Genomic DNA, 144,179 nt, shown 5'->3' with positions numbered 1-144,179 from the left:
TCCCGGACACACTGCTGCTTCACGATCTATGTCTAAAAGTTTTCTCCAGTTTAGGGACTGCATTAAAAGCATGATTTTCACCACTGTCATGGCCCACCTGTCTTCTAGTGTTTCTTCTTTACCTCTTCTTCTCACATATACTGTAGAGTCCTCTCTGATCAGCACTCTTGCCAATGACCAGGAGCCAAGCAGTGTGCCCTCTCCAGCCCCGAATCACTAGCATCAAATCCATTTGTACCTAGAGGGCTTTCCCAATCTTCCCAATTGCACTTGGCAAGTACATCCCAGATGATGGGAGCGGAGCCTGCACAGCTGCCTCTTCCCTCAGCACTCTGGCCAGCCCTCACCTTGGAGCCCACTGCTGGCCTCTCCCATCTACCTGGTCTTTACAGTGCTGACCACCCCCATCAGGGTTGATCCCCTATTCTTGGCGCACTTTTTACTCTGTTTTCCTGAACTGTCTGGCTTATGCCCAGTGTCCTATAGCTAGTCCTCTCTACTTGCAACCAGAGAGAAATAGGTATCTACCCTTTACAGACCATCTACAATAGAAGAAACAGAGCACCTATGTATTCCATAGAGAAACACACATCCATACTTATATACAGAGATATACATAGTTGAGGATGCAGAATTCAACACAAAAGACAAACCAAACCCTGGCATAGATAGGGAGCCTCCTCTGCTAAACAGATGCTGCTTTTCTGCCAGCACCAGAGCTGCGTCATAGACATTGGCTACTGAGATCACTGCTGTGAACCCATGACTCCTTTCCAAGGGATGCTTGCCAATTCCATGAAGTGGGGAATGGGAATTGTAGGAAGGAGGGTGTATTAGTTTAGGTAATGGTAGCCACAACAGAAAAACCCTGAAATCTCAGCAGCTCAACACAATAGAAATGTATTTCTTTTTTTTTAATGTGCATTTCTTTATTTTTAATTTTTATTTTTTAACTAAAATTGTTTTTAATTAAAAAAATTTTTATACAATTTTTAAAGGTTACTTTCCATTTATAGTTATAACAAAATATAGGCTATATTCCCCATGTTGTAGAATACATCCTTGAGCCTATCTTACACCTCCTACTCCCTGACCCCTGTATTGCCCCTTTGCACTTCCCTCTCCCCACTGGTAACCACTAGTTTGTTCTCTATATCTGTGAGTCTGCTTCTTTTTTGTTATATTCACTAGTTTGTTGTACATTTTAGATTCCACGTATAAGTGATAACATACAGTATTTATCTTTCTCTGTCTGATTTCTTTCACTGAGCATAATGCCCTCCAAGTCTATCCTTGTTGCTGTGAATGGCAAAATATCATTTCTTTTTTCATGGCTGAGTAGCATTCCATTGTATATAATCTCAATAGCTCAACACAATAAAAGTTTATTTCTTACTCAGGCATAGACTAGTCAACAGGGAGTGGGGAGGATTCTGCTTCACGCAGTCGTGCAGGAATCGAGGCTGCCAGAGGTTCCACCCTCTCCAGCACTGGCTTCCAAGGTCACCCTGGGTATCCACATTTGGCAGGCTGATGAGGGAAAGGAGTGTGGAGTGGCACAAGGGAGGGTAAAATGGCACGCATCACTTCTCCCTGTATTCCTCGTGACTTTGGTCATAGGGCCAAGTAGAATTGTGGGTGTGCTGGGAAATGTAGTGTAACTGACTGCCTCAGAGGAAGAGGATGGGGATCCATGAACAGCTATTCTCTTTTCCATGAAAAGATGGGACTCTTCATTCATTTTCCTGGCTATCGTTTTTTTTCCCCTTCTCATTTTTCTAGTTCATAATAGATCCATTTCCTTTTCTCCTGTGGGTTATTGTTTTGCCCACTAGTCCTCCAAAGATCTCGCTGCCCACTCAGTCCATGCACACTTCTTTCTGGCCCCATTTTGCACCACCCTGGTGATAGCACCCCCGCCGTGGATAAGGAGTTCCAATGTGCATCACCACCTCTGGTGATGCAGTTATCACAGCGGTCTGCTAAGGGCTCTTTTAAATCAGGTTCTCCAGGACTCAAGGACAAATCAACAGCAGAAACCTTGGAGACGAGGGGCTCACAGACACTGATTAGGACTCAAACAATAAGACGGGCATAACGCGTTCCCTCCGGGATCCAGGGAAGGTGAGCCTGGAAGACCAGGAACTCGACTTAAGAAAGACAAGCCTGGGCACATCAATCCACAGGACCAGGTAACCAAGAAGGAAACGTGAGCTGTATGGAGGGGGGCTGATCAGAACAGCTGCCAAGCTCAGCCCTGGGGACTTAATATACCTTACTTAACAGAGAACCATAGTCTCCGTCATAATAGCCCCACCTTTGTGCACAGCTGCGTTGTTTACAAAGCCCTTCACAAAGGGCTTCAATCAACAACAGGAGACACATATTACGTTTATGCCCTCCTTCTCCATCTGTGCCACCACTGCCCTAATTCAGGCCCTCATCATCTCTCGGCAGACTATTATAACAGCCTCCTAACCGTCTCTCTGCTCCAATTTGCCTCCCTCTAATCCATTCTCTACACTGCAGCCGAGTAATCTCTCTCACAAAGAAAGCTGTCCCCTTCCTTCCCTCCTGAAACCCATCAAGAGCTCCCCATTGCACTTAGGATAAAATCCATATCATTAGCCCTGCCCATCAGGCCCCTCCTGCCTGCCTCTCTGGTTTCATTTCTTTCCACTGCTCAAGCTGAACTCCAGACTCCAGCAACATTGAGTGGCTTTGGTTCCACACAAACCCTGTGCGATTTCTTACCTTTGCATCTTGATTTTTCTGGCCTCTCCCTGTACTGCCACGCGCCCTCCCTTTGGTGCTTGGTTTGCTACCTCCTCCTCACCCCTTAGGGGCCAGCTCAAGCATCACTTTTGAGAAATGTTTCTCAGTGACCACATGCACACGCACACACATGCACATTTGGCTACATCCAAACCATACTAATGCAAGTCTCCAGCACTGCACTCATCACATGGTACTGCCCTGATGTATTACTGTGTCTGTCCCTCTCACCAGGGTGTCAGCTCTAACAGGAAGGTCTATTACATATTCATCTTTATATCCAGGCAACTAGCATTGTACCTGGCATCTAGTAGTTCTCAATAAATGATTATTGAAGCATTAGTTCACAAGCCTACATTTGAAACTAGGGAAACCAGTGCTCGGAGGGCTTAAGGGATTTGTCCAGGATATAAACTAATAAATGAGAGAAATGAAATGCCAATCTAGGTCTGTCTGATGTCCCAAACACTTCAGGCTACTCCACACTGCCTTCAAAGAGACCACAGATAATTTTGTGAGATGAAAAAGTTCTATCTCTTAAAGGAATTCTTCCTTCTTATTTCATTTTGTTTTTACTTCTTTTGAATCTCAGATCCTTTTGAGAATCTGAGGAAGGCTATGGACTTTTTCTCCAGAAAAATGCACATACACACCAAATTTTGTATGTAAAAGAAGAGTGTGTTAGCCAGGATAGGGTAGCTGTTACTGCAGTAACATATAGACCACAAAATCTCAATGAAATAGCACAATTAAAGTTTAATTCTCACTCATAGAAAGTTCTTTATGGGTCAGCAGGGACTCTCCTCAACCAGTGTGTCAGGGTTGTAGGCTCCCTCCAGCATAAGACACTGTTATCTCAACACATGCTTTCAAATCACCAGGACAGAAAAAGAGAGAAATGGAGAAGGTACACAGGCTTTTAACTGCTTCACCATGAAAGTGGCATATGTCTGGGATAAATTGCAAAATGTCCACAAATTCCTTCCCATGTTGTATGCACACCCCTTTACAAAGTGACTGCTTTTCCTCCTATCAACAGGTATTATCTGTGTCTCTGTCTCTTGAATGTGGGCTTGGCCATTTCTCTGGCCAATGGGACATTAAGAAACCTACTGCAGTCAGAGGCTTTAAAAGCACTTGTGCATTGGAGTCTATGCTTTCTTGCTGCTCTTTGGAACCATGAGATCACCATGAAAAAACCTTAGTCTTTTTGGAGACAGGCAGCTTAGTTACCCCATCACGTTGGCCAATAGCCAGCACCCACAGACCGACAGAATAAATCCTCAAGCAGGTGAGTAAGGCCATTCTGTATCAGCCAGCCCCCTGCTGAACATCTTAGCTGGCTGAGGTTGCATGAGTGAACCCAGGCAAGACCAGCAGAACCGCCCAGCTTAGCCCAGACTTACTTGATGACCCAAAGAATTTTGAGCTAATAAATGACTATTATTTTAAGCTACTAAATTTGGGGATTATTTGTTATGCAGCAAAAGCTAACTACTACAAAAATAGGTACCAGAGTGCTGCTATAAGAAAAACCTGAAACGTGTAACATTGATTATGGAACTGGAGGCTAGAAAATTAGTTCTCAATGTCTGGAAGAACAACACTGTCAGTGGATCCATAGACCTAGAGCTATGAATTCCTACATATAATTTAAAAGCCTGAAGGCACATGATTGTTTTAAAAAACTCTTTCCTGGTCAGAGAAGAGAGCTATGGCCAGAGAATGGTGAGGTGTGATAATTGTGCTAGACCTTCGTCAGTCCTGGAAATTCCTAAGAGGAGGGTAAAGCCTTGAAATTACAAAAAGAAGAGGTTAGGAGTCAGAAAAAACTTGACTCTAGTCATAGATTTACTACTTAGCAACTATAGAACCAATTGTGGAACCTCATCTCAGAGGCATGGAAAACGATACTTCGTTTTTATTGTCAAGATCAAACAAGATGATATATGGGGAAAACTGTTAAATTGCTAAGAACTGTCCATGAAAAATATGTGTATTATCAGCACAGCCTGAGGCTGCCATCCTCCTGACATGACCTCAGGTGAGCGGCACCTAACGCCACCAGGGGGCGCTATGAGGTTGGAATTCCAGGAAACCCATCGGAGCCTGGAGTCAAACCCAGGAGAGTCAATTGGGAAGGCTTTCTTGAGAAAGTGACATTAATATGAAACATAAAGAATGAGTCATATTTAGCCACGTGGTACATATTCTGGGCAGAGAGAACAGCCTGGAGATGAGTGAGCACACGATTCATTCGTGTAACTGCCCTCTCTAAAATTTGTGGCTTCCTCCATGAGTCCCTTAGGTTTAGGAGGTGAAAAAACCCTATCTTGTAAGGATGTGGCTTCTCTTAAACGCAGGCAGACATGAGAAAGGACGTGGATCTTTCTTGAAATGCAATTTTCTGCTTGTTTACAAATGATTAACCACCACAATCAATTGTGTCAAAGTTCAGGTCACTGCATCCTTTGGGACAGCGATGAGAAAATGCCTTGTGCTTGGGATAATAATAACTGGAATGCACACAGGATGGCCTGAGAGCAGAACTTGTGTTCTGTGTTCTGGGCACAGTTAATGTGAAGGGTCTTCCGCCTTCTGTGGCTTTCCGTCCACCCCCTTGCTACTCTTCCTTATATGCACTCCCAACCGCAGCCCAGCTACTTCCGCAGACAGGTCAGGACGGGGAGCAGGCTGGCACTTCCAACCTGCATGAGAAAGTAAGTTAAGGGCTTAATGTTTTATATAGTCAAGCCTTAAAATAACCTTATGAAGTAGGTAATAATGAATTATGATGATCCCCATTTTCCAGATGAAAAAAACAGTCTCAGAGAAATTAGGTAGCTTTTCAAGGAAATCAAATCCAGGCTGTGTTCTTTCTACCAACCCACCCTCAAGTTGCCCGCTGCCTCTCCCCTCCGAGGCCGCTCACCAACACCTGCCAGATCAACAGAGACAAGATGGTTATCGACCATGTTCCTCCATCTCTTCATGGGCTGCAGATGAGTTTCGTAAATGCCAGGTCAGTGCAGTTTGTACTTTAACTTGTTGCTTCTAAGGAGTCGGTGATGGGGGTACATCTGAGAGCCCAGGCCATTTGTATATGGCCTTTGAGTTTGCACCAGGCCTCTTTTACACTGCACTTCTGTGCTCCTCACCAGAGGCAGGGTTGGTACCATCTCCAGGTTGGGATTCGGGGCTGACACTATGTCGGCAGTGGAACTGAAAATGTGAAGACACCCACCCCACATCTGGTCACAGGCAACCTGGGAGTCATTTCTAGGAATCATTTCTAGAGTTATCGAGGTGAACATTTGCTTGAATTATGCCATTTCAAGAGACCCTTAGGGTCACATTTTTCTTTCATCCAGTTTAATGGTGAGGCCACATCGAAACGACAGGGCAATCAGCGTGCTATTCAGAATGATGAAAAGATGAAGGGAAAGCACTTTTCCAAGCTCAAATAAAACAAGTCAGACCCACCCTACATGAGTGCTACCTGCCTTTGCTGTGCTCACCCCTAAGGAAAGTCCCCTGACTTTGAACTTGGGAGAGGTGATAGGTGAAGGGTGAAGGTGTTTGAGTTTTTTCCATGTGCTACTATCACCGTGGCTCTCAGGGTTATCAGCAAATACTGGAGACAAAAGTTAAATCTGATACCAATCGTCTACTATACTTCACTTCCCAACAAGGTCAGGGCAGCCATCTATTTCTCCCTAAATATAATAAAGTCCTACCAAAGTTATACAATAAGAACAACACGTATTTGGTTAATTAGCCTCATACAGTTATCATTTTTATAATGCCTATTTGTGAAACATTTTCGCACTTAGCATCTCATCTGAACCCTCCTGACCCTAAGTGATAGGTAGGCAGAGCCCTCCCAGTTTATATACATATGAGGAAACAGAATCAAAGAGAGTCAATAAAAATGTCAACTCAAAAAAAAAAAAAAATGTCATCTCACTTATAGAGAGAGAACATAGTATGTGCCAGCACGGTTCAAAGTGCTTTAAATATTTCAATTTATCTAATATTCACCACAATCCTGTGAGGTGGGTACTATTATTATCCCTGTTTTGTAGATGAAGAAATTTGGGCCCAGAGAGGTTAATAATTTGCCCTGGGTCCACAGCTGGTGAAAGATACAGAGAGAATTTGAACTCAGGTAGATGGGCTCTAGAGCTCTACAGCCTCTTACTGACTTGCTCAAAATCACGTAGCTAGAAAGAGGCAAACTGGAATTCAAAGCCTGGCCTGTCTGACTCCAGACCCTGTATTTACTGAGTAACAATAGCTCACATGTCTGAGTGCCCAGCACGGGGCTGTTCTAAGCACTTTATTTGTATGCACTTATTTAATCCTCACCACTTTCCAAGTGAGGAAACTGAGGCATAGAAGTAAAGTGACTTGCCCAAGGTCCCAAAGCTGTGGCAGAGAAAGGATTTGAACCCAGGCAGTCCGGACCTGGAGCCCAGTACTTATTGCCTCACTAACCGTCTGTCCTCTCAGCTGCTTACCCCAGAGTCTGTTATACATGAATAAAAACCAAGCTGCAGCATATTTTTCCATCATTCTCATTGGTTTCTGGAGTCACAGATAAGCCTTCTGTCCGTGCAAAGTCTAAGGCATTTCTGGTTACTGGTGGCTTTCTGTTTACTTTGCCCAACTGTTTGCTCTCTGGGGACAGAAGCTGACAGTAGCACTCCCTGTGCAGGCTCTTCATGGATCCAGGAGCCTCAGTCAGATCTCCTGTCACATAGAGAAGATGAAGACATCCAGGGTGTGGGCTTGGAGGGCACCGGCAGAGCTGTTTCTTCTCTGTGCTGCCCTGGCATGTCTCAGTTTGCCGGGTTCCAGGTAAGTGACGGTTCCGAATGACTCCCTGATCAATAATATGACGGGGAATATAAAGCCACATCATAGTGACCCTCTCCTTGTCACATGCCTATTAAATAAGGAACATCTCCTGAAGCAATTTGTATGCGTCTGATAAAATAATATCAACAACTCTTCAGATTGTTGTGGAACCCAGCGACCGACTTCAACAAAAGTTCTTGTAGGAAACTGACATGTTTAAATGTATTTTGTCATGCTGAGAATACTTGTTCTGTATTCTGAACAAAGCCTTGGCATGATTCTTTATGCAAAAGGGTTGTTATGTATGGGGAAAAAAGCCAATTCATAACAATGATTTTAACATGAAAGTGACCTACCCTACCTGCTCATCAACCTAAACGCTTTGTTCTCAGGCTCTCGCACTCTCTCTCTCTCTCTTTCTCTCTCTCTCTCTCTCTCTCTCTCTCTCTCTCTCTCTCTCTCTCGTTCTCGCTCTCCCTCTCTCTTTCTCACACATACACGCACACATTCCAGATGTTCACAGCAGTTAAATGCTAGCTAATTTATTTCATAATTTTGGGGGGTATTTGTTAATAGGGTGCAAAACAGGCTAAAAAAAAAATATCTGAGTTGAAAGCTCAAACTTAATCTGAGTGAAAGTTCAAACTTGGGCTCCACTGAAAGAAGCACCAGTGACATGGCAATTGGGGGATCCTTCTGGTACAGGAGAAGCCGCTACCATCAGAGGGTAAAGCTGTCAGCTGTCCTAGGCTCCTTGTGAGCCATCCCGTGGGAGGAAGGACTGTTAATGCCATTCCTCTTACTCATCCCATAAGAGCTGTGTGCGCACAGTCTCCCATGGGAGGAGCACCTGTTACCCGTTGTACGCACCCCCTGGTGTCAGCTCTGCTGAGGACTCAGCCCCCACTGGGCACCACCCTGAGACTAGGGTGATGAGTGTTCACTACCCATTGGGCACTCAATGAATAATAGGTATTATGATTATCAAGACTCTCAACTTGGCCCTGAGAAGAACAAAGAAGCCAAGGCCTTCCTTGTGTGTCCTATGTGTCCATCAGGATCCAAGGAAATGTGTCTGGAATGGAGGGTTTAAAGGGATCATAGCCACCCTACATATGGACCCCTATGTGAGGCCCCTTGTTAGGCTCTGAGGCTACAGAAGTGAATAGCACACAAAGGGCTCATGTTCTCATGGAGAAAACCAACATGTGAGCACATATTATGTGTGCTGTTGCAATAAATAGCACAGGGGCAGGTGGGAAACAAGAGAGCGAGTGATTGGCTTTACTGGAGATGGAATCTGGCAAGGCTTCTGGAAGAGAGGATGCTTGAGCTGAATCTTTACATAGGAATAGGTATTTGCCAAATGGCCAAGGAGGTGAAGGGTGTTCCAGGCAGAGGAAGCGGCATAGACAAGGGCACGGAGATGAGAGAGCCTGGCTTGTTCCTGAAGCCACACATCTGCTTCAGTAAGCCTCGAGCACAGGTCAAAGTGGGGAGCTGCCAGAGATGGGACCAAGGAAGAGTCAGCAGGAGACAGATCCTGGGTGGAGCTGGGGCGGGGGGGGGGGGGTGCCCATACACCAGCTAAGGAGCTTGAACCTTATCCTCTAGGCAGTGGGGAGCCATGGAAGGGTTTTAAGCAAAGGATTGATCGACACAGTCAGATTTATGTATTAGGAAGTTCACCCAGAGGTAGGAAGTGGAGATGTGAGTGGGTGAGTATAGACAACAGGCTGGGAAACCTTGCTTAATCATCCAGCAATGTCATGAGATGGGGTGTTATCCTTACTCACTATGTAGAAGAGCAAACGGGTCCTCAGAGAAGAGGAGAGATTCATTCACATCTCATGAGTCTCAAACCCTTACCTGAATCCAGGTTTAGTGCTCTGGGCTCTGCCCACGATCCCATGGAGCAGTCTTGAACGTGGCATGTGTTTGAATTCCATACACGAAGTGGAGGAATAGCCTTCAGTTCTGCAACAGGAAATGCTGAGACCTCCTTTGTACCAGCTAAGAAAGGTTTCTGTTTTTAGTTACTCTTGTAATCAAGTCAAATGAAATACTCATGGGGCTTCCCTGGTGGCGCAGTGGTTGGGAGTCTGCCTGCCAATGCAGGGGACACGGGTTCGAGCCCTGGTCTGGGAGGATCCCACATGCCGCGGAGCAACTAGGCCCGTGAGCCACAATTACTGAGCCTGCGCGTCTGGAGCCTGTGCTCCGCAATGGGAGAGGCCGTGATAGTGAGAGGCCCGCGCAGTGCGATGAAGAGTGGCCCCCACTTGCCGCAACTGGAGAAAGCCCTCGCACAGAAACGAAGACCCAACACAGCCATAAATAAATAAATAAATAAATAAATAATTTTAAAAAAAGAGTCTCTTCCATACAAGGAATCACTTGAGGCTGCTATCAGTCAAGATGGAGATGTTGAATTATTAAAAAAAAAAAAAAAAAATGAAATACTCATTATGTCATCTTAAGACTTATGTTTGCTTATTGCCACTCTGTGCCAGGCACTTAGGTATATTAAGTCTAATTCTCAAAGCTATTTGAGATAAGTGCTATTGTTTATAGTTTACAGAGAGGGAAACTGAGATTTGGAGAGATAACTATCTCTAGGCTCCTCACTTAGTATATCGATATAACAGAATATGGATTCATATCTGTTTTTTTCTGGTTCCAGAGCCCCTGTATGTCCCTGTGTCTTTCTGCCTCTTGCTAATGCATTATCTCTTCTCCACCTGCACTGTGGATCTGATGTGCTGGACTCCCAGGCCATTTCTCTGTCCCTGGACCACACATTTGCTGCCTTGAGAGTTTGCTTTAAATTTCATGTCTACAATAGCAAATGACACAGAGAAGAGAAATTGAAAATCCACCACCCAGAAGATGCCCCTTCCAGAAAAGAGGAAGGATGCTATTTGCAAAGGATGCAGCTGCCTAACAAATTGTGTGTGACAAGAAAGTTGTTGTGTCAGGGCATTTCTTCAGAAAGCCAAAATATATTGATGCACCCCGTCTAGGTAAGCTTATGGCTCGCAATTTACTGCTGACCTAATCCTGCCGTACGCGATGGATCCATCTTTATTTGATCAGAGACTCCTGTTAGAAAGAGAGTAGGAGACAGGGACCAAGTGAAATATGTCCTTCTGCTGGCAGCTGCCTTCCATGCACCTCGAGGAATGGCGGGTACCTCCTTGCCAGTCCTTACGTAGAGGATATGTTCCAAGGACTTGTAGAAGGGTGTTTGCTGTAGCATTGTTTGCAATTGCAAAACATGAAAAAAATGTATAAACATCCTTCAAAAAGAAAAAGAATAAGTTGAATGCAGTGTATGTCTTAAGATGGAACATGTAGATAAAAGGAAGGAACAAGACCTCTTTATGAATCAACATGGATAGGCCAGAAATACAATGTTGATTGACAAAAGCAAGTTTTAGAATACTATGTCCAGTATGAGTGCAGCTCACAAAAGCAACGCTATGTATTGTGTCTATATGTATGTATGTAAACATTTAAAAAGCTGGAAGGATATACTCCAAATTCATGACAGTAGTATCCTCTGAAGAAGAGAGGAAAGTGAACTGGGGCTGGTGTAAACCACAGATGTCAAATTTATAAGGTTATTTTTTATTAAAAAAAAAAAAGACTTGAAGGAAGTGTACCAAAGTGTTAACAATTGCCAATCCTGTGTTGTGATTACCTGAGTATTTATTATTTTGTTTTCTGTACTTCTCTGGGCATGTTTAATTTTTCAACATTAAAAATACACAGAGGATCTTGAATGACAGAAGTCAAGGCAGTTGGTCGGAACGTCCATCTGGTTCATCTCTGTAAATTCACAGCGTGAAGGCACGTGTTATAATAACCATACATAGAGGTCCTGACTGCCCCTGTCCTCTCTTGGGTCCATGCTAGTCCCAGGAATTAAAGATGCAATTTAATGCTAGCCTTGCTTTCAGATTTGCATTTTATAGTACTAATAAACCACACACATTTATCCAATGTAATTTACAAACATGCTGTTTATTCAGCTGATTACCTCATTGTACTGCCACCTCCATAATGAAAAGAGATCTGGTGGTTGTAACCACTTTTTACCAAGTTCCTTCTGTAAGTGATCATCTTGCCCATCAACAGGCTTTCACATCTCAGAGGGGAAAATAATCGTGATTCTTAATAGCGTGTGTGCACATTACTTATCTACTCAGTCTCCACTGTGGCCTGAATTGGGTGGAAAGTTGCTAAAAAGACAATGTAACTATTTCTTAGTGGCAACAGAAAGAGGATACCCTGCAGAGCTGTCAAATACCTACTCAGGAGAAGACAAATCACAGGCAATATTGTTTTGTCAAACCTGGGCAGATTAGTAGATGAGAGCACATTCTGAAGCCCCGCCCCCCCCCCCCCCCCGCCCCCGCCAATGCTGGGCAGCATTCTACCTCAAGTAACCATTTTAAAGACTCCATCTGTGGTTCCCACTAGTCTTTGACCTTTCATTAAAGATCCAGCTTTACTAGGCAATTGATTTTTGGTGGTCTCTGGGGTGGTCATGGAGATAGATTTCACTGTAGTTAATACTATCCTCTTTTTCAGGACTCTTGCCAAGTGAGAATGTATATTGTTAGTGACCTTGTCTGGAGTGATATGTTAAAATTCTGAGACAGTGGAAACGATGTGATGCTCCGCCCAATGACTGAATCTTGGACACAGGGATGCAAGAGGCCTTGCATGGAGGTGGAGGGGACTGGCAGAGTGGATGCTGGCCTGGCTCTCCTAGGGGCAGCATAGAGAAACGGACCTAACGGAGACTTAGAGTTGAGCAGACCTCGGCTCAGACCCCAGCATGACCACGTACCAGCTGCATGGCTCTCGGCCATTTCCCTCATCTCTCTGGAGGGCTGCTGCCTGCTAGCATTGCTGTCAGGATTAGATGAGATGGCATGGGTGAAACATCTCACGCAGGATCTGACACGTCCTGGGCGCTCAACAAATCTTAATCCTCTTTCTCTTCTCTTGTCCCTTTTTACCTTGAAAAGAAACACAAATTACAAAGAATCTTGCAGTGTTATACATTCTTTCAGATGCAAGAAAAATAGAAACCATAATATACCCATCGTATTACACATGGGGAAACCAGAGGCCTAGGCAGATTAAATAACGTGCCCATTCATTCCCTCTTTTACTCGATGTCCCAAGGGTGCCAGGAACTCAACAAAAAGTGTTGCCTTACCTTCTAGACAGGTTTCAGATCTCATATTGCTTGACTGCTCTGCAGACGTGACACCGTCTGCCTCTCCCATTCCCCCCACCCCCCCGCTGGCCTCACCCCCTCCCCTACCCACCTCTACGTACTGTCCTCGCCCTGGCCTGGCAGACACCAGTCTCTCCTTGTCAGCTGGTTGTGCTTATGTTGCCAACGGCCTTGTCCTTGGCCGGCGTCTCTCAAGAACAGTCTTATCCTCTCCCAAAGCTTTTCATGATCAGATCTGTATCCCGAGTACAAATCCCTCTCCTGAGTTCCAAAACTATGTCGGAACTATTTATCAAATGACTCTACTACGTAGGTGTTCCACAGACACCTGGAACTCCGCTTGTCCCAACTCCATCATCCTCGACAAATTCCTTTGCTCCTGAGCTCCCCACGCACCCAGCCACTCAAACTAGAAACCAGCATCAACCTAAACCTGTGTCTCTCTCTAACCCACACCCCCCATCCTATTACCCATCACTCTATCCATTTCACCTGAGAATCATCTAGTAAGTCTGTCTTCCCCATTCTCTCTCGCCTGGATGCTGCAATGGTGCAAGCTCACATCACTCGTTGGTACCACTGCTCGAGCCTCCTACCTGCTTTTCCTGCCTCAGGGCTCTTCCCACCTCCATCCAGCCTCCGTACTGCAGCCACAGTGATGTCCTAAAGCTCAGCTCTGACCGTGGAGCCTGCATGCTTAAAAACCTTGCCTACCGGATAAAGTCCGGAAGAGCTAAGGCGTGAGGCATGTTTCTCTTTTCCTATCCTAAGCGAAACTGTGAGTTCCAGAAGGCAAAACCCTTGTCTTATAATTCTCTGTGTCCTCTTTAGCATAGTATCCTGCACATGGTTTGTTCTCAGAAAGAGTTTCATAGACTCACAATGTGAGAGGGCAACTTAAAGACCACCTGGTCCAAACTTCTCATTTTCCAGGGGATAAAACAGAGGCCCCAAGACGGGGAGGGTATTGCTGGAGGTCATACATCAGGCTGTGGTTGTAATCCCTGCATATCTAAAGCACTTTAGAGTTTATAAAGTGCTTTCACGTATACTTTCTTATTTAATCCTACAAATAGCCTAATGAGCTAGGTATGATTCTCTCATTGTATAGGTGAGAAAAGGCAAGCTCACAGAGGTTGAAAAACCCGACCAAGATGATCCAGCTGCTGATGGACTGTCTTCTGACCAGAGTTCCGCACTCTTTTGACCCTAGCTGGCCATAAGGTCAGGCAGTAACTGGGGGTTCAACAAATACTTGTTGAATGAATTAACCTATACATGACTGATAAAGGAATAGCCTTGCACAAATGAGCAAATATATATTTATTGCATGGACAGACAGGTGGTTGGATGTATATTTAATTCCCTTCTGATACTTGACTCTCTTCTCTATGATGACCTTTTAGGGGTGAAAGGCCACCCTCTCTTGAGTCAAATGCAGTCAACGAGAGCCTTGCCAAGACTAGACAGACGCGGAGTGTGGATGTCACCTCAATGCCTATTGATTGCGAACTGTCCAGCTGGTCCTCCTGGACCATATGTGATCCCTGTCAGAAGAAAAGGGTAGGTACCCAGGCCTTTGGGAGACCTCTAAGCTTCCAGGAGCCCTAATCCTCAGCAAGATCGGCTGAGGCATTACTGACAGTGCCTGCATCATAGTAGGACCTGGGTAAATGTTGGCTGATTTAATTAATGGATTTTATTCCTCTGAGTTTCCAAGGAGCAATCAGATCCTTTCTTTGATCTTTCAGATTTTTGCCAAGCATATTTGTCCTTGCTCCCATTAGCAGCTTCTTAATTAGACTTCCTACCTCCAACCTTGCTCTTTCAATCCATCTTTCATGGTGCAACCAGGGGAGCTATTGAAAATGAAAGTCTGGCCAGTCTTTCCCCAGCTTGGACATCCAAAGTCTATGCATGGCCCTTAGGATCAAGTCCAGACTCATGGTATTCAAGGCCCCCCCATGCCTTAGACCGGGCCTACGTCTCTGTAGAACATCCCCCATGCCAGCACACAGAACACGTGTATTTTTCTGACCATTTCACACTGTCTGTTCCTTTATTCATGCTGCTTTCTTAGGCTGGAGTGACCTTTCCACCTCCTTCACCAGCTAACACCTACTCATGATTTGAAACTGCTTAGCGGCCGCCTCTTTTGAGAAGCTTTCCCTGACTTCTCAGCCCCCCTTGCCCTTAGATAGATACCTTTTTATGAACTAGAATAGCTCCTTATTCCTCCTCTATCCTAACACTTATCATTTACTTTTCTTTTATTATTGGTCTTTCCATTAAATGGTGAGCACTTAAAAACTTATTCAATACTGTATCTTCAGTGTATAGGCCAATGTCTAGCATGTAAGAGGTGCTCCATAAACATATTTGTTTGCTCTCATCATATTTCTTGACATCTCTATAAGGAAGGGAGGATAATTGTTACACTTTCTGTTAGGCAGATAGATAAATAGAGACCCAGAGCAGGTAAGTGATTTCTTGGGTTCACCCAGTAGCAAAAACAGACCTTGAACTCAGGCCACTGGCCTCCTTGTCTAGCATTCTACAAGTCAAAACACACAGTCTCTGCAGTATTTGTTCTTCGAACTTCCTTGTCACAGGAGGGCTGACCCAGGAGCCAGCTCTAAGAGCAGGATATGTGTCAGAGAAAAGAGAACGGTTCTCATTTCCCCGGCTCCTTGGGAAACTGAACCAGCCGTGGGCTAGGACTCTAAAGAGGCTGTGGAAGTAGGCCCAGGACAGTTGCACGCTTAATTGGATCAATGTGGAGAGCCAGGCAGGCTCATTCAGTTCCCAAAGTAGGCATTACTGCTGATGTGATCAACATTGATCCAATTATCTGGATAATTGCTTCATCTGCATCATAAACCAGGAAGACCCAGCATGAGCCGTCCACCCATCCACTCACTCAGCCAGACAGAGCTCTGCGCTCAGACTTTGCTACACATGGTCCCTCAGTGGACATCACTGCTGTCTGCCAGGTCAGTGGCTGGGAGTTCATCAAAACCTTTCGACTGGAATTGGGAGATGTCTTTCCTCTGTCATCTCCACACTCCTCAAACCCATTTTGTCTCTGGTGCCTGAGGCTAGTCTTCTAGCATCTTCTTTGCAGACCTTATCGCTGTCCTGCCAGCCTCTGCCTTCCAGGAAGAACGACTCTGGGAAAGCAAAGGAGCATGGGTGGATGGTTGTCTATGTTTCTTTTCTAGATTTCCGGATACCATGCACGTAATAACTGTGGCTGGTTAACATGTCAGTCTGTAAAGGGGCTGCTATCCTGGTTTGCCCCCTTTGGTGGTACCAAAATCTTGACTGCAGCTAGCATTTGGACGCCACCCAAATCTGATCATTTCCTTCCTCTGCAGTGGTTTCTCATTTCCCCGTAATGAAGTACTAAATCCAGCCTTCCTGAGGCCCGGGAGGCCCTGCCTCACCTGCTCCTGGCTATGTCTCCCTCCATCTCTTACCACTCTCCCTCCTTCACTCTTCACTCCAGCTGTGATGGATTTCTTCTTGTTTTCCTGGAACAAGCTGCATACTCTCTAGTCTCTCAGCTTTGGCACAGCAGTTCCCTCCACCCAGATTGCCCTTCTCCCCCCTCCTCAGCCAGCTCTCCATGTTTGCCTGACATGTCTACTCATCCTCTGGGGCTCAGCTTAGATGTCGCTTCCCCGTCTCCTAAGGCTGCACTGCGGATTCCCCTCCGCGCTTACAGAGCACTCTGTACTGCCCCTGTCATGGCACCCGTCGCACTGTGTTGTCACCGCCTGGTGTTGACCATCATCACCACCACCACCATCTGCAGCCTCCTCGAGGGCAGCCCAGAGGGCATGATTATGATCAAAAACAGACAAGCATAAATAGCACCTACCTTTTTCAACACTGGGTGGCTCAATCAAAATTTTGGAAATCCAATCAGTATTTCTGGAATAAACAATCTAGAGATAGAGAAATATTGACTGCTAAAAATTATTAATCATTAAAAAGAAAAATAAGCATAAGCAATTGAGTGCCTACTGTGTACCAGACAACATGAGGTTTCATATATATCTCATAATTGAAACTCCATAACTGTACATGTAGGTAATTCATTATCCCCATTTTATAGATTAGTAAATTGAGATCACAATGCTTCAGTAACTTACCTGATATCACATAACTAGAAAGTATCAGAGTCAGTGGCTCCAAAGTGCATGCTTTTGCGTTATAAGCTACTTAGTAAATGAGAATACTTGAATCAACCCATTGGATTAATCAAGCTGAAAGACTGAACTGGCTGCATCAATTCACTTACTACCTTTGACTCCAAAGCCCACGCTTTCCTCACATTTAGCAAATCTTTACTGATCACTGTGGATGAAGAAATTGAAGATAAGGTCCCTGCCCTCAGAGGGCTCCAAGTCTATTTGAAATAGACAACCAGCCAATGGCAATATAGATCCTTAAGTGTACCCCTTAGCTCCCCAGGTCTCCAAGGCTCTGCCCTTGGTTCACCTTGCTCCTCTCTGCTACAGTACAGACATGCCTACTTGCTCCAGCCCTCTCAGTTCCATGGGGAACCGTGCAGCTTCTCTGACAAGGAAGTTGAAGACTGTGTTTCCAACAGACCGTGCAGAAGTCAAGTGCGATGTGAAGGCTTTGTGTGTGCGCAGACAGGTATAAAGGGACACAGGAGTGGGAGGGGAAAGCTATCAAGTGAGCCAATGGCACATGATGATGGGAGGACTGGCTATTGCCTAGTGCTGAAGATCAGGGTCATGTGTCAGGTCAGGAGGCCTCCTTGCCCTCCTTGACCTCTTTTTACACGTATCATTTCATAAAAACAACCCTACCATGTAGGTGTTAATATTACCCCCATTTTACAAACTGAGAAATTGAGACTTGGAGAAGTTACTCACCCAAGATCATATAGCAGGTAAGTGGAGGAGGTACAATTAGGAATTGGGGAATTCAAATTACATTCACCGACATTAAGGACACCAAAATTATGTGTGCTAGAATCAGAAATCCCGAGTTAAATATTACTTTGACTTTGTAATTTAGAGAAGCCACTTAACCTTATCACATGTTGGTTCTCCAAACAGAAAATCAGAAGTGATGTTAATACTTTACAAGTTTGCTATAAGCTTCAAGTGACACAATGGATGTGAAAGCTCTTTGCAGACCATGAGTTCTGCTGGCTTTCTCAGAGGTTTGAGGCTAAATACAATGTAGCAAAGCCACCTGCAACAGTTAAATAGGGGGGGTAGCATCATTTATCTCTGAAAGCTCTTTGGTGAGAGAGTCCCTGCATTTCTGTATCACCAAGTAGGACATAACCCTTAACCCATGAGATAGTCAGTAAAACATTTTTGATTAAAGGAAGCAAGGGGAAAAAAAAAAAAGACAGATGAACGGGCAGACAGAGGGAAGGAAGGAAGGAAGGAAGGAGCACACAAATGAATAATCATCAGCCGCGGAGCTAAGTAAACACTTGTCTTTTCAATTCATTCCTCTAGCGCATTCAGGCAAACATATGCCTGTTTCTCCAAGGCTCCAGCAAAAATAAGAGTATTTTGACCCAAATTACCTAGATGGGAGTTGCAACTGTCTACATTCTCTGTAACCATGTAGACTGTGCTTAGGGATCTTTTCAGAAAGAATTAGTGATTCTTAGCGCAATTTCTAGGGCTTATTGCAAATGCGAAACTCCATCCAATAAATCTGAAAGACTTTTACAGGGTGTCCATGGACTCATTATGACCAGTGTTCCATGATTCTGACCAAAGCCATAATGGTTATTTGGGCGGGCTTTTAGTTTAAATGCCTTGTAAGGAACATATGAAAACCAGATTGTTACTCTTCTGCCTTTAATACCCCAAAACATTGGTTAAAAATGACCAGACACATCTGAGGAAAAAAGGTTACCTGTCTTATGGGCTTTATCCCCCAAGAATATACAAATAAGAAAGGAAGTCAAGTCAATGGGGAAAAGAGTTTCAAGGAAGCAAATAATTTTAAACATACAGTCCAAATAACTTTATCATCTAAAAGTAGTCCGAATGGCTCTGGTGTTGAAGACAGTGTGGTTTAGTGGGGAAAGTTTGTGATAAGAAAGCTATAGGTTCCAATCCTCCTGTCAGTACTTACCAGCAATGTGCATTTGGACCATCAAAGCACTAATAATAGTAATAACAACACATATCCAGCACTTACCATGAGCCAGTATTGTTTCATTCATTTAAATCCCTAGCAACCCTAGGGGGTAGGTATGACGGCGTCTCTATTTTACAGATGAGTAAATTGAGGTGGGGGGGGGGTGGTCAGGTAACATTTGGAAGGTCCCACGACTAGTACTATTACAGGACCCACCGAACCCACCACCTCTCACCAGTGCCAAGCAGAGGAGTCCAGCCTTCCTTCCTGTCTGGCCACTCGACCCCTGCCTAGCAGATCTGCCCTCAAGTACTTTCAGAAATATAACACTGGCTTCTTTGCGGGGGATAAACTGTGAATTCCATTACCCACCCACCCCGATACATGAGGACTAATGCAAACAGAGCATTAAAGGCGCAGCAAAGTGTCCGGCCCACAGTGGGTCTCAAACCTTGTGAGTCCCCTCTCTTACCGGCCTCGGACCATGGGTAACCCGCTTTCTCCATCCCAGGGAGGTGTGTGAACCGCAGACTTCTTTGCAACGGGGATAACGACTGTGGAGACCAGTCAGATGAGGGGAACTGCAGAAGGATTTATAAAAAATGTCAGCAGGAAATGGACCAGTACTGGGCCATTGGCAGCCTGGCCAGTGGGTAAGTTACCGCCTTCTGTCGTGGAGCTGGAAGGGCACACAGTTAAATGTGATTCTGGAGAAGAGACAGGGAGGGACCTGTACACAGAGTGGCTCCTTTTCCCCTTTCTGAAAAAGGCAGGGGTGTAAGCGGATGCTTGCGGCTGCTCCCCGAGGACAGACCCAGGGCCTCCGGGAGCACATCCCACGGAGAGATGGACCTACGCGGCTGCAGGGAGGGAACGCTGAGGGCAGAGCTGTGTGTTGGGGCCACGGAGGCTCCACGCGAGGGCTGGGGGAAGGGTTATTTGACACGTGCTCTGTGACTGTGTTAGGTCCTTTCTAAGCATTACCTTTGAATCCCCTTGACAGCTGCGAGGGAGGTTTATCTGTTTCCCTATCCTGAAGCCCCAGCAGAGGGGCTGGCCCAGAGGAGAAGCTGCTAAGTAATTAGCCCGTGAAGGAAGGAGTGCCTTTCCAGCATGGCTCTGCAGCCGCTCTGTGTGCAGCCAGTCGGGGGGCCTCTGAGTTGGTTAAATCCTCTGGGGAGGTGAGGGGCCGGAAGGGACCAGACTGGCCTGGCGCTCACCCTCCTTTCCTGCTGGGCTCTGCAGCTTCTCCGCCTCCAGGGGAAGAGGAGGGCCTCCCTTCAGACGCCTCACAGATCAGCGTGTGTGACGCAGTGTGGGGAGCAGAGCGGCCCTGGATGGGGTTCTCCCTCTTCCTAAATGAACGTCAGACCTCCGTCCTGAAAGGTTGTCATTAGAGATACAGACGCCTCATGTGGGGAAAACCTCCTCCCAGGACCGCCTTAGAAACTAGTGATTATGAGCCCCATCTCCTCGATAAGGAAACTGAGGCCTGGAAAGTTAAGAGAGTTCTCAGAAGTCACACGGCAGAGAGGGTGACAGAGCGGACATTCAGAGCCAGTACCAGAGGCTAACTGGACCCTGCAGGAGGGGCAGAAATACGGCTCACAGGCCACGGGACCCTGGCTGAGGCACTTGTCTGTGCGGTGCCTTAGTTTTGTCATTTGTAGACGGAAGTTAGTAATACCCTTCTTTCCAATCTGTGAGGGATGAATAAGCTAATGCCATGGTAATAAACTAATACACGAGAGGCAGCTGGTATGGGTGTGGTGGGAAGAAAGCAGACGCTGCTCTTGACTTGACACTCAGACTTTGAGTCCTGGCCCTGCCAGCTGCTGGGCAGTTCGGTTGCCCTCTCTGTGCCTCACTTTCCTCATCTGTTAAATGGGTATAATAATAATACCCATGGATTCAATGAGCCAATATGTGTAATTGATTATTACAGTATTAAAAAAATAAATGAATATGCATTATTATGCTACATGAAACTCTGTCACAGGAGAGAGAGCCTAAGACAATTCTGGTAGAGCAGAACAGGCCAACAGGCAGAAGCTAAAAGGAGACAGAGCTCCTCTGAACAAAAAAATGGCTGTCAGTAGTAGTCAAAGCAGACTTCCAAGAATGGTCTAGCATGGTAGGCAAGAACAAGCCTCCAGGAATGGAGGCTTCTTAGGAGGCGGTGAGAAAGAATGTCAAATTAGAGACAGGATTTTCATTCTTTCTAAATGGACATAATGGCATCCAGGGCTTCAGGGACATTGAGTAAGGTGATGCCCTGAGCCATCTGTGACTGTGTCTGTTTCCAGTTAGACCCTCAGTAAATGGGAATTAATTTAGTGTCTTGTGATGGGGGTCACACAGAAATTAAGAAGAAAACCACCATCCCCAAGGAGCACAGAATCTAGGGGAGACAGCAGACACATAAATAATAACAAGCCTTTATCACAGACCAAGTTGTGTTCTAAGCACTTAACAAATATGGACACGTGGAATCCTCACAACCACTCCAAGAGATAAGATTTTCTTTGTTCCCATTTTACGAAGGAGGAGACTGAGGTACAGAGAGGTTAACTGGTATACCCAAGGTTACCTAACTCGTAAGTGGCAGAGCAGGAATTTGACCCCAGGCATCTGGCTGCAGAGTCCATGCTCTTGCCTACCATGCTAGACCATTCTTAGAAGGCAACTGCACTAGGTGCAGAACAATAAATACACGAATGGGGCAAGCACGGGGTCTAATGAGGACCTCTAATGCACGCAGCTTGGTACAAGGGTCAGTGAAGGCTGCCCACACCAGACAACTACGGAACCTGTTCTTGAAAGATAAGTAAGAGATAAAACGGTGAATGGCTGGAAGGGCATTTAGGCATAGGGAACAGCCCTTACACAGAAGAGGAGCAAAGCAGACTGGAGGAAGAACACCCCCAAGTAGTGAGGGACTTGGCTTTGCGACTGTGGCTGGGAGTGTCCAGAGAGGAAGCCGGAAAGCTGGTTTCATCCAGACGTGGAGGGCCTTGAGGGCTGTACCAAGGAATTTGGCTGTCTTTTAGTAGGTCTACCAGTTAGGATTACACCCTCACCTCTTACCCTTCTCCGCCCCTTCCCTGCAGGATAAATTTGTTCACAAACAACTTGGAGGGCCCAGTTCTCGATCACAGGTACTACGCCGGTGCGTGCTCCCCCCATTACATACTCAACACGAGGTTTCGGAAGCCATACAATGTGGAAAGCTTCACCCCACAGGTATGTGCCAGCCAGGAAGCCACCTCAGGGCCATGGCAGGGACACTGGCAGAGCAGCCAGTAGCATGGATCCAGACCCGAGCGCCGATGCATCGCTTTTTCTCTCTGAGCTTCAATTCTTCATACGTAAAATGGGTGGTCCCGTCCTCTGGACACAGCGGTGAGGCTGACATGCCATGTGTAGTAAAGGCAGTACAGAGATGTAGTAGCCATAATCATACTAACAGTAATAACAAAAGCTCCCGTGAAGAGACAAGCATAGGGCTTCCCTGTTGGCGCAGTGGTTGAGAATCTGCCTGCTAATGCAGGGGACACGGGTTCGAGCCCTGGTCTGGGAGGATCCCACATGCCGCGGAGCAACTAGGCCCGTGAGCCACTATTGCTGAGCCTGCGCATCTGGAGCCTGTGCTCCGCAACAAGAGAGGCCGCGATAGTGAGAGGCTCGTGCACCGCGATGAAGAGTGGCCCCCGCTTGCCGCAACTAGAGAAAGCCCTCGCGCAGAAACGAAGACCCAACACAGCCATAAATAAATAAATAAATAAATAAATAAATTTATTAAAAAAAAAAAAAAAAAGACAAGCATAGCTTAGGATTTGTAGTCTCACAGATGCCTTTGCAACTTACCATCTATATCGTGTTAAAGGCTCTGTGCCTCCGTTTTCCTGTCTTTAAAATGGGAGTTATAAAGGTTCTACCTGCACGCAGAGGATTAGCGAGGTGATTAGTGAGCGTAAATGCTTAGCACACACAATACCTGGTTTAATTGGTGAGTCGCAGGAAGTGCTAACTCTTCTCTTGTTTTTGGATGAAAAAAAGGCTATTTTTGTTTTTTATTTATAGCCATAGATAGAGAAAACTGGTAGCTTCAGTTTCGTATTTGTACCAAAAGCAAATACAGACACTGTAGGTCCATACTTTATTTTGTCTTTGGAAAATTTCACAGACTTTCGTATATAAACATTGGTATGACAGCTGGGACACCCTACCTAGACTTCCAGAGTTTATATAGACATTACAAACAAAGAATTATATCAGTGATGGAAAAGCAAATGGTCAGTGGGGTAGGAAGTGACACAAGCGACTTAACCTCGTGACTGGAATCATGAGTCAATGGTTTGAATAAACATAGTCAGTTGAGTGGCAAAGAGATAGATGTCTCAGATGCCAGGTGATACTAGAATCATCATGACAGACATGCAAGAATCCTAACATCCAGAGACAGCCAGATGACGGGAAGTGTTAACTCTTGTTATTATCAAGTCCTTGCCTATTACAACCAGGCATTGTTCTAAGCATTTTTTAAAGTTATAAAATGTTCTACCAAGATAAGCCTGTGTTATTAACAAACAGACTTAAAAGCAATCTCACAGGAAGTGGGGTTTAGAATAGACTGTGTTACAGTGTGACACACACACCTGAGAACTGAGGGGGAGACCTGGGTGCCAGGCCTGGCTCTGTCACAGGTCCCAGTTGTACTTTAGGCTAAGTCCCTGCTCTGCTCTGTGCCTCGGTTTCCTCATCTGTAAAATGAGGGGCTGGACTGCATGACGTGGATGGTAGTTTTCACGTCTAAAATTGTGCGGTCCTGAAGGTTAGACCGCTTCCCCTCCTCGCTCTCCCTTCCTGCGCCCCTCCTCCCACACATAGTTATTGGCTGGAAAAAGACAAAATGAGCCTTGGGACAAACACACCCTCCTCTGTGGTGTCCAGCTCCATCCCTGTGGCCTCCACTTTCAAGGGAGGATCTCAGAGTAGCCGTTTATCCTCCTGGTAAAAACAGCTCCTGGCCCAGGCAGGATATAGAGCTTCCTCTCTCCATAGCTGTGTTTTGGGCCCTGTGCCAGGCACTGTACAGTGTTTTACTCACATAAACTCAACCCTCAGAAGAAGCCCAATGAAGGACCCATTATCATATCCATTTTACACGTGAAGAAACCGGGGCACAGAGAGGTTTAGGCCAGTGTCCAGGGTTACCCAGCGAGAAAATGGTGCCTTCCACCTTGGGTACCTTACTCCCCGCCACGCTCGGAATCACACCTGCTTTTCTTCCTCGGAAGCTGAGGCGTTAAGGGGACTGCAAGCATCCAGAAGCCAGTGGGGTGTGGGCGGAGACGATTTGGGGCTGGTCACTCGGAGGCCACCGAGGCAGTGCCCTTGGCAGTTCCCTGTGCGCAGCACCACGAGCGCTGATTTTCGAGCTGACAGCTCCTTTAAGTTCTCAAAGGCACTTGGCTGCCCTGTCCCCGCATCGCCCCTGCACTGCCTTTCACCAGCCCCTCGTCAGCTGTCACTGAGCTCCTCTTACGGCCTCCACATTGGCTTGTCTCTCTGACGCCAAATTCATCCCTTCCAACCCAACCACTATTCCATCCCGAACTTCCTGATGCTCAGCTGCTTCCTCGGTTGGCTCATTCTTGGATTAAGCTCACATTTTGGCAAGTCATCCGGAGCCTCGGCATCTGGACGCCAGCACACTCTCTCATAGCACCTTTGTCTTCCCCTCACTCTTGTGTCTTCTGATACAGCTGCACTAGCATCCCTACAGTTTCTGGACCACACCCTGCCCTTGCCCACCTCCACATCTCTGCCTACAGCCCAGAATGTTCTCCTGCGTTTCTGTCAGTTGACATCCAAATCAAGCGCCCACCTCTGAGTATCAGCCCATAGTGTTGGACACATCTGTTTCTCCTGCTGGATCAAGAGCCCTGGGGGTGGGGACGTGGGCGCCTCTGAGTATTTTGTGTCCGGAGCACTTAGTCTAGTACCTGGAACATAGTAAGAGTACAGTGGGTATCTGTTGACTTGAATTGAACTGATGTAAGTCAAATGACATAAGGAACATTTTCTTTTTTCTTCCTTCAGACCCAAGGCAAATATGAATTTGCACTGACAGAATATGAATCATACTCAGATTTCGAACATAATGTCACAAGTACAACAATTAGCAAGTCTAGTTTCAGCTTTGGTTTTAAAATAACTGGGATATTTGAACTTGGCATTAGCAGTACAAGCGGTAACGGCAAACATTTTATTAGCAGGACCAAACGATTCTCTCATACGGTAAGTACCCTTTGGCTGCTCTTCCATTTCTATGTATTCATTTGAATTTTCATGCCCACAGATGTGTCTGTATTCCGTATTGCTACTAGTAATGGCAACCAATTATATTTGCTATCTTAAAAGCTTTTCGCAAAAAATACCTTGGCCTTACATTAACTTACTTTTCAGAAAGGCCAGACAGGGGTGGCCTTCTATAATTATTTACTTTCATTTTTTTTTTTTTTTTTTTAGTATGGCATTGTTTTTGTTTTTGTTTCTTTTTCTACTACTTTAATTTTATTGGAATATAGTTGATTTACAATGTTATTTTTTCAGTTTTAATTTTTTTATTGAAGTATAATTGATTCACAGTGTGTTAATTTCTGCTGTACAGCAAAGTGATTCATTTATACATATGAAGACATTCTTTTTTTTAATATTCTTTTCCATTATGGTTTATCATAGGTTATTGAATATAGTTCTCTGTGTACTCTCATTTTCTAATGAGCTTTTCCCTTGGTTTTTATTAAGCGGGAGAACATAGCTTTGCAAGACTAAATCATCTCTGGAGACTTTTGGACTCCCAGCAATTTGACTTCTGTTCCAAATATTCAGATGAAATTCCTCTCCAGATTGTCACCCAAGACCTCTTCTGAGGTCACCTCCAACTTCTTGGGGGCGTTGTTGTGGTCACATGCCTGTTTCTCCTGCTTGCTTTCTGCTCCTTATCAGTGAGTTTCCTTCCTGGGTTCTAATAGCCCCACCTGTTCTCTATTTAATTTGTGGTCCTCTTCCCTTCTTACTCTACAGCTGCCGCAGGTGACTCTTCTGTTTGCCCCCCTCCTCTACCAGGACAAGCATGAGACTTCACCACCGCTTCTCCCCTTTCTGTGAAGCTCAGACCTGCACCACCCACTTCTCTGGTTATCACTACTTAGATGCCTTGTGGACGCTCCAAAGCAAGCTCTTCCTCCCAAGCTGTTTGTGTTAAATAGCATTCTTTTCCTTCTGCCTTTCCAGGCTAGGAATGTCAGAATCATATTTGGCTCTCGTTTCTCTTCATTCCCACATTTGTTGGCCACCAAATCCCTTAGGTTCACTCTCCAGTATTTCTTCGTCTTTTTTTAGTTTTATACTTTTATACTTTTTTTTAGAAGTATAGTTGATTTACAATGTTGCGTTAACTTCTGCTATACAGAAAAGTGGTTCAGGTATACATATATATATATACATTCTTTTTTGTGTTATTTTCCATTATGGTTTATCACAGGATATTGAATATAGTTCCCTATGCTGTACGGTAGGACCTTGTTGTTTATCCATTCTATGCATAATAGTTTGTATCTGCTAACCCCAAACTCCTACTCCATCCCTCCCCCTGTCCTGGCCTTGGCAACCACAAGTCTGTTCTCTATGTCTGTGAGTCTGTTTCTGTTTCATAGATAAGTTCATTTGTGTCATATTTTAAATTCTACATATAAGTGATGTCATATGGTATTTGTCTTTCTCTGTCTGACTTACTTCACTTAGTATGATAATCTCTAGTTGCCTCCGTGTTGCTGCAAATGGCATTATTTCATTCTTTTCATGGCTAATATTCCATTGTATATATATACCACATCTTCTCTATCCATTCGTCTGTCTATGGACATTTAGGTTGTTTCCATGTCTTGGCCATCCAGTATTTCTTAATCAAACTCTGATTACATCTTCACTAGCCCAGGCCCTTTCATCTCTGGCTTCGGCCCTCCTAATGGGTCTCCTGTCTTCCAACTTGCCCCTTCAAATTTATGTGCTTCCAGAAAAATGTTTTTATGATACTAATCTAGTCATATCAGCTGCTCCCTATTGCCCATAAGGTGAAGATCAAAGCCCATGACTTAGTGGAAGAGGAGCAATTGGAGTGTGAAGTAAGGTGACGGGCAGGTCACTTGAAGAATCTTGGATTCCAGAGTGAACGAGGTGCATTTATTCTCTGGTTGCTGAGAGTTTGCAACATGAGCATGATGTGGTAGCAAACTAATCTGAGAGGAGCATAGAGGAAATTAAAAGTCTACAGCGATTTATGTGAGAAGAAGGGGGTGGTGAGGGGCTCAGAAAGTTCTCTGCTGCCAAAATATCAACCAGCAGAAAATGAGTTGTAAACATGAACTAGACTGTAACTGTCTCTGCTTATTTTCCTTCATCTTCTCGGCTGTGAACAACTTGGGGACAGAGGCTGTTTCTTTCATCTTTAGATCCAGGATGGCACTTGGTAGGTGCTCAAGACTAAAATATAGTGATGAAGGACAGGTTGATTAGAAGGAACTTGCCTTGTTCGGAGAGAAGGAGAGGGGTGCCATCCTTTGCTCCTTCTCTCTCTCCCTCCCTCCCTCCCACCTCCCTGATTCAAACAGCCAGTTATAGAATGGTTACATCGTGCTAGGCACTAAACTAGGCACTTGGGACCTAGAGACAAATATAACATGATTCTTGCCTTCAAGCTCACAGTCTAGTAGGAGAGGTAAACACGTTTGCAGATAACTTAGTCCTGATTTTGATATCAGTTGTAATATAGCATGGTCTGTACTACAAAGGAAATATGAGCCACATGCAGTGCAATCCCAGGAGATGGAGTGGTTGTCAGGGAAATTCAGGGATGGCATCACATAGGCAGCAACAGGTAAGCAGGAATTTAAAATATAAGTAGGTGTGTGTCAGGCAGAAAAGGGAGGGAAGAGCATTTCTGGCAGAAGAAACATGTGCAAAATTATATTATGAAAGAGTTGTGGGGAAGAGTGAAACGTTAGACGGATGCTGAGGTACGGTGCGGGCAGTGGAGAATAGTCAGGTATGCGGGGTAGGGTGGGGAAAACTTCAAGGTTGTGGAAGATGAAGCCAGGAGGCTACTGGGGGACAGACTGTGAAGTCCTTACATTCAGAGTAAGGGAGTTGATTTTATTCTGCAGGCAGTAGAGAGCCAATGCAGGGTTTTGTTTTAAGCCCAGAAGGGCATTGTAATAACAGAGTTTTAGGATGTCAGCTCTGACTGGGGCATTGAGGGCAGCCAGAGGGAGAAAGGAAATCAATGGGGAAGCTTTTATCATAACCCAGACAGAGGAAGAAGGCTAAAATATTTAGAAAAGTCAAGAACAGAGCACCTAGTGACTGCTTAGGTTGGAAGGATGGGAAGAAGGGAGTCATGAGTCACTGGGGCAGGACTAGGATGGGGGAGAGCAGGGCAGGGAGCAGAGGCGGCATGGCTTATAGAGCTGACGGGTCAAGCTGGCGGAGAGTTTTAAGATGAGGGAAGAATGTGTATTTCCCACGCATTCACCTTTTCCTCAGCCTTCACTGCAGTGTAGGAACCTCTCGCTTTGGGTTACAGTGACATTCCTGGATGCTTGACCTTCATCTAACATTACCATGTTTCAGTCTTTCCCACACACCAGGGGTCACCAAACTTTTTCTGTAAAGGGCCAGAGAGTAAATATTTCAGGCTTTGCGAGGCCGTAGGGTCTCTGTGGCAACCGCTGAGCTCTGCCGTGATAGGGTGACAGCAGTGATAGACAATGCATAAACAAGTACGCATGGCTGCACTGCAAAAAACTGGATTTACGAAACCAAGCACCGGATCCTGAGTGCAGGCTGAGCTTTGCTGACCGTTGCCATGTGCTACGGTGTCCAGCCTTCCTAAAGCACTACTTTTACTCTTTCTTGAGTGCCTTTTCTTCAGAGTTTAAAAAGCATCAACTGGCCTCTCTCGCCTTCCAAGATGGCCCACACTCTGGCTGTGGAGTGTGTGTCTCCCTGAATAAACCTTCTTTCTCTTTAAAAAAAAAAAAAAAGCATCAACCAAGAAGTTGCCTTTGCAGGTCCGCAAACCTCGTCTCCCCTCAGTGGTCCACGGGCACCTGCCCACGGGCACCCTGCCTTGTCTGCTTCTGCTTCCCTTTCTCCTTGGTCCTTATTTGCTACTGTAAGGAAGTGAGCGAAGAACAAGCTCTTCCAAACTGAAAAGTACATCAGAATATTTCTGAGAAATGAAGGCTTGTCAAAGAGGCCACCTTCCCTCAAGTCTCCTAAAGGAACCATGAGTGATGACCCCTGGCCAAGAGCATCGGATGGTATTTGGAAAGTTCATCTTCTTGTTCCAGATTCCTGACTTTAAAGGTCTGCTTTTCCCTTGTTGGTCTTTCATTTAGAAAAGTGCATTTCTGCATGCACGCTCTGACCTTGAAGTAGCACGTTACAAGCTGAAACCCAGAAACCTCATGCTGCATTACGAATTCCTTCAGAGAGTCAAGCGGCTGCCCCTGGAGTACAGCTACGGGGAGTACAGAGATCTCTTTCGTGATTTCGGGACCCACTACATCACAGAGGCCGTGCTCGGGGGCATTTATGAATACACACTTATCATGAACAAAGAGGCCATGGAGAGATCAGGTACGCTGCCCAAGGACCATGGCTTTCCTGATGGGGCACATGGAAGTGTGAGTTAACAGGGAGAGGCCTCTATTCCTTGTTGGGGGAGGGGTTATGAATTATGCTCCTAGTTTTCCTCATCCCTCCCTGGCTGTACTTTCACAGTTTCATTTACAGATTCCTCATCGTTTTTTGAATTGGTTGATGTTGGTCCTCCTTTGCCAGCCCTCTCTCTGGGCAGTCCTCTTTTCTACATAACTCCCTCTAGACAACAGCCTCTAATCTCCTGGCTTTAAATGCCTTGAACATGCAGATTATTCCCAATGTATATGTCTATCCTGAATCTCTTCTGTGCACCCAAGAGCTCATGTGGAAATGTCTCTGAGATATCTTCATTTGAATGTCTAATGACCATCAGAGACTTAACATGCCCCCAAAGAGAACTTTTGCATATGTTTCTTTGCAGTCATCCGCATCTCAGAATGGTTCCACCATTCAGTCAGTGGCTCAAGGCAAAAACCTAGGCATCAACCTTGATTATTTTTCTTTCTTTCCAATCTATTAGTAAGTCCCATCAGCTCTACCCCCAAAATTATCTTTTCTCTCTATCTTGACTGTTACCACCTTATGCTCACGCCAGGAACAGTGTTTCTCAAAATTTAATAGGAATGTGAATTATCTGCAAATCTTGTAGGAGGTAGATTCTCATTCAGTAAGTTTGAGTTGAGACCCAAGATTCTGCATTTCTAACCAGCTTTGAGGTGATATCAGTGCTGTTGGTCCCTAGACCACACTTGAGCAGCAATGTTCCAGATTATTATCAGAGCCTCCAAACTAATACTCAACTCCCATTCCCTTTCTTCAGTCCATTCTCCGTACAGATATTATAGGTCTTCCCACTTGCAATCAACTTCAAGTCTAAGGTATGATTTCTTCCTCCCAATCCAGTGTTCTTTCCTCCAACATGGCATTTGTCAGGTTAACAGAGTGGCAGAGCCAGGGCTTGGTTACAGGTCCAGTGTACTTGCAAGAGGACACATGGTGTACAAGGTAAATTTAGATCAGTGTGGCCTCAGTCTTGCCAAGATCAAGGGTACTGTCCTCCATACCAGAGGTTTCAAAAGCACTTTTCATAGTTCCTCAGATTGCTTGCTGCAGAAAGGTTCTATGATCAACTTGGATAAACATATAATAGATCTCACTTTTAGAGTTTCACAGGTGTGCTGAAATCAAGTGACCACTCCACCTCTTTTGACACAACATTTGTCACACTGGCTTGACTGCAAAAGCCCGGTTTCTTGTTATTCTTACTGTTACAAGAATTATAAGAGATATCATCATGGAATTCATGTTTCAAGGAACATGCTTTGGGGAAAACTGATCTACACCAACATTTCTAGACAATCCCAGGTGCCAAAGCTGTTCTCCTCTCCTTTCCCTGACCTCACAGTGCTACAGAAAGGTGTTTACAAGTCATACCGAAGACTTCAGCAAGCCCAGGATAGGAAGATGCCTTGGGGAGAATTAGAAAGGAACAGATGGGCAATGGTCCAAAGATGGAGAAGAAATAAGGGAAATCAGCTCCTTTTCTTTGCCAGGCACTATACCCGACACTTCGTAAGCATTAACTCAACTAATCAATTAACAAATTCTTTCTACTATACCAAAGAGTAGAGTGGGAAGGGTCGGGGGAAGGGGGTCAGCATGCAGCAGCCTCTACTCACTGGATCAATCCCTAGAGATTTGATAAGGAGCCACATTTTTAGAAAGTGACTCTGAGCATGTCCTGTCTTTGGAGAGCAGCAAAAACCCTCAGAGTCTTTGAAGAGGCTGAAAGGGGAAATCGATGCTGGTCTCTAATGAGGTCTCTACCCTGGTGCCAGGAGCTGCCTTGCATTTCTTGTCATCAGGCTGGCCACCCATCAATTTTCACCTGAGTCCCTGTGGGCCTCCAGGAAGGGTTAGGCCTCTGGAATCAATCACAGGAAAAAGCACAGGACAAATTACCTTCTAGGTCATGAGCCTCTTTTCTTGCTTCCTTCAGATTATTCTCTTAAGGATGTCCAGGCCTGTGCCAAATATGATTTTAAATTTGGAGTTGCCATAGAAGAGGTCTACGTCAAGCTGGGTGTGTCGGTTGGCAAGTGCAAGGGCATTCTCAATGAGATAAAAGGTGAGTAGCAAGGGCATGTGACTTCTCTGCTTATCTTCCTTCCCTGTCTAGAACCCCAGACCCAGTCGCTCTTTAAGCTAAAGACTGGGTGTTCCAAGGCATTTCAATTAAAATAATAATTCATTCAATAAAAATCTACCTAGCGCCTACTACGTGTTGGGTATACAGAAGTGAATGAGATGGTCTTCCTATCCTCATGGTACTCACATGAAGTAGGCAAACAAAGAAGCAAGGACAAGGCAGTGATAAGCACCAAACCCGGTCTGGAGCATCAGGACAGGCTACCTAGGGCAGGGATCACTTGAATTGCAACTTGAGGTTGTTTTCAGGCAGGAGAAAAATCTAACAATGAAAATTTTCTCTGTGGACCAGGAGTTGGCCTGGCTAGAGAGAGGATGCTCTAGGCTGGAGGGGTAGGAGCCAAGTGGAGGCAGTGGGGGAGACAGGTGAGGCAGCTAGTCCTTACCTGAGACAATGGGGGAGATGGAAACTAGAAGGACAGGCTAAGCCACAAATCATGTAGCAGAGTCCACATGGTGGGTTAGACCAGGAGGTGAGTGCTGAAGCCAGTGTGTAGAACCAGGTGTCTGGGAGCAGAGAATTTGGAGGCCACACAAGGGAGTTGGGAATCGACACAGCGAGTGGAGTAGGAAAGAGAGGCTGATCAACAGAGCTCCAATCCTGACCCCTTCTGCACCCCGAGCAGCTCTCCTTCACCTGCTCTACTTACTAAGCTTGTCCCTGTATATGTGATCATATGTGAAGAAAGAGTTCCACGGCCAAGGCAAAACAAAATGAAACAACAACGGAATGAACTGCAGGTCTAGAACAGTTTCTCGTGACTGATACATGGTGGATACTGTTGTTTATTTTGCTGGGGCTGGGTTGGAGCACGCATCTTACATAGGGAGGCATGCAGAAAACATAGGTGCTCTTTAAAGAAAACTTGTAAAGTAACCCCCCCATCGAATTACTAGATCGAGCACCGCCCAGCACCCCAAGACCCTTGTCGATTACAACTCCTCCCTCCCTTTGGCGATAACACCATCCTGACTTCCATGTTAAACACCTCCTTCCTTTCATGATAGTTTTACCACTTACATGTATTGCTAACCAATAGGGCTTAGAGCTGCTTGTTTTTGAACTTTATGTGGATGGAATGTAATCTTTTCGGTTCTTTTTTTTTTTTTTTCATTCAACACCATGTTTTTGTGTATAACTATAGTTAGTTCATTTCCACTGCTGCATAGTATTTTATTGTATGAATATAACGCTTTGTTCATCCTATTGTTAAATTGGGGTTATTTCCTGTGCCAAGCAATTATAATCAATGCTGCTGTGAACATTCTCACACAGTCATCTGGTGCACATGTGCTGGGGATTCTCCAGGGAATATACCCAGGAGTGAAATTGTTCGGTTGTAGAATATGTACTTCTTCTAGACTAGGTGATGCCGAGTTCTTCTGAAATGGTTATATCAATTTACAGTCCGACCAGTAGTATACAAGACCCCTTTTTTATGATGCTCAGGTGCTGCAAGCTCAGAGTGGGATGGAATAGTCACTTGCCGCCAGTTCCTTTGGCATTGGACACATGGAGAAATTAGAATAGGAATGACTCATTGATAGGATTGGGGGCTTTCTGGCAAACTCCATGAGAAGTCAAAATAATAATGGTAGACACTGTTTAGTGAGTATCTATTACATCCCATGCTCACCCTTTACAAATTTTCCCCCCTTTGTCATCTGAGACAAAGAAATGATTTCACTTAGAGCTTGCGCAGGGTTACGTGGGTAAATTCCTTCACCCTAGTGCCTAAGATTTCTTATCTGCAAAGTAAGGATTATATAGTTCCTATTTCATAGTGAAGATTAGTTGAGTTAATACATGTACAACGTTAGATTAGTGAATGACACGTAAATGATTAATAATCTATCTCTCTACCTACCAATCTATTTACCTATGATCTATTAATCTATCCCTATGTATGTATGCATGTATCTATCTATCTATCAGCTATCTGTCTTCCATAGACTCATTTAGCAACTAGCACTTACAGATGCTAAAAATAAATGTCCCTTTCTTGTCCTGTCCCCAGCTTGTGTCATATGTGATTGAACTGCCCTTTTGCCCCTTGCACTGTGACTCCCTTGCTGGCAGGGATGCATATTGCCCACCTACATCTCCTAGACAAGCTCCATAAATATTATGGTAACCAGGTTGTCAGTTAGGTTGCAGTAAATCCCAAGGTGTGAAAATGGATACCCTGACATGCCAGGTCTCCATGTCCATTCCAGACAGAAACAAGAGAAACACCATGGTGGATGACTTGGTTGTCCTTGTGCGAGGAGGGGCAAGTGAGTACATCACTGCCCTGGCATACAAGGAGCTACCGACAGCAGAACTGATGCAGGAATGGGGAGAGGCGGTGCAGTACAACCCGGACATCGTCAAAATTAAGGTACATGCAACCGCCCTAACCATCCTTCTCTCTGTTCAGAAAACAGCTTCTGAAGGATTGCTCTGAGCCAGGGTATGGAATACAGAGCTCAATAAGACCCAAGCCCTAATCTTGAGGCACATACATTATACTGGAAAATATATATGGAGTGAACCAATTGTAATACAATGCACAACACCAGCTAGAGAACCCTGCCTCCCTCTCACTTGGGCCCCAAAGTTGCTAAAGGAAATTAACCATCAGCTTCTAATTCCAGCATTCTTAAATCAATATTGTTTCCATTTCATCTGGGAATCACGCATTCAGTTATTTGTTCATTTAAACATTCATTCACGCAACCAACAAATTGTAGCTAAGTTCCTGAGATGTGATAGGAACTAAGGCACTGGAGGAAAACAGAGGAGGGTACAAGGATGAAAAATAAAGTCTGTGCTGAACAGTAAGATGCTTGCATGCATTATTATCTTACAGGACAGCATAATACATCATGGTAATCACTAACGTGTTTTGGGCACCTACTATGTTCATGATACTCTGCCAAGGACTTTAGGAATGTTATTTCATCTAATTCTCATGAGTCTGCAAATTAAGTATGCTTAATTTTGTGGCTGATAAAAATCAAGGTCACAGGTTGCATCCATCTGTGACTGCTCAAGAGTCTCTATTATGTCCAGACCTGAGAATTTGATGTCTTCCCTCCCCTCCTGTGGGTTTGGTAAATAGAAGATAATGATCCCAACCACCTGTCACCCAAACAACAGCAGTTTTGCAGCCTTAAACTAAAAAGACGTTTGCTAGAACAAGACTGTCATACAAATCAGCAGTGGTAGGTCGTTGCCTGTGGGGACTTCGGCACGGTGTCCATGTCACATCTTACACTGTCCTCTTCTTGCCATTGTCTGTAAAGTCATTGATGGTCCAACATCCACCCTCCCGGAGATTTACTCTTGCAGCCAAGGAGAGGAGTTAAGAGGCTGGAGCTCTGATGAGGGGCTCTGCAGTTACCAACCCTGGCAGTTTTCCAGTGTCTTTATTTATATGTCAAATGCTCAGTTTCTGCAGAGCAAGAAGGCTGCCATTCATTCCTTTCCTCTGCCACTTATTCAGTAGTGACACTTAGGGTACAGTTGCTGGCAAGCATCGAGAAGGATAAAGTCAGCCATAGCTTGCAGGCAGCTCCAGAGAAATCTGGGATTGGCTGATGGCACGGTGACATTGGTTGGTATCACAGACGGGCAGGGGAGAGAACAGAGTTCATGAGAAAATAGATCCCTGGTCTTTGCTTTTTACTTATATCTTACCTGAATCTTTTTTTAAACTTACAATTAATGGATTGCCCTGGTTACCTATCTAAATAGGTTGGAAGTGCCAGCCTGGGCATTGGGAACGTCGAGTGTCCAGCAGCATGTGATATGATATGGGATGTGTGTTTTGTGTGTACGTGTGTGTGTGTATGTGTGTGTGTGAGAGAGAGAGAGAGAAGGAGGGAGGGAGGGAGGGAGGGAGAGGGAAAGAGAGAGAGCACACACATGTTAGCGTGCTAAGCATCTCAAACAGACCTGCCACCATTCTCAGAGATATAGCACTTTACTGAAGGCACAGAGAGGCTTCCCAGCATATATGTGATGCCCTGGAAAGTATCATATCCACTATCAGTGTAGTGTTGTGAAGTGCTGTGGAGGCTGAAAGGGGAAAGAGATTAGAGAATGAGAGATGTTTCCAGCGGTGGAGGAGGTGAATTTGTTGAAGGTTTTATGCACTTCTTCTGTACATCGCTAACCTGACTTGGAAACATCTATTGTGGGCATGGACTCTTTCTGGCAAGAGAAAACTGCACATGACTTCACATTATCTCAAAATAATTCTCGGCAGAGTGAGCTTACCAGGTAGTTGGAGCAGCAGTTGCTTTCCAGGAGGGCAGAGACCACTCGAGAAGGAATTCCTAGACACAGAGTGTTGGCCAAGGCTTGTGTACATAAACGAGTCTTGAAGATCAAGATCTGAAAACACAGTTCCTATAGGAGCCAGGTAGGAAGAAAGGGAGACCACAGAAGAGCCCATGCACAGTGTTTAGTGGTGAACTTTGGTTACACAGAGATGGCTCTTTGTTCAAAGAAGAGGTGGAGAAAGCAATGGACATATATAAAGAGAACTTTGAACACAAAAGATTGAAATTACATTCAAGATAAAGAAGACGAGGGACTTTCCTGGTGGCGCAGTGGTTAAGAATCCACCTGCCAATGCAGGGGACATGGGTTCGATCCCTGGTCCGGGAAGATCCCACATGCGGAGGAGCAACTAAGCCCTTGTGCACAACTACTGAGCCTGCCCTCTAGAGCCCACGAGCCACAACTACTGAAGCCCGTGTGCCTAAAGCCCCTGCTCCACAACAAGAGAAGCCACCACAATGAGAAGCCCACGAACCGCGACAAAGAGTAGCCCCTGCTCAACGCAGCTAGAGAAAGCCTGCGTGCAGCAACGAAGATCCAACACAACCAAAAATAAACAAATTAAATTTTTTTTAATTTTAAAAAGATAAAGACAAGCATACATCTAAAAATAGAAGTAAATTTTAGAATATATTTGCTTTGTGGTTATAATAAAATTAAGGAAAATAAGGAATTTATGAAATAAAAAATAGAAGCTGAGATGTGTGGACACTAATCAGATGAAAGGGGAAATGGCTGAATGTAGGAAGCCAAAAGCACAGTAGTAGAATCAAAAACTACATTGGAAACTATAAAGAATAGAATTGACGCTGCAGAAAATTGAGTCAGTGATGTGGAAGGTGCTATAAAAATGTTTCTGTAATGCAGAAGCAAAAGACAAAGAGATTAAAACAATGATATAAAAGAAATATGATGTACAGAGAGTACAGAAGTGGAAATCTAAAAACCAAAGACTTCTTCCTGAGAAAGATCCAGGATTAAATGTGAAGATGCATTAATCAAGCACATAATAAGGGAAACTTCCCTGAGCTGATAATGCAAAATGAACAGCTCATTGAAAAGGAGGTAAAAGTACTGAAGATAAAACAATACTGAGACACACTGTGGTGAAATCTTTGACTTTGAGGAACAAATAGATCCTACAAAAATAAAAGTCATACTGGTCTTAGAATTCTTCGCAGTGCTAGATGCCTAAAGATTATGGAGTGACAACCACAAGATCTTGAAGGAAAAAGCTTGTGGCCCAGTGAAATGGTCATTAAGGGATGAAAAAATCCCCAAGACATTCTGAGATATTAAAGGAGTCACATAGAGGAATGCCAGATTTAGCACTCGAAAATGCAGGATGTCCAGTTAATTCTGAACTTCAGACAAATAAGGAATATTTTTTTAGGATAAGCATCTTTCAAATATTTCATGGGATATATACCAAAATATTATTTGTTGTTTATCTGAAATGCCATTTTAACTGGGCATTCTGTATTTGACTGGCAACCCTAGTCACAAAGCCTACCATCCGTGTACATTTCTATAGTGGTTGAGGTGCTAGGTTGTGGTCTGGGATTCAGGCTGATGGAGAAGCCATGGTAAGGAGCTTGGCATGGCTAAGCATAGAAGAGAAAATACAGTAGTGAGTGATTCATCTAGAGGTCAGGAGAGCCTAGGTTATGCAGCAGTGAAACACCCCCAAATCTCAACGACTTAGTTCAACAAAAGTTTATTGCTCAATCACACATCATGTCCAAAGTATATTGGTGAGGGACCTTTTCTGAATGTCTCTCAGGGATCCAGGTGATGGAGGCTTTTTCTTGTCCTGTGCTCCCAAGATCACCAGAGCAGTGGTAAGGGAATGGGAAAAGTCACCACACTCTGCTCCCAAAGCTTCAACCTGGAAGGGGCCCTCCCTCTGCTCACCTTTCACTGCTCAGAAAAAGTCACATTGCAAACCTGCCCTTAAGGATGGTTCAGGGAAAAACAGCCCTGCCAAGTGCCCAGAAGGAAAAGAAGCTGATATATTTTGTAAACAGTGATAATGACCATCACACCTTACTAAAGCAACTTATTTAAAGATTCTCTAAAAGCAAATTACTCTGATTAAGAGAAGGTTTTGTGTTTTTCTTTAACTTTTTATTTTATATTGGAGTATAGTTGATTAACAATGTTATGTTAGTTTCAGGTGTACAGCAGAGTGATTCAGTTATAATGCAGATGCTTTGGTAGCATGACCTGGTAAGATAATGTCAGACTTAGACTGCCAGATCTCACTGGAAAAAATAAATTCTGAATTCTAAATAAGGAAACCCATAAATGTAATTAAATGGAAATAACACAACAACAAAATAATTTTGCCACACATGAAATCTTTCATGTGTAAGGAATGATACAATTTATAAGAAACATATCTTAAAGGAAATAGACAACTCTCAGAAGAACTCAGATGATAAATATGCAAAATTTTAACTTCTCTAGAAATAAAAATGAAAATTAAAGTAAAAATGCAGTATTCTTTTTTTTTTAAATTTTTTAAAATTTATTTATTTATTTGGCTGCATTTGGGTCTTCGTTGCTGCGCGCGGGCTTTCTCTAGTTGTGGCGAGCAGGGGCTACTCTTGGTTGCAGTGCGCTGGCTTCTCATTGCTGTGGCTTCTCTTGTTGCAGAGCACGGGCTCTAGGCACACGGGCTTCAGTAATTGTGGTACATGGGCTCAGTAGTTGTGGCTCGTGGGCTCTAGAGCACAGGCTCAATAGTTGTGGTGCACAGGCTTAGTTGCTCTGCAGCATGTGGGATCTTCCTGGACCAGGGCTCGAACCCGTGTCCCCTGCATTGGCAGATATCCCCATATCTCCTCCCTCTTGTGTCTCCCTCCCCCCCTCCCTATCCCATCCCTCTAGGTGGTCACAAAGCACCAAGCTGATCTCCCTGTGCTATGCAGCTGCTTCCCACTAGCTATCTATTTTACATTTGGTAATGTATATATGTCCATGCCACTCTCGACAGGCGGATTCTTAACCACTGCACCACCAGGGAAGTCCCCAGTATTCTTTTTTACCTGTCAAATTAATGATGATTAAAATCTGTAATACTCAATGTCCTTGGGAGCGATGAGATGGGAACTTTTATATGATGAAACGGGAATATAAATTGGTACAGCCCTTTAGGAAAAGAATTTAACTGTATATATCCAACACATTAAAAATGTTTATAGCTTTTGATCCAATATCCCTAAATGGAAGAATCGACTAAAGAAATCATTTAAAAAGTTGGTAAAGATGTATCTATAAAGACATGCCTCATTTTATGTTACTGTAATCCTTATCCGAAGTTTCAGTTACTCATGGTCAACTGCGGTCTGAAAATATTAAATGGAAAACTCCAGAAAGAAACAACTTATGCTTTTAATTGCATGCCATTCTGAGTAGTGTGATGAAATCTCACACTGCCCTGCTCCATCCCCACCTGGGATCCCCACCGTCAACATCATCTGCTTCTGACATCCAACCATCGACATGATCCTGGTTCAGTGATCTAGCACCACCCAAAGCAGATGATCCTTTTGATGATACATCAACAGTAGCCTAACACTATGTCACAAATCCTACGTCATTCACCTCACTTCATCTCATCACCTAAGCACTTTATGATCTCACGTCATCCCAAGTATAAGGGTAAGTACAGTACAATCAGATATTTTGAGAGAGAGAGAGAAACAGAGAGACAGAGACAGAGAGAGCACATTCACATAACTTTTATTACAGTGTATTGTTATAATTGTTCTATTTTATTTTTAGTTATCGTTGTTAATCTCTTACTGTGCCTAATTTATAAATTAAACTTTATCATAGTATATGTGTATAGGAAAAAACATTGTATATGTTGAGTTTGGTACTATTCATGGTTTTGGGCATCCACTGGGGGTTTTGGAAAGTATCCCAGCTGATAAAGGAGGACAACCATATTTGTAGTAGCAAAGGGAAAAAGAAAAATGGGAACAACCTAAAGATTCAATAACAGGGGTAGAGTTGAATACACTGTAGTTCACCAATACAACAGGATACTCAGTAGCCATAAAAAATCATTTTATCAAGGATTATTGAATGGCATGGGAAAATGCCATTCAATAATATATGATGTTAAGTGAAAAAAGTGGAATCTAAAACTTCACTTTTCTTATGCCACCAATTTGGAGTAAATATCTGTCCATCTACCTATCCAAAAATATATACTGAAAGGACACAAACCACGATGGTTACAATTCAAATCTTCCGCCCTCCGCTTACTCACTGTGACTGGCCAATCTCATTAACTTTTCTGTGCCTCAGCTTTGCCATCTGTAAAGTGGGGATACAGAAGTCTACCTGACTCATAAGATTGTTGTGAAGATTAAGTTAGATAACATATGTATTTAGTTCAGCACCTAATAAATGCTAGCTATGGCAATAATTATTTGTTATCGTTAAGAACAGCAGTCACCAGGGTTCATTATAGAGAACTGCATGGAGTTTCATAGACAGCACCCACCATCTCTGTGCAGCAATATGATCAATAAAATTTCCACAAGGTCAGGTGTGCTAAGGACCCAATGATCAATGTGAGTAGTTGGGATTTTGTGTTTTGGGGAAAGATGGGGAAGAAAGGAGGAGGAAGGAAAGGAGAGGGAGAGGGAGGGAAGAAGAGACAAAAGAGAGAAAAAAAAAACAGGAAAAAAGAACCAGCAAACCAAAAAAAGGACAAATGAGCCATATTAAGTTAAAAATGGAGCTGTGGAGGGAACCCTGCGGAATTGCTGCTAAGTTCCAAGGCAAGCCATCATAGAGAACCCTGGGATAGAGGTTGGAAATGGGAATAATCGCCATTTCTATCACAAATCATCATGTGATGAAAAAAACACAGATTTGGGTTAGTTAGTAGGAAAAAACCCACAGGTTTGGGGTTAGAATCCTGGCAACGTGCTTTTGAGTTCTTTGACTTTGTTCAGGTTACTTAACGCTCACCTGAAATGGGGCTAGTAATTGCTCCTGTGTGAGGATGAAGTGGGATCATATGTGTAAGTCACCAGCACACAGTATACGTGGACGGTTTATTCCGGTTCTGCCACTGACCTACTCTATTTCCTGGAGCAGATCTCGGTACTGGTAGAAAAATGCCTGGGGGTTAATGGCAGGTTAAAGGCAGCCTTTCAAGGTGCTCTGGCAGGGAGAGCAGGCTGTTGGAGGAGCTCATGTGGGTGTACAACTATCCCCCATGTAGCCCCGCCCGCCCATGGGTGGCCAGCAGGCTGGACCCTTCTGCAGACAGCCTCTGGATCAATTCACTGACCACAAAACGGTCAGACAACGGGACCACCAAGGGGCCTTGCTTTGCCCGCTGGAGTGAAGGTCAGCATCGGATGCATTAAGAAATGGAAGCAATTTTCTTCCCACTGGAGGCTTCTATTAGGCGTGATTGCCTGCATTTAGACAGACCCTAAACGCTCCAGGGCCAGATTAGGGCAGGATCACAAACAAAATCTGGAGAGGAACCTGGCCCTGGAGCTGAAACTCGAGCCAAGAGGCTCTGAACATGTTTAACTACCTCTTTGGACGTTGCCTCTGTTTTTCCAAGCCCACAAACACTACCACATCTATCTGTGGCTTCCAGCTCTCAAACATCGCTGTGCCCACTGAGAACACCACTCACCCTGCTCGCCGCACCCTCGCCTCCATGCCAGCTGCTATGGCCCTAATGAGACCTCCCATCCCCCTTCCATTCTTCCACCCACTTTTATTAGCGGCTCTCACTAAGCTCTGGGTGGGACCCCGGAGACACAGCTGAGCAGTATACAGGTCTGATCTCCAGGAGCTTACAATCTAATTAGAGAAGAAGGAAAAAAAGGACTTCAACGCGAGACGCTGACCATAAAGGAGCGAAGAGGTAGAATTTGCCTCAGATGAGGTACTATAGACAGTATTCTGAGCGTTTCATGGTGGGAAGGTGTTCTTTGGAGCTCGGGAATGGCTCCCTAATGGTGGCTCTTGCATGCCATGACGGATTTTCACAGGTTTGGTTGGGGACGGGGATGGGGAGTGACGTTGGAACGATGCTCCCATGATACTTTCAAAGAGTTGCTTGCAAACCACCTCCCCTCCCCAACCAAAAACAGATTCACTAGCCGCTCCTCTCTACCCATTACAAGTTACCACTGTTACCTGTAACCACTGTGTATCTGTTAGTACTTTTGTCTCTGTCTCTAGATTCTGAGTTTCTTGGGAGTGGGGATTTTATCTTACTCGTTACTTATGCTTCATGCCTGACACTTAGAAGATATTCAGCAAGTGTTTGTTGACCTGAACTCGAATGAGCTTATTTGTGGGTGGGGTGGGAATGAGAAAGGGTAGGGCATCCTTCTATCCAGTTCCGTATGAATCCACTGTGGTCTGCATGCAGCAAACCTGCGCATTCCCGTAGAGCCTTGCTTCATGTTTCTATGTGATGAATGTTTTCTGTTGAAATAAGCGCCTTTGCTCCCTTCCCAGGCAGAGCCTCTGTACGAACTGGTGACAGCCACGGACTTCGCCTATTCCAGCACAGTGAGGCAGAACATGAAGCAGGCCCTGGAGGAGTTTCAGAAGGAAGTCAGCTCCTGCCAATGCGCTCCCTGCCAGGGGAACGGAGTCCCTGTCCTGAAAGGTACCATTTCCAGTGTCGCTTGTGGCAGACATCATCTGGATGGGCTGGTTCTGGGGCCGGAACACATGATCACATCCACACACCCTCCAGAGGTGTGCTTCTAGGTCAGGGTTTCGTGTGTATATCCAGGGGAATTTCCAGGTCGTTCCCCAGTCCTCTGCCTCAGGCCCCAGCGACTGTCATAAAGCTCCCTTCTTTTTCTCAGAGGAAAAAATATGAACGTCCCCCACCCCCTGCCCCCGACCATTTGGAGCCTCTTAAAGATGAGCTTCTCCACCTTGATTGGGCATTAGAACCACTGGAGATCTTTAGAACTACTGATGCTCAGGCCCCAAATGTGATCATTACGTGAGACTCTCTAGAGAAGAGAACCTCATCAGGATGGCTAAACCCTCTCCTCTCCGGGTAGTTCTAACCTGTGGCCGGGGTGTGACTCACCTTGGAGCACCACCTCCCTGGAGCACAGTGAAGTAGGGTTGGACCAAGGAGGTGCCTGCACTCAGGTACTACTTATGGCAAGGCGCCTGATGTCCTCTCAGGCTGCACCTGAGAATCACCCAGGGAGCTTTTCACAAACACGAAGCCCTGGGCCTCAGCGCAAAATAGTTAAAGCGAATCACTGGGATTGGCCTCTGAAAAAAAAGCCTACCAGAGACTTCGTTGTAGAGTGAGGGCTGGGAAGCTGTTCTACAGCTGAATTCACTGACAGACAGGATCCATGATTTTGCCAAGCTTTTAGACTAGCAGGAGAGCTAGCCTTGACCCAAGGGTTGCACTGAAATGCACCAGTGTTAGGACCAGTGTTAGTCTGACTATCTCCCAGGAAGTCAGAATGCAGGCATCTAGAACAGGCTGCTCTGGCTGTCAGGATACCTAGGTTCTAGCCACAAGGGACACATGGGTGACAGCAGCATTAAACTGAAGGCAGGAGCAGGCTGAGACTGTGTGGTCTGTAACAAGGAGTGGGGATGGACTCTGGGACTCTGTCCTGGTCAGAGAAGAGGCCCTCCCTGGGCTGAGCAGGGGAAACACCTTGTGCATATCCTGACCAATACATGGTGAGACGATTGGGGGATGGGGGGTGGTGGCACGGATGGCCCACTAGAACTTGATTGCTAACTTGAGGGTCACATCCGGGGTCACTGCAGGGAGCAGGGCAAACGTGAGAGAGGCTGGGACCTGGGATCTTCTGCTCCTGTTGTGCTGGGCTAAGGAAGAGTCTGGTCCAGCATGATGCCAAAACAGGGCATCAGGAGCAGCTGGGTAGAGTATATCCCAGCCCAGGGAGCCAGCAGGACTTGAGGCAGAACTCACATGGTTGGAGCAAACTCAACAGAGGGGACACGAGAGAAGATCTGTTCTCAGGGAGAAAGATTCCACCTGCCCAGCTGAGATGGAGAGATGTGTGTCTAGCTTCTCAGATGGGAAAGAAATGAGCAAAGCAGACGTAAGTGACAGCCTAAGAATGGGAAATTCTGCCTGAGGACCAGAACCTGTAAGTGAGGGTCAGTTCAGCAGGAAGTGGGATCCATTCACCGGCACCAGGTTTTGATCTAGGGGTGCTGAAATCCCCCTTGACTTGTGTGTAACTTGGACCTAGAGACTGGGACCCACTGGAGGCTTTACTTTGGAGGTGAAGGAGAAAAGGAAGCCAGAGGCTGGAATGCCGACAGGGCCCAGCCTATAAAGGACAGTCCTGTAAAGAGAGTTCGTGTGATTCAGCTGAGAGAAGCTCCAGGGTGACATGTGACAGATTAACATGAGGAATAACCTCCAAAATGTCAGAACTGGCCTAAGGTAGCATGAGACATCTAAGGGTAGTGAGTTCTCCATCACTAGAGATGTTCAAGCAGAGACTAGACAATTACTTGTGGTGAAATTGAGCATCAATGACCGTTGGCCCCAGGGACTTCAATAATGTAGCTTCTGATCCCCAAAACCAATGTCTAGGTCAAAGGTCAGCTAATGGGTAATTTTCCTCAACAACTCGACATCATTCCCTGTGGTGGAATAAACACCCTTTCATGAGCAAAGGACCCTCAAGAAAGGAGTGGGTATTCTTGGCACTGAACCTTCTTATTTCAAACCATTCAATTAAACGTTTGCCCTATTTTAACCTAATGGAAAAGCCGTGATGTGGAGGAAGGGGTGAAGTCTAGGAGCTCTTACTTCACGTAGTATGATTCATACTGTCTCTGCATCTTCTCAGGATCACGCTGTGACTGCATCTGTCCTGCTGGATTCCAAGGCCCTGCCTGTGAGATCACCAATCGGAAAAGTAAGGAGTCTGTGAGAGTTGGTTGGGAAAGGGAAGTCTAGGGAAGTCCAGAGAATAATTCAAAAGAGCAAGAGCAAAGTCGGGGAGTGGGCTAGGGAGCTGGACACTATGAAACTTGAGATCCATCTTGACTCCTGATTTTATATTTTATTATTTTCACAACTGAGAGTGCTCCATGTTACAGGACTGCTAATGCATGGCCTCTTCGAGTCATCTCTTTGAAACATTCTGGAATGTTTATCTTTTTTTTGTTTAGTGAACTCCTATACATCCCTCAAAATCCAACACAAATGCCCCTTCTTCTGTAAAAATTATTCTAATCCAAGTAGAATTAGTTAATTTCTCCTGTGGGATCCCATAGTGCTTCGAACATGTATCTATTACAGCTCTTAGCACATTCTGTTTTGGGTTGTGTGTGTCTACCTCCCCTGTGTCTGTGAGTAGGGATCATGTCCCATTTACCTATGGGTCCTCAGGTTCCCACACAGTTGCTGCAGTTGAATTAATAACTGAACGACTGGACTACGATGAAGGTCTCTTCCAGTTCTCAGATTCTTTAGCCGGTTTATTTTCTAAGAATTCTTAGCACTGCCTCCCCCCGCCTGCGGCTCCTCTCCTTTCTTTTCCTTTCTGTGACTTTTTTGGTGATACTGTTAAAAAAGGAAATGGCACATCCGATAAAAACACCAAACATTTATTAAGCAGTCCACTATGTACCAGGCACCTTGCTGAGGGCTTGGACTCAGTGTGGGTTCAAATTCCATCTCCATCATTTAATAGCAAATTACTTGACCTCTTCGTGCCTCAATTTCCTCATCTGTAAAATGGAGATGATGATATTAACTACCTCATAGAGTTGTCTTAAGTCTCTCATGAGGCATATAAAGCACTTGGAAGGATGCCTAACCCATCGTAAGAGCAAAATAAATATCGGTTAGTTGGTTTTAGAGCAAAATAAATAGTGTTACTTTATATTTCATATATATTAAATCCTTTCATCCTCACAACAACCTCATGAAGTAGATATTGTCAATGCCCCCATTTTATAGAGGAAACTGAGGTTCAGTGGGTGGCTAGCTAACTTGCCCAGTGGTCACACAGTTAGTAGGTGTAGGGACCCAGGTTCAGGTCCAGTGAGTCTGACTCTGTAGCCTTTGCTTTTGGTGCCTGCTCTGCTCCCCTCCCCAGCAAAGTGCTCAAGGGTGTCTCCACTCCCTCTCCTACTACAGCTAAACCAGGCCCCCCACAGTGACCTGCCCAGTAAGAGTGTAATGGCACAGCCACAGGGTTTCCACTGGTTGGAGGAGACCTTGGAAACCTCCCACTCCAGCTATCTCATGTTATCAATGGGGAGGCCCAGAGATATTAAGTAATGTACCCAGAACTACACTGCAAGTTAGAGGCTCAGCCAGATGCGTGATCTATCATGGTGGATGTAATTGATTATTTGCCAGTCTCATCAACGACCAGAAATCCTCAAGGGAAAGGCAAATGTCAGGGAGGGTAGAGCCCAGTGTTATTACTTCATTTAAAACACACAACGGCCACATAGATAACAGAGCTCCCGCTTGATACACTGAGAAGAAGTAAACTATCCAGCATCCTATAGCTGGGAAGTGTCTAAGCTGGAAACTATTCATTTATTCCACTAATATGGACTCAGGGACTCCGATGTGCCAGTTTAGGTGCTGGGGTTCAGTGGTGAGAAAATCAGATTACAGTTCCTGTCATCATGGAGATTGCTCTTTAGAAAGACAGACCAACATCATTTGACTCGTCCCAGAAATACATTTAAAGTTTCAACTGTAACTGCTACAAAATGCTCTGAGAGCTTAAAATATGAAGTAGTGATGGGGAGTTAGGGATCAGGGAAGGTTTCCTCACAGAAATAACACTTAAGCTGAGATCTGAAGGGTGAATAGGATTGACCAGATGAATAGAGGAGGGAAGAGTATTTGGGGCAAGGAGAACAGTGTGTGCAAAGGCCCTGTGGTAGAAGGGAGCACGGTGAGCCAATGGCCTGAAAGAAGGACAGTGGACTGGAGTGAGGAGATCAGAGATTCAGACTTCCAAAACCCTAGGGTTTATACACCTTACCTCTCCTATAGGGCACCAGAGTGTCATAAGGGCTAATTAATGTTCATTGACCTTCTTTCTTATAGATGTCCCCATTGATGGGAAGTGGAATTGCTGGTCAAACTGGTCTCCGTGTTCTGGAGGACATAAAACAAGACAAAGGCAGTGCAACAATCCACCTCCTCAAAATAGGGGCAGCCCCTGCTTGGGCCCTGCTTCCGAAACACTTAACTGTTAAGGAGGGGAAAGCATCTAGCAGGTGACGCTACTGTGGGCTGCACACGGCAAGGAATCAGGCCAGCTCACCCCCCATGCCTGCTCCCATCTGGAGCTGGCCCAAGGTGGAGGGCTGTGCCATTCAGAGTGTTTAAAATAAAGATATTATTTGTAAAATGCACACTGATTTGAACAGATAGTAAGTTGAACAATAATTATAGTCTCCTGAAGGGCTTAGGCGTCCTGGTAATCTTCACTTTGCTCACCTCTACAATTTTATTTCACTCACATTTACTACCAGCCAGGAACTGTGTTGGGAGCTGTCCGTGTGAAAGTCCCACAATCCACCACTGCCCTGCGCATAGTAGGTACCCAATAATGAATCCATGAATAGATATTAAACTGTTCCTGTCTTGAGGAGCACACCGTCTCATTCAATGTCAGTTGGCAATTGGCGGTTCATATTTATTGAATGATTAGTGTGTGCCAGCCACAGTGCTCTCAGTGCATTCATTCATTCATTCCATCCTCACGACAGCCTTATAAGGTGGATGCCTTATCAGCCTATTAAACAGCAGGAGAATCGGCTTAGAAGAGTTAAGTGACTTGTCCAAAGTTATGCAACTAAAGAGTGGGGGGGCTGGGCTGCAAACCTGGGCACTCAAGCTCCAGGGTTTTAAACCCTTTTCTTTTAAATTTTTATTTCTTTCTTTGTTTGTTTGATTGTTTATTTATGGCTGCGTTGGGTCTTCATTGCTGCGCACAGGCTTTCTCTAGTTGCTTCGAACGGGGGGCTACTCTTTGTCGCGGTGCACGGGCTTCTCATTGCGGTGGCTTCTCTTGTTGCGGAGCACGGGCTCTAGGCGCACGGTATCAGTAGTTGTGGCTCGCGGGCTCTAGAGCGCAGGATCAGTAGCTGTGGCGCACTGGCTTAGTTGCTCCATGGCATGTGGGATCTTCCCGGACCAGGGATCAAACCCTGTGTCCCCTGCATTGGCAGGCGGATTCTTAACCACTGAGCCACCAGGGAAGTCCCCACGGTTTTAAACTCTTAACTGTGATGCTCCCTTCCTCTCAAAATTGGACTTTGGATCAACAAAGAACTTTTTATGAAATAAAGTGTAGAAGGTGGTGTGTGTGTGTGTGTGTGTGTGTGATTGACAAATCCCCACCCACTGCATCACAAAGAGAGTGGATCTGGGTTCCTCAGCTTCTTTAAATGCTGAGCACAGGAAGCAAGTGGTTGTTCTGGTGCAGAGCTGAATTGCTGTGACATGAGTGGGTGCCCAGAGGAGATGCTGAGCTGGAGACTAGAGCCACGGAAATTGATCACTGAGTGGGAGACAGTTTAAAAAGAGAGAAAGAAAAAGAGGAGGGGTTGTGGTGGCTGGAAGAGGAAACATATCAGGAGATGACCAAGCTGATGGCTGTGGGTCAGTGGGCAAAGCAAACCTTCCCTACCTCTGTACGTTGTGCTCCGCTCACTCATGCTTTTGTGCAAATCCCATTTGGGGAGGGAGGTACTGAAAGATGAGAACAAGAGGGCAGTTGATCTTTACGTTACTAAAATCCAAAAATTTTTTTTTTTAATTAAAGACTGCCTAATCTTGTTAACTGTGAAACTCATAGGGTTTTTAAAAAATTTTATGTATTTATTTACTTATTTATTTATGGCTGTGTTGGGTCTTCGTTTCTGTGCTAGGGCTTTCTCTAGTTGCAGCAAGCGGGGGCCACTCTTCATCGCGGTGCGCGGGCCTCTCACTATCGCGGCCTCTCTTGTTGCGGAGCACAGGCTCCAGACGCGCAGGCTCAGCAATTGTGGCTCACGGGCCTAGTCGCTCCGCGGCATGTGGGATCTTCCCAGACCAGGGCTCGAACCCGTGTCCCCTGCATTGGCAGGCAGATTCTCAACCACTGCGCCACCAGGGAAGCCCCCCAAAATATTTTTATTTTTTAGATTGAGTCAAGTGATCATTTAAGCTTTGTTGCTCTCATTCATTCCTTCTCATTAAAACATCCCTGAATATTTTCTTTGCTCTTGGGCACTTCCTGTCGGATTGCATAACTTCATGTGAATTTGTTGAAATCAGATTGGTGGGGAAAAAAAAAAAACAGTTGGTTGAAGGTGAATTGATTCATCCTGTGCATTTTCACCCGATTTGTTTACCGCCACATCATCTGCTGTAAGTTTGCCACTGGGCTGGGTGCTGGGACCCAAGACCATAACACATCCATGACACCAAAGCACAGGTCACCAACACCCACCAATCTGGCCGCCCAGCTCTCTGGAATTGAGTCAAGAGAACAACCATGGAAGGAGCTGATTCTTTACTGCTTAGGGGTTGCTGCAGCCAGCGTGGCGATTCTGTCTGCCTTCCTGCATCCCCGTGTCCCCTGCAATTGAGCAGACGGGTCCGGGCCCTTGTTTGGATTAATATTATTGCTTTGCCGTCTGCTGTTATTTCAACAGGCTAATCCAATAATGTTTTATCTCTTTCATTATACCAAGGCCGTATAATTTTCTTACTTTATAATCTGTCTTCTTTTAAGATTCCCCAGAGATGGGGAAGAGAGGTTCTGTCTTGGGTTGATGGGAGGCTCCCGTGAAGCCGACACGAGCATGTCGAAGCCAGCGCCGCCAAATTAAATTCTGAATCTCAATCACGGCCACCGCTTCTAATGGGAAATTTGAGTTGATTATGGAGATGACAATGCAGGTTCACGTTTATTGCATTTAGCAGAAATTGTTTATCATATTAAACATGGTCTTGAAGGAGAGACAATTGAATTGCCGAGCACCGGTGAATATCGGGGTGACGTCCAGGCATGGCTAAACTGTGTAATAATTATATTCTTATTTGTGGGCTGAACTTCCCCTCGTGGCTCTTTTTGAAAACAAATGCATTTAGGAGGAGGCTGAAACACAATGTAAGAATTAAACAAAATAAATGCAAACTGTGCTTTTGGGAAACCTTGGCAACTGTAGCTTGCACCGGTGTCCCCGTGAAGGAGCTGCGGCATCCGTGGGGCACGGGCCAGGCAGTGTCGTTTGGCAGTGGTCCTGGAAGCTTGAACACAGCTCAGGATACCTGGGTGTGGGAGGGTTTTGTGTCTGAGAGCATGAATCTCTGAAATGCTGGGAGCTCTGCCGTTTGCTTGATGTCTGGGCCGGGAGTTCTGTGTCTACCACTCCCTTCCTGTGTGACCTTGGGATAATAATAGAACTTCTGTGGGAATAATAAGTATTATAATTATTTTCACAATAGTAATAATAATCATAGCTGCCAATTATAGAGTGCTTCTCAGTTTATGAAATCTTTTAACCTGCGTTATCTCATTTAATCTTTATTTGAATTTGATGGGGTAGATATTAATACAGTCAGCAGGTGACATGTAGGGAAAGCTTCAAAGGGAAACTTCGTCCTTGCCACGGATGGGCTGACTCTGGAAATCAAGGTGGGACGCTGAGGCTGGGAGAAGAGCATCTGCTGGCAGAGAATCCAGAGGAAAATGCCATCTTTGTTTTAAAGGAGAGAACTCTGGCCTGCTCCCAGGCACTTATATAAAAAGCCCTCTGGAGAGAGTGGGGCTGGAGCAGAAAGCCCTCAGGACTCTGGCCAGGTCTCCCTGGGGACCTTTGTGATTAGCATCTTGATGGACATATTTTTGTTTTACAGATTGAAGATGTCCTTAATGACAGTATGACTGTTTGCCAATGTTTCCAGGCTCTGTGGACACTGTATTATAATTTATTTGTTTACCGTCTCCTATTCCTTCTCAAATATCGCGTTCCTGAAGGCAGAGATAGTGTCTGTCTACTGCCCTCACGTATCCCAAGTGCCCAATACAGGGCCTGGCACAAGCAGGCAACAATAAATCATTGTTGCATGAATTAATGAACTAATGAAAAGGGACGTGAGTGGAGCCAAGGGCAGAACCATCCCAGGCCAGGGAGAAACTTTGGTGAATTGGTGGTACATGATGGTGGCATCATGAAATTTGGGGTACAGCGACCTTGAGATAAGGGCAACCACACAGCGCTGGCTGGGGGAGGCGTGTTCAGCCTGCTTGGTGGGCAGCGGTGCAAAAAAAGAGTAAAACGAAAGAGGCAGAAAAATAGCTGATGTCAGGTAGGGGCTGAAGATACAGTACTTGTTAGGGGACTTGGTGACACCCACTGGGGACCACCAGAAATCTCCAGGGAAACTTTACAGAGGAAGGGAGCAGAAAACTCTGTCATCTCTGGTGGGATAAACCTGAGAAGCATATTTATAGGTTGAGGAAGAAATCAAGACTCAAGAGGGTTAAAAAGCCTGCCCAGTGTGCAGTAGAGGTAGGCTATGAATAAAGAAGAACTTAGGAAAAAAAATGCCTTCCAACATTCCACCTTCACCTCATTTACTCATTTGTGGATTCATTTTAAACCTACCGTGACCACCTAAACCCTAACGGTAGCACACTGGAATAGTACACTTTACATCTTTGAGAATCCCTTCTTATTGAATGCCTGTCATGAAATCAGATTTTTCTGTATGGTGTCTTCCTCTTTGAGTTGTCTTTCTGGAATGTTAATTCCACTATTGAGGGATGAGGGATGCAGAACTTCAGGGGTGGGGGAAGCATCACGACCTCTCAGGCAGAACTGGAAACAGATGAAGGGAGGCCGGGTGGTACCGTGCTTAGAAGTGTGTGCCCTGGTGCCATGCTGCTGCTTTTGTGGCCTTGCCTGGCTCTGTGACTTACTAGCTTTGTGACCTTAACGCAAGTTCCGTACCCCTCTGTGCCTCAGTTTCTCACCTGTAAGATGGGGATGGTGACAGCAGCGTCCTCGTGGGCTTCGGGAGGATGTGAATTGACCACACTCAGGAGAGTACCTGGGACAGTCAGCACTCCATGGTATCGTTGACACCACTGCTTCTGGGGGTTCCTCAAAACGTCGACAAGAACCATGGTTTGTGTGTTTGGTTTTCTAAAGTCGTTTAAAACCGCTTTAAACTGGTTTAGTACATTTCAGTACTAAACCCACTATAACACATGAGAACAAGAAAGACGTAAAATAGCTTAGCCCCTAGGACATGTCTTAATAAAGGACATGGAAGGCTTTTATATCCCAAGCTCTGGGTTATTAAGGGAAAATGTAACAGCATAATAACTAATATTTGCAGAGGGCATTACCAGTTATAAAGAACTTTCACATACCTAATCCAGCTTAATCCTCTCAGTGCCTGAAAGAGGAAGGATTTATTATCTGCCTTTGACAGGTGATGAGACAGAGCCTCGGAGAGACTGAGCCATTTGCCCAAGACCACCCAGCTCGAAAGTGGCAGGACTGCCTCAGTCCGAGGACGGCTGCCACAGGGCTCCCCAACTTCCTGCTGCCACAGGATTGGGTCCAGTTTCATTGTAGGGTGGGTGCATGCCCACCTGCCCGCTTGCACAGAAGAGATAGAAAGGCCTCTAGTCTGGCATATCCCTGCAGCGGAGAAGCAGAGCCGTTTAGAAGGCTTTGCGGCAGAAGAACAGAGGGATCAATCCCCACACCACCACTTCCTAGCTGAGAAGCCCTGACGATGTCCCTTACCGTCTCCATGCCTCAGTGTCCTCGTCAGAATATAGGGCCAATAATCGATGGCACAAGCATGAAGCTTGAGTGACACGACATACGCAGAGGGACCGCTCTCACCCCAGAGTGCCTGGCACATGGCAATGCTCAACTGCCTACCCATGCTTGGATGCTGAACCAACCCTGCCTGACATCTGGCCCTTGGTACCCTGCCTAGCAGCTCTCCCTTGTTGAGCATGGAGATTGTATTTTACGGAAAGGAAGAGGAGAGGGAATAGGACTTGCCTTTGCAGCAGTGAATCTTGGAGGATTGTCAAAGGACGTCAAGAGGCTGGTCTGACATTCACCTCTGTGCAGGAGGCTGCTCCGGAGCCCAGGCACTCCCATTATCAGAGGCTGCGGCCACCAGTTATCTTGCCTCTACACCTTGCAACCCCAGGTGCTCCTTCATCCATCACTGGCCATTGTCTGGCATCCACTCCTCCTTCCCCCACCACCTCCCGCCGAAGGGGCCTCCTTGTTAATAAGCCAGTTTGTTCAGATCCTGAAAACTATCTGATTCTGGCCCCTTTTATCCCAAACACCATCCATCCATCAACTGCCGGCTCCACATGCTTGGTTAGGAAAATGGGAATGGGAGAGAGAGACAAATAATAGATGAAACTTCTTAGCTGCTATCTCTAAAGAAATAGGATGGATAAATAGATCCATCAGACATGTATCATGCCACTGGACAGCAAAGTCCATTTGTGAAAAAGAGGTTAGGATGGGAGGATTTATCTCACATTTTAAGCTGTTAATATAGAAGGGAAACATATTTTCCTTTCTCTCTCCCAGAGGGGCGGGGGAAAACCCCTGGGCTACGAATGCAGAATTTTTAACTCAATTTGATGGGCTTTCGTTCACTAAGGTGGAAAAGGTGGGCTCTCTCTTAAATGTATACAGTCTCTAAGAGTAGCGTGGGCTGCCCTCTGATGTACCAGGAAGGTTGTAGGACCCGGGAGTCCTGTAAAAACGTCTTCCATGGGGTTGTCTCTCACGAGTTCCTATGTGCTCTGTGCAAAGACTGTTTCAGAGCCTTTGCCTCTAGCACGGAGGGGCCAGAGAGAGAACAGCATCCTTTTACTGGGAAACCCCTAGGTGTTTAAAGTGCTATGCTAGGTACTGAGGCTCCGAAAGTAAATCTGCGTCCCCATCTGTCCTGCAAGGTGTCACTGGGTGGGGGAGACTATAGTGACAGAGTTAGTTGCCTACAGTGATAGGGTATGGAAAATGCTCCATATCAGGGAGTAGCACCTGATGAAGTATGGGGGAGCGGAAGGGGTCAGGGTTGGCTTTCTGGGTGAATGGATACCTAATCCATACCCTGCAGGGTGCTGGTGAAGAGATGGGAGAAGATGGGGGCTGGCAGGTGGGGATGCTTCTCAGGTAGTACGTACAAAGGCCTGGAGGGGACAAAAAACCTATTTGAGGGATTAAATTGGAAATAGTTCATTCATACAACAAATATTTATTGAACCCCCTCCTAAGGCCAACTACTGCTCTAGATACTGGGGATCAAGCCATGAAAAAGCTTGCATGTTAATGGGGGGGGAGGCATACCAAGAAAAAAATCTATAATCTCAGGTAATGATAAGTGCCATACCAGAAAACATAAATAAGGGTAAGGTCTTTGGAGGGGTATTATTTGAGCAGAGATGTGAATGAAACAAGGGAGTGATTCTTGGATGAACTCCTTTAGAGGATGAACATTTCAGGTGGAGGAGAAAGCAGGTGCAAAGGTCCTGAGGCATGAGAGTTTGGCATGTGTGAGGAATAGCAGAAAGGCTTCCACGGCTGGAGCAACATGACTGCAGGAAGAGTAAATGGAAGGAAATGACGTCAGAGAGAGGTGAGAGCTAGGCGTTCAGGGCTTTGTTGTCCTGTTAGGGAGGACAGATTTTTAGTCTATTGGCTCATAAAGTCTGGAGAGGGAAATAGAGATGGAGTGGTACATTGGCATCAGACCAGAGCAAACCTTGTGAATCCAGGTTAAGATTCTTGTGCTTTAAAATGATGGCTGTGGAGTGTTGAAGCACCAGGAGCTCCCAAGGAGAGCAGGGATGTGGGTGGAAAGTGGCCATCTGTGGAAATCTCCCCAGGACCACATACTGCTGCCCTCAGGAAAGGCCCAGTGACCAAACCAATGCTCCAAACCCAGCTCTCCCCAGCCTGAGGGAGACCAGCGACCACCCCCAGGAGCTGAGCAGTAATTACTTTCCACCCCCCTCGTGGTTTCCCACCACTCGACTCTGCACATACTATTTCCTCTGCGATGTCCAGCCCCTTCTTCACCTTTCTCTGCTTTTTAAACTCCCACTCATTTCCTAGACTCTGTTGGCCTCGTCTCCTCTCCTGTCCAGGCTGTCTGGCTTGCTGCTGGTATGGGACCTGGGGGGTGGTTCACAGGCCTCCTCCATCAGGCCAGGCAGTCTTCCAGCGCTGGGACTGTGTCTGATTCATTCCCGGCCCCCCAGCACCCAGCCCGGGGCCCAGCACAGGGTTGCCCAGGGTGCTCACCCATTTCCCAAGCGAGGGGGTAGAAGCCCCAATTTTCTTCACGGAGAAGCGTGCTTCTGCTAATCTATGTCACATACCTTTCCTCAAACAGTACCTGGTGGCTTCCCTCTGCCGTCTCTCATTTCTGCACTGTGGTTTTGAAGGCTACCCTTTCTCTCTGTCCATTTTCTTCACGCTAAAGCCATCTAGCTCAGAAGAGATTCATTGAGTGCTGAACTCTTTAGATCTTCCTCTATCTCAAAGCAGAAAAAAAGAAAAAAGCCTCTTCTTATTGCTTTTCATTCTGTCATTAATTTACTTTTCAAAAGACACCTTGTCAAGCTGAAGATTATATCTTTAAACCGTGTTTTTACATCCACTACCTATAAAACCGTAGATTATAGATCTCCTGAAAAGTCCTGAGGGAGAATACATTTGATGGGTTTTATGCCTTTTGCGTGGTGAGAGCCAGGCATCCTTGAAGAGGGAGAGGCGCTGATCTGGTGAAGGGTAGCTGCTGCCGAAACTGCTACTGCCACTGCTGTATTGTCATTTCTAAAGCTGCTGGAGATGCAGCGTCCTCAGAGGAGCGGGGCAGACACTGGCCTTGGTGCCGTGGCTCAGACAATGAGAAGATGGCATTGCTTAGCTGGTTGTTTTGGCTCACAGGTGATCCAGGCAATTGTCTAATCCCAACATTCTCATCTCGCATCTAAAGGACTACACTTACTTCCTGATGAGCTTCCTGGCCTCTGGTTTCTTTCCTTGCCTCTGCGCCCCACACACAACATCCCTCCACTGGCTGACAGCCCAGAGCAAAGGTGGAGGAGCACGTGCTTGATGGACTGCATTCACACCCTGGCCAGCCTGCCAGCTCTGTGACCCGCAAGGCTCAGCCTCGCAGAGACTCTGTTTCCTCATCTGTAAAATGGGACTCAGAAAACAAATCTTAGGGGCTTCCCTGGTGGCGCAGTGGTTGAGAATCTGCCTGCCAATGCAGGAGACACGGGTTCGAGCCCTGGTCTGGGAGGATCCCACATGCCACGGAGCAACTGGGCCCGTGAGCCACAATTACTGAGCCTGCGCGTCTGGAGCCTGTGCTCCGCAACAAGAGAGGCCGCGATAGTGAGAGGCCCGCGCACCGCGATGAAGAGTGGCCCCCGCTTGCCACAACTGGAGAAAGCCCTCGCGCAGAAACGAAGACCCAACACAGCCATAAAATTAAAAAAAAAATTCACTTATGCTGACTCCTGTCCCTTCCCTTCTAAAAAAAAAAAAAAGAAAGAAAACAAATCTTAGAGGTCCTTGTTAAGATTAGATAAAGTACGCAGATAGACCTTACAGTGGTGCCCTTTTGTTACGCACCCCGCGTAATGACTCCTCCGCTCTCAGGAATTCTCAGCCTTGGCTGCATTGGAATTGCCTGGGAAGCTTTTATTTATTTATTTATTGACGTATAGTTGACTTACAATGTTGTGTTAGTTTCAAGTATGCAGCAAAGTGATTCAGTTTTATATACGCACACACACATATATTCTTTTTCAGATTCTTTTCCATGACAGGTTATTACAAGGTACTGAATATAGTAAACTACTGATCTCTGGCTCTCATCTCCAGAAATTCGGATTGAATTGGTATGGGGTGCAGCCTCTGGACATCAGCGTTTTTAAAGCTGCCCAGGTGATTCTCATGCGCAACCTAGGCTGAGAACTACCACTTTTAGATCAAGCTTGAATGTCTTCTGTAAACTGTCCACTTGGCCTGGCCAATCCGCCTCTCATCGCTTCCTAGGATGTAACTACTGCTCCACAGTAAATAATGAATGGAAATTAATTATTCATGGAAATTAAAAAGTAAATTAATGACAGGATGAGAAGGAATATGGGAGTCTTTTCCTTCTTTCAGATAGATCTAAAGAGTTCAGAAACAAACTTCTAAACTGTAAGCTTTAAATAATAATAGTAACAATAAGAGTGATGCTAATAATTTTGCATGTGACAGGTATTGTGCTAAGTATTTTATATAACTTATTTTATTCCCACACCCTATTCCAACACATATACACCTACATACACCCCTAATATTCTTTCTGAGGTTCAAACTTTGTGACATGCTGTTTTTCTATCTAAAGTTCTCTTCCCTCTCTGCCTAGTTCAAAAATCCCTCAAGGTCTAGGTCAACCCCCATTCTGTATATTTAATACAGACAAAGAAAGGTAAATCTCTCTTCCACCTGGCCTCCTTTGGCACTTATTTCGTGTGCCACGTATTTTGGCATTAACTCAGCAATTCACTTCCTGTGTCCCTAAAACTGCTTCTAATTGTTTCATGTGTGCGTGCGTGTGTGCATGTGTGTGTGTGTGTGTGTGTGTGTGTGTGTATGTCTCATTATCGCCCCAAAAAGATTGAGGATTCTGGAAGGATAGGGAGTGTTGACTGATACACATATATCAGTCAACCTATGTTTCTTATACCAACTGGGACCGCAGATTCCACCTTCAAGGAGCTCACGATCTATAGGGGAAACCTATGGGTCAACAGAAAAGTCAGTGCAACACACACATTCTCTGAGGCCTGATTGGGGTGCTGTGGGGACACTGAGGCAGGCTGATGTGACTGGCTCTCCCACAGGTGGGCCCGGGCACGTGAACTGGTCGGCCCCCCCAGATCCACATTCTACTCTGGGAGGCTGACGAAGAGGGACCGTATTTTTGAACTGACTCTTGAGTTCATTCCCTCACTTCTTGCACAGATGCTTGTTAATTCCCTCCGATTCAAGGCACAGCCCTCACCTCTGGGGACGCAGTGCTGCCCTCCAGATTACCGTCCATGGGGAGACAGGTCATAAATAGTCACAGGAGGTGTGGGACCCAATATATAATTACTAATCACGAAAAAGGCAATGAAGGAAAAGAATAGTGTGCTGTGAGCCCGTTATTAGTGTGCCAGTTATTTAATTGGGAGAAAGGTGATATTTGTGATAAGAACTCAAGCAAACAAGAGAGATTCATTGAAGGAATACGAGAATATGTTGAGTCCCAGTGAAGGAAAATTGAAGGAACCCAAGTCAATCTTTAATTTTTCTCCTTGTTTCAGTATGTCTGCTTATCTTACAAACTAATAATCGTTTTCTACAAATGAGCAAATATTGTTATCAAATAACTGAGATCGTTCTCATGGTACTTTGTTTTGTTGGCTACTGATAGTTTCAAGAGCGTCTGCCTGCCTTATGCCTCTACCATCCTATAAGTTCCTCTAAGACATGAATCGAGATTTCTTCTTTTTTTTCTTTCTTTCTTTTATTTATTTATTTTTCAGTTGATCCAAAGTACTGTGAGCCATTAACGCTCAACACCCAGTTGTGACTGACTGAGTTTTGCGGGTAATAGAACAGTTGGTTGTTGATGGCACGGCCTGGTCCAGGACAAAGAAAAAGTCCATGTTGATTGGCATCTTCTGTCAGCTGAGTGAAGTCGGTTGGTATCCAGCGGTCACGGCAGGCAGTGACATCCGCTGCCTCAGCTGCAGCCTGGGCCCAGAGCCCTCAGCATGCCTGGGTTTGCACTCTGTGACCCGGACACGAGGTGCCTCCGTTCTGGGGTGCAGGATTGTTACACTCTCTCCTCCTTTCCCGGCTGCCCGATTTGCAAGCAGACCATGAGCTCCAGCAGCCCCAGTGACCATCCGCCTTGGCTCCTGCATGGATAATTTCCCAGGGGACAAGGAGGTTAGCGTACAAGCGGCAGCTTGGATGGTTGAGTGAGGCCCATCCCGCTGCCCTAGAGTGGTCTGCAGTCTCTCCTTGGGGAAATGCCTCCGTGTAGCCAACCCAGACCTCTGTGCTCACTGCCTTGCACTTAATTTGAAACTCTGGATGGAGTGAGAAGAGGCCACTGGGAGCCCATCTCATGAAATTGGAACCTGCGGTTCCACGGAAGATGGATAGCAGAGAGAGGCAGGGAGGCGCGCGTCTCTGGAAGAATGACGCTGAGCCAGTGGAGGATGTGCAGACAGGGAACTCGCCCCAGCTGGAGCTTCACAAAGGCCAGCCAGACACCCCTATGGAAAGGATAGCTGGGCTTTTAAATGAAGGTTTGCAAATCAACCCCACTCAGACTCCAACGATGGGGCCACGGTGGGTGACAGATTCTCTGCACAGAGTATCAGAACACATGCACTGACCATGGGCTGTCTCTAGAAATCCAGTTTATACAATCCCTCTAGCCTGGGGCTGCTGCCTCCTACTGACTCTGTGCCTTTGGACCATCCCATCTCCTCTCTCAGCCTGAGTTTTCACCTCTGTAAAGGAAAAGGGTGGACTGATCCGGTAGGGTTTTCCATCATTATTTTTTTCATTACTGTTTTTTTTTTTTTTTTCTTAAATGAAATCTTATATGGGCCCCAGCATGGAAGTCAGATGAAAGTGAAGCTGTTCTATTTGAAGCTGGGTGTCTATCAGGTTTGCCCTGCTCCTCTGGGGCAGCCCCTAGGAGACCCCAAGCTTCCTCAGATCTCAGTGTGAATATCATTGGATTAGATTATCTTCAAGTCCCTTCCAGCTCTGTCATTACACTCCCTGGTGGGGCAGCCACAGAACGGTTCTCTATTTCTCCCACCTCTGTGGCTCGGTCCCTACAGGCAAAGATTTGCGGGGAAAATCCCTCGGGACCTACGACAATGGGTCTCCATGGTGGCCGACTCCCCCGCCTTAGACTTCCTTGCCAGATCGATCTCTGTCTGGCTGAAAGTTTAGTCTGATAGCCCCAAGGCCACCCGAGGTCCATACCCCTCGGGCATGGAACAAGGTTAATGGAACACCCGGGAGCTGCCTGAAGCTGACAGAATGTAATCATGCAGGAGAAATGGGACTGTGCGGAGGACCCAGCCCTCTGCGCCCTGCCACCCCGCCTTGATCACTGTCATTGTGTCCCCCTTCTCCAGTGCCCATCATGTGTACATGTGACTCAGCATGGCCACCACCAAGCCCAGCACTGGATCATTGGAGAGGCATCTCTAGGTAGTCCACACTCCCTGTTCACTTTGCTCTATGCTCTGTGAACAGGGATCCAAGCAAGTCACTGGCTCTGAGGGCCCTTGACATGCTCTAATTCTAATTACCCAGGCAGAGCTCATGTCTGTCCCTTTAAGCCAGGTCAGCCCAATAACTGTGACCTGGGCCGTACCCTCCCTCTCCACTCCCCAAACTGATAATCAGTGCAATCATCTCAGACCCTCTACCCCCATCCCCCAAATTTCCAGACTCTTAGGATGTAAATTAGTAGAATGTAACAGTTAAGAGCTTGGGTCCTAACATCAGACCACCTGGGTCCAAATCCTGGCTTTGACACTCCCCAGCTAGATGACTCAGCGAGTTATCTCGCCTTCTTTCTGCCCCCATGTCCTCATCTGTGAATTGGGGAGATAATAGTATTGATATTTATCTCATCACATTCTTGGGGGAATAAAGGAGTTCGTGCACATAAAGTGTTGCAATAGTGCCTGGTACAGAATTTGTTGTTCTTTCTGTTCATTGACCTTTGGTCCCTCTGGAAAGTTGCCTGGCCAATGAGGCAAATGGGGGCTGAAACCCAGTCCAAACTCTGCTTGAAAAGTCAAGAAATCCCTGGGTCTGGAGCTGGGCAGTATCAACCCCGAGTGGTTTTCTTTGTTCCTCCCAATTTACCCACCTAACAGGCAGTTCCTTTTTTCAATTCACATGAGGAAACTGTACCAGGCTTGGCCCTGGTCATTGTTCTGCTTGGTTTTTGTTCTCTGCATCCTCCTTCATAAGGACTCTGGAATTCACTCACCATCCTGGCTCACCCCTTTCAGAATTCCTCCTACAGGATACCAGGCAGCTTTCTGGGACCCAATTTGTACTCCCTTCAGCTCACAAAGGAGGGATTTAGATGTGGCACCAACCCAGGACAGATCTTCTACCAATAGGGCTCTATCTTCTTCTTACTTATTAGAATTGAGCTTGCCACACAAGTTAGCTAGTTTAATCCTCAACACAACCTGTGATGTAGGTACTGGTATCATCCCCATTTTACAGGGGATGCCCACCCAACATGCCAATTGGCAGCACTGGGATGTGAAGGCCTATTTGACACCAGAGCTATGCTATCCTGCCTCCCATTTAGAACGACTCTCCCAATGAGAAAATTGTAACCCACCGTCATCTCATTTTAAAACCAGGCTCCTATCCCATCTCCACTGTACTTCAGCAGTTTGTTTTCCAGACTTTTTTTTTCCTTTACATTTTCTTCATTGCAGTTGCCAAATGAGATTGATTTATACATTGATTTGGTAGCCCATATTTCTGCCATCATTCTATGTACCAAGTGTGCATGGAAAATTGGAAGCTTAGGGATTAGAACATGCATAGAGATTCTTGGAGCTCAAAGGGAAACATAGATGAGAAAGACAGGCCCCAGAAGGAAGTAATAATTAACCGGTATCTCAGTAAGTTAGTGAAATAGCTGAGATTCACACCCAGGTCTCTAGACTTCTTCATCTATAAGGGACATGGATTTCTAACCCTCGTTTGAGAACCTTCTTTTCTGATACCAGTTGGTTTGTGCTGCAGCTTAATATGTTTAAACGTTGAAACATTAAGCTTTATGTTACTTGCCCCAACCTTGTTTTTAGTCATGACTCCTTGTGCTATAATGACAACTTACTTATCCCTTGTAGTGGGTTGAATTGTGTCCCCCAAAAGATAGGTTGAAGTTCCAACTCCATTACCTGTGAATTTTACCTTATTTGGATATAGGATCTTTGGAGATAGATAAACTCAAGTTAAGATGATGTCATGCTGGATTAGGATAGGTCCTAATCCAATGACTAGTATTTTTATAAGAGAGAAAACAGAGACGTAGAGTGGAGAACACCATGTGAAGACAGAGGCAGAGATTGGAATGGTGCAGCTACAAGCCGAGAAATGCCGGGCATTGCTGACTCGTGCCAGAGGCTAGGAGAGAGAACAGATTCTCCCACAGAGCCTCCAGAAGAAAGCAACCTAGCCAGTACACCTGGATTTGGGATTTCTAATCTCCAAAAGTGTGAGACAATAAAGTTCCATTGCTTTAAGCCACCCAGCTTTTGGTAATTTGTTATGGCAGCCCTAGGAAACTAATACATCCCTCCAGAAATGAATCCTGTTGTCCATATACACCCTGGTAAAAAACAGTCCTCATCTGAGAGGGTCCTAATGGCAAGGAGAAAGCATAAAAACCAGTAAATGTAGGGGGTCAGCCATAAAGCTCAGAATGTGTGTTCCTAGAGCAGTGGGCAAGAGGGCATAGAACAGAGAGGCTGGGAACCCCAAGGGTCCTTTCTGTGCTGGCCCCTCTAAGCCGAGATAGGCTAGAACCTGAGTGAGGATGCACGGGTCTTACCCTCTGCCTCCATTTGCTCACAGGCAAGGCCATGGCGACCCAGGGGGCACTGACATGTGCAGCTGGTACCATCGAGGATGGGCTTCCCATTGTTGAAGCAGGGCCCACAGCGGCAGGCATTGAATTCCATCAGGTACTGGTCCAAGGCTCGCCGCAGGTTCTGGCGCTTGGTCTCCAGAGGCCCCAGGTTCGTGTGCCGCAGTAGCTCATGGATGGGCTGCAACTGTGGGCACAAAAAGAACAGAGAGCCCCTCCCTGGGCTCTGTCCAGCTTCCCAGAGCCCAAGAACTGGCCTTCAAGCTTCTGGAAGGCCTGCTACATGCCAGGCACAGAGCCAGACACTCAACTTTATCCAGTTGTATTGTATCCTGGCAGCCACTCTGTGGAGCGAGTACGAAATCCCCCAACCCATGGATGAAGAAGCAGAGGCTCAAAAGTGTTTGAGTGACCAGCTCAGGACCACACAGTGGACCATGCTGAACACCAACCTACTTAACTTTGAAACCTGTGGTCCCAGAGGAAGACAAGAGCCCAGAAGCTATCTGTGCCAACTCATCCACCCCGCTCCAGCACTTTTAGGAATCAGGAAGCGTATAAAGTATTCATATGTTTGTGTGCGTGTGTGTGTCTTTTATTGTCAACCTTCATCGCAGGAATTAACAAAGTCCTTAACGCAGTTGTGTTGCCACTGCTGAGCACCGCCCCTAATGGTGTGAATGTGGTGTTTGCCTGTGCGTATTTGAGGGTGTTGGGGGGATGATGGTGGTGGAGTCATTCACATATGCCCATTCTAGGCAGGACTGTAGTCTAGGGTTTCTTAACCTTGGCACTATTGCATTTCCTGCTGGACAATTCTTTGTTGACAGGGGCAGGCTGGCCTGCGCATTGTAGGGTGTTTAGCAACATTGCTGGCCTCTACGCACTAGATGCCAGTAGCACCTTCTAGTCATGAAAACCAAAACTGTCTCCTGACATTGCCAGATGTCCCCTGGGGCGGGGGGATGGGGGAGTCAACCCCTGGTTGGGAAGTAGTAGATGTAGCAAAGAGCATTGACTCTGGAGCTAGAAAATCTGGCTTCAGATCCCAGCTCTGTAACTTCTAGCTGTGTGATCTCTGTCCCATTACAGGTGAAGACTTCCTTCCTCATCTGTAAAGTGAGAACAATAGTCCTACACTCCAGGTTTATTGTGAGGATTAAAGTTGAGAGATGGGGAAGGCCTGTCACATAGTCAAAGCTAAATAAATGCTGCTCACTTCCCAGCTGTGTGGCCCAGAACTCGTAATTGCCCCCCCCCAAGCCTGAGCCCTGTTATCTATAAAATGGGAATAATAACCTACTTCTTAGAATTCACATGAGGATCTAAAGAAGTAATGAATGTGAGATACCACTGCAAAGAGGAAGAACAGTATAAAATAAAGCACCATTTTTATTAGTTAGAGTGATGATAGTAAAAAAAAAAAAAAGCCTACATTTTTCAAATTGCATGTATATATGGTTATCTTCAGCATGCTTATAAAGCTATATATTTTAACACATAACCATAAAATGAAATCCCTTTTCTAGATCTCTCATTTTACAGGAGAGTAACCTGAGGCTCTGAGAGGGGAGGGATTTGCCAAGGTCACAGAGCCATTCAGAGACGGGACTGAGCCCCACTGGAGCAAACTCACTTCTCAAGAATCAGAGGTCAGTAGGGCACTCGCCATGCTTTGAATGGGTTCCTGGAAATGTGTACAGAAAGACCCGTGGCAAACAAACCTTGACCTGTGGCCAGGGGCTGTGCCTGAGGTCACCAGGCTGGTCATGTCAGGACTGGCTGGGCCCCCAGCCAAGGGGAGAAGACCATTACTGGAAGTTCAGGGGATTTGGCCCCCTTGTTAGGAAATCAGTACAGAAAGGGCTGCCCCGGTTAAAGATGACTCTTAGTTCCAGAGAAGTTCCAGAGAAGAAGTTCCATCGGGCAACTTCCCTTTGACCTTCCAGTGGAGGTCAGCACTCAGACCCCCATCTCTCCTTTCTCTTCCCCAAATCCTCATGAAGAGGATTGGGAAGGGCCGTGAAACTTAAAGAGGGAAGAGGGATGGAGAAATGACTCTTAAAATGTTAGAGCTTGAAAAGATATTGGCAACGGTCTTATTCCCATTTTACAAATGAGAGGAAAGATTCAGAGAAGGCAAGTAGTATGATATCAGCACACTATAACATAACATATAACATATAATAATATATACCATAACAGCATCATCACATAGCATGATTCCTATGTTCACTCAATCTAAGCACCTGCCATAAATAGGCATTGCTAAGCTCTGGAATAGGCAAATGAATAAGACTCCACTCTGAGCGCCAGGTTCCAAATAACTCCCTAACTGGCTTCCTCTCCGTGGCCATAGTCTGTCTGTCTGTCTGTCTCTCTCTCCTTCATCCTTCATACCTCTGTGAGCATTTTCCTTTCAAAGAACAGCTCTATCTGTGTCACTCCCCTGCTCTATGACCCGCCAACAGCCTCATGTTTCGAATCCAACCTTCCAGGGGGCATCATGGGTTGCGAAGAGATCATGAACGTTAGCGTCAGTCAGTCTTGGCTCCAGTTGGGCTGTGCCATTTCCCAGCTCTGAGATTTGGCCAGCTAACTCAACCTCCACAAACCTGCTTCCTCAACTGACATTTACTGAGTACTCACTTCTCTCTCCCTAACCTTGGGATGTAACATTTTATTATCCCCATATTACAGAGCAGAAAACGGGGGCTCAGAAAATGAAGTAACCCATCCAAGCTCACACATCAGAAAGGTGGCTGACCCATGAGCCAAACTATATCTTTTTCACCCCATACCCAGGCTCTCTTTCCCAAAAGACAGAATTGGGTCTCCTCCAAATCACGAATGTCAGTCTTCCCCTTGGAAGTTTTGCTCAAGGCAAACAAAGAGCTCACCTCTTGACCATGAAAGTTTATATGTTATTCCTGATAGCAATTTTACAGTTTTGCCCAAATCACTAATAGCCTGATGATAGCAATTTTTAGACCCTATGTGAATTACAGGTGCGTGAAAATGGTCCCTTATTTATTGGAGAAGAAATGCAATCAGAGTTAATCCATCTGACCTCTTTCTTCATAGAGAAGACGGTGTTATAATAGATTTTTACGTTTAACTGTTGGTATATATTTTAAGAGAAGGAATGTATCCACACCTGGGATTTTTAACTATCTATAGAAAATGAGCAAGGTCAGGGAAAATGGACAGGAAAACAATACTATTTTACTTAAAAGCCCAAAATATAACTCTTTTTTCTAATGAACTACCCTTGCATGTGAATTGAATAGTGTGACAATACTGGTAGAACAATCCACTTCCTTTGCAGTTTGAATACAATTTTACTTCCTTTGTGGGGTTAGAGATTTAAGGCAAGCTTTCTCAACTTTGGCACTATTGACACTAGGGGCCAGATGTTTCTTTGCTGTGGGCGGCTGTCCTGTGGATTAGGGGGTGTTTAGGAGCATCCCTGGCCTCTACCCACTAGATGCCAGTAGCATCTTCTCAGTTGTGACGATCAAAAATGTCTTCAGACATTGCCAGATGTCTCCTAGGGGAGCAAAATTGACCCCGGTGGCTGGGAACCATGGCTTTAAGGCAGGTGCTAGGATAGAGGGAAGAGAAAACTGGACATTAAGTCCAAAGGTCTGGGATCCAGGTACTGCCACATATGAGCTCTGTGACCTGAAACAATTCACTTGATGACTTGGAGCCTCAGTTTCCTAATTTTTCAATGGGGAGAATCCCATCTGTGCCAGAGGTCATTGTGATGAGATCACGTAGAGCAGGGGCAGCAAACTATAGCTAGAAATCATACTCAGCCCACGGCTTGTTTCTGTATGGCCTTTGAGCTAAGAATGATTTTTACATTTTTACAAGATTATAGAAAAAAAAAAAAGTAGAAGAAGAAGAACTTGTATGAAAGGGACTGTATGTGGCCCACAAAGCCTAAAATATTTACTCTCTGGTCCTTTACAGAAAAAGTTTACCAACCTCCAACTTAACAGATGTGATTTTTAAAGTCTTTTATGTATGTGAGTTATTATTTCTATAAGGTGGCTTAATCCTGAAGAAATTCTGGGGCTACGAGTGTAAAACTAGGCCCTGACCGGATAGTAAGCTTGTGATCCCAGCTCTCCTGTGGCCTGAGTCTAGAGTCACGTATCCCTGTAGTCAGACGGGGAAGGCCACCAGCTCAGTGTGCCGTTACATTTAATCTTGTTCTCTGATGGGCTTATAATAAGAAATATGAAATGATCTGGTCTGCTTCACTTTCATTCCTCGTGAACGTAGAGTTTCTTCAACTGCAAAAAGACTTACCTCAAAATCAATAACAGCAGGATTATACTTTAATGACCTCCCCCAGGAACGGTACGTAATGATGCTCCTGTCTTGTGTCAAGCCACCTCCCCAGCCAGAGCTGCCACCTTGCACCAGAGAAATGATGTCTTCCACACCCACTGTCTTCTTGTCACCGACTGCCATCGAGAGAATAACCACATTAGCTCATTTCCTAAAATGCCAAGCTCTGCTAATGAGATTTGGAACAGAGTTTAAGTGCTCTCCTTAGAGCTGTCTCCCATTCTTCTACCTTGCTCGGTTAACTAGCAGGGCAAGGCAGAAAAGAAGCACCAAGACTTGGAAATAGACCCATCCTTTGGATTAGAGCAGACACTGGGAAGACAGCCCAACCCAACATGGAGGAGGGAGAAGATGGGAAAATGGATGATGATTCATTCATTCATTTATTCAGATATTTATGTCAAATGTTTACTTGGTGCCTGCTATTTGCCAGATAAGTTCAATCAAATATTGTAAGTGCTATGACAGATTTCTCTTTCAGTAGGGGTGCAGAGAAACATGTGGTCAGATCTATAGTAGCAGTGGGGAGGTGGTCAGGAAAAAAGGTGAGTTATCTAGAAGAATGGATAAATCTTGGCAGGTAAGTGGAAGGAGGAGGGAAGGGCATCAGAGAGAAGGATTTGACCTAAGGCCCTGAGACATTAGTAGCCCAATGCAATGTGAGTAACTTGAACCTCATGTACTGATCCATTGTACTATAAACTATTTTGTCATCCCTGCATCCTCTGTGTCTCCCACCTGGAAAAAATTACTCAATACAGGTTGAATGAATGAATGAATACATGAACACTCGTAGTGACCTGTGTGGGAGATGTTAGAAAATATTCTTGTACAGTCTTTCTCTAATAATTATTCTTTGAGCTTGGACTTGGTAACCACATTTTTCTCTCTCAGCAAACTTGTTTCCTCCCTCTGGACTGTACCTCATGGGACTTTATCTCAACAGTTGGCTTTCCAGGTTCCATCTGCACATTCCTTTCATCTCAGCTCTTACTTAGATCTTTGTCTAGCGCTTGAAATCTAGAAGGGTGCACCATACGAAGTCAAGTATTTCTAAGGTGATCTCAGCCCATGCAGAATTCAAACTAAGGCCACTACAGGTCATTGGTTTGGGGTGTTCAGCAGATATGCAGTATGACCATTGACTGAAATGGAATCAGTTGGTGGTGGTGGGGGAATAGTGTACATGCCCCGATTTTGTGTCCAAGGGAAAATCTGGCTTCTCTTTTTGGGAAGCCCATTACTAAATACTTGCCCATTTTGCCACCTCCAAATTTTTTACAAGCTTCTCCTGATAAACGTCCTCCAATTTGTGTTGTATCTGTATAGTCATAGTCGATGCCAAAAGAGATTCCAAAGCATGTCTTGATATCATTGCTGGTAACACCTGCAATAGGGGGTAGAGAAACATAGAATGCTGAGATGCTGAAAGACCGTAAATACGGTACAACCAGCTCATGGTAGTAGCTCACAGCTCACTAGCTCACAGTAGTAAAAGCTAGCTTCTGTTTTGCAGTCTAAAAGATCTGGGTTGAAATCCCAGTTCTTTAACCCAGTTTCAGTGTTCTCTTCTCTCTGGTTCCAGTGCAAATATTCTTGAAACGAGAAGGAATATGTATTGCACACACTAGTTGGTCAAAAGTGCTTGTTCCCTTTCCTTTGCACATTCTCCACGGAGCCTCCTTGAGACAGTGATTCTATCTCATCCATCTCCATATACCCCTGTGCCTAGCACAGTGCCTGGCCCAAGATTGGCACCAATTTTGCATTTGTTGCCCCTTCCTCTCTCCTTTTTCACCAGCTTTCTAAAGTCTACTCAAGCTCCAATTCAAATATCATTTCTTCCATGAAGCATTTTTGGATCAGAACACTTCCCTGTTTCTTCAGAGCTACGCATGTGCTTTGTTTAGGTCTGACTGATCATATGTGTCCCAATTCTTTTTGCCGAGGTCCTCTTTGCACCCCAGAGAGGCCAGAGTGCTGTCAGAAGATGGATAGATCTCCCTGGGGAGGCTGCTTGACTTCTGGCCCCATGAGAACTGTGAGGCCCACATTAATTTTCTCTGTCTCCATCTGAGGAGTTGCTGAGGAATCTGCATTTTGCAGATGAGGAACATAATTCTCAAAGGAATAACAGCATTTTCCCCCGATCCCACAGCCTGTAGGTGAACAGAGCTAGGTTTCCTACCCTTGGTCAGCTGGCAAGATAAGGGTAGCAAAGCAGACTGGAGCAAGATATTGACCATTGCTGCAGAGGTCAGCTCCCTCTGTAGCTAAAGTTTTCTGAAGGTTGTGAACTGGAGTTTGCATTGGCAACATGTCATTACTTTTCACTGCAACTATACAATAATTATGACCAGTCAGTGTCTTATTCTGGCAACAACAAAGGAAAAATAATTTAGGTTGTAATTCAGTTAAGCTAAGGATTAGATTCAATATTTTTAAGGGAGTATCAGGCAGCAAGTTTACCTGCCGGCCTTCGCATGAAACTGCAGACTCTATGGGGTCAAGGACTGGCATCTTATTCACCACTCTCTTGTCGGCCTAGCAGCACAATGTCTGCCATGGGGGCGGAGCTCAGTGAGTATTCTCAGAATAAATGATTGATGAATGAAAAAAGATGGGTGAATAAATGAATGCCAAGAGTCCTTTGGTAAGGGCTTCTAATGGAAAGAATCTTACAAGTCAGGAATCCTGAATTTAAATCCCAGCCACTCAGATGAATGGATAGAGAAATTATTATAGATATAATTATATATATGTATATATAATTTTTATATGTAATTTTAATATATATTATTATATATAATATATAAATAAAATAGATAATAATTATATATAATAAATATATAATTATTATATATAAAATTGTGTGTATATATGTATGTACTCTCTATATATCCCACATATATACCCTATATATATATTCCACATATATACCCTATATATATATATCACATATATATATCCCATTTATATATAAAATAATTATTCAGCCTTAAAACATAAAGAGATCCTGCCATTTGTGACAACATGGGTGAAACTTGAAGACATTATGCTAAGTGAAATAAGCCATACACAAAAAGGAAAAAAAACTGCCTGATCTTACTTATACGTGAACTCTACAAAAGTCAAATATATAGAAGCAGAGAGGAGAACGGTGGTTGCCCGGGGTGAGGAGGTGGGGGAAAAGGGGAGATGCTGCACGAACTTGTAGTCATGTAGGAGGAATAAGCCTAGAGATCTAATGTACAGCCTGATGTCTACAGCTGATATCAATAATATTGTATTGAATACTGGAAATTTGCAAATGGAGTAGATTGCAGGTACTCTCGTCATACACACGTAACTATGTGAGGAGAAGATATGTTAATTAGCTTGACTGTAATAGTCATTTCACTTTATATGTATCAAATCATCATGCTATATACCTTAAATACATACACATTTTATTTTTCTTAAAAAGTAAAACAAAACGCGTCCCAGGCCCTGACACCCTGTATGAGCTTAGAAAAGGCCCATGATCTCAGTGGGCCTCCGTTTCCCGTTTATGGAGAGAAAGGGTTGGACTTGCTCATCCTGAGACCCCTTTCGGCTGCAGCCCTCTGTGCCTCTGAGCACAGCAGTTTCTGAATAACTCCGAGCTGAGAGTGCCTGGGAGAATTGATGCTTTAAGCACCAGCACTCAGCGCCAAGCACAGAGTTTCTTCTGCCATTTCCGTTCAAGTACTTTTAATTTTTAATGTACTACTAATTGAGGAAGATTTAGCATATTTAATTGTTTTGATTAAAAAATGCTTCAACAGTGATAAACAAAAGTGGATGAAAGGAATTCACGGGCAGAAGCCAGAGTGATTACGTAGGTGAGTGGTGTAGTGCTGCCCAATTAAAGTGACGGGGCGGGCCGATTAGCGGGGGCTGGAGAATGCCTGTGGAGTGACTATGCTCATGAAGGGTCTGCAGACAGCCTGCCACGCGCTACTTGGAGAAGAGAGTTCCAGCTTGATTTCAGCAGCACGGCTTGACTGTAAAGAATCGCGTCCCGTGGACCCTGAAGGAGAGTACCAGCCAGCAAGGGGAGGTCTGTGACTTAAGAATCATACGACATGAGGGCTAAATTATCCTTAGTCACCTACCTCATACTTCTCATGTTTAGTTGTGTTGCCCTTGGTTCATAAAGATTAATTATCTTGCCCAAAACCACATAGCTAAAAAGAACAGTGGAGATGAGATTCAAACTCGTCTTTCTTGCTTAGAAGAATTAGCTAATTCTATTTATTGCATCAGACTAAATTCTGCTGAAAAATTTAGTAAGCATCTGCTATGTACCATCTCAGGCACACTGTGTGTTGGACAAGGTAGACACTGTGAGAATAAAACTAGTATGAATATGATGCATATCTAAATTACAAGGTTCTGGCCTTGAGAAGCTAGCAGGTGTGGGGCTATATAGTAAATGGAGACGGATTTGGATCCCAAGAGTTGCTTATTTCGTGGAAGACAATTTTTCCACGGATGGGGTGGGGGGATGGTTTTAGGATGATTCAAGTGCATTACCTTTATTGTGCACTTTAGTTCTATCATTATTACATTGTACTATATAATGAAATAATTAACACAACTCACCATAATGCTGACAGGAGGCGGAGCTCAGGCAGTAATGCTAGCGATGGGGAGCAGCTGTAAATACAGATGAAGCTTCACTCCCTCGCCCACCACTCACCTCCTGCTGTGCGGCCTGGTTCCTAACAGGCCATGGACCGGTACCAGGCCATGGCCCGGGAGTTGGGGATCCCCGGACTACAGGACCAGGTGGTGCTCTGCCAGGGCTCCACCCCATCCCATCAGCTCCTTAGATGTCAGCTTTGGACCAGCTCAAACTGGCGTTTGTTTTAGACTTTCGTGCTCAGTAAACAGGAGTTGATGTTTGCCGAACCTGGCTATGTATTGAGATCATCTGGAGGGCTTATTAAAAACACAGGTTCCTGAGCCCCACCTCTATCAATTCTGATTCTGTATTTCTGAGTAATCAGCAACCTGTATTTTAAATAAGTATCCCAGATGAAGCCTATGCAGTGCATCTGGGATGAGATACTGAGTACCACGGTCCTACAGAGAACCTCTGGTGGCCTGTCACAAAGCCGGCCTCCATACTATCCTAGTCAATGCCTTTGTCAATGCCTTGGATATGGACTTAGCAGCCACGCTCACCGTATCTACCCAGAGGAAGAAAAAGAATCAGGGTCCAAAAAGCCCTCAGAGGGCTGATGGACAGACAGACCAAGCATAGCAAGATGAGACTCAGTTGGAAAAGTTGTGACATCCTGTCCTGGGGATAAAATACCAAGTGCATGAGCACAGTAAGGAAGAGAGCCAGCTTAGCAGGAGAACAAGAGAAAAGGCCCAAGAGTTTTAGATCACTTTCAGCTCAGTAAGGCAATGAAGCCAGGTGAAAATTATACTCAATAAAGTAAAGGCGGGGATAATCTCATTCCCTCTGCGCAGGTTAGAGAAAGCCGGGACCTGGTGCCAAGTTCTGGGAGCCACACTTTTAAAAGGAAATAAGAAAACAGAACATTCATTGGACATCATCCAACCTTTGAAAGGAAGGAAATCCTGCCATGTGCAACAACGTGGATGAACCTGGCGGACATTATGCTAAGTGAAAGAAGCCAGTCACAGAAGGACAAATACTGCATGATCCCACTTAATATGAGGTATGTAAAGTAGTCAAACTCATGGAAGCAGAGCATAGAATTGTGGTTGCTTGGGGTTGGGAGAGGATGAGGAATTGCTAATCAACGGGCATCAAATCTCAACTACGCAAGATGAGTAAGTTCTGGAGATCTGCCAGAATATTGTCCCTATAGTGAAGGATTCGGTATTGTACCCTTAAACATGTGTTACAAGATTAGATCTCATGTTAAGTGTTTTTACCACAATAAGATTTAATAGAAGAAAATGGGGAATGATTGAATGAGAATGAGCATGAGGGTGAAGAAATTTAAAGCCAAATCCTTTTGGGAATATTTGAGGGGATGTAGGATGTTTACCTGAACAAGAAAGGAGAGGTTTCTCCTTAAGAGAGGTCAGTAGAATTAGATTCAGCTCTCCAGAGGGTTGTCTTGAGGAAGAGGAATTAGGCTTGTTTGTGTGGTCACAAGGGCAAGAACTAGGACCAAAAGGGCAGATGCTACAGGGAGATAGATTTAGGCTCAACCTAAGGTAAATCACCGCAACACTCAGAGGCCAAAGAGATAGGAGTTATTTCATGAGGCAGTGAGCTCCCCATATCTGGAGGGTCCCAAGCAGAAGCTAGCTGTTTGCCTGTGAGTAGAAGCGTTTGCAGAATTGACGAGATGTCTTTTAAGAGCTCCTCTAAAGCCAAGATTCTGAAACTTTAAGAAACACACCAGAACACCTGAGGAGCATTTGAGATAACTTGGGTACGTCCTTAATGATTTCTTATCGTGTTCCAGGTATCTGGGAAGTAAAGAGGGCTAAAGGGAGCGTTTGCTGTCAGTGAGCCTACAGCCCAGTGTGGAGACATGGACAGGTAAGCTGATAGTTCTTGTACTGTGTCATGAGGACTTTGAGGGAAGGCAGCAAGCTCGGGGCAGTCTTCCTTAGGGGTCAGAGGAAGGATACCAGAGGCAAGTGTGAAAGGATGAGTAGGGATTAGGCAGACAAAGTGGAGAACATTGAGAGCAAAGGGAGGCCACGTGAAGCCTTGTGTCCCCAGCAGCGAGTCTGCTCAGAAAGGCCAACATGGTCTGAACTCCAGAGTGGAAAGGAAGGAGATGCAAATCAGCCAAGGAAGTCCTGGGAGACCCTTGGGGTCCTTCCCACTCTAGTCTGGTCCCCAGAGGAGCTGCTGTGCCCACCTGGCAGGCCAGGAGCCCGGGGGACACGTCTCTGGCCACCATGTCTACTGCTTGTTTCACACCTGGTCTGGGCTGTGGTGCAGGTGTGAGAGCTGTCTTCACACCTCCGTGGAGATACTGCATCCACGTGGCTCTGAGGCAGAGCCAGGCAGCCTTATTTCTGAGGTGCCAGAATCAGCAAGTCTCTGTCATTCCTCAGATGACAAGCATCAGGTGGAAAACAGCAGGTGTAATGCATTATTTATCTCTGTGCAACAAACAGATGCCATTCACGTTGCTGTGATCTCTGTGCTATGTTGCTCTGCTATGTTGGTTGCCCTCAAAGACAACCTCAGAAGGGAAAGGAAGAATCATATAGCCTATTTCATGCCATAACATTGGAAAAGATGATTGTTTAATCTGTGACTGGATGAGCTGGGAAGTGTTGGCTAACTTCCCTGCCCCCTAGGTGCTTCTGTGTATCCATTAAAACGCATGCTTCTCCAGCTAGAGGGGTGGGATAGGGAGGGTGGGAGGGAGACTCAAGAGGGAGGGGATATGGGGCTATATGTATACATATAGCTGATTCACTTTGTTATACAGCAGAAACTAACACAGCACTGTAAAGCAATTATACTCCAATAAAAATGTTAAAAAAAAAATGCATGTTTTTTCCCAACCACCTGAGAATAATAGTACAAGTACCTCTGTGCCTTTGCATGTGCTGTTCCCTCTGACTAGAAAGTTCCCTTACCTCCTTCACTGAGTTTCTCCCACTCAGCTCTAGAAAACATTCCCTCATTCACAAGGGCCCTATATCTATGTCCCCGCAGTATCCCTGTGTGTCCTTCATGGTATCAGCATGCTTCCCTATAGCATAGTATTTAGCACACTATAGTAATTGTCAATTTCTTGGTCTGTTCTTCCAATTATCCTGCAAACTTATAAAGTCATCTCTTGGGTTTGCAAGGCTCAGCATGTAACAAGCCCCCAGAAGTGCTCAGGGATGGGCTGATTCCAACCCATCTAGACAATACCTCTAAAATGTTTTGAGAGTCACAGGTCTTCTTTTGGTTGACGATATAAATCATATCTTTGTAATATCTCATGCTTGATTAAGAGTTGATATTTTATAAAGCTCTTTCATCTGCATTATCTCATTGGAGGCTCACCATGGGGCTGGGAGGATTTACTCCTTTTGCAGGCAATCTGAGGTTGGAGAAGGCAGGAACTGTGGTGGTTAAGTGTGTGAACTCTGGAGCCAGAGTTCTACCCTTCACTGGGAGTGTGGCTTTGGATGAGTGATTGAACCTCTTTGTGCCTCATGTTCCCCATTTGAAAATGGAGATGAAAATGGTTTCTATACATGAGTCTCTAAAACTGGTGTCTGGTACAATTAAGTGTTCAACAAATCTTATTAGTTGTTGCTATGATTGTTAGGTAACTTGCCCAAAGTTCCATGACTAACAAGCCCAAGAATCGGGGCTTGATGCAAGGTGTGCCGTATCCAAACTCGGGGCCCGCTCCATCCATCTCATCAAGCCAGTCTTACTCTGCAGGAAACGGTTCATCATGGGCCATGAGTAGCAGTGGCCTCCCCAAACCCCTCATTCCACAAAGCAGCTCAGAAAAAGGAATCCATGCTCCCAATGGGCAATGCTGGGGCTGTGATCTCAGGTCTCCCTCCCCCTGATAAAGGGCTACCTTCAGGGACTCTGACCCACTAGATGATTTTGATCATGATGGGAGGCAGTAGTATAGCTGAGGGCCAGGCTCTGAAATGGAAACTGCCTGAGGTGGAAATTTCCATGCTCACTTTCTGTCTGAACCTCCCTGTATCACAGTTATCGCATCTATAACATGGGAATTTTAACACTGTCTACCTCATAGGGTTGCTCTGAGGGTTAAATGAGTTAATCCATGCCATGTACAGTGTTTAGGATAGTCCCTGGCTTGAAACTAGCAATAATGGTCAAGTATTACTATTATTACTGCTGCCAGAAATGCCACAGCATACCTAGACTGGGCTGTTGGTTCCTGATTCTGAACTGGAAAAATCGGAGAATACGGGAGGCTGAGGAGTTTGTGAACACCAATTTTCTTAGTCAACTTCTCTGCAGGATAAACTGTACTGTTAACTGAGAGGGAGTGAATGAAGAAGATGGAGGGAACATCCACATTATGTGCTGGGCAAAGATCTTCCAGGCATTATTTAATATTCACACATCATTCCACAGAAAGTACAATTATTCCCATTTTAGAGATGAGCAAATCAAGGCTTAGATAGTTTCAGTCACTTGCCCAAAATGATACAATAAGTAAATAGTAGAACGGGATTGAACCAAGGTCTGTGTCCAAAGCCCATTTTCTCCTTGCCACATTATATCACTTAGGGAGAGGGAGCTAAGGGTGGCCCTGGGAGTAATTTTGACATTATCACACCTTTTTCTCCTTTCAGGCTGAGGCTGTTTTCAGTGATAGAGGTGGAAAGTCAAAATCAGGACAAATTCAGGAGGATGGTGCTGAGAATCTCAGTTCCATGTGTATGCAAGTTACTTAAGGGGGGTGGGGAGAGAGCCAAGACACCAGGAATCTGTCAGTCAGTCAATACCATCCATCACCGTGAAGCCTGGTTGTCATGGTAACTGGGGATAAAGCCTGGAGCTTGTTAGAATCTAGTGCCTGTCTGTTCAGGATGATTGGTTGGTTAGCAGACACAGCAAAAGACCTTTTGGGCCAGCCCAGACTACTTAGCCATGAATATAAGACCCTTCACAATCAGGTTCCTGCCCACCTCACCATCCTCACTGTTCAGTCCAGCTGAGACTCTTTAGAAATCCACCCCTGATTCTTCAGAGTGTAAGAGAAGCTCCAGAGGAGGCCCAGCGCCTGTGGGTTTAGCTTCTGAACCAGCCCCGCGAGAAAGACACTGAGCCTCTACTGTGAGTCAGCCTCAGCCTGTGGACAAAACTCCAGACACACATCATTCACAAGATGCACTATGGCAACAGGCAGTTGTAATAGTGTGATATACATAGAGCTATGTCCTGGGTACACTGAAGTATTGGGTCGGCCAAAAAGTACGTTCGAGTTTTTCCACAAGATGTTATGGAAAAACCCGAACGAAATTTTTGGGCGACCCAATACCTAAGACAGGTTCCCAACCTGGAACTGGGGAGACAGAGAGACTGTCTGGAAAACCCTATCTGAGCAGAGACCAAAGATGAAGAAGCATTAGCCAGGTGAAGAAGAGAGGGGGAGGAGAGGGGGGCAGAGTTCTAGGTAGAAGGAACAGCAGCAAGAAGAAAGTGAGTATGATTAAGTCAAGGGACCAGCATTTAGCTCCGTACAGCCTAGCCCCGCAGTAAGCAGGGGGCTGGAGGGTAGAGCAGGACCAGCGCATGCTCTCTTGAATGCTGCGCATTTGTCCGGCGGCAGGGACCCTCCTGTCTCAATGTTCACCTTTGCATGCCTCCAGCAGCTTGCCCTTCTGCAGTTTGTCGTCCTCTCTGTGGCTCCCTGGAGGCCAACACTGACTCCATTTCCAGGTTACTGATATCAGCACTCGTCCTGCCATAACCCAACCACTGGATTGTTCTCATGCATGCACCGGCCTCAGGGGCAAGCCCTCTACAAAGAGTCTGGCCTTTGGGTGAATCACTCATCTCCTACTACTCACCCTCACCACTTGCTGCTTCAGCCACTCCCATGCAACTCTCTCCTCTTAGAAAGCTCCAGCTGCGTTCTCCACCAGGCAAGCTCCTACTCCTACTAACTTCAGAAGATCAGGTGTGAATGTCTCTGGAGTCTAGAAAATGGGAGGGGAAGAAAGGGTGGGTTGCTCCCTCCTTTGTGCTTCTACTGTATTTATTTCTAGTCAAGCATTCATCGCATTGTATTATTCTTAGCCCCCAACTGACTGCACATTTCTCCAGGGCGGGGATCTGTGTGTTTCACTCCTGTGTCCCTGGAGATTATGGGTTCTCTCTGAGTATTTACTAGATGAGTGGATGGATGGATGGATGGATGGGTGGAGATTAGATTATGAGAAGGGTTTTCCTCGGAGATTGTTTCCTGCCTGCTACTTTGGGTAAGAAGGGAAAATGCTCTGCTTAGGACCTTCCTGAAAGGGAATTATAAGCAAACAACATCAATAATATATAAATGTGATGGAATGTATGAAAAATTTGAGGGACTTAATTTATACACCCATCTCATCCCAATTACTCTCCATACACAGCTTGATCATCTGGGCTGCCTTTGTCTCATTCTACTAAAGGAATAGAAAACACATAGCTCAGGGGCCCTTAATCCCTGCTCAGACCCTTTAGGAATCCACCCCTGAGTCTCCAGAGTGTAAGGAAAGCTCCAGAGGATGCCCAGGATTGATGGGCTTGGATTCTGAATTACCCCAGCCAGAAAGATACTGAGGCTGTACCATGGGTCAGCCTCTGCCTCGGATAGACATCACTAATTGATCACAGTACTTTCTGCCTGAGCCCATATCTGGTGTCACAATCCTCAACTCAGTGGTCCTGGTAGCATTTGCTATTAAAACCACCTGCCATTGGTGGCTTAGATACATTTTCTGGCCTATAGGTCTTTAAGTTTCGCTTTATTGAGTGCCATGGGTGCCAGCACACCATGCTTGTTCTTGGCTCTGTGAATGTACCTAAGCTTCAGAACAGACCATCACAAGCTGGTCAGTTTAACCTTTAACAGTTCTCTGTGACAATTCCCAGTCAAGGGTCAAGCTGACCCAATATTGCCCTTAGAAGTGAATATTGAGTATAATACTCTGTTAGGTATTTCAAAAACCTGATTTAACCACTTTCAAAGCTATCACAAGCAGTTTAATAGTTTTTTAAAAAAGAAAATAAGTGAAATAAATATCCAGAGGTACCACAAGAAGCACTGAACTGGGAATTAGAAATCCTCATTTCAAACCTTACTCTGCTTCTAACCAGTGGTGTCACCTTGGATGTGTCATTTATCTTTCAGTGCCTCGTTTTCATCATTTGTAAAATGGGTACAGCCATAAAACACAGCTCAAAGCATTGCCAGGAAACTTAAATGGAATGAGATGCATGTAAGAACTCAGTATGCTGCCTGCCACAGAGTTAGAACTCAGTGAATGCTTGTTTTTTTCATCTTCATTTAGATAAGCTGTTTCATTACATGAGACTTCACACACCTATCTTGGCAGTTATTACTCACATCTGCCTCTACCTTTCCCCCTTGACCACCTTCCTGTGATGGTTAATTTTATGTGTCAATTTGACTGGGCCAAGGTGTCCAGATACTTGGTCAACATTATTCTGGGTGTTCCTGTGAGGGTGTTTTTGGATGAGATTAACATTTAAATCGGTAACCTGAGTAAAGCAGATTGCCCTCCCTAAAGTGGATGGATTTCATTCAACCAGTAGAAGTTCTGAATAGACAAAAATCTTACCTTCCCCCGAGTAAGAGAGGATTCTTCCTGCCTGACTGCCTTGAGCTGGAAAATTGGCTTTTTTCTTGCCTTCGGACTCAAACTAAAACATCAGCTCTTTCTGGGTCTCAAGCCTGCCAACCTTCAGACTGGGACTGCACCCTCAGCTCCCCTGATTCTCAGGCCTTTGAAATCAGACTGGAACTAAACCATTAACTCCCCTGGGTCCACAGCTTGCCAAATGCAGATCTTGGGACTTGTCAGGCTCCATAGTTATGTGAGCCAATTTTTTATAAGAAATCTCTTTACATATATATGTAAAGTATATGGAGAACCGCAACTAATATACTTCCTAATGCCTTCATTATGGCTATTGATGATTTTCCCTTTATTTAAAGTGATTAGATACATGTCCACAGTCAGTGGAGCACACTGGGTTAAGACAGTGTGTCTAATGCTTTTTTGACTGCCCCCAAAAGTAAGCAATACATTTTAGATCATGATCCAGCCCACTTACATCCAGCTAAAATAAGTTCCAATACTTAACCATACTTTGTGTGATGCTCTCTGATGATTTCCCTCTTATTGTATTCTATTTCATTTTGTTAAATGCTGGTCATGACCCACTAAATTTCTCTTACAATCTGCTAATGGGCTGTGGCGTGCAGTTTGAAAAATCCTAGGTAAAACATCTCTGAGGCATTACAACATGATGGTTAACATCACAGGTTCTCACGTTGACTTCTGGCTCCACCCATAATAACAAGATGACCTTGACCTTGCACAAGTTATTTAACATTGCTGAGTTTCAGTTCTTCATTTGTAAATTGGGGATTATAGTATTCTCTTCCTCGGTCTTTCCTGAGGATTAAATGAGATAGTGCATTTAAAGTGCCTAACTCAGTGTCTGCCACATAATGAAATGTTCATTAACTGTTGACCATCTTACCAGTGCTGCTAGAGTCTAGGCCCCTGGAATATAGTATCAGAATGAATGACAGAAGTGTGGGGAAATGATGCGGGACAATACATAAACTCTACATCAGAAGACCTTAGTTCAAAACTAACTGAATCATGTTGAGCCATTTACTTTGGGTCTTTGGACCTCAGCTTTCTCTCTATTAAATTGGGAAAAATAATAATACAATTCCTCATAAGCTATTATGAAGATCATCTTCAATACCAGATGTGAATGATTGTATTTTACCAACATTAGGAGTTTTTATATGTAAATATATTTTATTAGAACCAGTTAATTCTAAGTACAGTGAGTAAAAAGATAATTTGTTAATTCATTTTAGGTAGTAATCAATTTGGTTGTCCTTTAATAAGTCATCCCTGACTATAATCAGATGATTATAACAGAGAAACCCCATTACCTTCTATATGAGATAAGAGGACCCATGTTGGTATCTAGACAGTGCTTACCATGTTATGTGTGCTTAATAAATGTTGAATGAAAAACTGAAGGAATGAATAAATAGAGAAAAGGAAGATGGAGGAAGAGAATGTAGAAGTATAATTGACATCAACTTCAGTGAGATTTTAGTCATGTCCCTGTAACTTTTTCTACCCAGTGTGTTAGGTGGTAGACCAGTTGGCCAAGGACCCCAGCTAGAGGGCAATGATAAATAACTGGCTGAATGTACTGCACTCTCATTAGAAGGATCTTTTCCAGGGTCACTGTTATCTGGCACCCATCAAGGGGAGGCATAATGGAATGCAGGCACTGATTTAGGCAGAGTTGTTACCACCTTGAAAGATAGTGATGAGAATTCAAATTGACCTTGATCAATGGGAGGAGCAGTCCCTCCAAAACTGGATGAAGCTCTAGAGAAAGAAATGAATGACCTTGATTTAAAAAATGGGCAAGTGGGGGAGGAGGCATGATTGATGAGTCTCCAAGTCTACAGCAGAAATATTGCCCACTGCAGGCTGGACATAATGATAATGATTTCCCTTCCATTTGAACAATGTTTCAGAGCTGACCAAGTGCAGAGCCCTATGAGATATGTTGTCTTATTGTCCCCACTTTACAGATGAGAGGACAGTTAACATTATAGAATTAATAACTGGAAAGCAGGGAATAATAAATATGGTAATAGTAACATCAACATAGTGCAGCAATAATAGGTACCATTTTTAAACTCTTACTATATGCCAGGCACTGGGCCACCTGATCACACAGATTGTTTCATTTCATATTCATAACAATCCTATGAAGTATTACTGTCGTTGTCTCATTTAGGGAAACAGGAAACTGAGGCATGAAGAGGTTAATTTGCCTGAGGGTCACATGGTTGATAAGTGATGGAGATGAGATTTGAACCCAAGGAACCTAAATTAGAACCTTTTTCAGCAATTGATGCTTATCGAGTGCTCATTAGAGCCTGAGGATTACACTAAATATTTTCTGTAGATAAGTTCACTTATTCCTCACAATTACTCTATAAGTTAAATGCCATTAATACCTCCAGCTTAACAGGTGAGAAAATTGAGACTTAAAATGATTAAATAATCTGCTGGTAATCACACAGCTAATAAGTGACAGAACCCATATTTTCAAACACTAAGCTATCCTAATATCCTGCATTAAAGGGAAAACTATCTACTTAAACACTTATCATGCAAGATGTACTTGGAATTATTCTCAAACCCTTGTTATCATTCCTATTTGGGTCTTGAAAAAACTAAGGTTCAGAGAAATTAAGTACCCTGATCAAGGTCATGCAACTGCTAAATGGTAGAACCAAGATCCCCACCCAGATGTGTCTGACTCCAAAATCTGGATTCCTTGCTACCATCTGCCGGCATATTTTTTCATTCCACAGACCTTGATCAAATGATATTTGCTACTTACAATCTCACCTAAAACTGTAAACCATAATAGTAACTACCGTTTAGACCGTGTTTTATTTATCACATGCTTTTTAGAGTTAGTTCTCATAAGAGCCTTTTGCAGTAGTTTATTATCCATACATTAGTTATGGGAAAACTGAGACTCAGAGATGCAAAGTTTTAGCTTTTAAATGGCAGGACCTACATGAAAAGCAAAGACATCTTTGTAAAAAGAACTCTTTTTACTACCACATTGCCTAATGGCTTTTATGGGGCCATGAAATGCTACTGGCTTCGCACCAGCAGAGCATCAATAGAAGTCACGTTTTGTAAGGTCTTTGCAGAGCCCTTTCAATATGGCCCCGAACTATAGAATCATGAACTTTTGGAGACTTGAGGGCTATTAGTTTACTTTCTATTCCATGCATGGTTTCCATTACAGCATCCCTGGTGGAGGTATCTTATCAGATTTACTTAGATTCCTTAACTGATAAGAAACTCTATTTCATGTTGCATTTTGAGAGACAAAGGGCACAGAAGCTGAGCCAAATATGTCAGGACCTATCTACATGAGCCAAAAAAGGGGGTCTAGTTCATTGTCTAGTAGAAGAGACAAATACAGACAATTACCATTAGTATAGTGAATGAATTAGTATTATATATATATATATAATATATATATATAAAAAAATATATATATATATATTCTGGATTCTTCTCTTGCCTCCAGAATCCCTGCCGTATTTCCAAATGCCTGGAGGCATCTCTCCCAGGAAGTTGGCCCTCCCAGGCAAACTCATCATGTTCTTCTTGCCCTAATGTGTGTGTGTGTGTGTGTGTGTGTGTGTGTGTGTGTGTGTATTAGAAATATAATGTAGAAGGAAAATAATGTAATGTAATGTAATATAATGTAATATAAATATAATGTAATGTAATGTAATGTAGAAGGAGTACACCTCACAATTCACACCCAGGCCATCTGCAAATTATCTAAACTCTGCTTTCAAAATATGTCCCTAATCGATCATATTCTTTCATCTCCATTCTTTATTCCCTACCTGGATGTCAACAAGAGTCTTCTAACTGTGCTCCCTGAGTCCACTCTCACCCCATCTAATCTGTGCTCTGTACAGTAGTGGAACGACCTGCTGACACAGAGATTAGACCATGGCACTGCCCTGCTGGTAACCCTGCAGTGGTTTCCCATTTCACTGCAGACATGGTCCATACTTCTTACCATGACCAGCAAGACGCTCTGCAGCTGCTTCCAACCTCAGCTCCCTCCATCCTCCCCTTACCTGCAACCTTTAGCCACACGTTGCTTATTTCAGTTCTCAAACATGACAGGCTGTCCACTCTGCCCAGGACATCCTCCCTCTTTCTTGTCTTTGGAGTCTCCTTCTGAATATCTTTTGGACCTTATCCCAGTTAATCCCAGAGACTTTCCCAGATAATCCTAAACTAAGTGATTGTCTTCTCCCTCTCCTCCCACAGTTATTCTCTATTTCTACGACCTGTTCATTTTCTAGCCAGCTCTTATCACAATTTGCAATTTTATATGTATCTGTTCATTAGCTCACTCAACAAAAGTTATTAAGGCCAGGCACTGTTCTAGGAAATGAATATATAGCAGTGAACAAAACATATGAGGCCCCTGCTTTCATGGAACATGCATACTAGAAGGAGGAGGTTGACAATAAACAAATAAGCATGTGAGCGTGGTAATTACAGAATATATAGTGATGTTCTGAGAATTAAAATAGGGTGCTATAACAAAGAGGGACTTGCCACATGGTCAGAAAAGGCCTTTCTGAAAAGGGGGCATTTAAGTTGAGATCTGAATGATTAGAATACAGCTATGCAAACATCAGAGAGAAGGATAGCCCAGACAGAGAGAGTAGCTAGTACCAAGGCTGTAGGCTGAAATAAGCTTGCTATGTTAGAGTGTTAGCAGGATAACAATGATGACAACAACAAGAAAAGAAAAGAAAGAAAGGAAGGAAGGAAAGAAGGGAGGAAGGAAGGAAGGGAGGGAGGGAGGGAGGAAGGAAAGGAAAGGAAAGGAAAGGAAAGAGAAAAAAGGAAAGAAAAGAAAAAAAAGCCATCATATTCTAGCAGTGGCCAGATGAGAGACCATAGTTGTTTGGACCAGTTAGATGGTAATAGAGACGTGGACAGATGCCACATATGCTTTAGAAGTAAAGATGACAGGTCTCACTGATGAGGGGCAAGAAGTAAAGGAGGAACCAAGGATGGCATCTGGATTTTTGGCTGTTTATTTAGTTTCCTTCACTAGATTGTGAGCTTTGCAAGAACAGGAACCATATCGATTTTGTTCACCTGGCACATGATACAAACTCAATTAACATGGTTGACGAATGCATGTCTGAACGAACAAAACTATGGAAGAATGTGCAGAGGAATATCAGGGCAGGTTTCACGGAGGTGGGGCTGCCCATACAAGTTCAAAAGAATGAGTTGAAATCTGTCAGGTTGGCAAGACAGGAAAGTGCTTTGGAGGCTGACAGCACAGCATGTGCAAAAGAAGGCAGGAAACATACATGAATAGAACAGTGTCACTGAAGTACTTGCCCTGTCCTAGGTAAATTATCAGCTCTGTAATAGGGCCAGACTCCAAAGCAGCCAGATGGTGAATGCACTATTCTCTTTGTCAGATCTTTATACAAAGACAAATAATAGGAGCTCCAAAGAAGGGATGAAGGAGAAAAAAAATCTAAATCCAGAAATTCAAGCCCAAATCCATACTGATTCCTGTAGAAGGTAGAAAGCTGTCAGCAGCAGCCCTTGAGGAAAGTCTAGGGTCCCACTGAAGTCTAACATCACCTCCCCAACATCCAAGACATCCCCTGATTTTTGATGGAAGGTTTCATGCTCTCTTTGGGGGAGAAGCATTTTATCTAAAGAACACATTAGAAGAAAACAGCCTTGTGCATCCTCTGGGATGAACCCATAGAGGATCTGAGGCAAACCCAAGGACAAAAGATTCCCCCAGAGCAAACCAGCCCATGTGTTCACTTAAATCATTCCATTCCAAGCTCAGCTCTTTGAGGACATGAATGTATACCACACGGGGTATTTCTTAGAAACAAGCACTTGATAGAATATAAATATTGTTAAAGTCATTAGATCAAAGATACACAGAAAGAAAAAAGACATTGAAAAAGAGGAGAGAAAGAGGGGAAAGGGAGTGAGAGAGAGGATGAAAAAGCAACAAAGAGAAAATTAGACAAACATCAAACATGGAGAGAGGGTGTGCATGATTCTATTTGTCAAAGGGAAAGAAGGTAGATGTTTTTGTTCTTTGTAGGTTAATATGTAAATGACATTCTGATTTATTAGCAGTCTCCAGCAGATGAGGTGATGATTAGCACATTTCCATATTTATAGAAAAGCAACACTAACCTTCCGGATTTATAGAAAATCAGCTCTTCCCAAATAGCAAATTGTGCTATTATCGACATATGGTTTTCTATAAACAGAGCTGAGGTAATTATCCCTGGGACAATTCGTTAGTGGGCTCCTTTTGAATATTAACCACATTGGAAGCCCATTTCTGCCTCACAGATTTTAAAGAGGAGGGGCTCGAGATACCCCAGGCAATTAATTAGTAGTCCACCACCAAAGACAGAGCCCAAATGAAAGGGTCTACCACAGCCACGTGGTGGAAAGACCCCAGGTCCAGGGCTCTGACGCCAGCTTCCTGCAGCCCTGGGCCAAGTAATTAACTTCCCTAAGGAGGCTCAGCATTTCTGGGGCTAAAACTAGAATTACACTAACCTCCAAATGTTGTTGAGAAAATTAAATGAGAATGTACGTAACAGTCCTGGAACTTAGTAAGTACTCAACAAACGTTAGCTCTTTTTTCTTCCTCGTGTTTTTGAATGATTCTAAAAAGATCCACTTGAATTAAGTTTTTCAAACTCTTTTTACACTGATCTCTCCTGAACTATTTATTTTGTATCATGACTCTGTGCATGTGTACATGTCTTTAACTGGCAAAATTTTCTTGAAGCGATAATTTATCTTCACTACCTACAACCCATTATGATATTTTTTATTCTGTTCTGTGTTGTTCAAAATGTTGGTGTTCCATACATTGATATCAAGACCTACTATTGGAGAGACACAGATGTAGAGAACAAATGTATGGACACCAAGGGGGGAAAGCAGGGGGGGGGTGGATGTGGTGCTGGGATGAATTGGGAGATTGGGACTGACATATATACACAATATGTATAAAATAGATAACTAATAAGAACCTGCTGTATAAAAAATAAATAAAATAAAATTCAAGAAAAAAAAACCCGTAAAGTTCTCCCACTCAAAAAAAAAAAAAAAAAAGACCTACTGTTGGGTTTCAATCTGCAGTTTGTATTGTGCTACAAGATGTTAAGGACTGTATTTAGATTTACTCACCTTTGTATCCCTAGCACAAACACATAAAAATACTCAATAGATATTTGAATTATAAAAGAATGGATACATGAATAGATGGATGAGTTAATGAATGACCCTAGCCAGGAATCTAAGTGAATGCCTGCTTTCAAACTCCATGTCTTGTTTTGCCCACTCACCCTGCGTTGAGTGCTAAAGAGGTAGAAAATTGTCAGACATGATGCTTGCTTTCAAGGATCTTGCTATCTAGATGAGGAGAGAAATATTAACATTTGGAAAATTGTTTTTAAAGACTAAGCAGTGTGGAATTGATATGAATGTGTTGAAGGAAGGAAGTGGCCAGCCTGGGCTGGTGGAGTCAGGGAAACTTCTTGAAACTTGGAATTTGAACTTGGCTTTGAAATATGGATACAGCTCTCACCCTTCTACTCCGTCGTTGACTGGATCTGTGGTTCTCAAACTGTATTAAGCATCAGAATCACCTGGAGGGCTTGTCAAAACACACTGCTGGGCCCACTGTCAGAGTTTCTGATTTAGCAGGTTTGGGATGGGAGCCTGAGAATTTGCATTTCTAACACGTTCCCAGGTGACACTCATACTGTTTGTTGGAGTCCACGTGTTGAGAACCACTGTTCTAGCAGTTTGGAGTGAGACCATGAAGATTGTTGATGTCAATGTTAAGGAGTTTAGACTTTAGTCTAGCCACTCAGGATATTAAGCAAGGAGGTGATGTCATAAGATCTGTGAAGCAGAAGATCCTTCTGGTGGTGGTTGTTGAGAATGGATTGGAAGGGGTGAGTCTTCCCCTAGAGACCATATAGGAGATGATGCAGTAATAAGTGAAAGATGGGAGCCCAGCCTACCATTGTAGGAGGGGATGCAGTAGAAGGGCTGTTGACAAGAGCTGCTCAGGAGAGAGAACTGAAGGGTCTTAGAGATCTACAGGGGTGAAGGGGAAGAAGGGATCTGGGATGACTCCAGGTTTCTGTCATCACTGACTGATTGGATGGCAGTTCCATTAACCAAGAATCTATATTTAAAATGTTTTAACATTTTAAATAGCAAAACCCCAGAGATCCTTTATTATTGAAGGGGTAACTATGGTGCAATAGAAAACACATGGCTCTGGAGAACCAGACAAGTCTGAGTTCAAATTCTGTTTGTAGTGCTTACTAGCAAGTCATTTCACCCTTTTGAACCTCAAGTCCCTGTAAATAATAATACTAATGCTACCTTATAGAGTTGTCACGGAGGCTAAATGAGATCATGCATGGCTGATAGTCAGTGCCTAGAAAACTGCAAACCATGTCTGGCGTACGCATCGAACACTGCGTGCATCAAGCATCTGTTCTACTTACCAGCTGTTTCCATTCTTTCTTTGTTAAGCACCAGGATATATTCATAAATGCCACCCATTGTTCCAGACGTTATGTAATGGGTGCCGTAGTCATCGATGAACTTGGCATACATGCCGTAATTGTACTGCTCTGGAAGCTCCATTAATGACTGCAGCATAATTTCATCCAACATGATGTTCTCCCTCCTCATCTTAAAATGAGCAGTCTGCACCTTTGTGAAAATTCTGATGAAGCCATATTTCTGCCAGTAACAACAACCGCCATTGAATGAAGGAAGAGAACAAAGAGAGTATACGTTTTACCACATGAGATCATGCAAAAGGGCAGCATTTAGTACCTGTGGGAAATATAAATATAGTCACATGTAACTGTATGACATAAATACATATAACAGAATATTATTACATTTTGCAAACATATATTAGACACCAGCCTGGCTTCTTCTCCCATGTCTGCATCTCCGTTCCCACTGCCCCTGTCTGGGTCAAGTTCTCATCAACTTTCGCTGGGTTGGTTACTACAATGTGTTTCATTGTGCTCCTCACCTCTGTCCGGCCCCCAGTCCATTCTCACCTCCACATTTCTCCCTGCTCTAATTAAAGCACTGCATTATGCAACCTGCTACACAAGTATTAGGTATCCATTAAAAATTAGGCTTAGGAATATTTCGATGACATGAGGAAATGCCAATATCACTTAATTTATTAAACAAATACTTTTCAGTGCCTACAGTCACATGCATTATGCTAGGTGCAGAGGACATGATCGTGAATGAGATAGGCCCCTGCCCTCATGGAGATTACATTCTAGTGGTAATCTTGTACTGTTCGGTAATCAAGAAAAGCAGGATCCACAGGACCGGGGTGAGGTTGGATTGGTTTAAGAGGAAGGGGGTCCTGTATGAGCCTTACTTGCAGGGAGTGTAAACCTTGATCCAAAGTGATAGTGAAAGTTGGAAGAAGCCACCTGCTTTTAGAAAAGTCCACATGAATCTGTGACAGTCAGATCTCAGAACAGTACTTTCCCTTCAGATCAGTAGCTTATTCATGGCAAAGCTCCAGAATGTAATTTATATATATATATATATATATATATATATATTTTTTTTAATTTATTATTTATTTTTGGTTGCATTGGGTCTTTGTTGCTGTGCATGGGCTTTCTCTAGTTGCAGTGAGAGGGGATTACTCTTCGTTGAGGTGCGGGGCTTCTCATTGCGGTGGGTTCTCTTGTTGTGGAGCACGGGCTCTAGGCGTGCGGGCTTCAGTAGTTGTGGCACACAGGCTCAGTAGTTGTGGCTCGCGCGCTCTAGAGTGCAGGCTCAATAGTTGTGGCGCCCGGGCTTAGTTGCCCTGCGGCATGTGGGATCTTCCCGGACCAGGGCTCGAACCCATGACCCCTGCATTGGCAGGTGGGTTCCCAACCACTGCGCCACCAGGGAAGCCCTGTAATTTGTAGTTGTTGAGGAAGTGAATTTTGATAACTGTATTTTCATTATCCAAAATAATGTTTTGAGCCCTAACTAAATCCCCAGTTCTGGTATCAATGTCTCGAGGCTTTTGGTAAATTTCTGATCAATTCAGTGAATATTTCTCCAGCTCCTGATTACCTCTCCATCCTCATCACTCCCTCCTTTCCCTTCCCACCTGTGCTTCAGCCAGCGGAAGTCCTTTCAATCCCACATTTGTGTGAGGCAGTCTCTCATCTCCAGGCCTTTGCACATGCTGTTTCCCAGACCTAGAACAGCCTTCTGTTAACTTCTGCCCCGCTTCATCCAGACAACTGGTACTAGTCTTTAGATCTCAGTTTAGACAGACTTCCTAACTTCCTCAAGGATGCATTGTCTGACCTCTCAGGATAATAGGCAGTTAATGGTAAATGTTTGATGAGGAAATGAAAGATTCATTAAGCAGGCCAGCCCTCCAATCTATCTTGAAAAGCCGGGCTTGCTTTAGAATTCTTCCAAGTCTGGTTTAGAGGGCTTGGCTGTTTCTCTTTAAGACATGACCATTCTAAGTATTTCCCTCTGTGCTCCAGGTAACCATGAAAAAGGATGGGGAAAGTGATAAGAGTGCTAGTCTTATCGTGCAATTTTATTCCCTTTGTGATGATTCTGTGTGGGAAAGCGTAAGAAGAAAAACAAACATGATTACTACTGATCAGACATGTCCAATTACACAAGCAAATGAAGGTTCAATTACTACTGTACTTTTCAATGCAGTTAAGGTAATACGTGTTCAGCATAGATTATGGAATACTGTGTGACACGGGCATTATGTTTTAATACCTTCTGATTATACTTGCTTAACTTATTCAAGAACGAACTGTCTCGTGACCCAGATACACCTGCAGTTGCAGTAAATGGGCTGCCTGCAGGGCTCACACCAATGGTCACTCCAGCCGACACAGACTTGTCATTTTTTACTTTAGAAAAAAGGTCATTTGCATCATCGTACAACTCGGAGGAGACTGTAGCATCTGCCAGGGCCTGAAAAGAATCACATAGATGTTAGCCTTGTGCACTAGCATTATATTCCAATTCATACTTAATATTTAAATCTTTGCTTTGTAAAATATCCAAAGTTTCAGATTATTATAAATAATTCTTTTAAAAGGCTATTCCAAATTGATACTAAAATATGGAAAATTCAGCAGTGCTTAGTATTTAGTGGTACTGCTAAAATATTTGTTTAAACACACACACACGATTCTGATAAAATGCTATATTGTTCTGAGCATGTATTTCTTTCCAGTGGGCTTATCCTTCTTGAACAGATGGTTGCTTGGCTCTGCAGTGGAGAGATACAGAAAGCCATGTCTAGGCGTGGACCTGGGAGGAAAGGGGCAAAGGCATGCAGGTGGTGATAGTTCTAAGCAGAGGTATGCTTAGGGACCACCCACAAGTGTTTGGTTATTTCATTCCAGGATTGCATTTCTCTGCTAGCTTGACCTGAGGCGTGGTCTCGTGAGCCAAGGAAATGAGGGTTAGGTGCCCATGAGAGGTTTGCTCTGTAATCACAAGAGCATGTGTTGAGATGGAGGCGCCATCAGTTTGGGTCCTGAGTGTCTGTGATGATGAGAGTTTCTTTTCCACCTTAGGAAGGATGAGTAGAATAAGTAGGGCATTGCTGCTTTAAAGCACTGAGATCTCAGAATCCTTTTTGCCACAGCATAACCTAGTCTATCTTGCCTGACACGTAGGCCCTAGACTGTCCTCCAGTTTAGAAAAATGGCATTGTCTATGTCTTCCAGCTCGTAGACAGAGCCTGATGGCAGAGGTGGAAGTGGGGTGGGGAGAGCCAATTTCTTTTTTTTAAACTATAGTTGACTTACAATATTGTGTTAGTTTCAGGTATACAGTTTCAGATTCTTTTCTATTATAGGTTATTACAAAGTATTGAATATAGTTCCCTGTGCTATACAGTAAATTCTTTTTTTTTTTTTAATTTATGTATTTATTTATTGATTTTTGGCTGTGTTGGGTCTTTGTTGCTGTGTGAGGGCTTTCTCCAGTTGTGGCAAGCGGGGGCCACTCTTCATCACGGTGCACGGGCCTCTCACTGTCACGGCCTCTCCCGTTGCGGAGCACAGGCTCCAGACGCACAGGCTCAGTAGCTGTGGCTCACGGGCCCAGTTGCTCCGCGGCATGTGGGATCCTCCCAGACCAGGGCTCGAACCCGTGTCCCCTGCATTGGCAGGCAGATTCTCAACCACTGCGCCACCAGGGAAGCCCAGTAAATTCTTGTTTATTTATTTTATATATAGTAGTGAGTATCTGTTAATCCCATACTCCTGATTTATCCCTCCCACTCCCCTTTCCCCTTCGGTAGCCCTAAGTTTGTTTTCTATGTCTGTGAGTCTGTTTCTGTTTTGTAAATAAGTTGATGGGTATTATTTTTTTAGATTCCACATATAAGTGATATCATATAGTATTTGTCTTTCTCTATGTGGCTTACTTCACTTAGTGTGATAATCTCCAGGTCCATCCATGTTGCTGCAAATGACAACATTTCATTCTTTTTTATGGCTGAGCAACGTTCCTTTGTATATATACAACACATCTTCTTTATGATGGACATTTAGGTTGCTTCCATGTCTTGGCTATGGTGAATAGTGAGAGCCAATTTCTTAAAAACAGACTCAATAAGCCTGGCCTTATCTTCTGTCAGTATTTTTCTCCTGAGAAACTTGGGAGAGGGAGGATGTGACTAGATAATTGTTCAGAGTACTGGCATCCTATCATCTCTCTCTATAGATAGAATGTGGATGATTCACATATAGAATTTGCATAATCTAGCCTCCCTTCTAAAAGATGTATAGCCAGGCTTAGTTCAGATAGATCTGGATTTAAGTCTTGTCTGTGCTTACCTACTGGGCCTGGCGCTTTATTCCTCTAAGTCTCTGGGGTTTTTAATATCTAAAATGGGCCAATAATAATATCTGACCCATCGTCTTATGATGAGGATTTGGTGGGAGAATTTGTGTGAAAGTAGAAGAGCTGACACATGGTAAGCCTCCAGTGAGGTTTGCTGTGTAGACGGCTTATCCAGAGGGTGAGGGGTGAAGAAATGAATGGTCAGGAGCAGGCTCTGGAGCTGGTTGTGAGCTACAGGGTGACCAGGAGAGCGCAGAATTTTAAAGATGGGGAGAATCTTAGGGATCATCAGCAGTTTGCAAGCACTTTTCAATAGCGGAACCCTTTCTTCCAACGAAATCACGGACAGAAAGTCAAGAGATGAAGGTCATCAGTGAGGACCTGCTCTTGGTGAAGCAGGAGCACAGGTCTCAGAACCCCCAGCCACCTCCTGTCCTGCCCCCACTTTACATCTTAGTAACCTGGGCCCACAGAGGGGCAGTGAGCTGCTCAAGGTCTGATACATGTCTATTCTAATAGAGTCAAAACCTGGAAATAGGTCTTCTGACAAGCAGCCTAGAAAATCGGGCCCCGAATCTATTTTATTGATTTAGGACTGGAGCCGAGATCTAGTAGGGGGTGGTCCCATTTACAGTGTGCGGCTCACTGGCCCTGCCGTTGCCTCTTCAGCACTAAGCATGCGTGAGGGCAGGTGCAGTGGGACCTTCAGCCACCAGCAAACCCTACAGGAAATAAGATCTTCCAAAGCAAGGCATCTATCTCCACCGACAACTTCCCCTCCCTGCACCCACCCAGTGGCCTGTGAGCACCCCTGTTCAGACTTACTTCAAAGTGGTACTTCAGGAAATTGTAGGGTTTCCGGAAGTACTTCTCATCATCTCCATAGTAGAGACGCTCACAGGTGGAGTCGTACCGAAGCTCTCTCCATTCCCCGTTGTATACGGTCTCACACTGGCCCCCATAATACCTGACATCGTATACGCTCTGAGCTTCTTTCTGGGTCAGGAAATTATACCTAAATTGAAAAGGCAAGCAGCTTCTGGGAGAGAGCATTGGAAGAGCAGAGATAGCACAAAATATCCTCTGGACAATGATGTAGCTGGTGGGCTGAGCAGCATTGCTCAAACTGTGTTCTGTGGAACCCTAGATTTCCTTGAAGTACCTTAAGGGCCACTTTGGGCAACAATGGGAGACTGAGTGGACTGGGCCTGGGCCCCCAGGTTCCCTTAGACCAGATCAGCCAGACAACTCCATTCAGCATCTATAACAGTGCTCCCACATGGGAGGCACCTCTAAATATTTGTTGAGTAAATTGAAGAAGAATATGCATGATTATCAAGAGTCCAAGCACAGGAACCAGACAGTCTGGACCCGTTTCCTATCTCTGCCACATCTAGCTGTGTGACCTTGGGCAGATCATTTAACCTCTCTGTGCCTCAGTTTAATCATTTGTAAAAAGCAGCTAATACTACTGCCCTCACAGAGTTAAACAATGAGTTAAAACAAGTAATGGAATCATAAGAGTACTTAGCATATATGAAGTGTTAAATAAATGTCACTGTTGTTTTTGTTAGTATGATTTCAGAAAAGGTTTTGCTGCTAAAAAATAGGTTTGAAATATTGGGTGTAGTTCACAGTGCTAAGCTGAGGATCTAATCCTCAGAAAGGCCATAGTGTAGAGGAGGCACAGTGTGGAGGTCAGGGAGATGCCTGCTTAATTTCCAGCTCTGTCATTTACTAGCTGTGTGACTTTGGACACATTCTAGAAACTTCCTGAAGCTCATTTTCCTCATTTGAAGAACAGACATAGTAAAACTACCTCTCCTGGTTTTTGTGAAGTCTAAATGAGAGTATCAGAGTAAAACAGAAGTACAGTTGATAGTAATACTTCTTTTCCCCTAGCCCAATATCTTTCCAGAAATATTTCCCATACTTCCCTCTCTGGGGTATTTCAAATCTATCTGCCCAAGTTCTCTGTTTTAGGTCATGGATGGTTTAACCATATTTAGGTAAAAATCATGTGAAACAGGTGAAAGTCTGCTTTAATTTCATACAAAGAGAAAGTTAACTGAACAAAATCATTGAAAGTTGGCTAAGAGTTATAAGACCTAACAATCTAAGCCTCATATGTTGTGGATAATAAAGTGATTGTTTGTCTTTGCCTCTCAAACTCCTACTCAGCCTTTAAGACCCAACTCAGATGTTGCGTCCTCTGTATTGCCTTCTTTGATTATCCTGGACAGACAATTGTCCTTCCTCTGTTCCCATGGCATTCAGTGATCGCCTCTGGTATAGCATTTGTCATGTTCATTTATGTCCTCTGTGAAAGGGCACAAAGGCAGATGAGCAGGGGAAAAACTGTGAATAAAACCTACTTCAAAGGAATAAATGGAGAATTGTAGAGCACCTGGCATAGAGTAGAAATTCAATGTAAGTTCACTTCCTTCTTCTCTTCCTTTCTCCATCTCTTTCTTCACATTAGTGGAAGTGATGTAATAATAGCTATGATGAATTGAATACACACTATACCAGACATTTAGCATACATTAACTTTCAACCTCATGACAATTTTGCAAATGCAAAAATTGAAGCTCAGAAAAATTAAGTAACTTGCCTATAGTCATAGCTGGATTTTTTTCCTAGATTTTTTTTGACACTACAATCTGGGTTCTCAGTCTTTACCCTGCAGTTTCTATCTTTCCCCCTGTGGAACATGTTTCTGCCTGTAGCTGATAAATACAGGCCCTCTAATGGGCCAAAGAAAAACTCTAAAGAACAATAAGCCCTAAGATTGTAATGTAACCTCTAACCGTAAGTAAAGCCTATGTATATTTTTAAAATGTGATTGCGGAAGCCCCAGTGAAAATAAAGAGAGACATTCTACTTTTCGGAATTTAGAAATATTCACACACGGGTACAAAATTATGTATGTAAGAATGTTCATTGCAGCACTGTCTATAAGAGAAAAATGGAAAACAATCTAATTATCTTTCAATAGGAGGTAGTTAAATAAATTATATAGTTATACTATAGGAGAATTGGGAAATTTTATTTTATGTTTCACAAAGGGCCAGATAGTAAATACTTTAGGCCTTGTAGGCTACGTAGGTTTCTGTTGCAACTACTGAACTTTTCCACTGTAGGGCAGAAGCTGTGTTTCAATAAAACTTTATTTAAAAATAGACAGCAGGCTGAATTTGGTGTTCAGGCCATAGTCTGCTGACCCCTGTTAAGGAACACTATGCTGCCTAGAAAAAGACAATAGAAGATATGGGAGGAAAATCTTCAAAATATATTATTAAGTGAAAAAAACAAGTTATGGACAATATGTACAGTCTGATCACATTTATGTAAAATACACTTATGTCTATAATGCACAATACACCTGATAGGCATACTTTCCATACAGTGTATGTTGTCAATGCATTTTTACATGATTGAGAAATCATGTAACAGGGGTCAGCTCTACGGAGGGGAGAGAGGGTGAGTGGGTGGGACCAGGTGAGGGAAAGTGAAGGAAGAGTTTCAGTTTTTATCTCAAATAGACATTACTTCTGTAACAATAAATAAAAATTAAAAACTGGGAAATGCCTAAATTAGAAAAAATAAGATACCAGGAAAGGCCTCTGAGATCTTGAGATGAATGAGAAAACCACCATAATGTCAGCTGCTGGGGATGGAGGTGGGCCCATTCTACTGGTTTCAGTGTTAGGTGTGGCAAAGCACACGAATCAGCAAGTACATTTGAAATCTCCTGATTGAATCATATGAGAGCAGGGTCATGGTCTGTGATATTTTTGTCAATAACGAGGGAATTGTTTTTCAAGTCAAAACCTCAATATTTCATGCTTGTACTCTGTTTATCCCACAGTCACTTTCAAAATCAACAAGAATCCCCTTTTATTGGTGTTAGAGGCTGAAATATGTTCTTCCAATATTTGTATGTTGAAGTCCTGACTCCCAAAACCTCAGAATTTGACTGTGTTTTGGTGATAGGATGCTTAAAGAGGTAATTAAGTTAAAATGAAGTTATTAGGGAGGGCCCTAATCCAGTAGGACTGGTATCCTTCTAAGAAGAGGAAGTTAGGACACAGCCATGTACAGTGGGAAGACCATGTGACCACAAAGGGAGAAGACAGCCATTCACAAGCCAAGGAGAGAGACCTCAGAAAAAGCAATCCTGCTGAGACCCACATCTGAGACTTCTAGCCTCCTGAGAAAATAAATTTCTATTGCTTAAGCCACCTAGTTTGTGGTACTTTGTTATGGCAGTCCAAGAAAACTAATATTATTGGTCTAAAAGAAACAGGAATTTGATCATCTTTTCATACGTGTGTGTCTACATGCATTTACAGGATTCTGTCCTATCTTGTAGGTGGGCTGTGATCGGAAGGTAATTAAACCACAGTGAATGAGAGCTGCATTTCACAGCACCCACACCTGACCCAGAGTGGGCTGCCATGTGGCTGGGTCACTGTGTGATGAGTACTGTCTCTCTCTGTTTCCTCATCTGTAAAGGGCCAGCTGGTCATGTTGATTTGTTTCACTGCAATCAATACTCAGTGAGAGGCTGTTCTGGGGAAAGCTCTGACATAAGGGCTGAGGAGATGAAAAAGATGAATCAGAGCAGCCTCGGCCCTCAAAGAGTTTATACTCAAGTTAGGGGACAAGGCCCAAAGCAAAGTGTCAGGGAACTGACAATACCATGTGTCACTATGAGTGTGGCCCTGTGCTGGGTGCTGGAGAAGCAGAAGATGACGAGGACCCCTTAGCCTGGGGAACAGATGTCTCTGCCCTGTTGGATAAGTCCTGGGAGAGTAGGACACACAGGGACGCTGGGAACAGTAGGAGGGGACTAAGCCAGCCTAGACAGTGTTGAGAGGAGGGGAGGGGGTGTCAAAAAGACCAGCTAGAGGAGGTGATGCCTAGGTGTCTTAGCTGGGCTGTCATAGCAAAGTACTATATCCAATACAATACCCAAGTCTGGATGACTCAAAGAATAGACATTTATGTTCTCTCAGTTCTGGAGGCTAGAAGTCTAAGAGAAAGGTGCCATCAGGGTTGGTTTCTGGTGAGGCCTCTCTTCCTGGGTTGCAGATGGCCACCTTCTCGCCATAGCCTCACATGGCCCCTTCTCTGTGCACATGATGAGAGATGAGAGAGAGCTCTCTGGTGTCTCTTCCTCTTCTTATAAGGACACCAGTCCTATTGGATTAGGGCCCCACCCTTATGAGCTCATTTGACATTAATTACCTTTGTAAAGGCCCTATCTCTAAATACAATCATATTGGGGGTTAGGGCTTCAACATACAAGTTTTAGGGGGATACAATTCAGGGCACAACACTAGGTAAAAAGTTAACCAGTTAGGAATACAGGGAAGGACATTCCAGAAAGAAGGAACTAACTTTATGAAGTCAGAAGAAAAGAGTATGATGTGTGCAAGGGACTAAACATGAACATATGGTGCACAATGAAGTAAAGTTAGAATCGAGACTGATTAGATCTCAACAGATAAAGAAACTGGCCTGAGAGGTATAAGCCAGCAATGGCAAAGTGGAGATTCAAGCCCCACCCCATCTCACCCTAAAGCCTTGGTTATATCAGCAACCACAGTGCAAAGCAGAGTAAGAACAGGGCTACTGGAAAGTGCACTTGGGCCAGAGAAGTGCTGTCTTTTGGGGATATTGGAAGCCTTTATGGAAGGTGTAGCTTCTTTAAAAGGGTCTTGGAAATGGAATTGGGGCAAGAGGAATGAGCAGTAGAGCAGGAAAGGGTGAAAGGAGGACCCTTGGGCAGAGACATAAAGGGGAAAACATGAGCTATGTCCTGTAATATTCATATGTTGAAACTCTAACCCCTCATGTGGTGGTATTTGGAGGGAGACCTTTGGGCGGCACTTAGGTCATGAGAGTGGAGCCCTCAAGAATGGCATCAGTGCTCTTATCAAGGAGACCCCACAGAGCTCCCTAGCCCCTTCCACCATGTGAGGGCACAACGAGAAGTCTGCGGCCTGAAAGAACACCCTCACCTGACCAGGCTAACAGCCTGATCTCAGACTACCAGCCTCAGAACTGTGAGAAATACATTTCTGTTGTTGATAAGCCCCCCAGTGTGTGGTATTTTGTTAGAGCAGCCCAGATGGACTAAGACACTTAGAGGGTTGGTGAGGACGGCCTCACAGGATCACTCCATAGAGATTCCCCCCAAAGACCCTCTTCTTTCCCTGAAACTAATACTCGTGATTGGAGAGAAATCATGCCCTGCCCCCCACAGTCAGCCGGCAGCGACTCACCCCGAGGTCACCCTCTCTGATCCTGGAATCGGGTCATACTGGCTGCAGTCATCTTCCAGGACCCTGACGTCTTCACAGTTGTCCTCATCAGAGCCATCCAGGCAGTCCTTGTCTCCATTACACACCAGGTGGCGTTTCAGGCAGCGACCTGAGGAGAGGCCGTGGATGCTTCTAGAGTGTCCGGGACTCCTCCCCCTCCCTCACGACCTGCATCCATAGTCACCAAGTCCGTTCCACCTCTGAAATAGCCCTTCGATCTTCCCAGTCCTGTTCCATCCTCCTTCCATCCTCACTGCCTCTGCCCTCCCTCCAGCCTCCATGTCTCTCACCTGTAGCCCCCCAGCTCAGACCCTGCCCCAGGCTTGCTCTTTCTAATTCAGTCTCCATATTGCAGCCCCAGGGATCTTTCTAAAATTCCAGTCTGGCCATGTCATCCCTTGCTCTGCATCCTTGAGGACTTCCCCATTCCTCTGCTTCCAAATGTCACTGTCTGGCCCCCGGTAACCTACCTGGCCCATCCCCTGCCTCTCTTCCCAAAGCCCTTTTCTGGGCTGATTGTGAGTCCCTAAATCTCTGCGTTTTTGCACATTCTGTCTCCTAGCAAACTCTTTTTCATTTGCTAAGTCTCAGCTCAAGTACCATTTTGAATCCTGCCCTGACTGCCCAAAGCAGATTTAGGCACCCCCTGCCAGAGTCCGTACATTGGACCCTGTACATACACCCATTACACTGGCTATCACAGGACATTGTCATTGATTCCTTATAGGTCTGTCTCCCAAAGACACTAGGAGTACTCTGAGATCAGGCACAAGAACTTTTCACCTCTGCATCACCAGCAGGTAGCACGCTGTCTGGCCATCATATGCACCCAATCAGCATTTACTCAATGAATGGATGGATGAGTGAATTGTACCTTTTCCAAATCAACGGGTGTTCCAATAAAGTTGCCTCAAATTTACTAGGGCTGCTGACTTGGCTTAAAATTCAGCTTCCTGGGTCCCATCCCAAACCCCAGAACAGCAACTTCTAGGGGAAGGGCTCAGGAGCCTGCATTCTGACAAGCTCCCGGAGAACTGTTTTGTGTATTAAGTTTGACAGGCACAGCTGTTATCCTTCTGAGATGCTACTCACCTGTCTCCTTACACTGGAAATCCTGTCCACACTGTGCTTGCTTCACACAAACTGTGGGACTGTGACAGCTGGCTTGGTCCCAGACAGTCCCACTGCAGATGGTTCCCCCGAACTTGTTTGGCTGCAGGAGGCTCCGGTATCTGTACTAAATCAGATTTGGAACCAGACGCATTCATTGTCTATCAATCAACTGAAATTGGTGCAGGCAGGTCTCAGCTTAGCATAAGGAATGACTGTCTAATGATTGAGAGCTGCCTGCAAAGCTGTCTTTTGAGGGGATGAGTGATCATAAATGGCGGTGTTCAACCAGAGGTGGCACTGTCACCAGCTGGAATATTGAGTAGGGCCTCCAAGCATCAAATGAGAGGTTTGGACTAGTTATTTCTAGGGTCTTCCTACTTGCTGGGAAGGACCTCTGTCTCCCCCTTCTGAAGCCAGTTTGTACCTACTCATCTTTCAAGACTCACGGTTTACCTCCTCGGGAACAAACTTCCCAAACTAAGTGATATATTCTCAGTTCCCTATGTACCCTCTCTCCTAGCACTTGTCATATAAGGTTGTGATTGATTGTCCACTTCTTTGTTTACCTTTCTCACTAGTTTAGGAACAATTTGCACATAGGGTTAGGGTCAGCAAAGGGAGGGCCACGTCTTATTTGGCTTCATATACTTGGCACTTGATCTATGGTCAGTTACATGGTAGTCACCTTTAAAAAGAGGTTTATCACTTTTCCTTTGAAGAATTTCTTCTGGTCCTGGCATTTCCTCTTTCCTTGTGGCATGTCTCATATGGTTCAGGTGGGGGTGACGTCACCCCCTCAGTCACAGGACGTGTGGATGTGAACGAGGCAGGGCAACCAGAGTACCAATCATCTGCCAAGTTGCAATGATTGGTTCATGACTCAACCTTATGGCAATCAAAGTCCTCTCTGGGAAGTTTCTTTCAGAACTATTGGAAAAGATAGTTTCTTTTTAGCTGAAGTTGCTGGGAATTGTGGGTATCAAGTGGCCATCTTGCCTACTATAGAAAGAGCCCATCCAACAAGTAGAGAGACAAAAAGAGCTCTGAAGACATCATCTGAGGCCCTGTGTCCAGCTCTGACTGCAGATGAATAAATACTTATTGAAGGAAGGAGAGAAAATAAAAATAGATACCAGTCTTGGGCTCAATGTTTTTATGACACTGTCTTCTCTAGGGTGTACAGTGTTAGATACTAGTTGTATCAGGAAGAAGCTGAACAGTAAGATATTCCAAGAAATTGAAGTTCCATCCCTGTCTTTAAGAAGCTTAGAGATGGTTGAGGAGATAAAAAATATAACAAAACATGCTGTATGAAGAGCTTCACACAGAGTGTCAATCAGCACCATATTTTCTGCCGTCTCTTAGCCCACAGGCCCTAGCTTCAAAACTGTGAATAAGTAAATAGGAAGGCAATGATTTGAGAAGTAAGAGAATTGAGTTCCTGACCTGAATCTATTTATTACTTGCTGTGTAAAGTTATCAGTGCCTGACACTTTCTGCCTCAGTTTCCAAATCTATAAAATGAGGTGGTTGACTTAGTTGACCTCACTAATCACAATTACTAATGATTCCTTCACCTGTGTCCTATCATTGAAAGAGCACAGGCATGAGATTAGACCGACTTAGGTCCAAATCCTGGATTCACTTACCTACTGCCCATGAGCAAGTCACTTATCTTTTCTGAGTGACCATTGTCTAGTATGTAAAATGGGTGTGATGGCACCTTACCTCGAAAGGGTTTCGTGAGAACTAAGCGAGAGAAGGTCTGAGGAGACACCTAGCCCTGTGCCTGGCATATCATTGGTGCTCAATAAATGGAAGTGGTTTCCACATCATTATCATTATCAATGCAGCCTTTTCCAGATGCTTCCAGGGGTGAGTGTGAAGCAGTGAGGCTTCCCTTCCCTTTCCTCTTGCCCACTTCTGCCTACTTAACTGCTCCTTAGCAAAGAGGCAGAGGTAGCAAAAAGAAGTGAGGATCCGACCTGCCCATTTGCCTTCCCTGACTTTCAGTTAATAACAGCAATAAAAGATTTGTAAACTAGGTGAGAAGAGATTATAATTAGCGGTCAATGTGGGAATAGGAGGATATCTTCATTTTCTACCCACGCTCTTGCCCCACAATGCAGTAAAAAAAAGAGAGCTCATCATACAAATGTATAGCCAATTCTCTTTCTCCACCTTGAAAACATTCATCAGTTATAAGACCTGAAGTTACCATCATGGTGATGATGGTGATGGTAGCTACCAGTTATTGAGTGCTTACTATTGCCCAAACCCTTTACATTCTTTATGTCAGTTAATCCTCACAAGTCTAGGGGGTTAAGTACTATTAATGATCTCATTTTAAGCTGGGTTAGAATTTCAGTTCTGCCACTTACGGTGTATGTGTCACTGGGTAAATTACTTAACGTCTCTGACCCTCGGTTTCCTCATCTGTAAGATGAGAGAGATAAGAGTGTTCTGAAGATTAGTGATAACACAGGTAAAGACATCAGCATTCTGCCTGGTTCTGGTATGCACTTAGTAATAATAGTTATCAACATTGGCTTCATCCTCGTAGCCAGCTGTTGGGCTACTCTGGAAGGATTATGACTGAGTGGGAATTGGATTAGGTGACCTCTAATATCACTTACTACTCTCCATATAGCTCCGGGAGGGGCAGGAGAGGCATATAGCTCAGGTTCACGGGCATTTTGGAATCAGACTGACCAAGTTTTAAATCGAGGCTCTGCCGCATTCTTACTGGGCAAACTAAGCAAAGGGATTGAGTGGTGTCTGTCACCTACTGTTGGCTGTGAAAATCAAATAAGAAGATGATTTATTTAAAGCATTAGCACACAGTTCTTGGTACACAGAAATTATTTAATAATGGCGACTATATATAGTCATTATCATCCTTCCTGTGGTTTCTGTACTTGGAATGATGGTGCAGACATGAGGTTCATCCCCACCCGCTCCTTATTTTCTAGGTTGTTATCAAATAATGAAGACATTGTGTTGCAGAAAGGTTGGTAAGGATACTTCCCTAGGGCCTTCTCCGTGCCATTGCCCGTGGTTGGTATCATTAAGACGTAATTTTCTTTTCTAGCTAGTAGGAAATATTTCTTTCCAGAAATGCACGTCCTTGATTGGGTGATTTTGAGAGGAAGAAAAATATTAATAGAAAGAAACTCAGATGGTCTTTCAGTTAAAAAATTAACAGCATTTAATTATTTTAAGGATTACTTTAAAGACGCATGTCTTTTTGAGTCCCTAAGAAAGTAATAAATGTTGATTTAAACTGTAAGTCATTCACCTGTGCTATCTGCCATCTAAACTGCAGCACAAGAGAAAAATATAGCTTTAGGATGCTGTTTAAATGTATAATAGGTTGACTAAAGGCCATGCAAAGAAATTAAGTCCTAATCCTTGAAAGCTGTAAATGTTATCTTATTCGGAAAAAGGATCTTTGCAGACACCATTGATTTGGAGAAATTACTCTGTATTATCCAGAAGGACCCTAAATGCCATCACAGTGTCCTTACAAGAGGAAAGCAGAGGGAGATTTCACATAGACGCATAAAGGAGACACACAGAAGGGAAGGGGTGATGCAGACAGGAGCAGAGATTGGAGCAAGGTAGCCACTAAAAGCTGGAAGGAGCAAAGAACGGCTTCTCCCTTAGAGCTTCCAGAGAGAGCCTGGCCCTGCTGACGCCTTGATTGCAGACTTCTGGTCTCCAGAACTCTGAGAGAATACATTTCTGTTGTTCTGAGCCAACCAGTTTTTGGCATTTGTTACAGCAGGCTCAGAAAACTAATCCAGGATGTCAAAGCAGAATGAGAATTGGGGGCCAGATATTTTTAAACTGGGACATCTAAGATTCTTTGGCATATCCTAGAGATGGGAGAGGCAAAATCATAAATTTTAGCCTTCAAAGTTGAATAAACTAGCTCCAAATGGTGTTTCTGCCAGTGTCATCAAAACTTCACGGGGCACTTTTGCATCTAACCGAGGAGGGGGGTCTGGAGGCAGGAGGACTGTCAGTAAGCTCTGCAAGAGTATCACTCAGGTGAGAGAAGAGCAGGGCTTGATTCAAGGCAGTGGGAGTGGGGCTGGAGAGGAGGGCACAGATAGGAAGTATAGAAACAGCTCACATTTATTGAACACTTACTTTGTGCCAGATGCCATGAAAAGCACTTTGCATGCATTACTCATTTAATGCTCTCGGTAACTCTATGGTGTAAGTACTGTTTCTACTTCCATTTATAGATTAGGAATCAGAGGCACAGAGAAGGTAAAAATTATGTCCAAAGTAACACAGCAAATAAGGTGCAAGCCAGAATCTAAGCTGCAGAGTCGAAGCTAAAAAACAGGCTTGACAGCAATAGGCTAATAGACAAGGTTCGGGCAGTGGTGTACCACATCTGGGCTGCACCCACCCTGGGTGCATCCAGCGAAGGCATGTGTCGTCTGCAGAGATTTTAAAATACTAAGAAGACAGAATAGAAGTTAGTCTTCTTTCTATTGTCACCATGACCCAGTGATTCTGAACAAAGACAGAATTGTAATACTCCTCCCTGACAGAGACAAGTGCTCTCAACATCCCCCTTATGCCACTGAGTTTAGCGATCATCTTGGACCAATTAAAACCACTTAGATGGGCAAGATAGATACACATCTGTTCATTGGGCACGTCAGCCTTTTCGGTGCATGAAAGTGAAATCCTCAGGAACACCCTGTGTGACATGCTTTGGTTTATCTCAGTTCCTTATAGGTCATGGACAGCTTGGCATTTTGTTCCTAAGCCATTGGTCCCTCCAGATGACCCTCATTAGAAGGTAATACATAGGCCAGGACCCAGAGAGGCCAGTGGGGATCAGTGTGCCCATATCCGGAGGGCCACTTTTCTAAGTGGCATCTAAGCCATAACATTACACATCTTTTGCAGCCTCATCCAAACGCCTTACAAACAAAATGAGAAGAGGCAGAAATAAGTTCCACCAGCCACGTGCGTATGGCTTCTGAATACCCTTTTCTCCCCAGACCTCTAGATTTATAGACGAGACTGCTTATCTCCATTTGAGTGCCTAGTACACAATTTAAATGTTTAATGCTCCAAAACTGGTCATAAATGTCTCACCTTTTTCTCCTGGCATGGAAAGCAATCTGTCCACTCTCCCCAGTTGCCCAGCTGGCAGGAAACAGCTGTGGGAGTAGAACTCTGAACAGCCCGACTGACTCTCCTAAAAAGAGAAGAGACCCCTTGCTTCAATTTTTAAATTTTTTATCATGATCATTTTAATTTTTGTAATTATAAATTCAAAAAGGTCTTTTAACATGACAGTATCTTAATAATATGAAAACAGGTGCTGAATTTTTCTCCAGCTTTATTGAGGCAAAATTGACAACAATCGTATGGTATATTTAGGATGACCAACGTGATGGTTTGACATACATATACATTGTGACATGATTATCACAACCAAGGGAAACACATCCATCACCTCCCATAGTTGCCTTTTTTTTTTCTTTCTTTTTTTTTTTTTTTTTTGGTGTGGTAAAAATACTTCAGATCTACTCTCCTAGCAAATTCCAAGTGTACAATACAGTATTACTAACTATAGTCACTATGCTGTGCATTAGAACCCCAGAACTTTTTCAGCTTATGACAGAAAGTTTATATCTTATGACCAACCTCTCCCCATGTTCCCGACCCCCCAAGCCCCTTGTAACCACTATTCTACTCTCTGGCTTTATAAGTTAGACTTTTTTTAGATTCCACATATAAGTGAGATGATACAGTATTGTCTTTTTCTGTCTGGCTTATTTCACTTAGCATAATGTCCTCCAGGTTCATTAATGTTGTCACAGATGGAAGGATTTTCTTCTTTTTTTATGGCTGAATAGATGGTTAATTTTTTAACTTATAAAGGTTACCCCTTGATTTGGGCATCTGGGCACCTGTAGCTGTAGAACATGAAGCAATATCACAGTGTATATTCCCTTAGCCTTAAAGTTATTTGGGAGTGGGAGTGGGGATGGAGCAGGGAAAGGAGAGGAATGTCCATAAATGCAGTTATTCTTACTTGGAACACTGGGCTGTAAGGGTACTTCTAATACTAGAATGATTCTATCTTCCTTCTTAAGAATTGCATGTGCTGTTTTTAAAACAAAAGTTATGTGGCCTAATGCTCTTTTCTTCCCCAATATTTTATTGTGGTAAAATACATGTAACGTAAAATTTACATTTTACCATAACCATTTTGAAGCTTACAGTTCAGTGGCATTAAGTACATTCATATTGTTGTGCAACCATCACCAGTTTCCATCTCCAGAACTCTTTTCCTTTCCCTGCATAAATTTTGAGATGTAAAATTTAAGCAACAACAACAAAAGAGTTGTGCACGTTTTCCCTCCGATCATTTCCAGTTTTAAGAAATGAAGAATAAAAATTTATTGTGCCTCTACTGTATGCAGGGGTGATGCTGTAGTACTTCAGAACTCATGCTAATTATGCTGTGAACTGCTCCACGTGATGAATGATGCCCGCTATGCTGAAACCCCAAACAGGAAGCTCTAGGATCATCAGGAAAGTGATGTTCACCTTTATCACTGGTTCTCAGACTTTGGTCCCAGGAACATTTTATACTCTAACATACTATGGAGGACTCTGAAGAGCTTTTGTTTAACGGGACTGGGTCGATCGGTAGTCACAGAATCCAAACATCAAAACTGAGAAATTTCGAAATACTTATTTATCCATTTAACATTACAATAAAACCGTTACATGTTACCATATATGTTTATTTAAAAATCCATTTCCAAGAAACATAATTATTGAAAAGAGTGTTACTGTTTTATGTTTTTGCAAATCTCTTTTGTTGTCTGGTTTAGTAGAAAGCAGCTAGATTCTCATTTCTGCTTCTTCATTCAATATGTTGCTTTATGTTGCTTTGGTTGAAATCTATGAAGAAACTCCAGCCTCATACAGTTATGTAGTTGAAAAAAATTATGTAGTTGAGGAGTGTTTTAATAGTCTTCTCAGAAAATTGTGGATGTTCTTTGATGCTACACCAAATCTTGAAAAGCAGTCATTTCTTAAATGTTAGTTGCACTTGGAACCTGAAAGCCTATCAATGAATTTTTTATACTCTGTTGCATTAAAACCCATTGTTCTATGTATCCTTTAAATGTATCTGGTACCCATACAAGATTTTTATAACATCAGACATTGGAAATTTAGAAAACAATGGTACTCTGAGTGTACATATCTTAAAAATAGTCACACATTTCACTGTAACATATTAATAAGTCAAATTTATTAATATTAACAGTGATCTCAAGCTCATGGTAGTGAATATGTTTTCCAAAATTTAAATTTTCGTTTGAAAGCCCAAATTTTGTCATTGGTAACAAATAATGCCGTTTGTTTTCCTGGAAGTAATAGGCCCTCTGCTCATTTTTGAGACAATGTCTGCCAAGTATCTTAGCCTGAATAACCATAGTTTGTTTGGCAGTTATTCTGTCAAGTAAAAACAGTGTTCCAGGAAAAAGGCATCAACACTGACTTACAACTCAAACAATTGCTTTTTCTCAAGAAAAAACATGTACTGTACCCTCATACTTAGGTATGGTAGAAGTTCTTTATGCATCTTTTCCATTTTGCCACAAATAATATTTAAGTAACATGTATTCAAAGATTGGGTTTTAATAAAATTAACAATTTTAACTATTTTCAGGACTTTTCTAAGTGAAACAATTTCTTTCCTGTGAGTTTGGTGTCAATGCCTTGATTTGCATCAAGGCCACAGTAGTTTTAGCCACCATTACTTTTTTTTTTTTTTGAATTTTTGAATTTTATTTTATTTATTTTTTTATACAGCAAGTTCTTATTAGTCATCCATTTTATACACATCAGTGTATACATGTCAATCCCAATCTCCCGATTCATCACACCTCCACCCCCCACCCCCGCCACTTTCCCCCCTTGGTGTCCATACGTTTATTCTCTACATCTGTGTCTCTATTTCTTCCCTGCAAACCGGTTCATCTGTGCCATTTTCTAGGGTCCACATATATGCATTAATATATGATATTTGTTTTTCTCTTTCTGACTTACTTCACTCTGTATGACAGTCTCTAGATCCATCCACGTCTCAACAAATGACCCAATTTCGTTCCTTTTTATGGCTGAGTAATATTCCATTGTATATATGTACCACCTCTTCTTTATCCATTCATCTGTCAGTGGGCATTTAGGTTGCTTCCATGACCTGGCTATTGTAAACAGTGCTGCAATGAACATTGGGGTGCATGTGTCTTTTTTAATTATGGTTTTCTCTGGGTATATGTTGAGTAGTGGGATTGCTGGGTCATATGGTAATTCTATTTCTAGTTTTTTAAGGAACCTCCATACTGTTCTCCATAGTGGCTGTATCAATTTACATTCCCACCAACAGTGCAAGAGGGTTCCCTTTTCTCCACACCCTCTCCAGCATTTGTTGTTTGTAGATTTTCTGATGATGCCCATTTTAACTGGTGTGAGGTGATACCTCATTGTAGTTTTGATTTGCATTTCTCTAATAATTAGTGATGTTGAGCATCTTTTCATGTGCTTCTTGGCCATCTGTATGTCTTCTTTGGAGAAATGTCTATTTAGGTCTCTGCCCATTTTTGGATTGGGTTGTTTGTTTTTTTAATATTGAGCTGCATGAGCTGTTTATATATTTTGGAGATTAACCCTTTGTCCGTTGATTCATTTGCAAATATTTTCTCCCATTCTGAGGGTTGTCTTTTCATCTTGTTTATAGTTTCCTTTGCTGTGCAAAAGCTTTGAAGTTTCATTAGGTCCCATTTGTTTATTTTTGTTTTTATTTCCATTACTCTAGGAGGTGGATCAAAAAAGATCTTGCTGTGATTTATGTCAAAGAGTGTTCTTCCAATATTTTCCTCTAAGAGTTTTATAGTGTCTGGTGTTACATTTAGGTCTCTAATCCATTTTGAGTTTATTTTTGTGTATTGTGTTAGGGAGTGTTCTAATTTCATTCTTTTACATGTAGCTGTCCAGTTTTCCCAGCACCACTTATTGAAGAGACTGTCTTTTCTCCATTGTATATCCTTGCCTCCTTTGTCATAGATTAGCTGATCATAGGTGCATGGGTTTATCTCCGGGCTTTCTATCTTGTTCCATTGATCTACATTTCTATTTTGGTACCAGTACCATATTGTCTTGATTACTGTAGCTTTGTTGTATAGTATGAAGTCAGAGAGTCTGATTCCTCCAGCTCCGCTTTTTTCCCCCAAGACTGCTTTGGCTATTCAGGGTCTTTTGTGTCTCCATACAAATTTTAAGACATTTTGTTCTAGTTCTGTAAAAAATGTCATTGGTAACTTTATACGGATTGCACTGAATCTGTAGATTGCTTTGGGTAATATAGTCATTTTCACAATACTGATTCTTCCAATCCAAGAACACGGTATATCTCTCCATCTGTTGGTATCATCTTTCATTTCTTTCACCAGTGTCTTATAGTTTTCTGCATACAGGTCTTTTGTCTCCCTAGGTAGGTTTATTCCTAGGTATTTTATTCTTTTTGTTGCAGTGGTAAATGGGAGTGTTTCCTTAATTTCTCTTTCAGATTTTTCATCATTAGTGTATAGGAATGCAAGAGATTTCTGTGCCTTAATTTTGTATCCTGCAACTTTACCAGATTCATTGATTAGCTCTAGTAGTTTTCTGGTGGCATCTTTAGGATTCTCTATGTATAGTATCATGTCATCTGCAAACAGTGACAGTTTTACTTCTTCTTTTCCAATTTGTATTCCTTTTATTTGTTTTTCTTCTCTGATTGCCGTGGCTAGGACTTCCAAAACTGTGTTGAATAATAGTGGTGAGAGTGGACATCCTTGTCTTGTTCCTGATCTTAGAGGAAATGCTTTCAGTGTTTCACCATTGAGAATGATGTTTGCTGTGGGTTTGTCGTATATAGCCTTTATTATGTTGAGGTAGTTTCCCTCTATGCCCACTTTCTGGAGAGTTTTTATCATAAATCGGTGTTGAATTTTGTCGAAAGCTTTTTCTGCATCTATTGAGATGATCATATGGTTTTTATTCTTCAATTTGTTAATATGGTGTATCACATTGATTGATTTGCATATATTGAAGAATCCTTGCATCCCTGGGATAAATCCCACTTGATCGTGGTGTATGATCCTTTTAATGTGTTGTTGGATTCTGTTTGCTAGTATTTTGTTGAGGATTTTTGCAACTATATTCATCAGTGATATTGGTCTGTAATTTTCTTTTTTTGTAGTATCTTTGTCTGGTTTTGGTATCAGGGTGATGGTGGCCTCATAGAATGAGTTTGGGAGTGTTCCTTCCTCTGCAATTTTTTGGAAGAGTTTGAGAAGGATGGGTGTTAGCTCTTCTCTAAATGTTTGATAGAATTCACCTGTGAAGCCATCTGGTCCTGGACTTTTGTTTGTTGGAAGATTTTTAATCACAGTTTCAATTTCATTACTTGTGATTGTTCTGTTCATAGTTTCTATTTCTTCCTGGTTCAGTCTTGGAAGGTTATACCTTTCTAAGAATTTGTCCATTTCTTCCAGGTTGTCCATTTTATTGGCATAGAGTTGCTTGTAGTAGTCTCTTAGGATGCTTTGTATTTCTGCGGTGTCTGTTGTAACTTCTCCTTTTTCATTTCTAATTTTATGGATTTGAGTCCTCTCCCTCTTTTTCTTGATGAGTCTGGCTAATGGTTTATCATTTTTGTTTATCTTCTCAAAGAACCAGCTTTTAGTTTTATTGATCTTTGCTATTGTTTTCTTTGTTTCTATTTCATTTATTTCTGCTCTGATCTTTATGATTTCTTTCCTTCTGCTAACTTTGGGTTTTGTTTGTTCTTCTTTCTCTAGTTCCTTTAGGTGTAAGGTTAGATTGTTTATTTGAGATTTTTCTTGTTTCTTGAGGTAGGCTTGTATAGCTATAAACTTCCCACTTAGAACTGCTTTTGCTGCATCCCATAGGTTTTGGGTCGTCGTGTTTTCATTGTCATTTGTCTCTAGGTATTTTTTGATTTCCTCTTTGGTTTCTTCAGTGATCTCTTGGTTATTTAGTAATGTATTGTTTAGCGTTCATGTGTTTGTGTTTTTTACGTTTTTTCCCCTGTAATTCGTTTCTAATCTCATAGCATTGTGGTCAGAAAAGATGTTTGATATGATTTCAATTTTCTTAAATTTACTGAGGCTTGATTTGTGATCCAGGATGTGATCTCTCCTGGAGAATATTCCGTGTGCACTTGAGAAGAACGTGTAATCTGCTGTTTTTGGATGGAATGTCCTATAAATATCAATTAAATCTATCTGGTCTATTGTATCATTTAAAGCTTGTGTTTCCTTATTTATTTTCATTTTGGATGATCTGTCCATTGGTGTAAGTGAGGTGTTAATGTCCCCCACTATTTTTGTGTTACTGTTGATTTCCTCTTTTATAGCTATTAGCAGTTGCCTTATGTATTGAGGTGCTCCTATGTTGGGTGCATGTATATTTATAATTGTTATATCTTCTTCTTGGATTGATCCCTTGATCATTATGTAGTGTCCTTCCTTGTCTCTTGTAACATTCTTTATTTTAAAGTCTATTTTATCTGATATGAGTATTGCTACTCCAGCTTTCTTTTGATTTCCATTTGCATGGAATATCTTTTTCCATCCCCTCACTTTCAGTCTGTATGTGTCCCTAGGTCTGAAGTGGGTCTCTTGTAGACAGCATATATTTGGGTCTTGTTTTTGTATCCATTCAGCAAGCTTGTGTCTTTGGTTGGAGCATTTAATCCATTCACGTTGAAGGTAATTATCGATATGTATGTTCCTATGACCATTTTCTTAATTGTTTTGGGGTTTTTTTGGTAGGTCCTTTTCTTCTCTTGTGTTTCCCACTTAGAGAAGTTCCTTTAGCATTTGTTGTAGAGCTGGTTTGGTGGTGCTGTATTCTCTTAGCTTTTGCTTGTGTGTAAAGCTTTTGATTTCTCCATCGAATCTGAAGGAGATCCTTGCCGGGTAGAGTAATCTTGGTTGTAGGTTCTTCCCTTTCATCACTTCAAGTATATCATGCTACTCCCTTCTGGCTTGTAGAGTTTCTGCTGAGAAATCAGCTCTTAACCTTATGGGAGCTCCCTTGTATGTTATTTGTCGTTTTTCCCTTGCTGCTTTCAATAATTTTTCTTTGTCTTTAAGTTTTGCCAATTTGATTACTATGTGTCTCAGCGTGTTTCTCCTTGGGTTTATCCTGTATGGGACTCGCTGCACTTCCTGGACTTGGGTGGCTATTTCCTTTCCCATGTTAGGGAAGTTTTCTACTATAATCTCTTCAAATATTTTCTCTGGTCCTTTCTCTCTCTCTTCTCCTTCTGGGACCCCTATAATGAGAATGTTGTTGCACTTAATGTTGTCCCAGAGGTCTCTTAGGCTGTCTTCATTTCTTTTCATTCTTTTTTCTTTAGTCTGTTCCGCAGCAGTGAATTCCACCATTCTGTCTTCCAGGTCACTTATCCATTCTTCTGCCACAGTTATTCTGCTATTGATTCCTTCTAGTGTAGTTTTCATTTCAGTTATCATATTGTTCATCTCTGTTTGTTTGTTCTTTAATTCTTCTAGGTCTTTGTTAAACATTTCTTGCATCTTCTCGATCTTTGCCTCCATTCTTATTCCGAGGTCCTGGATCATCTTCACTATCATTATTCTGAATTTTTTTTCTGGAAGGTTGCCTATCTCCACTTCATTTAGTTGTTTTTCTGGGGTTTTATCTTGTTCCTTCATCTGATACATAGCCCTCTGCCTTTTCATCTTGTCTGTCTTTCTGTGAATGTGGTTTTTGTTCCACAGGCTGCAGGATTGTAGTTCTTCTTGCTTCTGCTGTCTGCCCTCTGGTGGATGAGGCTATCTAAGAGGCTTGTGCAAGTTTCCTGATGGGAGGGACTGGTCCACCATTACTGTTACACTGTCAGTGCAAACATAAACACAGTGAAAAGAGCGAGTAATGTCTTAGTATTATTGTAAAATTGTTTTGAACTCCCAGGTATCACCCTGAAAAGATCTTGGGGACTCCCTGGAGTCTGCAGACCACACTTTGAGAAACTCTGATCTATAAAATGATGCTAGTATAGAGCACCAGCCCTATTATCCCTTCAAAAAAACTTCAGTGCTCAGGTCACCATCTTCCTCTCTACTCCAGTTCCTCTCATCATCCTGGGAGACCTCAGCATCCCTATAAATGAACCATCCAATGCTCTGCACTCTCACTTGCTCCTTTTCTTCCTCTCCAATGACCCTTTTCTTCACTCTATTATCTTCCATGTTTTCATCCTGGACTTTCTTACTCTCTGAAACAGCTTCTTCTCCAAATCACTAATTCATGAGTCACCTGGAAATAGTTATTTGGGGCTCCACAGCCTCGTCTCCTTCTATATCTATATGCTCAAGGATTCCCGTGCATTTTTCTTGGACCTTATTGCGGCCTCCATTGACACCTAAGCTTTTGCTCTAGCAGTAAGACCTCTCCTATCGTCATTTTCCTTTATAATCAGTTTTGATTTCATGATCCATCATTTTAAAATTTTAATTATGTCCTGAATTCCTGGACTACACTTTTCCCTTGATCACACCTATCTGTAAAACCCAATCGGGAAAGAATCCAACTATCTTTCTCCTGGGTGACTCCTAGTTATCTTTCAGTCTCATCATAAACATCGGTTCCTTAGGAAAACATTTCTCAACACCCAGACTGATAGATATCTCCCTTTATATGATTTGTCAATCTCTGCACATCTTCTTCTCAAAAATCAATTATCATACTTATGATGTTTGTATAATTTCTGCCTTCTCCACCAGATCATAAGCTCTATGAAGGCAGGTACCTGTACTGTTCATATGTTTGCTACTGAACCCCTGGCACTTATCATGGTGCCAGACCCAAGGAAGGTGCTCAGTAAATATTTAGGAGAGGAAAGAAAAGAAGAAAGGGAGAAAAGGAGGGAGAAAGTGAGAGAGGGAGAGGGGGGAAGGAAGGGAGGAAGGAAGGAACGAAGGAAGGAAGGATAAAAAGGGAATAGAAAGAATGAAGCCAATTTATGGGAAATAGAATGACATTGTTTAGAAATTTATATGAACCTAATTTCCAGTTAGAATCTAATTAAATGATCCTGGTGTCTAGACATTCAAATGGCTCAAGGTTTGGTCCATATGTCATTTTTCTGATAGATTGTCCTAATAATAGAAGTGTGAAGCATAGAAACACGGAGAAAAACAAGAGTTTTGATCACTAAAACGTGGGAGAGAAGTTACAGGGAGGAGGTTTGGGAGCAGAAAATGACTCCAGTATTAGTTCTGCGTCTCACTGTAGAATTGTCAAGATAATGTCATTGTAAGCCCACAGAGACTGCATTATGATGTCAAAATGGAAGGAAACAGTGTTAATAGATGGAAGCAGAAGCTTAGAGCAGCGCTGTGTTGCTGTGGTTTTAAAAGCTTTGTGACGTGATGTCTAGACAGAGGAACACACAGTCATGCTATCACTGAAGCAAGGCTACAGAAGGTACACAAGGACCATTCATTAAGTCATTACAGGGCTCCAACCTTTTAGCCAATATCAATATGACGGGCATCTTCTCTTATCATTACAATGAATTTTTTAAGGTAGTTTATTTTTTGTTGATTATAAAAGTCATACGTTCTCCTAAAGAGAACATAGAAAAGATTATAAAAGAAAAAAATTGCCCCAAATTCCACCACCATTAATATTTTGTTATATTTCCTTTCATTCTTAATTTTAATAACATAGTTGAGGTCATACTATTACATTTTTATATCTTTATTTTTCCATTTAATATTATCAGAGAAATGTAAACTTTTTATGATGACTGCACATTGTTCCATTCCACTAACATTAAACAATTAGAGTACTGAGCACCCAGCTTTTCTGTATTCTGAGTTACTTACTGAAGATACTTCCTGTAGAATAAGATGGCTGGGTTGAAGGATACAAATGGTTTCAAAGCTTATGACACATACAGCCAAATGGCTTTCCAAAAGAACCGTATCAATTTTTCAATTACTTCAGGAACATTTAATAAATCTGTGGCCTAGTAAATCTTGGCAAATAGTTTGAAAACATCTCCCAGCTACTGAAAATTTACTTAAGCAGGAAGAGATTTAATGTAGAGCAGTAAGATTCAGGAGTCTTTGATTCTAGTCTTTAGTTGGCATCTACCTTGCTGTGCCAGTATGAGCAAGTTTCTTTAACTGTCTGGCTATTAAGTTGTTCATCTGTAGAATCACCACAAGGAAATATAGTGCTATGTGCAGGGTTCCCAAAGTATGCTATGTGGAGTACTAGTTCCTGAGATATGCACCAGAGGTGAGGAGGAAAAGAAGTAAAGTTACCTGGTCAAATACATTTGTATAAATTATATACAACATACTGCTCTTGGAGATTTAAAATGCCCAACAACACATTAAGGCTCTGAAAAGTTCTGCATTTTAATTTACTTAACAGAGCATTTACCCAATTTTTGACTATAGGTCATTTTTTTCTTTCATGTAATATATATAAGACTATGTAACACAGTTGAAGAAGCACTGATGTAACAGAAAGGGCTTTCGAGTCTACCAAACATGCATTTAAATCCAGTTTCTGCTATTTATAGCTAAAAAACAGAGTTAATAATAACTTGTGAGACTGTTTTGAATATGGAGTGAGATTACATATGCAAAGCATGGAAAGCCCCAAGCATCAGCCTGACATACATGTTAGTTTCTTCTCTCTAACCTTCTCAACCCCAGACATGCTCATCAAACCTCTCCATCTTCATCAAAAACATATTGAATGCCTATGCTGTGGAGGGCTGGAGACTAGTGAGATGCTTTCCATCTGCCTTTTTAGATAGGGTGGCATTTTGGGCAAAAGGCCTAAAATGGCCTAAAACCTAGACTTGAACAGGTAATCTGTGAGTCAAATGCTTGACCCCAGAATGTGGCCACCTCAGCAATTTAGATCACAAAGTAATTAATCAGCTACCCATCCCAGGCTAGGTCAGAAGGCCCAACCCTGATTATTTCCAGTGGGTCATCCTGATAAATAGGCTCAGCTTATATTCAAGACTGATTGTCACTAATTATATAACCTGGAGCTACTACCATTCAGTTACATGGGAATTACATCATGAAACATATTTAAATTTGACTTTGAAAGTGCTGAGTCTCCAGTGACCTCCATGTTGCTAAATCCAGTGGAAAGTTTTCCAGCTTGGTCTTAATTGCCCTCTGTTAACCACTGTTCCTTCTTGAAATCTTTCCTCTCTTGGACTTCTTCAGTACCACACTTCCTTACCCCCTTCCTACCTCTGTGGCCAGTTCTCTTTGATGTGTCTGAAAACTAGAATTCCTCAGGGTGCAGTCTTGCCTTTCTTTTTTTGCTTTTCTCACTCTTAAGAAGGTGATATCCATTTCCTGGGTTTCACATACCACCTATGCTAATGCCTCCTAGATTTAGATCTTCAACCTGGACCACTGCTCAGAAATCCTGTTTTGTTTATCCAACTGCCCCATTTTATATCTCCACTAGGTGCCTGTCAGTCATGGCAAACTTAATGGCTCTGAATCAAAACTCTTAATTTTCTCCTTTTAACTGTTCCTCTCTCAATTTTATCCACATCAGTAAGTGGAACCACCCTAACACACAGTTGCTTAAGCCAGATACCTAACAGTGGTCTTTAATTCCTTCCTTGCCCTCACCCCCATATCCAGTCCTTTGGAAATTTCTTTCAATTTTGCTTTCAAGATATATCTCAAATATCTTCCCTTCTGCCTGTCTCAACTGCCCCCGTCCTAATTTAAGGCACCGTTATCTCTCACCCAGATAATTGCTATGACCTCCTATGGTCCAAGACATTCCACTTCAATTTCCTCCAATCCCTTCTCTGCACAGACCCCAGGATGATTTTTTAAAATTAGAAATCAGACAATATCCCTCCTGTATAAGACCCTCCAGTGATTTTTGTTTGTTTGTTTGTTTGTTTTTTACTACACATAGACTAAAATCCAAATTCCTCATCATGGTGCCCAAGGTCCTCTGTGATCTGGCTTCTGCCCACCTTTCTGACATCCTCTCAGGACTCAATCCCCTGGTCTCGTGCTGCTCCCATCCTGCAGGTCCTCAAATGTGATGAGCCATTTCCTGCAGGGGGATCTTAGTATGTGCTGACCTCTTCACTTGGTTTCTCCTCACCATCCTTCGTATCTCAGCTTAAATCCACCTCTGTAGAGAACGCCCCAACCTGCCTATTTTTAGATTGCTCGATAGCCTCTATCAAAGGACCCTGTTTGCTTCCTTCATACTATTTATCACAATTTTTACTGAAATGTTTGGTTTACATGTTTATTGACTGATTCCATCACTACACTGTAAATTCCAGGAGAGTAAGGACATTATCTATTTTGCTCATCACGTAGCATACCTGGAATATGTATTGAATGAATGAACAAAAGGAATGAATGAATGAATGAACAAATGAAAAAAAAGTGTCTACTGTGTTCCAGGTACACATAGAATTCCACACAGAACTTCTGGTTCTAAGCATGTTCCAGGCTCTCCTGCAATATATGCATAATGCTCTTTCCTCCACACTGAATAATCATACCTCATCCATCTGGTCAGACCTTCCCAGTTCAGTTAAGTCTCATGTCCTCCAGATGGTTTGCCTTGCCCTATGCTAACACAATCCCACATATGTAGAGCCTCCCACACTTTATTCCCACCCTTAGACTCCAAGTTCTGCAAGGCAGGGGTCATGACTCTACTGATCACCACGGTCCCCTAGTGCTGAGCACAGTACCTGGCATACAGTGGGAACTCAATAAAAACTTTTCTATGAATATATTATCTCATTTGATCTTATGTTATATAATTTAAATTTTACTAGACCCCTGTGGAGTAGGAATTATTATACCTATTTTATAGATAAGTAAAACAGATTCAGAGGAAGACGAAATAATGTGGTTAAGGTCATATAGATAGTAAGAGGTAAAGCAAGAATTCAAACCAAGGCTGTTTTGACTCCCAAATCTATGCATTTAAAAAACACATTCCAAGAAATACTATGAAGGATTTCTGACAAAAGGGAAATAGAGTAATAAAAGTAATTTTCTAAAAGCTTACCATGTGCCAGTTTCTATGCTCAGTGCTTTATATTAACTCTCTTAACTCCTGACAAGCACTCTATGAAATATGTATTGTCTCTATTTTATAGATGAGAAAGTTAAGCCTTGGAGAGTTTAAGTAACTTACCCAAGTTCCATAGCCACTAAGTGGTGAAGCCAGGATTTAAACCCAGGTTGACCTCACGTCAAAGCCCACACCCAATGCTGCTTGAAGTATAGCTAAAGATTAGTTACCCCGAAAAAAAGTGTCCATAGTCGTGAGACTCACTTTGAGTCACATCCACTACTCCAATTGTTTATATTAGCTAAAATTTCATGTAGCCTGAATTCATGTTGATTTCCAGTCATCTGGACAGCTATAGAAAATATTCGCATGGCCCTGGCCTGGGTTACTTTGGTGAACACTCTGATGCCCATGAAACAATAAAATAAAAAAGAAGATAGTGATTTAAATTTCATTAGGATCCACTGCCTATATGACCTATTTAAAGAAACAAACAGATCCTTGTGGTTATCTTCTACGTTTGAGGTCTTCACTCATATTTCTTTAATCCCCCTAAGGTATTTTGTTCATTCTCCATCAGTGGAAATGTTGGGTTGGAAATGTTATAAAAACCTTTGGGTATCCTAATTCCAAATTAAATATTTGTTTTGCTTTTTTTAAAAAATAATTTTTATTGGAGTATAGTTGATTTACAGTGTTGTGTTAGTTTCAGGTATACAGTAAAGTGAATCAGTTATGCACATACATATATCCACTCTTTTTTAGATTCTTTTCCCATATAGGTCATCACAGAGTATTGGGTAGAGTTCCCTGTGCTATACAGTAGATCCTTATTATCTATTATATAATATATATAGTAGTGTGTATATGTCAATCCCAATCTCCCAATTTACCCTCCTCCCCTTTACCCCCCGGTAACCATAAGTTTGTTTTCTACATCTGTGACTCTATTTCTGTTTTGTAAATAAGTTCATTTGTACCATTTTTTTAGATTCCACATATAAGCGATATCATATGGTATTTGCCTTTGACTTACTTCACTCAGTATGATAATCTCTAGTTCGATCCATGTTGCTGCAAATGGCATTATTTCATTCTTTTTTATGGCTGGGTAATATTCCATTGTATATAGGTACCATATCTTCTTTAGCCATTCCTTTAGCCATTCCTCTAGCCATTGATGGACTTTTTGGTTGCTTCCATGTCCTGGCTGTTGTAAATAGTGCTTATCAAAATGGGTGCTCAGTTTTGAAAAGATTTTTTTTTCTGGTGGGTGAGGGTAGCAGTAACGGTGTAATAACACTGATCTGGGGATTAGAAGGCCTGACTGTACAACTAGGAAACTGGGTGACTGACATATCAAATTGCTTTGTTTCCTCTCTGGCTGTCAACTGGAGGGGATAATGATTACAACAGTCTTAGAGGGACATAATGAGGTTTAAATTGGTCAATATTCATAAAATGCCTAGAGGAGTGGTCTGGTTGTTATTTAATATTCCCCTTCTCTTTCTGGGACTCAATTTCCTTATCTGTAACATGAGTGGATTAAATTAGATGTCAAAGTCCTTCCTAATTCTAAAGACCTATGAAATAAAAGTGATGGAAGTAGCAAACAAGGATTTTGAGTTATTTTAAGTATATTAAAGTAAGGGGAATCATGGACATGATGAGAAGTGAAAGATATAAAAAAGTACCAAATGAAAGTTTTGAAGCTGAAAAATTATAAAAACCAAAATGAAAGATCCATTGGATGGGCTAAAAAACAGATTAAATACTGCAAAAGAAAAGATCAGTAAACTTAAAGATATAGAAACTATCCAAAATGAAACAGAGAAAAAATACTGCCAAAAACAATAAAAAAAAGAACAGGGCCTCAGTGACCTGTGGAATAATATCAGGGAGTTGAGCATACCTGCGATCAGAAGCAGAGGAGAAAGTATGTGGCAGAAAACATGTTTGAATTAATAGTGGCAAAATTTTTTTCCCCAAATTTGATGAGAGCTATAAGTCCACAGAAGCACACCTAGGCACATCATAATCAGACTGCTGGAAATCAATGATAAAATATTAAAGGAGTCCATAACAAAGTGGATCTCTCCTCAAAGATTATACAAGCTGAAGATAATGGAATGATATTAATGTCTTCAAAGTGATGTGGGAGGAAAAAAGGAAGCTTTTCACTTAGAATCTTATATTCATCAAAGATACCCTTCAAAATAAAGGCAAAATAAAGAGTTCTTTAGACTAACGAAAATGGATAACTCCCTCACCAAAATTCATTCTGCACTATAAGAAAGGTCAAAAGAAGTTACTCAGGAAGAATAAAAATGGTATCAGAAGTGGTATGATATTATTCGAAGGTAGGCTGTAATAAGTTAATGATGAATGTTGCAAAGCTTAGAGTAACAACCAAACTAAATAAATTAACAAAGTAGAATTGCTAACAAATTATTTGGAATTAGAAAAAATATGAAATGCAAAAGATGACCAAAAAAAGGAGAAAAATAGAAACAAAGAACAGATGGGACAAAGAGAAGGATGGTAAACCCAAACCCATGCATATCAGTAATTACATCTTATATAAGTTGTATAAATACTATCATTAAAAGACAGAGATTATTAGACTAGATAATAAAGTAAGACCCATCTATATGCTATCTATATGAGGCGTACTTTAAAATATAAAGAGTCAGATAAGTTAAAATAAAATATTGGGAAAAAAAATTCACCATGCAAACCCAGGGATAATGAAAGCCTTTCATAATGATAAAGGGGCAGATCATCTACAAACCTGTATGTAGATAGATAGATAGATAGATAGATAGACAGACAGACATAGATAGACAAGTAGATAAACAGATAATAACAGAGCTTCAAAATACATGAAACAAAAACTGATAGAACTGAAAGGAGAAATAGACAAATCCACAAATACACTTGGGGATGCAACATTCCTCCCTCAGTAATTGATAGACAAGGAGGTGAAAACTTGAGCAGCATTAATAACCAACTTAATGACTTAGAACTACACACAACAGACGAATACACACTTTGAAGTGCCTGTGACATATTCACTAAGATATATCATATTCTTTGTCATAAAACAAATCTCAATAAATTAAAAGGATTGAAAAATTTTTTAACTTTTTAAAGCAACACACATGCTAAAATGTATTATTTGTATAAAACACATAAGAGAGAGTCATTGCTTTTTGAGGCTGAATATAACGTCTTTTCATCAACATTGTCTTAAAATATTTTTCTCAAACAACCACACTTTTCTAAGAATTTATAGTAATGGTATAATAACACACAGGCAATATACTTTATAATAATGGTAAATATGAGCTTATAAAAATAAATGTATACCATTAAAAATGTAAATGTATATCATCTGTTTTCAATGTTAGTGTTTATATTTTATTTAAGAAAAATAAATTGTTAGTTATTTTGCCACTGTTAAATTTTTTTAAAGTTTGAAGTGAGACTAATCCAAAAGAACCATACTAATTGGCACATTGCAATTTTTTTCATTGTTAAATTTTATTTTATTTTTTAAAATAATTTTTATTGGAGTACGGTTGCTTTACAATGTTGTTTTAGCTTCCACTGCACAACAAAATGAATCAGCCATACACATACAGATATCCCCACCCTTTTGGACTTCCCTCCCATTTAGGTTACCACAGTGCATTAGGTAGAGTTCCCTGTGCTATACATATACAGTATGTTCCCATCAGTTGTCTACTTTATACATTGTATCAATAATGTATAGGCACATTACAAATTTATTCTAGTTTTTATCAACCATCAGAGAGATGAAAAATACCCAAAAAATGACCATGACAATCACGCACCACTACTGGCAACAGCTTTCATTGAAAACTTACTAAGTACCAGGCATTGTTCTAAATACTTTTTATGCATTTAATTCTTCCTCTTACTTGCCTCCCACTTTACAGCCCAGAAAACTTAAATAACTTGCCTAAGATTACACAAATAGTAAATGCCAGCGCCAGAATTTGAATCCAGTAAAGTTATTTCACCATGTAGTTTTGCATTTGCAAATGCCAGGGTCAGGCACACTGGCATTAGACAAAAAGACCTTGTGACTTCCTACTTCAGCACTTTGTAACGTATTTAATTGGTTCTCTTTTGCCTTGACTTCAAATTTGCCTCTTCACTGGTCTTTCTTATTTGATAAGTTCAAACATAAGACTCTTTGTTCATTTTCAAAAAGGATTACAGTGATAAGCTTTTATAATTAAGAGTATCTCAGCAGAGATTTCCTTTACCACAGTTCTCTTGCCTTTATCTTCTAATTATTAGGGATGAATTTTCTGATTTTTCAAAATTGTATTTGCTTTAAATACAAGTTGCAAATTAACTGCTTATAAAAATGCCTTTCCTCCTTCTTAACTGTTACTTAAAGGAAATCTCTAGTCTAGCATTTAAAAGCAATAATGATTCAAAATTGAATCATCCAACAAGAATTTGAATAAAATAACTCTACTTAAAATCTTCAATGTTTGGGAGAGAGGGACTTCTTTAAAGCTATCACAAAGGCAAAATAAGAGGCTGTTTAAGCACCACAAAATAATTGATGTTAAGATTTAAAAAAAAAAACAACCGTGAAGCCAGTTTGGGATATTCAAGGAAATGGAATGGGTAAAATGCAATGTACGTATGAAAATATCACTTCTATTTGTTACTCCATAGCAAAAGGTTAAGTTGTTTCTAGAATGAAATGACTCAGCATCTTTACAGTCTCTTGCCTTTCCCAAGATAATTTTATATACATTATCTAATTTTATCCTTCCCAAAACACTATGAGATGGGTATTCTTACACACAAATGGATAAGCAGAGGTTAATTGTCCAATATAACTCAAGAGAACTATTATTTATTAAGTTGAGTATACTTTATATCCAATATTTTATTTCATGTTCATTAACTCTCATAGAAGAGGCATTATTATTCTCATTTTACAGATCGGGAAGCAAGCACAAAGCAATTATCTGATTTACTCCAGATCACCCAGCTCCTAAGTCTTGGAGCTGTGATTTGCACACAGGTCCATCTGACACCAAGTGAATGCTCTTGTCACTGGCCTGGACTCCTTCACTGAATTAGTAATAATGTGGAAAGAGGTCACATTCCATCCTAAAACAGCCTGTTGCAAACATGAGAGTGTCTCAGTTCCCCACCAAGTAACCCCTAACTGCAAATTTTGCAGAAACTTTTGGCCAACTCACCAGTTCACCTTCTCCTGTATGGCTACCCCAGGCTGACAAGTCATCAAAGACAAGAGGAAAAAAGCAACAGCAAACATCTCATCCAGAAGCCACCACCCTATATTACCTAGAGAGGAATAAAACTATTCAGGGAGTTGGAGTAAAAGAAATCTACAGGCTGGGATCTATAAGATCTACCTAATGTTTGAAATGAACAGAACTCACTTGATTCTCATTCAGATGTGGTTAATTACTTACCGGGGTATTGATTAGCCAAACACCCTAAAATCCCAGACACCAAAGGCCACTGTCCTTCAGACCTTTGGAAAAGCAATACCCATATGGTTGAGGAAAGGAGGATATTTAACCAATTTCGGCTAAGCAAAGGGATCTTATTTTCAGAATGAGGCAAAAGCCAAACCAAGATGTAGCTCCAGGATTCGTGGTCTTTTTGAGTAGCTCTTGGAACTTCTGAGGTTAGATCAATTTGTTTTGCAAGACTGAAACAAGGCTCATACTGGTGTTTCAGCTCTGCCACAAACAGCCAGCAAAATATAGGAAATGCTAATAGTTACATGGGGAAGTTCTCCAATGTATTGTCAAACATCTGGAGCCCGAGAAATGTGGGTAATTGAATGAACTTTCCACTTCTCGTCCAGACATTGGGTATCATTACCATCTAGCATATTTGTGTCTTCAGGGAACCACATGCCTTAAATGGACATCTCCAGAAGCATCCTCTAGAATTGCCATAACAACCACACCCTGGACTGGTGATACCATATCTACATACATTCTCTTAGTCATAATTACTAGTCATAAATTATGATATAGTCATAAATTAATTAAAGACAGTTGGATAGATAGAAAGATAATAATTGAACATGTGGCAGGCATTTCATTTGTCTTATTTTACTTAATCCTGACCACAAGTCTGTGAGATGAAAATGATTCAGTTCATTTTGCAGTTGAAGAAATGAAGGTCCAGAAAAGTTAACTAAGTTGCTCAGGAATAAACAGCTATCTTGATGTCCCTGGCAAAACTTAAATTCTCTCATTAGCAGGATTGGCCAGTACTATCATTATTAGTCTCAAAGCTATGAAAAAAATGTACTGAGTAACTTGCATGTGTAAGGAATGTGTACCTGGTTTAATTATGGAGATTTAAACAAGGCACCCATTTGTTATTGTCTCCATTTCTTCAGAGATTTAGGTAAAATTTGACAAAAGTGAACACCCATTCCAAGTCCTAGAAAGCCCCTCCAGCCCCTGATTTCTGCGTGTCTCTTCCTCCCTCCCTCTCTTTGTTTTGACTTCTGGGTCCTCTTGGCTGCAGTTTTTTTTGTTTTTTTTTGTTTTTTAATTAATTAATTTATTTATTTATGGCTGTGTTGGGTCTTCGTTTCTGTGCGAGGGCTTTCTCTAGTTGCGGCAAGCGGGGGCCACTCTTCATCGCGTTGCGCGGGCTTCTCACTATCGCGGCCTCTCTTGTTGCGGAGCACAGGCTCCAGACGCGCAGGCTCAGCAGTTGTGGCTCACGGGCCCAGTTGCTCCGCGGCATGTGGAATCTTCCCAGACCAGGGTTCGAACCCGTGTCCCCTGCATTGGCAGGCAGATTCTCAACCACTGCGCCACCAGGGAAGCCCATTGGCTGCAGTTTTACAATCCTTCTGACCCATTTGGAAAACTCTGTTCTTTTTCCTTTTTCCACAAGTAATCCAGTAACTCACAGTGCTTTTACTGAAATGTGGGTGTGACGGGGGGTGTTATGTCTGGACACCCTTGGGGCAGCTCAGGGTGGCAGATCTGGAACCCACTTCTTTCCACCAGCTCCCTAGCTGCCTCCCTTCTCCCTCCTTGTTCCATCCGAAGTCCAACTTCCTGACACAGGTCTATCGGCCCCCTGGGGAGTGTAACTCAGGTTTTCCTTCAGCACTTCGACAGTGTTTCTCATGGGAAGCAGACTTCTCCCTACAACAGGGATCTCAAGTGGGGATGATTTTGCCTCTCAGGGGACATATTAAAATTTCCTGGGACATTTATCACAAAGTTGTCACCACTTTGGGGGTTGTGTTGCTGGCATCTAGTGGGTGCTAAATGTCCTACAATGCACAGGACACCTCCCCAAACAAGGAATTCTCTGGCTCCAAATGTCAATAGTGCCAAGGTTGGGAAAGACCACCAAAAGGCTTATCTGCCTTTCCCTGACCCCTGGAGTTCTGGTGAATTATTTTTCTTCTTACATATAGGCAATATTGTCTTCCTCCTTAGACCAGTTCCTTCCTGAGATTTCTCTGATGCCTTTTCTCCTCACCCAAGACTTCAGTGGCACTCAGAACCCCTCCTTAGCCTCGGCTCACCTCTCTTACCCTCCACACCCACAACTCGATCCCTTAAATTCTATCATTTTTCCTCTGTAATATTTTCCCTCTAAGCTTACTGCCTTCATTCGCACCCTTCGATCCATTTCAAGGCCTCGGCTCTCTCCGAAACTCTCCTAACAGACTCCTAGGGAGGCTCTGTTTGTCCTCACTCCAGACCTCCCTGTACATTACAGCTGGATTCATCGCCAGGAAAGCTGGCTCTGAAAACTCACTCTCCTGCTCAAAGGCGTTTCGCGGATCCTCGATCTTCTATAAGATTAGAAGTCCAAATTCCTCCAGAAATGCGTCCCAACCCATCTTTGCAACCTTATCAGCCACAACCCTCCAATAATCCCCCACACTGTAGGCTAGGTTCCCCTTACCTTCCTCACACTTTCTCACTGCTGTGATCTTGTTCATGCTGGACCCAAACAACCTTTATCCGTTATCCACTACCCTTGTGCCAAGTGTTTTCTCAAACAGCAGGTCCGTCAAGGAGCCTTGGCTGATGGCCTCATCTGGAGGGTGTCTCCTTGTTATCCTTGAACCTTACAAATACATCACCAGCACTTTTCATTTTTGCCTCATATTATGTTCTTCCAGTAGGGTGGGGTATATCTCAAGAATGAAGGTTTCCTGAGGGTAAATTCTATGTCTGATTCTTCTTTATTATCACCCATATCACTTACCACTGAATCTTTACTAAGAAATATTGGTTGATTGAGTGAATGAGCAAAGGACTAAAAATACTTTACAATTTCATCATGTTTTCAGGTATATTTTCTCATTTAATCCTGAGAATAATCTTGTGGGATAAATACAATTATTCTGAAGAGAATTCTGAGTCAGAGAGACAGTGATTAAGGTGGAAAACAGAAGTTAGAGACATAGGGTACTAGGCCTTGTACCTGCCACTTTTTGTGTTTTTTAAAAACATTTTTTAATGTTTTAAATCTTCATAGTGATCTTGCAAGACAGTAATAATAGTGCTGTTTTGAAGATGAGAATACTGAGTTTCAGAGTAGTTAAGTAATTTGCCTGCAGTTGCACAGCTGGTGAGTCTCAGAGTCAGGGATTTATAATCTGTCCAACTTTAAAACCTGAGATTGTTTTTGGTCTGGTCACACAACGACTAAGCGTTATATCAGGACTAAGGCCTGGGTCTTCTGGCTCCAAGTCCAGTTCTCTGTTTATTATGCCTTAGCTCAGAGAATGAATATCATTTCCAGGGGCAAAGAAGGCAAAATCAAGTGAATGGAAGGAGAATCACAGGATAGAATCAAGAGAGAAGCTAAGTCAAATGGGATGGTTCCCTGTCTCTGTGACTAAATGTGTGAGTGCATGTGAGTGTGTGTGTGTGTGTGTGTTGGGATGGGAGCAGGGCACTCATCTGTTTTCAGCCAAAATGTTCTAAGATGAATGGGAAATGCCAAAAAATGGTTAAGTTTGCATATGCAGATTTCACCTTAATTGTAGCATTCTGTTATCAAAGATAGATAGTTATAGAATACCATGCAGAGTAGACAGCGAGACAGCAATTCATTTTGAAAATGCATAGCTTATCTCAGAGAAACACTTTCCACTATCTAAATCAGCGTGTGAGTTATGACCTCAGAGTGGAACATGTCCTGTGTCAGCCCAGACTGCCACCACAGCGTGACAGCCAGACCTGTGCTCTCTGCAAAGCTTCAGAAGCTCTAGGCCACATTCCTCTGTACTGGGCCTGCAGGTTGCTCAATGCAGATTCTGCAAATTGAATGCAAATAGAGGCAATTTGCTAGAATGGAAAGAGCGCAGCTGCAGGTCAGAAAATACCACTAACCAGTCATTGTTTCCTAGCCTCAGTTTCTTTGTCTGTAAAATGGGTAAAATAATACCTATCAGGATAGGATTGAAGAACTGTAGAGGAAATAAGGATATCTGTCCTCAACTGGAAATTCTGAACAGCAGTTGCTTGTTTATTTAAACAATCCTTCCCCTTCTTTCTGCTCCTTCTTCCCAGTACCTATTTGTCTCTTTCATAGCATGGAAACTTTCATTTAAGTACCAATGAAGGAGGAAAGTGGAAGAAAGGGGGGGCCCAGCAAAGAGACGATGAAGGAGCATGAAATGTGGGAGGTACACGTCCAGGTGCCCTGGGCTTGTTGCAGGAAAATGGGGCGCAAGAGGGTGGTCACGTCCCAGGTCTCTGGTGAGTCCCTGGGACAGGCTGCCAAGTGAGGGTTCTTGGCTTCTCGCAGGAAGGAATTCAAAAGTGAGCCATAGTAAAGTGAAAGCAGGTTTACTGAGAGAGATACACATTCCATAGGCAGAATGAGGTCTGACTCCGAAGGTGAGAGCAGCCCCAGGGCATGGGGTCATCTCAGAAAGTGAGAGTGGCCTGAAATATGGGGAGGTTAGTTTTTATGGGCTGGGTAATTTGATACGCTAATGAGTGGGAGGATTATTTAAACTATTTTGGGGAAGGAGCAGGGACTTCCAGGAATTGGGCCACCACCCACTTTTTGACCTTTTACAGTCAGCCTCGGAACTGTCATGACACCTGTGGGTGTGTCATTTAGCATATGCTAATGTATTACAATGAGCGCGTAATGAGGCTCAAGGTCCACTGGAAGTCGAATCTTCCGCCATCTTGGGCCTAGTTGGTTCTAATCAGTTTTTGTCAACTGGCTGTGTTATTCTTTAAGGGTTGTGCCCTTCCCTCCTGTCTGAGGCTGATTTTGAGGACTTCTAGAGGGAAGCTGCTACCAGCAGAAGTTGATAGAATGATTGTAGCTGTGGGGCCTGGGTGACAAAGCGACAGAAGGCCTGCTTACCCATCTCTGCCCAGGTTCCAGGACCATTCCAGCACCTCAAGCGTTGAAAACTTGGGACGAAATTCAAAGTAGCAACTTCAGGTGGGATATGGCCAATCCCACGATGGCCGGAAGCTAACAAAGCTTCTCCAAGAAGCTTACTGGTTGGCAGGCCACACGGATGCCAGAGCAGTTTTTTTAGTTTGTTTGATGTATCTCTCCAGGGTGTGTGTGTGTGTGTGTTAGGGTTGGGTTTGACTTTCTTCTCCCTGCAGAAACCTGCAAAGTATTCAACACAAGACCCGGCACAAAGTCTGCAGGCAGTAAATGAGCAGCCCCCGTCACGTGCACTGCCTTGCCTTCCCTACCCTCCTTTCGAAACCCTTTGTAAGACTGCGTGTCTCTGACACCTGCTTCTCCTCCTGATTGCTGCATCAGCCCGGGGCTGTGGCCAACAGATACCAGTGGTGGGTTTTCAGCTGGAAATGAAGTGGAGCTGGTTTGAGTAATTGGTCTCCATCAGAGGCTTTACAATGGGTGGGCTAATGAGTGTCTACTGCTCCCACTTCCTGGCAAAGCTCTGCACTTGTATTTAAGGGGGTAGGATGGGAGGGAGTCAGTGTCTGGCTCATTGGCTTAGAAATTAAAGACCTTTCCTCAGAGAAGGCATGGAGCGTTGTCAGCAGCTCTGGCCAAATCGAGGTGGTCCTTTGGGAAAGTCCTCTTGGACTTTGGCTGCAATAAAAACCAGAGTCCATTTTACACCTGAGCAAGTTCTCCAGGCGTCATCAGTTGATCGATCGTCTCCTTTGTGATGCCTTCACTCACAGCATGATGCACGGCGCCGCTCTCCTCTGCTCCCCCTGAACCCTGGCCGCATCCCCCTCTCTCCGAAAGACCGCCAACTTGTGATCCTGTGACTCTTGGAAGACAGGATGGTGCTGGCCCAGAGTCTCCGTGCACCAGGTGTGTGAGAGTCTGGGAATGGAACTAGCCTTCCACAGCCAGACTGACTTACTGTGCCCCACAAGCGGGCAATAAGGGACCACGGTGTGTGCACAGATATTAAAAACAATACTAAAGCCCACTAGAAGTCAGTCAGCTTTTGTATGATCACCATGTGCAGGCAATTCTAAACCATGTCCGTGGTGAAATCTCCTTCCCCACAGCCTTCCATGCTCCGTTTCCCAGCCAGCATCACACTGAGAGAGCTGGTTCCTTTCTATCCCCCAGGACACTGGGAGCTTCTTGAGGGCAGGGGCCATGTTTCAGTCACCTTTGTACCCCCAGTGCTGCCACATAGTAGGTGCTCCATACTGTGTTTTATGCAGCACAGTAGGAAGATTACAGTTTTCAAGTCCAACATACCTGGATTGAAATCCCAGCACTATCATGAACCAACGGTTGCAACTTTGGACAAGCTATTTCACCACTATGCCTTAACTTCCCCTCCTGTATAATGGGTTTGATGATATATATACATATATATATATACATGGCACACATATACACACATAGTACCTCATAAATATTTGTTGAATTGACCTAAATTAACAGGCATTTCCAGGCAAAATCATGATGGATCCTGTTTTTCTTTGTAATCCTCTCACTTCTTGCCCTCTCTCTCATGACCCGCTGCTCCAGAAACACGCTCCTGTGACACTCAGGTGGGGGCTTGCTCTCAGTCCACATGACATCTGAGGAGTCAGTGATGCCGTGAGGGTCACTGAGAACCTATGCATGTGTCATTTTTCTGTACGTTAGGCATCCCTATGTTATCAGGCCATACGTATATACTGCTTAAGTGAGGCTTCTTAAGGATAGCGGCGCCTTTAAGCCTCAAACCAACAGTGACCCAGTGGACTGATCAGTCAGACCATAAGCTCTGGGAGGGCTACCCAAGCGTGTTTTGTTCCGCATTGTACCACAAAGTAGCTGCGTGTTGTAACCAGTCAATTTATTACCTTCATTCTATCAAGGTCTCGGTACTGTGGGGGGCACTAAATACTTAGGGGTGGGTGGAGAGAACACAGCCCCTGCCATCACAGTGCCCTGCCCCAGATTGAGTGTGCCATGGGGACCTGCAGGGGGACCAAGCTGAGAGCATCCCAGACGGATGCTTATATGTGATTTGAGCTTTGAAGAAGGCGGTGGGTGTGCAAGGGTAGAACTTTCTTTAGACAGAGAAAGAAAGGGCATTTCAGATGGAGGAAACAGCATGAGCAAAACCATGAAGATGCAAAGGGACGTGACCAGTTCGGGGATCAACAGCTACCTGGTAGGCAGATGCACAGGTAAAGACCACATCAAAGGGCTTTTTGTTTTTTTTTTTTGGCCAAGACTAAGATGTAGATTTCACCCCTAAGCACATGGAAGGGCTACTGAAGAAACTGACGCAGCAGAGCCCTGTGATCAGACTCTGGGGACACGTGGAGGATGGACTGGAGAGGGCTGAGACGGAGGCAGAGAAACCAGCTTAGAGACTGACCCCCGGGGGCTGACACGCAAGGGGAAATGCTTGGGGGTGAGGGGGGTCGGTGGGAACTCAGAAGCTTGGGAGTCAGGCCTCAGGATGCATGTGCCGACCTCTGCAGGGTGGCATTGCATGACCTTGGGACAGTCACCTCAGTGTCCACACCTGAGGGCTGACTCCTCTCTACAGCCTCCTTTGGGTCTGAAATCTTAGGCTTCTGTCATCCTGATCTGAAACCTTCCCCTTAGAACTACAGGGCTAGGAAACAAATCTCTATTTCCAAACGCTTCAAGCCTCTCTTAATACTTTTATTCAGGACCTGTCTTCCCAGGAGACACTCGGGGCTGTCAGCCTGTAATTAGACTTTCTCCCTGCTCATACAGCCAGGCCGTGCAGCAGGGCAGCCGAAGCTGGATTAGCCCACTGTAAACAAATTTGGTCAGTCCCCTTCTCGCCAGCCTCCGTTCCAGGTGAGCGGATTTCAGCAGCTCCTGGGCGAATGTTAATGCCTCCTACGTACATGGTTGCAAGAAAATAATCACGTGTGCCTCCCTTTGTTGAGATGCTGTGGCTTTCGCTTCTCAGGCGTCGCTGTGACGCAGTGGGGTGGAGGTCAGGGTGGGAGGTGGGAGGGTTGTGGGAGGAGGGGCAGGGAGACAGTGCAAGGAAACTGGAAAGAGCCTTCAGGCAGGACATGGGGGACCTGGGTATCAAGGCAAGCTCAGCCACTGATTTTCTTTGTAACCTTGCAAAAGTTACTTCAGTTCCCTGGGCCTCAAGTATCTCAACCGTAAAATGAGGCCGAGAACACCTGCCTCGCAGGCCTGCTGGAAAGGGTAATTGAGGTAATGGACGTGAGAGCCTTTGGTAAAGCTTCGTGGGCGAGGGGCCAGTGTCAAGGATCACAGGCTCAGCTTTCCTGTGCAAAGGATAGGGGAGTCAGGGCAGGTGTAGAGCACGCAGGAGAGCTAACTTCCAAATTCCCTTTGGCACCAGAGTCCTAGAAAACAGAAGGGGGGTGCAGATCGGATGCCCCATGAACTGCCCTCCGATTGAAATTGCCCTGAAACCGCATGTAGGTGTTCAATCTACAAGAAGTGTAGTAACATTTACTGAATACTTGTGTTCTTCCTGTGATCTTTATGGTAGCTTTAGGTGAGGATTCTTATACCCAGTCCAAAGATGGGGAAACTGAGACCAGAAGAAAGAGACGGGAGGGGGAGAGGATTTGAGACCAGGTTAGTCTGACTTTAAAGTCTATCTGTACTCCCTGTCTTTGGAATTACAAGCAGATGAAGGTCAGATTTAGATAGGGGACAGATACATAGCAGGTTATGAAAAAACAAAGGATGTATTTGGTGGAGAACCACTAATCTTTTCCCAGGGCATCTAGGAGGATGAAGCCATGTCATAAACTGTAAGTGTCATGAGGGCAGGGGCTGTATTCATCACGATGTCCCCAGCACACAGAACACTGCCTGGGACAGAGCAGGCACTCAGTAAATATTTGTCGAATGAATGAATGAATCCCATGAGGCGCACAGTCATCCCCTTAGCTTTTCTGGCTGATCACAAATAGAAAGGAAAAGAAAGTCCTTCACAGAAATTGTCCAAGGAATACACACCTTTGTTGTTCCAGTTGTTTCTGTGTCTACAGCTATGTAACAAACCACCCCAAAATTCAGTGGCTGGAAACAACATTGATTTATTATTTCTTAGGATTCTGCAGAGGGTCTCTCATGGGGCCGCATTCAGCTGAGAGCTGGAACGCCCATAATGGCCTCTCTGCCTTCCGGATTTTTCTCTACAAGTCCTCTCATCGTGCAGTAGTCTAGCCTAGGCGTCTTTCCAGCAAAGCAGCTGACTTCCAAGAGAGAATGCTCTGCTTATATCATGCTCGCTAATGTCCCATTGGCAAAGCAAGTCACATGACTAAACCCAGGATCACTGTGGGAGGAGACCACACAAGGGTGTGAATCTCAGGACGTTCATGGAGGCCCATTGGTCCCATCAGTCTTCATGAGCAGCACATAATAATGAATGTATGTGTGTAAAGCAGTTAGAAATGGGCCTGGCCCTTAGTTTCTACTACTTCAGTATTAGTAATAGCTAATTATTATTACTAGATAATTACTGTAACTAAGTTAATCACTGCAATTGCCTTTATTTTCTGGACCGTGAAATAAGAACCCCCACTAGGGACACTCTGGTGTATCCCTCAAAGTCTGAGCATAGTAACCGACTGCAGTGCTGAAACTGTGTTTGAGGGGCTGCATCAGCAACAAAATATGAAGTTGAATCCTTCTTTCACCTCTTCCTCTACTCATTTCTTTTTACATGGTTTCCCTAAACATGGGTAGGCTCTTTGCTTATTCCTAAATGTGATGTTGGAACCTACAGGAGGATCACTCATTTCTGTAAGAATCCATTCACTCAACAAGCATTTGTCTAAGGCCATTGTGGTATCTCTTTCCCTTTTCCAGAGATTCTTTTGGAGTTGGACAGGAAACCCAGTTCCAGCAGATGAGATGACAGAAAAATTTGTTGAGAACTTCTGAGGAAGACTATCCACACGGATGAAAAGAAAAAGGTATGCAAAGAGAATCTCCTTTCCTGCTTTTGGACATAGTCATATGAGGGCATGATAACTAGAGATGCCTTTTACGCCTCTGTTATCACCATGAGAAGAATATGCTCTCTGTAGCCCTCTAGTCCCAGAGGAAAAAGACATGAAACAGAACAAGTCAGCAAGCCTGCAGAACTTCAGCTTGAAGTAGATTTGCTCAGTCAGATCCAGACTCAATCTAGCTGCCACACCCTAAAGCAGAGCTGCTTAGCTGGCCATAGCTAGATCTGTGGTAAGAAAAAAATGTGATTTAGGCCACTGAGTTTGGGGATAGTTGTTATGCGGCATTAAGTGACAATAGCTAACCCATATAGTATCTTATTCCCTAGAGTCTGCTGTCTACTGAGCTGTAGAACCTGAGGTCTCAGCCCAGCACCATCCTGAAATGGAGGGGAATATAGTAAGAAAGTTCTTGAGAGAGGTGCCCTTGGAGTTTAGGAATTTAGGAAAACATAAGGACTTGTGTCTGCTTCTCTCCAGGTTTCTGAAGACCCGAGACTTGCTGACATAGCCCACATAAGCAAGGTTAAGTAGGGACCAAGGCATAGAATGGTTGGGACAAGGAAGTTAAAATACTGGATTGAGTCTATCCTAATAGCAGAGAGCAACCAAAATGCTATGGATTTACAAACAAAATATGAGAAAGCAGATTTAAACAGAGCTTAGCTGAAGCCCATGACTGGAAAAGAAGTGAAACTATATCTGGTTTATACCCCTCTCTGTAATTATTCAATAAATCTGTTCCACTTGGTACTTCTCTCTGCCTCAAAAATACAGTGTCACCTTCAACATGGAAATTTCACTGTGCCCTCTTTCACCCAAGCTATCGGTGAAATTGTGGGCACTGCTCTCAATATGGCTCCCTTTCTGTTTATGTTTTATTTTCTCACTTTGTGCCAATACATTACTTACATACCTGGCTTTTGCAGGAGAAATCTTTCAAATGGTATTCAAATGTATACATAATTTAAACCTTGTCTCCGAGCTTACAGAAACTTTCAAGGAATATTAGGAATTTAGTCAAGTGTGATCAACACTGTTATTGCTAAAATTAAAATTATTAATGGCAGCAGCAGCAGTGACTACAATTTCCAGAGCACTTTCTACACGCCTAGCTCCGTGGAGGTGTTTTGCATGCAATTTATTCCATTCTCCTACCAGTTGATTAGGTGGTTATTATTATTCCATGTTCTTCTAATAATAATAAAGCAACATCTGTTTGGCACCAGGTATTGAAGTGAGCCTTTTACACGCATTGCCTCACCACCTTCTCACACAACCCTGTCAGCTGGAGTGATTATTTCCCCATTTGTCAGATGAGAAAGCTAGAAATCCTGACAGTAGAGGGACCTGCCCACAGCACACAGGCAAGAATAGGCAGTGCCAGGCTTCGAACCCTGATCTCCCTGCTTCTAAATCCATATTCGGTCGGCTTCATAATTATCTCTCAGAAACAGAGACTACGTTACCCATCCTGCGACTCTGACCTTTTCGCTCCAATCTAGATTGGCCTGCTCATTCGCTCCAGAAATCTCCCCTAGCACCAAAAAAACTGGATTACAGGCTTCGAGTGTAATCCCATGTAGATGAAATCCGCTGACTTCAGGGCGCAAGGCAAACACAGAAGGAAAGGAAAAGTCTAATGACTTTTAGCTAACGCCCAACTAGCAGCTCCATTTTGTAGCTTCTGCCTCAGAGATCAAACTGTCACCAGCCCCAGGGCGGAGGGGACCCCACCCTGCTGATGCTGGGACTTTGACTGGGGAGGGGCCAATGGGCATTAACAAAAGAAACAAACACACACGTTTTTCTTTTGCAAGGTGTTACAGCTCACAAATCCCTTTCACATATTTTGAGCTGTGCACTCACTCTGTGAAATATATATCATTATGCCCAATTTATTTGCATGTCTCGGATTCCAAATTCAACTCTCCTTTATCGAAGACCTAGTATATGTCAGGAACTTTTCTGGGCTGTTTCCAGGACGACACCTCATTTAAATCTTGCAAAGTCTCTATGAAGTAGAGATTATTAGCCCCATTTTGAAGAAAAGGGAATGAAGGTTCTGAGCAATGGAGTGACACAGCCAATACCGCCCATGAGATCAACGCTAGAGTCTGCATTGGAACCCTGGTCACCGTGACCACCCCTGTGCTTGGTCCACGGCACTAGGCTGCTGCAGGAAACCTCCCCGCTAGGCTCCGACACAGCAGCCCCGCCTCTGCTGAGCGCTGATGCTCTGACGGGTGGCCACGGTCTGTGCCAACATTGTATGAGGAGGCAGGCGTCCAGTCTCTTTAGCTGCCAGGACGTCTGATCAAGAAGGAGCTCTAACTCAGGTTCCGTATCCAAGGAGCCTCACTGACACCTCGACCTGATTAGATGACAAAAGCCTGAACCCAGCACCCTATCCGGAGGAGACTTTCTGGGGATATTGGGAGGTGCTGGGTATAGTTAGTCCGTGGAATAAATATAAATAATTTGTGGCCAGAGGACAGATTGGGGGTGGGGGGCTGTTTTAAAACATCCCCAAACCCACTGATGCTCTTCCCACTAAGAGGGGATTCTATGTCCCTTCCCCCTGCATCTGGACTCTGGAATGGCTTGGTCAGCAGAATATGACAGAAGTGGCACCGTGCCAGTTCCGGGTTTAGGACTTAGTAAGTTGAACAATTTCGCTTCCTGTCTCTTGGGACACCTACTCTTCACACCTAGCCATCACATTGTGAGGAGACCGAAGCCATGCTGCAGAGAGACCCGCATGGGAGACACCGACAAGCAGCTTTACCGGCCACATGGGTGAGCCGTCCCGGAAGAGGGTCACCAGCTGAGCCACGCAAGTCGTCAGTGCTGTATGGAGCAGTCCGTGCTGTATGTATGGAGCAGTCAATGCTGTATGGAGCAGTCAGTGCTGTATGTATGGAGCAGTCAGTGCTGTATGTATGGAGCAGTCAGTGCTGTATGTATGGAGCAGTGAGTGCTGTATGGAGCAGTCAGTGCTGTATGTATGGAGCCGTCAGTGCTGTATGTATGGAGCAGTCAGTACTGTATGTATGGAGCAGTCAGTGCTGTATGGAGCAGTCAGTGCTGTATGTATGGAGCAGTCAGTGCTGTATGTATAGAGCAGTCAGTGCTGTATGGGGCAGTCAGTGCTGTATGGAGCAGTCAGTGCTGTATGTATGGAGCAGTCAGTTCTATATGGAGCAGTCAGTGCTGTATGTATGGAGGAGTCAGTGCTGTATGTATGGAGCAGTCAGTGCTGTATGGGGCAGTCAGTGCTGTATGGAGCAGTCAGTGCTGTATGTATGGAACAGTCAGTGCTGTATGGAGCAGTCAGTGCTGTATGTATGGAGCAGTCAGTGCTGCATGGAGCAGTCAGTGCTGTATGTATGGAGCAGTCAGTGCTGTATGTATGGAGCAGACAGTGCTGTATATATGGAGCAGTCAGTGCTGTATGTATGGAGCAGTCAGTGCTGTATGGAGCAGACAGTACTGTATGTATGGAGCAGTCAGTGCTGTATGTGTGGAGCAGTCAGTGCTGTATGTATGGAGCAGTCAGTGCTGTATGTATGGAGCAGACAGTGCTGTATATATGGAGCAGTCAGTGCTGTATGTATGGAGCAGTCAGTGCTGTATGGAGCAGACAGTACTGTATGTATGGAGCAGTCAGTGCTGTATGTATGGAGCAGTCAGTGCTGTGTGTATGGAGCAGTGAGTGCTGTGTGTATGGAGCAGTCAGTGCTGTATGTATGGAGCCGTCAGTGCTGTATGTATGCAGCAGTCAGTGCTGTATGGAGCAGTCAGTGCTGTATGGAGCAGTCAGTGCTGTATGTATGGAGCAGTCAGTGCTGTATGGAGCAGTCAGTGCTGTATGTATGGAGCAGTCAGTGCTGTATGTATGGAGCAGTCAGTGCTGTATGGAGCAGTCAGTGCTGTATGTATGGAGCCGTCAGTGCTGTATGTGTGGAGCAGTCAGTGCTGTATGGAGCAGTCAGTGCTGTATGTATGGAGCCGTCAGTGCTGTATGTATGGAGCAGTCAGTGCTGTATGGAGCAGTCAGTGCTGTATGTATGGAGCCGTCAGTGCTGTATGTATGGAGCAGTCAGTGCTGTATGTATGGAGCAGTGAGTGCTGTATGTATGGAGCAGTGAGTGCTGTATGGAGCAGTCAGTGCTGTATGTATGGAGCAGTCAGTGCTGTATGGAGCAGTCAGTGCTGTATGTATGGAGCAGTCAGTGCTGTATGGAGCAGTCAGTGCTGTATGGAGCAGTGAGTGCTGTATGTATGGAGCCGTCAGTGCTGTATGTATGGAGCAGTCAGTGCTGTATGGAGCAGTCAGTGCTGTATGTATGGAGCAGTCAGTGCTGTATGGAGCAGACAGTACTGTATGTATGGAGCAGTCAGTGCTGTATGTATGGAGCAGTCAGTGCTGTATGTATGGAGCAGTCAGTGCTGTATGGAGCAGTCAGTGCTGTATGGAGCAGTGAGTGCTGTATGTATGGAGCCGTCAGTGCTGTATGTATGGAGCAGTCAGTGCTGTATGGAGCAGTCAGTGCTGTATGGAGCAGTCAGTGCTGTATGTATGGAGCAGTCTGTGCTGTATGTGTGGAGCAGTCAGTGCTGTATGTATGGAGCATTCAGTGCTGTATGTATGGATCAGTCAGTGCTGTATGTATGGATCAGTCAGTGCTGTATGGAGCAGTCAGTGCTGGATGTATGGAGCAGTCAGTGCTGTATGTATGGAGCAGTCAGTGCTGTATGGAGCAGTCAGTGCTGGATGTATGGAGCAGTCAGTGCTGTATGTATGGAGCAGTGAGTGCGGTATGGAGCAGTGAGTGCTGTATGTATGGAGCATTCAGTGCTGTATGTATGGAGCAGTGAGTGCTGTATGGAGCCGTCAGTGCTGTATGTATGGAGTAGTCAGTGCTGTATGTATGGAGCAGTCAGTGCTGTATGGAGCAGTCAGTGCTGTATGGAGCAGTCAGTGCTGTATGTATGGAGCAGTCAGTGCTGTATGTATGGATCAGTCAGTGCTGTATGTATGGAGCAGTCAGTGCTGTATGGAGCAGTGAGTGCTGTATGTATGGAGCAGTCATTGCTGTATGTATGGAGCAGTGAGTGCTGTATGGAGCAGTCAGTGCTGTATGGAGCAGTGAGTGCTGTATGTATGGAGCAGTCATTGCTGTATGTATGGAGCAGTGAGTGCTGTATGGAGCAGTCAGTGCTGTATGTATGGAGCCGTCAGTGCTGTATGTATGGAGCAGTCATTGCTGTATGTATGGAGCAGTGAGTGCTGTATGGAGCAGTCAGTGCTGTATGTATGGAGCAGTGAGTGCTGTATGTATGGAGCAGTGAGTGCTGTATGGAGCAGTCAGTGCTGTATGTATGGAGCAGTCAGTGCTGTATGGAGCAGTCAGTGCTGTATGTATGGAGCAGTCAGTGCTGTATGGAGCAGTCAGTGCTGTATGGAGCAGTGAGTGCTGTATGTATGGAGCCGTCAGTGCTGTATGTATGGAGCAGTCAGTGCTGTATGGAGCAGTCAGTGCTGTATGGAGCAGTCAGTGCTGTATTTTTGGAGCAGTCTGTGCTGTATGTGTGGAGCAGTCAGTGCTGTATGGAGCAGTCAGTGCTGTATGTATGGAGCATTCAGTGCTGTATGTATGGATCAGTCAGTGCTGTATGTATGGATCAGTCAGTGCTGTATGGAGCAGTCAGTGCTGGATGTATGGAGCAGACAGTCCTGTATGTATGGAGCAGTCAGTGCTGTATGGAGCACTGAGTGCTGTATGGAGCAGTGAGTGCTGTATGTATGGAGCAGTCAGTGCTGTATGTATGGAGCAGTGAGTGCTGTACAGAGCAGTCAGTGCTGTATGTATGGAGCCGTCAGTGCTGTATGTATGGAGCAGTCAGTGCTGTATGGAGCAGTCAGTGCTGAATATATGGAGCAGTCAGTGCTGTATGGAGCAGTCAGTGCTGTATATATGGAGCAGTCAGTGCTGTATGTATGGAGCAGTCAGTGCTGTATGGAGCAGACAGTCCTGTATGTATGGAGCAGTCAGTGCTGTATGTATGGAGCAGTCAGTACTGTATGGAGCAGTCAGTGCTGTATGGAGCAGTGAGTGCTGTATGTATGGAGCAGTCAGTGCTGTATGTATGGAGCAGTGAGTGCTGTATGGAGCAGTCAGTGCTGTATGTATGGAGCCATCAGTGCCGTATGTATGGAGCAGTCAGTGCAGTATGGAGCACTGAGTGCTGTATGGAGCAGTGAGTGCTGTATGTATGGAGCAGTCAGTGCTGTATGTATGGAGCAGTCAGTGCAGTATGGAGCAGTCAGTGCTGTATGTATGGAGCCGTCAGTGCTGTATGTATGGAGCAGTCAGTGTTGTATGGAGCAGTCAGTGCTGTATGGAGCAGTCAGTGCTGTATGTATGGAGCCGTCAGTGCTGTATGTATGGAGCAGTCAGTGCTGTATGGAGCAGTCAGTGCTGTATGTATGGAGCCGTCAGTGCTGTATGTATGGAGCAGTGAGTGCTGTATGGAGCAGTCAGTGCTGTATGTATGGAGCCGTCAGTGCTGTATGTATGGAGCAGTCAGTGCTGTATGTATGGAGCAGTGAGTGCTGTATGTATGGAGCAGTGAGTGCTGTATGGAGCAGTCAGTGCTGTATGTATGGAGCAGTCAGTGCTGTATGGAGCAGTCAGTGCTGTATGTATGGAGCAGTCAGTGCTGTATGTATGGAGCAGTCAGTGCTGTATGGAGCTGTCAGTGCTGTATGGAGCAGTGAGTGCTGTATGTATGGAGCCGTCAGTGCTGTATGTATGGAGCAGTCAGTGCTGTATGGAGCAGTCAGTGCTGTATGGAGCAGTCAGTGCTGTATGTATGGAGCAGTCTGTGCTGTATGTGTGGAGCAGTCAGTGCTGTATGGAGCAGTCAGTGCTGTATGTATGGAGCATTCAGTGCTGTATGTATGGATCAGTCAGTGCTGTATGTATGGATCAGTCAGTGCTGTATGGAGCAGTCAGTGCTGGATGTATGGAGCAGTCAGTGCTGTATGTATGGAGCAGTCAGTGCTGTATGGAGCAGTCAGTGCTGGATGTATGGAGCAGTCAGTGCTGTATGTATGGAGCAGTGAGTGCGGTATGGAGCAGTGAGTGCTGTATGTATGGAGCATTCAGTGCTGTATGTATGGAGCAGTGAGTGTTGTATGGAGCCGTCAGTGCTGTATGTATGGAGTAGTCAGTGCTGTATGTATGGAGCAGTCAGTGCTGTATGGAGCAGTCAGTGCTGTATGGAGCAGTCAGTGCTGTATGTATGGAGCAGTCAGTGCTGTATGTATGGATCAGTCAGAGCTGTATGTATGGAGCAGTCAGTGCTGTATGGAGCAGTGAGTGCTGTATGTATGGAGCAGTCATTGCTGTATGTATGGAGCAGTGAGTGCTGTATGGAGCAGTCAGTGCTGTATGGAGCAGTGAGTGCTGTATGTATGGAGCAGTCATTGCTGTATGTATGGAGCAGTGAGTGCTGTATGGAGCAGTGAGTGCTGTATGGAGCAGTGAGTGCTGTATGTATGGAGTAGTCAGTGCTGTATGTATGGAGCAGTCAGTGCTGTATGTATGGAGCAGTCAGTTCTGTATGGAGCAGTCAGTGCTGTATGGAGCAGTCAGTGCTGTATGTATGGAGCAGTCAGTGCTTTTTGGAGCAGTCAGTGCTGTATGTATGGAGCAGTCAGTGCTGTATGGAGCAGTGAGTGCTGTATGTATGGAGCAGTGAGTGCTGTATGTATGGAGCAGTCTATGCTGTATGTATGGAGCAGTCAGTGCTGTATGTATGGAGCAGTCAGTGCTGTATGTATGGAGCAGTCAATGCTGTATGTATGGAGCAGTGAGTGCTGTATGTATGGAGCAGTCACTGCTGTATGTATGGAGCAGTCAGTGCTGTATGGAGCAGTCAGTGCTGTATGCAGCAGTCAGTGCTGTATCTATGGAACAGTCAGTGCTGTATGGAGCAGTCAGTGCTGTATGTGTGGAGCAGTCAGTGCTGTATGTGTGGAGCAGTCAGTTCTGTATGGAGCAGTCAGTGCTGTATGTATGGATCAGTCAGTGCTGTATGTATGGATCAGTCAGTGCTGTATGGAGCAGTCAGTGCTGTATGGAGCAGTGAGTGCTGTATGTATGGAGCAGTCAGTGCTGTATGTATGGAGCAGTCAGTGCTGTATGGAGCAGACAGTCCTGTATGTATGGAGCAGTAAGTGCTGTATGTATGGAGCAGTCAGTACTGTATGGAGCAGTCAGTGCTGTATGGAGCAGTGAGTGCTGTATGTATGGAGCAGTCAGTGCTGTATGTATGGAGCAGTGAGTGCTGTATGGAGCAGTCAGTGCTGTATGTATGGAGCCGTCAGTGCTGTATGTATGGAGCAGTCAGTACTGTATGTATGGAGCAGTCAGTGCTGTATGGAGCAGTCAGTGCTGTATGTATGGAGCAGTCAGTGCTGTATGTATAGAGCAGTCAGTGCTGTATGGGGCAGTCAGTGCTGTATGGAGCAGTCAGTGCTGTATGTATGGAGCAGTCAGTTCTATATGGAGCAGTCAGTGCTGTATGTATGGAGGAGTCAGTGCTGTATGTATGGAGCAGTCAGTGCTGTATGCGGCAGTCAGTGCTGTATGGAGCAGTCAGTGCTGTATGTATGGAACAGTCAGTGCTGTATGGAGCAGTCAGTGCTGTATGTATGGAGCAGTCAGTGCTGCATGGAGCAGTCAGTGCTGTATGTATGGAGCAGTCAGTGCTGTATGTATGGAGCAGACAGTGCTGTATATATGGAGCAGTCAGTGCTGTATGTATGGAGCAGTCAGTGCTGTATGGAGCAGACAGTACTGTATGTATGGAGCAGTCAGTGCTGTATGTGTGGAGCAGTCAGTGCTGTATGTATGGAGCAGTCAGTGCTGTATGTATGGAGCAGACAGTGCTGTATATATGGAGCAGTCAGTGCTGTATGTATGGAGCAGTGAGTGCGGTATGGAGCAGTGAGTGCTGTATGTATGGAGCATTCAGTGCTGTATGTATGGAGCAGTGAGTGTTGTATGGAGCCGTCAGTGCTGTATGTATGGAGTAGTCAGTGCTGTATGTATGGAGCAGTCAGTGCTGTATGGAGCAGTCAGTGCTGTATGGAGCAGTCAGTGCTGTATGTATGGAGCAGTCAGTGCTGTATGTATGGATCAGTCAGAGCTGTATGTATGGAGCAGTCAGTTCTGTATGGAGCAGTCAGTGCTGTATGTATGGAGCAGTCAGTGCTGTATGGAGCAGTGAGTGCTGTATGTATGGAGCAGTGAGTGCTGTATGGAGCAGTCAGTGCTGTATGTATGGAGCAGTGAGTGCTGTATGTATGGAGCAGTCAGTGCTGTATGTATGGAACAGTAGGTGCTGTATGGAGCAGTCAGTGCTGTATGTATGGAGCAGTGAGTGCTGTATGGAGCAGTCAGTGCTGTATGGAGCCGTCAGTGCTGTATGTATGGAGCCGTCAGTGCTGTATGTATGGAGCAGTGAGTGCTGTATGGAGCAGTCAGTGCTGTATGGAGCAGTCAGTGCTGTATGGAGCCGTCAGTGCTGTATGTATGGAGCAGTCAGTGCTGTATGTATGGAGCAGTCAGTGCTGTATGGAGCAGTCAGTGCTGTATGTATGGAGCAGTCAGTGCTGTATGTATGGAGCAGTCAGTGCTGTATGGAGCTGTCAGTGCTGTATGGAGCAGTCAGTGCTGTATGTATGGAGCCGTCAGTGCTGTATGTATGGAGCAGTCAGTGCTGTATGGAGCAGTCAGTGCTGTATGGAGCAGTCAGTGCTGTATGTATGGAGCAGTCTGTGCTGTATGTGTGGAGCAGTCAGTGCTGTATGGAGCAGTCAGTGCTGTATGTATGGAGCATTCAGTGCTGTATGTATGGATCAGTCAGTGCTGTATGTATGGATCAGTCAGTGCTGTATGGAGCAGTCAGTGCTGGATGTATGGAGCAGTCAGTGCTGTATGTATGGAGCAGTCAGTGCTGTATGGAGCAGTCAGTGCTGGATGTATGGAGCAGTCAGTGCTGTATGTATGGAGCAGTGAGTGCGGTATGGAGCAGTGAGTGCTGTATGTATGGAGCATTCAGTGCTGTATGTATGGAGCAGTGAGTGTTGTATGGAGCCGTCAGTGCTGTATGTATGGAGTAGTCAGTGCTGTATGTATGGAGCAGTCAGTGCTGTATGGAGCAGTCAGTGCTGTATGGAGCAGTCAGTGCTGTATGTATGGAGCAGTCAGTGCTGTATGTATGGATCAGTCAGAGCTGTATGTAT

General features: G+C 43.8%; 2 protein-coding genes across 2 annotated transcripts; one reads left to right on the top strand and one right to left on the bottom strand.

The window, feature by feature from the left end:
• The first annotated feature begins 7,543 nt into the window (after window positions 1–7,543).
• On the top strand, window positions 7,544–47,627 carry C8B (complement C8 beta chain). The gene is made up of 12 exons (XM_059898777.1): window positions 7,544–7,635; window positions 14,296–14,452; window positions 17,416–17,557; window positions 19,548–19,689; window positions 22,147–22,279; window positions 25,142–25,339; window positions 29,503–29,743; window positions 31,767–31,895; window positions 34,193–34,356; window positions 42,819–42,972; window positions 45,182–45,250; window positions 47,413–47,627. Exons 1-12 carry the CDS (start codon window positions 7,544–7,546, stop codon window positions 47,562–47,564), a joined length of 1,773 nt encoding a protein of 590 aa, XP_059754760.1. The 3' UTR covers window positions 47,565–47,627.
• An 11,559-nt stretch (window positions 47,628–59,186) lies between these two features.
• C8A (complement C8 alpha chain) lies at window positions 59,187–123,699 on the bottom strand. The gene is made up of 11 exons (XM_059898764.1): window positions 123,623–123,699; window positions 105,291–105,393; window positions 100,146–100,290; window positions 99,015–99,162; window positions 93,547–93,736; window positions 90,634–90,834; window positions 88,347–88,587; window positions 68,685–68,827; window positions 67,399–67,545; window positions 63,043–63,265; window positions 59,187–59,338 (listed from the first exon to the last, which is right to left on the bottom strand). The coding sequence occupies exons 1-11, from the start codon at window positions 123,697–123,699 to the stop codon at window positions 59,187–59,189; spliced, it is 1,770 nt and encodes a 589-aa protein (XP_059754747.1).
• Window positions 123,700–144,179: the final 20,480 nt, after the last annotated feature.

This window comes from Balaenoptera ricei, chromosome 1 (assembly GCF_028023285.1).
Source record: "Balaenoptera ricei isolate mBalRic1 chromosome 1, mBalRic1.hap2, whole genome shotgun sequence".
NCBI classification, from domain to species: Eukaryota; Metazoa; Chordata; class Mammalia; order Artiodactyla; family Balaenopteridae; genus Balaenoptera; species Balaenoptera ricei.
This window is presented reverse-complemented; position numbering and strand designations above follow the sequence as displayed.

Coding starts and splice junctions, on each gene's coding strand:
- C8A (XM_059898764.1), bottom strand. CDS start 123,699: ATGTTTGCTGTTGCTTTTTTCCTCTTGTCTTTGATGACTTGTCAGCCT. Junction 100,291..105,290: donor TTCCATGCCAGGAGAAAAAG/GTGAGACATTTA, acceptor AATCTGATTTAG/TACAGATACCGGAGCCTCCT. Junction 67,546..68,684: donor GCAAAATGGGCAAGTATTTA/GTAATGGGCTTC, acceptor GTCGGTGACAAG/AAGACAGTGGGTGTGGAAGA.
- C8B (XM_059898777.1), top strand. CDS start 7,544: ATGAAGACATCCAGGGTGTGGGCTTGGAGGGCACCGGCAGAGCTGTTT. Junction 19,690..22,146: donor ATTGGCAGCCTGGCCAGTGG/GTAAGTTACCGC, acceptor CCTTCCCTGCAG/GATAAATTTGTTCACAAACA. Junction 22,280..25,141: donor TGGAAAGCTTCACCCCACAG/GTATGTGCCAGC, acceptor TTCTTCCTTCAG/ACCCAAGGCAAATATGAATT.